Genomic DNA, 109,292 nt, shown 5'->3' with positions numbered 1-109,292 from the left:
GACTTGACTTGACAGACAAAGTTGGATTGCTCATTATGTCATTACACTGAAGCACAGCGCTGCCACCATGTTGCTATGCCCAAACGTTCTATCAACACTTATGCATCAATTTAGAAAACCCAAAAATGTCCATGTCCAAACACGATCAAATTTTCTTTGAACAGAATATACAGTTTGTACAGTTTAAAGATCATTACGTCTATGGAAAGTCCCCATAAAACATGGAAACCCAATATCCGCAGTGATCAGTATCTTATAGGTCCAATGTGTCATTTTTTGGAGGATCTTATGACAGAAATGCAATATAGTACGCATAACTGTCTTCAGAGGTATATAAAGACCTTACATAATGAAGCGTTCTGTTTTAATTACCTCCGAATTAGCTATTTATATGTAAATAAACTGCACGTCCCCTTGCATGGAATTCGCTATGTTGTTTCTACTGTATCGCTAAACAGACAAACTGCACCACAGAGAGCGTTTTATAAATACATTATCTCCTTTATTTATACGTTTTCACAATTGCAATTACTTTATTTTGCCTCACTAGAAATAGTTCTTATCATAAATACCAAGATTCGTACATTTATTTGAATTTAAACCCTTTAAAACCAGTTTGTTAACATGGTGACCCTGTTGTTTTTTAAGAAAAACAAAAAAAATCTATTAATTTTCTATATACTAAAAGTGAAGCAGATCTTTTTATTTTAGTATAACAGTCTTGGATATGTTATTAATCAACAACAACAATAATTTTCATGCATTGTTATTTTTCGTGCAAAAAAATGCTTCCTTAAACTTCCTTAAAAATATTATATATCCATATTTTTTAACACTTTCAATTAACTATTTCTTTTCACTAGAATCAGTTCTTATCATAACTACCAAACATTCATTCAATTTTAGAATGTTAACCCTTTAAATACCAGTTTGTCAACACGGTGACCCCGTTTTCTTATGAAAAAAATTACATTAATTTTCTATGTACTAAATGTGAAGCAGATTTTGTTTATTACAGTCTTGGATATGTTAATAATTACCAACAACGTGATTTGTATTGTATTGTTATTTTTTTGAGCAGTGTCAGATTTTCTAAGAAATGGTTACAAAATATGCCCATGTTAAAAAACCCGGCATGCTGCATAATACAGCAGAAACAGAAAAACTGAATTAATTCATAGACTAAAATTGAGAAAATAGCATAACATAAAGTAAATAGTAAAGCAATAAGCCCCAAGAAGCAGTGGGTTACAGTGCATAAGGGCGTTAGTGGCACGACGATGCTAACGGATTGGCAAAAAACCCTTAGATGTTGTAAAACTCGCGGGGCTTATTGCTCTTATAAAACAGTTATTCCCCACGAGTAGCAAGATTTCATCAAATACGTAGTCAGCCGATATAAATCGGGTTATTTTATTACGTCTTGGAACTCGTCTCAGCCAATCAGAATCAAGGACCAGAACTGACCGATTTCTCATTTGTCGCAAGCTCGATTCTTATGTGTGATTCGTGGTATGGCCGGCAAGTGGCGCTGCCTGGCTGCTTGTTTAGATCACTGCATCACTTGACTACATTAGTATCAGCACACTTGGGAATGCATTCACTGACTTGAGATGACATTTTGTTGCTTTATAAAATGCTCGCTCTATTCAGACGAGTGAAACGGTGGTTTGGTTCCTAAATGAGATAACTCCTCATGTTTTAATTGTGATAGTTAGCTGTATTTTTAAGTTATTATGGCTTAAATCAAAGCTAACCAAATGCAGTTTTTTAAAAACGGAGACACCTCATTCTGGAACCAAACTCTTTATATTACACGCATCTGTATTAGCAGTACAGGCGGCACCTGTTGCTGAACGTAATACCAGCACTGACCACACGATGACGAAACCGCCTCCTCCAGCTTACAAGTAACCGTAAATAAACGATCGTCCTGTGGGAGAAGTTGGTAGAAAGAGCAAAGCATCTCGCTTTGGACTATTCAAACTGTTCATAGTTTTCCTGGCATCGGTCCAGCTCTAGACACACGGATCTTGTGATCGGAAAACGGTGAGTGACCTTGAGGGTTTTTTTGCTCACATGATGCTGAATGTGTCTGGGTCGTATCAGCTTTTGCCCCAGCAGAAGTTCGCCGGAACAGCCCATGTGTTCTTTTTGTTATTTCTTAATCTTCAATCATTCTCAACGAGGCAACCATGAATACATAGAAATGCAAGTTAATGCTGTCTATTTCTCTGCGAATGTTAACACGACATTCCTCCTCCGGTCCTTGGATAAGCTTTGTGGGTCTGCCTTCAGTAAAAATGCTTTACGTTCACTGAATCATTGTGTTTCAATATATCTCTGCACTGTAAAGTGTGATTATGACTTTAATGCATTAAAGATGATTTATCTTATATGCAAACGCGTTAACCGATTAAAATTGTTTTGCAATATAAAGTCTTTCTAAATGAGGATAAAATGGACGTTGAACGCTGGAATACACCGTGTTAATGTATAGATTAGCTATGATGTGTAACATTAATGGAGGACATAGGAATGTAGGAGCCTAGTGCATGTTGCGAGGTTTCCGCGCGCATTCCACCGAGCGTAACCGAGGCAACAGCGCGCTCGAGGAACGTGTATCCTCGTGGTTATGTGTATCATGCCGCTGCTTTATTTTTAGGGTTCGAGCGCTCGACACCTATTGTATTTGTATGTGTTATTTTTGTTGTAATTATTATTATAGTATATGGCTACAACTCCGTAATGGTAAGAACACATTGACCACACATGTACACCACCATTCTCTCTGATGTAATGATCGGAGCTTATTTGAATATAGCATACACTTAAAAACAAAACATTTCTCACACGATATTTGTTCACAAATTCAGCACAACACCGAAATCAGGCGTTTTTCCGCATGACATGCCCGATGACTGGGTTAGTTTGCCGATTCGGAGGGGTTTAGCTAACGTTACGTTCAGGGGCGTAGCTAGGGGGTGGCCAGGGGTGGCCATGGCCACCATGGAAATAATCACCCCCCCACTGGCCACCCCGATCGTAATTGCGATCTATTATAAATGATAATAATAGTTTCTTAGATTTTGATCAAAATTACCTCGATCGATCATGGCAAAACGATTACGTTCGGACTGCGAAACTATCGAATGAACCAAATGAAAAGAATTCTGGAGAGAAAAGTGCAAGCTGGCATACAGAAGCCCACTAGTGTTGTAGATTTGACTGTACTTATTGAGCCATTTAAAGAGGTATTTCACAAGCTCTTTAGATTGTGCAAAATTGCTGATGCCAGTACAGCTGGATGTGATCGCAGCTTCTCTACTCTCAAACTAGTGAAGAGTTACCTGCGCTCAACCATGAATGATGAGAGTCTGAGCAATCTAGGTGTCTTAAGTGTGGAGTCCAGGAGAGCGAAGTCTCTTAACTTTGATGAATTTGTAAACTTATTTGCTTTAAAGCACAATAACCGTAGAATCAAACTATTGCAGGTTGTTTGTACTAGTGTAACTAGTGACATGTAATTTGGAAATTTTTAACTCACCTTCTTGTAATTTCAAACATTTATGACGTTCTTTCGTTCGCAGAGCACAGAAGATGTTTTGAAGAAAGTTGCTAACCGTACAGCAATGGCCCCATTTATTTCTATTGTATGGACACAAAACCAGTGCACGTGAATGGGTGCCAATCAACAACATTCTCTAATATATCTTCTTTTGTGTTCTGCTGAAGAAAGAAAGCCATTCAGGTTTGAAATGACATGAAGGTGAGTATATGATGGCATTAATTTCATTTTTGGGTTGAGTGTATTCCTTAAGGAATGGAATGAATGCTATACAGTACATTCAAGCTGAACATGTTCTATTAAGCACATGGTCAGCGTTGAATTAATGTGTATAGAGGAATGACAGATGCCACTGCAAAGACAATGTTTGTATCTGCACAGGTGTACACCATACACGGTACACCATAAATAATGCAACATATTACTGCAAAGAGCTGCCAGCGATTCATGCAAAATTTGTACTCTTTTTCACTCACACATATTTAATAAATGATTTACTTTCTTCCTGCATGGTTCTCATTCAGCGCATGTCATTCTGCAGCATGCATAATGAGATAATAACACAATTCTCTTATGCCTGGATGGGTAACCCACTTTATACCAAAAACGGAAGTTGTAGGTTAAGGGTGTCATATTTCAAAATAAGAAATGAATGAAATTATGAAATTAATGCACTTTCACAAACTTTTAACATGAAAACATCCATGAAACAATTCCTGATAAACCTGAACATAATAAGTGCTTTGGCCGGCCAAGGTTAGAATTCTGCTCTAAATATTTGCAGCCTGTGGTATCTGACCTTGCGGGCTATAATTTCAAGGACATTTATCTGGCTGCTCTCATTGTTTTGATTGTGATGGTAAAGGAATGTGTGAATGGGCAATTTGGTCCCACCCTCATCTCAGTCACACAAAGCCTCTCTTTGACCGTGAGTCTGGAGGGAAACCTACTCCCGCCCTGTCTGGGACGGCATACACAATCCGTGTTTTGTGAACCGACCCGCTGTGTGCGGCTGTGGAGAGCGAGAATAGGTATGCTGTCTAGCTTTATATCTGTGCTCTTGAAGATGTTCTTCTGTCTGGCTGAAGGGATGCTTTGATCATCAGGTGCCCATTATAGCAGTGAAGGAGGGGACAGGTACACAAAAGACTCAATGTTAAATTCTGCAAATGTCTCCTAAATTTAAGATTGGCTACATTCAGATGCTATTGCATATGGGGTGGTTGCCTAGATCTTTCCGTGATTGCTAAGTTTTTTTGCATGTTTTTAGCACGTTGCCTTGCCTAGGGTGGTCTGGGTGGTTGAACTTGCTAGGTGTCTGTTTAGTAGTAATAGTCAACCCACAAGACTTTCGCTTGTCTAAAAATGCTTACGTGAAAGTACATACAGTACATACTGACTTTAAATAAGGACCTACCAGATGTCGCTTTAACTAAAAATTCTCAGTAAATGGCAGGTTATGCTAATTAGCACCTAACGTAACCTTGCACCATAGTGACGGGTCATAATAGATTATGACTAAGGCTGGGTATTGATTCTGATGTTCTTGACTTGACATTAGTGGAACCGATTGAGAGAAGGTACATGAGAGAGATTTTTTAACTTTTTGGGATGGACAAAGGGATCTGGCCGGTACATACGTCTGCATTAGCGAGTGAAGATAAGGGTGTGCCGAACCAGCAGTGGTCTTGTAGGCCAGAAGCAGAGTCTTGAATTTGAGTAGTGGCCTAATGGTTAGAGAGTCGGACTCGTGACCAGAAAGTTGCCAGTTCGATCCTCAGGGCCGGCAGGTAACGACTGAGGTGCCCTTGAGCAAGGCACCTTACCCCTACTTGCTCCTCGGGTGCTGCAGTGATAGCTGCCCACTGCTCCGGGTGTACGTGTGGTCACGACTTGCTGTGCGTGTGTTCACTACTCTCTGGATGGGTTAAATACAGAGGTCACATTTCAGGTATGGTTCACCATAACTGACAAATAGGTCACTTTCACTATTGCAATAGTCCGGTCTGGACAGAACAAGAGTCTGGACTAGGACTTGCGTGGCATGCTCTGATAGGAAAGGTCTAATCTTCTTAATATTGTTAATGAATCTAATGAATCTACAGGACCGGGTGGTGCTGGCAACCTGGTCTGTGAAGTTAAGCTGATCATCGATCACCACTCCCAGGTTTCTGTTCTTTCTGAAAGATGTGATGGTTGATGAGCCCGGTTGAATGAAGAAGTTGTGATGAGTCTTTGTGTCAGCGGGGATTACAAGCAGTTCTGTCTTTGCAAGGTTCAACTGCAGGTGATGGTCCTTCATCCAGAGCGAGATACATCGGCAGAGAAAGAAGAGAGGAGAGACTGATAAAGAACAGAGGATAAACGGGAGGGAAAGAGTGATCGTGGGTTGCACCGGAATGTGACCAGTGGGGAAGCATGTGTAGTGTCTAGAGAAGTTAGGTCGAGATCAAGACTGATGAGGAAATTATATGATGTGTGCAGCGGGGTGACCTGGGAGTGATGAGTGGAGCAGTAGCGTGTGCATATAAGATCAAGTTGATTACCAGATTTATGGGTGGCTGAAGTGGGAACTTCAGGTTGTTGAAGTCAGCAGCCTGTGGAAGTCTCCAAGTACCACCCGAAGAGTACCATCCTCGGGGAAGGAAGACAGAAGCGCGTCCAACTCCTCCAAGAAATGTCCAAGCTGACCTGGGGGACGATAGAAAGAGTCTAGCTCTGGTACCAATCAACCATTAAAACACGGCGTTCTATATAGTATGAGTGGGAGTAGTATGAATAAATTTCGGACATACTGCATCTGCCATATTTTATTGTAATGTGACCCCTATGCTCTTTGACCTATGACGTATTAACATTACCTGTACTGTATGTAAGCATTGGTAAAAACATACATTTAGCCACAATACATTATTTGATCAGTTTTTAAATTTGAAATACTCACAGCCGCCTTAAAGTTTTCTGCAATTTTGTCATTTGATTTACTTTTGAAATTGACCGTTGCTCAGCTCCCATGGCATCATGGGATAGTGTTGTGTCCATCCAATGTACACTCACAAATCTCGGCTGAAGTCAGTAGACCGTCCGGGTATTTCTCGCCTACGTTTTTTTGCATAATGAGGTTTCGGACTTTCACGACTGATTTTTGCCTTTTGGACACAGGGACTGATATTCCGATCTCAAGATATGACACAGGTTGCACTTTTCTGCAATAAAGCTTTTGCTGCAACACTCTGACATCATCATCTGTTAACCAATAAGAATTTTAGGAGCCACTAGTGCCTTGTTCAGTTGATTTATTGCTGCTTGATTTTTAAAGTCCTCATATTGGGGTGTAACAATACACCCAGATCACGATTAAATACGCAAAATGGGATTTACAAGCAAAATGTAAAAAGGAATCTGAAGTTCAAATAGCAGAGTTTTTCCCCTGAAAAGTTTTCAACAAATTAACGATCAACTGTTGAATAAAATCGGATCATTCAGCCTGCTGATCTATTAGCCTAACACCATCACAAATATAGTATTTGAGATAGAGGTTGACACATTAGACTGCTAAAACGCATGATGCAATTATTTGGCCCTCTTCAGAGAGTCCAGTTACAAACGGCTTATAGTTAACTCTGCACAATAAACTACCAAAAAGTTTTTAACAATGAAAATATTATGAACTTTTAAATAATCATATGTCAAGCTGAGGAGCTGTGTGCTTATGTTATTTCTGTATCGCTTGCATGCGTCGTATCTTTAAACGTATGTGTAAAACGCCAGTGCATTCATGCGTGTCTATGAAAACATGTTTTTAAAGACTGCATTCCTGAGATTGTTGATCCATTACCTGGAGATTCATTGTAACTGGTGAATGTTTAAGAGTCCAGTGACCTTCTTTCTGCATGCTGATGCTGTAAAAATAACAAAAAAGAGTTTATGGTGTATTTTTTTTACTGAAGAATTATTTTGATTGTTTATTTACTTCACTTTAATTTTGGGGTGTCATCAACTAAAGGATTTACATGAACATAGTCGAATTAGAATTGTCACTTCTTGCCTATAGTCGACTGATAGTCGGACGTGGACGACACCATGTGGTTATAACAAGGGTACAGCGAAAAGTGTAGTGCAACATTGATGCACCGAAGAACAATCAAACATTCATTTCCAGAATTTGTTTACAACAGAATATACCTTTATAAAAATAAAAAACTCAATAAGCAAGATTCAAGTTCATATAAGTTCAATAAATGTGTTTAGGTAAAATGTCTGAAATGCAGAGGAAACATATATTCAAAAGACAATCCACAAATAGTCAAATTAATGGACATTTTCCTTAAACATCAAATACCAATAAAGTTACTGCATGTAAGGAAGAATGCAATAAAGCATCTTAACATTTATACAGTCAAAAAGTCCCTTTCACCTTTGTCCTGCGCACTCTTTCTCCGTCCTCCTGATGTGCACGCTTGCTTTCAGTGAAGAGAATGACAAGTTCCGAAATTCTGTGCAAAGTCTGCCCAAATATTGGGATTCATTTTATGGATCAGTGCTTTGGTAGTGATGTTAAGTTGTGCAACTGGTCTCCTCAGAAACGGTCACATTGCTATTGACTGATGGCAGCTTTTATGATGCAATTGGATCACAGGCTGATGGTAGAACAAACTGACCAAAGATGGAGATGTTCTTTTTGGTTTATCCTCAGATCTTCATTTTCTCTGTAGTGTCAGAATGGACAGGGTGAGGAAAACACTGAAGCATTCCTTCAGAATCATTGTTAGGTGACAATTGGCGCTGTGATAAAGGGAATAATAGGGAAAATACTGTTATTATGTTCTATATATAATAATTATGTTATGTATTCATAATATTCCCATATTTGGTGGCTCTTGCTTCCATGGCCTCAAGGGATATGGGTATTCAATTAAAGTTCCAAGAGGTCCGGTCTTTGTATTTTCTTCCAAACGAAGGTCCAGACAATATATTTTTGGAAAATAAATAAATATTTAATAAATTTAGCCCAGTTTGATGTAATGTGTTAAATATTTGATATTTTATCAGGCCATTTATTTTATATTTTGATATCAACGGAATATACACTCACCTAAAAGATTGTTAGGAACACCTGTTCAGTTTCTCATTAATGCAATTATCTTATCAACCAAACACCTGGCAGTTGGTTCAATGCATTTAGGGGTGTGGTCCTGGTCAAGACAATCTCCTGAACTCCAAACTCAATGTCAGAATGGGAAAGAAAGGTGATTTAAGCAATTTTGAGCGTGGCATGGTTGTTGGTGCCAGACGGGCCGGTCTGAGTATTTCACAATCTGCTCAGTTACTGGGATTTTCACGCACAACCATTTCTAGGGTTTACAAAGAATGGTGTGAAAAGGAAAAAACATCCAGTATGCCGCAGTCCTGTGGGCGAAAATGCCTTGTTGATGCTAGAGGTCAGAGGAGAATGGGCCGACTGATTCAAGCTGATAGAAGAGTAACTTTGACTGAAATATCCACTCGTTACAACCGAGGTATGCAGCAAAGCATTTGTGAAGCCACAACACGCACAACCGTGAGGCGGATGGGCTACAACAGCAGAAGACCCCACCGGATACCACTTATCTACACTACAAATAGGAAAAAGAGGCTACAATTTGCACAAGCTCACCAAAATTGGACAGTTGAAGACTGGAAAAATGTTGCCTGGTCTCGATTCTGTTGAGATGGTAGAGTCAGAATTTGGCGTAAACAGAATGAGAACATGGATCCATCATGCCTGTTACCACTGTGCAGGCTGGTGGTGGTGGTGTAATGGTGTGGGGGATGTTTTCTTGGCACACTTTAGGCCCCTTAGTGCCAATTGGGCATCGTTTAAATGTCACGGCCTACCTGAGTATTGTTTCTGACCATGTCCATCCCTTTATGACCACCATGTACCCATCCTCTGATGGCTACTTCCAGCAGGATAATGCACCATATCACAAAGCTTGAATCATTTCAAATTGGTTTCTTGAACATGACAATGAGTTCACTGTACTAAAATGGCCCCCACAGTCACCAGATCTCAACCCAATAGAGCATCTTTGGGATGTGGTGGAACGGGAGCTTCGTGCCCTGGATGTGCATCCCACAAATCTCCATTAACTGCAAGATGCTATCCTATCAATATGGGCCAACATTTCTAAAGAATGCTTTCAGCACCTTGTTGAATCAATGCCACGTAGAATTAAGGCAGTTCTGAAGGCGAAAGGGGGTCAAACACAGTATTAGTATGGTGTTCCTAATAATCCTTTAGGTGAGTGTATGTATTGTAGGTTCTGTGGCTTTAGGGAAATGCCCTCTTAATAGAAGTCTGATAATAAATATTTGTAAATAAAAAAAACACTACTGACAACATGCAAACAGCAAATGTAATGTAAAAATTTAAATGCTCATCATAAACAGAAAACAAAGTTACTTACTAAATAAGCATTTCCATGTCATTCATACCAGAACTACTTCCATTTTCCCAATTAAGACGTTGTTCATTACAAAATGTGACCCTGCTTGTGAAAACCCAGCAAATGTCACAGAATACTCTGTGAATATATAACAATATCTTCAATATTGACTTAATAATGCCAAAATCTTAGTGAAATGAATGCTTGAAATTCATCTTTGATGGATGTTATTTAATAATCAATTAGATTATGAGACTTTAGCCTGGGTTCTCACAGGGTCACAAATGTTAATGCTAATTAACATGCTAATGCTAAATGTAGATAAAAACGTTATGATTAATAAAATATCACACATCTGGTTGAAAGTTGGAGACAAACAGTTAACAGACAGACAGAAACAAATGCTTAAATATTTGCTGACTTGAGAATATTGTCCATCTGATCTGGGAGTACTAGTAGTGCCCAATGTGTACTAGTGCCTATTGTTTTTTTTTTTGCATACTATGGTTTCAGACATACTTTTCATTACGCATTTTCAACTGTTATATTGTACAGAAGTTGTTTCCGACGCAAGGCATATATGTAGAGTTGTATAATAAAGATTGTATATGTTCTGGCCATGTTTGACTTAATATTGTGTAGATTCTGCTAAATGAAAAAAGTCATGACTAAATGCATTTGTTACAACAGTGTTTTCATGTAGAAGAGTTTGTGACTGAAAGCGTAACTCTTTACTTTTTACCACTTTAATAAATGATGAATTCCTGCGGGGACGGGTTTAACACATCACAGATTAACAGAGGTTTAGTGCACGAGGGTGGGCTCACCACGTGCGGGAGGGACCATAGGGGGTCGGTGCGTAGTGGATCGGGCGGCAGTCGGAGGAGAGTGCCTCGACAGCCCGATCCCTGGACACGGAAGCTAGCTCTAGGGACGTGGAACGTCACCTCGCTGGCGGGGAAGGAGCCTGAGATGGTGCGTGAGGTTGAGAGGTTCCGACTAGAGATAGTCGGGATCACCTCTACGCATGGCTTGGGCTCTGGAACCACACTCCTCGAGAGAGGATGGACACTTCATCACTCTGGAGTTGCCCATGGGGAGAGGCGGCGGGCTGGCGTGGGTCTGCTTATAGCCCCCCAGCTCTCCCGCCATGTGTTGGAGTTTACCCCGGTGAACGAGAGGGTCGTTTCCCTGCGCCTACGGGTCGGGGTTAGGTCTCTCACTGTTGTTTGTGCCTACGGGCCGAACGGCAGTGCAGAGTACCCGACCTTCTTGGAGTCTCTGGGAGGGGTGCTGGAAAGTACTCCGACTGGGGACTCCGTCGTCTTTCTGGGGGACTTCAACGCCCATGTCGGCAACGACAGTGACACCTGGAGGGGCGTGATTGGGAGGAACGGCCCCCCTGATCTGAACCCGAGCGGTGTTCAGTTATTGGACTTCTGTGCTAGTCACAGTTTGTCTATAACGAACACCATGTTCAAGCATAAGGGTGTCCATCAGTACACATGGCACCAGGACACCCTAGGCCGCAGGTCGATGATCGACTTTGTGGTTGTTTCATCTGACCTGCGACCATATGTTTTGGACACTCGGGTTAAGAGAGGGGCGGAGCTGTCAACTGATCACCACCTGGTGGTGAGTTGGATCCGATGGCAGGAGAGGAAGCTGGACAGACTCGGCAGGCCCAAACGTACTGTAAGGGTCTGCTGGGAACGCCTGGCCGAGTCTCCTGTCAGAGAGATCTTTAACTCCCACCTCCGGCAGAGCTTCAACCAGATCCCGAGGGAGGCTGGAGACATTGAGTCCGAGTGGACCATGTTCTCCGCCTCCATTGTCGAAGCGGCCACTCGGAGCTGTGGCCGTAAAGTCTCCGGTGTCTGTCGAGGCGGGAATCCCCGAACCCGGTGGTGGACACCGGAAGTAAGGGAAACCGTCAAGCTGAAGAAGGAGTCTTATCGGGCCTGGTTGGCTTGTGGGACTCCTGAGGCAGCTGACAGGTACCGGCAGGCCAAGCGGACTGCTGCCCGGGTGGTTGTGGAGGCAAAAACTCGGGCCTGGGAGGAGTTTGGTGAGGCCATGGAGAAGGACTATCGACTGGCCTCGAAGAGATTCTGGCAAACCGTCCGGCGTCTCAGGAGAGGGAAACAGTGCCCTACCAATGCTGTTTACAGTGGAGGTGGGAGGCTGTTGACCTCAACTGGGGATGTCGTCGGACGGTGGAAGGAGTACTTCGAGGATCTCCTCAATCCCACCGTCACGTCCTCCATTGAGGAAGCAGAAGCTGAGGGCTCAGAGGTGGACTCGTCCATCACCCAAGCCGAAGTCACTGAGGTAGTCAAGAAACTCCTCAGTGGCAAGGCACCGGGGGTGGATGAGATTCGCCCTGAGTACCTCAAGTCTCTGGATGTTGTGGGGCTGTCTTGGCTGACACGCCTCTGCAGCATCGCGTGGCGGTCGGGGACAGTGCCTCTGGGATGGCAGACCGGGGTGGTGGTCCCTCTTTTTAAGAAGGGGGACCGGATTGTGTGTTCCAACTACAGGGGGATCACACTTCTCAGCCTTCCCGGGAAAGTCTATGCCAGGGTACTGGAGAGGAGAATACGGCCGATAGTAGAACCTCGGATTCAGGAGGAACAGTGTGGTTTTCGTCCAGGCCGTGGAACGCTGGACCAGCTCTACACCCTCTACAGGGTGCTGGAGGGTTCATGGGAGTTTGCTCAACCAATCCACATGTGTTTTGTGGATTTGGAGAAGGCATTCGACTGTGTCCCTCGTGGCATCCTGTGGAGGGTGTTTCGGGAGTATGGGGTCTGTGGTCCTTTGCTAAGGGCTGTCAGGTCCCTGTACGGCCGGAGCAGGAGCTTGGTTCGCATTGCCGGCAGTAAGTCGGACTTGTTCCCAGTGCATGTCGGACTCCGGCAGGGCTGCCCTTTGTCACCGGTTCTGTTCGTAATTTTTATGGACAGAATTTCTAGGCGCAGCCAGGGGCCGGAGGGTGTCAGGTTTGGGGACGACACGATCTCGTCTCTGCTATTTGCGGATGATGTTGTCGTGTTGGCCCCTTCAAACCAGGACCTTCAGCATGCACTGGGACGGTTTACAGCAGAGTGTGAAGCGGCTGGAATGAAAATCAGTACCTCCAAATCCGAGGCCATGGTCCTCAGTCGGAAAAGGGTGGCTTGCCCACTTCAGGTTGGTGGAGAGTTCCTTCCTCAAGTGGAGGAGTTTAAGTATCTCGGGGTCTTGTTCACGAGTGAGGGAAGGATGGAACGGGAGATTGACAGACGGATCGGTGCAGCTTCTGCAGTAATGCGGTCGATGTACCGGTCCGTCGTGGTGAAGAAAGAGCTGAGCCGCAAGGCGAAGCTCTCAATTTACCGGTCAATCTACGTTCCTACTCTCACCTATGGTCATGAGCTTTGGGTCATGACCGAAAGGACAAGATCCCGGATACAGGCGGCTGAAATGAGCTTCCTCCGCAGGGTGGCTGGGCGATCCCTTAGAGATAGGGTGAGAAGCTCGGTCACCCGGGAGGAGCTCGGAGTAGAGCCGCTGCTCCTTCACATCGAGAGGGGTCAGCTGAGGTGGGTTGGGCATCTGTTACGGATGCCTACTGGACGCCTTCCCCGGAAGGTGCTCCGGGCCCGTCCGACCGGGAGGAGACCCCGGGGAAGACCTAGGACACGCTGGTGGGACTATGTCTCCCGGCTGGCCTGGGAACGCCTCGGTGTCCCCCCGGAAGAGCTGGAGGAAGTGTCTAGGGTGAGGGATGTCTGGGCATCTCTGCTTAGACTGCTGCCCCCGCGACCCGGCCCCGGATAAGCGGTAGAAAATGAATGAATGAATGAATAGTGCACGAGGGTAACACTAGCGTGATTGTTTTCTTTTTGTAAAATGTAAATTAACAGGAAGTTTGACAGTCTGGAATTCCATCCAGGTTCACTTTGGAGGAACTAGATGTTTTTTAATTTATGCGCACACTATCTAAATGCAGTCGTATTTCATCTTGGCCCTGGGTTCTAAAAGCACTGCACATTTTAAATGTCTCTTTTATCTGAAACACCGAATCTCTCTCTGTTAACTGATGATAACAGTTTACTTAATGTTTACTGAATTAAAAAATACTTTTCATATGCTTAGGATTAGGATCCCGCTATTAAACTGGATACACACTTTATGTTCTTGTTCATTTGTGCCTGGATTGTAAAATGTTTAGAAACATGCTATCGTTCGTTGTTAATACATATTTATTTATAAAACCTCACCTGATAATTCATGCAAATGTACATCAATATTAACGTGAAGTCCTTCTTCTGCAGAACACAAAAGAAGATATTTTGAAGAACGTTGATAACCGAACAGTTGTGGCAGCCATTGATTTCTATTGTATGGACAACAGTGCAAGTGAATGGCTGCCATCGCTGTTCAGTCAACATTTGTCAAAATATCTTCTTTTGTGTTCTGCGGAAGAATGGTTTGACGTCACAAGAGGGTGTGTAAATGATGCCAGAATTTTCATTTTTGGGTTAACTATCACTTTAAATGATGTTACAGTTTTTCTCAATTGCTTTGGCTCAATTTTATTTTCCAAAACATTAAGATCTGATCTCTGAACAATTAGCTTATTGTTCACATCAGATTGGAATTTCTTATTGATTTGAGCAAATTGCAAATGCTTTGGCACATGTGTGCCAACAATAAGTACAATCGTCTGCAGTTTGGACAATAAATAATTGCATATGGCTTGTTGATCAAAACTGATGAGTCAATTCTCACTTAAACTGTCAAACTCTTCACAACTTCTCAATCATTTTTCATCATGTACGCCATCACATTCAAAACAATCCATTCACTTATCAAAAACTGGTATACACGCATGCATATTCCATAAATATCTGACATTGATATTGTTTGTAATGTCTGCTACATTGGCAAATTACATCTAATTGCAATACAATTTGAATCAACCAAGCAACCATTTAACCAATGAAGTTTGGGAGCATATATATGTAGATTGCCCACATCACAATCAATAAAAAATTTTGACCATGGAGGTCTTCCACCATACACTCCATTCCTAAACCCAATAATTTTCCCGCTTGGAGGTGGACAGTATATGATCATAGACCACAAGATCAGATGTCTCTGTTGGATGCCATGAATGCTGCATGTGAGGACATCACAGCAGCTGATCATTGCAGGGTATGGGTGCGGCATTCAAGGAGATTTTATCCCCGGTGCATGACAATGGAAAACATAAGATGTGATGATGAAATTATTTGGCCTGACCAACAAGAGCGACAGGATTTCCAACAGGAATAATTCATTTTTCATGGAGGTTATTTTGTAGTTATTTACTATTGTATTTTTGTTGTAACATACCGTAAGAAATATGAAATGTTCAGCAATTGGACAAGCAAGATTTCAGTTTACATGTAATACACATACAAACATCAATGTACTGAATAAATCGAAATGTTCATTTACTTTTTTTCTATGTAGTATTGACTCTTCTCAATTATGAAGATTTTTTATGAAACCTTAATTTCCATGGTTGACTGTCATGGTGAAAAAACAACTAAACATTTTGACCAGTGTGGCTCACACGATGACAAAATTACTTTATATTTTGGTGGCCTTGGCCAAATTACTGACAAGATTACTAGGTTTTGAAGCATGAATTAAATGTTTTGGGTGAGTAAATTCATTTTGCAGACATGCAATAAAGTTCTTAAGTTCCAGCAAACAGTTGTGACATTTGCACTCACAGTTTAGAGAATGTTAAGACTGTTGCGAAAAATGTGCTTAAGCAATTGAGAAAAACTGTAACATACATTTTTGTCATCTTTTTTCCCTCTCTTTGTGTTGTGGATTTAGGTTGTGGATGTTGTGAAACGTGTGTGCCCAACAACCCGTAGCCATCGTGATGTCAGGTCGTCGTGGTAACACATGGCAACAGAAGCAGCATGCTCAAGCTTGAGCCCATCCCAGAATGCATCATCTCTTCCGTCTAGTGCTGGGACAGAGAGACCTGTCCCGTGCAGGTGACCTCTTCTCCCTGGATGACTGTGAGATTGAAGACTGTCTGTCTCAAGCCCTGGAGGAAATCAAAATCATATCCTGCTCTCCGGTGAGTATACTGTACAACACGCTGACCGGAGAAAAGCAAATACATCAGACAACCTTCTTAAATGAGTTTAAAGACATCAGATCATATAATATTTTCTTTGCATTTTATTTCATTTACATAGTAACATTTTAATTTACAGACACAAAGAAAGTAACTTTGAAACGAAGATTCTAAATATATAGTTAAGAAACTAATGTAAAGACAATAAATGACATGGAAGTCAATATGAAGATGCTGCCATTTGTAAAACCAAGATAAACCCGAAAAGTCTTTTTTACAATATAACACTACCCAAGTACTCAACTAAAAAGAAAAAATTATATCAACAGTTGTTTGATTTTTCTTCAGCTAATTACAAACTGGGTCTCCTTGGCCTTGTAATGCAGTTGAATAGTATTCCATTTTAATAGTAATCCATAAGTACTTGGTAAAAAAAAGCTTGTGAAGTGATGGATCCAGTATGTCTCAAACTATAGTTCAAACTTTTTAATATGGTATTACAGAATAGTGACACATGTTTAGGTCCACTTTGTTCAGTCCAGATATTAAGTCAAGGCTTTTACGTCCAGATATATTTACAGACAGTTTTAACAGCAACAACATAAACAAACTTTACTGCGCATGCATGCTTTTGTGGCCCAAATGGAACTTCCAGTAACCTTAGTCGAGAAGAAATGTGTATATAAAAGGGAGGCGTTCAAGGCATATCGCAGCTTGAATGCCTGCAACTATTTTCCTTCTGGAAACATTCTGACCCACACGAATGGAAATACATGTGTTGTTTACGGAGAAATCGAAGCGGGTCAGACACTTTCTCAAAGAGCTATTCCACATGGATCGTTCATGATGAAGAATGGTGAATTCCAGTATGGGCATTGTATCTGCATGGCAGGGTAAGTACGACAGCCGGTTACGTTTTACATTTAAGCATTTGGCATTTTTATCCAAAGCGACTTACATTGCATTATCCTATACATTTTTACATAGGTATCTGCAATCCCCCGGGATCAAACCCACAACCTTGCGTTGTTAACGCAATGCTCTTACCACTGAGCTACAGGAAAGTTTTAGGATCTATGCAGCAATTGAGAGGTGTGTAGCCATGTGGGTACGATTTCGTCACAGATGACTAAGAAGGGAAGATATTTTAACTATATTTTTATATTTAATTATAATATTTATGTATAAAAGTATATACATTATAACATATTTATGTAGATTTCAAATATCCTTTCAGACTGATCCACAACCAGTAGCTCAATGCAATTTCTTGAAACCTGGCAAGTGTCAGCTATGAAAATGGTTAAAAAAACAAGTCAATAGGGCTGATCTGAAATTAGTCTAACTATTAGACATTTCAAGTTTTTTATTGTTTTCTTTCCTTCGTAGATGGTGATACATGAAAACGGACACATTTGGTGGCAAAACATTCAGGGAAATTGTTTTGCTTTAGATCTAATTTGTTGGAAACCTGTAATCTTCTGAGATATTTTCTGGATGGCCAACAGACAGGGCATTCCATCTCCTTCGCCATCCCATCGAGCGATTCATGAAAGATGATTGAGACAACCTCACAACTCACTTTGAAGTCTGATCTTATAGTCATTTTCTTGCGATTGCAATTTCATCTTTAGAAAAGCAACTTTTCTTTGCAATTTGAATTTTTCATTTTGTAGCTGCTCAATGTCTGCCATTGAAAGATCTGTCCCCACCGCAGTGCATCGTTCTGCACAGTCCGCATGGATGGACTTAACCACAGATGTTCTCGTCCGTCTCCTCTGTGAACCGCTGATGGCGTTTATGTGTGCGAATATTGATGGAACATAATCTGGGTGTAATGGGTCCACTGATGGTGCACCTAAAAAACAAAACACTTTAGTTTAGTTGACACTATTGCACTTTGCTAAACATCATACATACTTTGCCTAATCTTTTCTGGTTACATGTAGATTCATGTGTAAAGGTGCATTCTTTATATGGTATTGCTTAGAAATTATATTAGTATCAGCATCAGTAGGATTCTAGAAAAATTTTATTAGGTCAAAGCCAAATGTATTTGTCACTTTTCACAACGTACACTGTTTCAAAGCAGATTTACAGATAAAAAAGCACATCTACGCCAGTGAAAGTGTATTACGGCTTCATTAGATAATCTATGCACTGTTGTAATTGTTATGTCCTGTTTGTTAACTTCCGGTCTGTGTTGGTTATCAGTCTGGCTAGCGGCTAGCAGTAGGCCTACAATCATTTGATTTATAGTAATTTTCATTTCTATTCATGTTTAAATGTATCAAATTAAATTAAACTACAATTAAATCAAACTACTCAAGAGTTATTGATTCTTTGCTGATGTCTACCGGAAGTTTATGTTGTTGCTTCTAAAAACGTCTGATGGAAAACACGTGGCTCTCGTGTTTGATAGATAGTTCAAATTATAGCTAAAGCGTATCAAGCATTACAGTGAGCTAACACTACCGTGTAAAATTAACGTTATACAATGTTAGCTAGGTGTGTAGCAATCAGTTTAGCTTATTCGTTGCTACTGCTGCAGGCTTGTTACTAGTCAGCTAGCGGTTGTCTGTCGCTAGGTTGTTGTTACCTGTAATGAAGTGAGTGCTGCAGATCCTTGTATTCTTGCATGGCTGCCAAGCCTCTCTGCGCACAGCAGCGGTCCACGCTCGTCGTCTCTCCTCGTCTATGGGAAACCGAAACATTTTTCTTTTCGAAAAGGCATTTGTTCCAGAGGTCATGTTGCATCCCACAACACAACAACTTGAGCCCAGCTCCAGTCTACTCATCACCTTAACTCTTAGTGATTTTGTAGTCGGCGACATTTTACTAGCCACTAGCCAGACCGATCAACAACAAACAGAGACCGCAAGTTAACCTCGCGATGCGCATGCGCCAGATGAAATCGTCTATTCATATGACAGTTCAATTACAAATGGATCATCTTTATGCTCCGCTCCCTTCGAAGAGTAAAGCTCTTGATGTGTGAACTCTAGAAGAATAAAGCAATTGCATCTCTTAATATGTCGTTTTATAATTCACTTGCCAAAAGGAGCAATAAAACAACGTCATTTTCTCTTGGAGGAACGTTTTGTATGGTGTCGCTGCTAAAACCATTCAGTTAAATCTTTAATGTTTTCATTTTAAATTCCCCCTGGCTCTGCTCTTGTCTACTATTTGTTGTTTTGTATTAATGACTTTATTTGTGTATTTTACTGTTTGTATCATAAAGATCTAATAAAGATTTAAAAAAAAGAAAAAGTTTTGTGTGGTGTCCCCTTCCCACAGTGCCCTTCGGACTGGAGGGCGATATATCACGCCTGTCTCATTTAGTTCGATTTCAATAACTTCACTATTAAACAATTTTGACATGACATGTCTAAAACGGAATCTCAAAAACAGTCAATTAAAAACATTAGCTGGGTTTTCATAAAAGGGGTCACATATATATTATATACATCAAATGTCAATTTTTTTCACTTTCTTTCTATTACTTGGTGTGCTGAATTACGATGTTTGAATGTGAAATGAGAAACAGGTGAGCCTGAGCCCATTCCACTAGCCTCTTCATTACATTGTGACAGGTTAAAAAAGCACTTTGTGCTGTAATGTTTAGGCTAAACTAAAACATAATGTGTATTTTTGGACATATTGGAGTATTTTGCCCTTCAATATACTGAAAATCATTTAAACTTATATGAATATCCTTTCATAATATTTTAAACCCTTTTATTTCAGTCATTGAAGAGCATTGCTATTATACATGGGTTTAAACTGTTAAAGTGAGTTGGAGAGCACTGTTGTTGATCACTGAATTGTCACTGAATAATTTGAAAAAGGTGACCCTTCATTTGCACACTCGCTGTATAATACATTTTAATGAACGAACCTGGTGTTGCCACCTGCTCCTGTCTCGTCTGGTATATTTTGTTTGTGCTGGCTCTTGTAAACAGATTTGAGCTCATCCAAGATCTCAGGGGTAGCCCTCTCTCTCTCTCTCTCTCTCTCTCTCTCTCTCTCTCTCTCTCTCTCTCTCTCTCTGACTCTCTCTCTCTCTCTCTCTCTCTCTCTCTCTCTCTGTCTCTCTCTCTCTCTCTCTCTCTCTCTCTCTCTCTCTCTCTCTCTCTCTCTCTCTCTCTGGGGCCTTCGTTGTCCTCCTTTCCACACTCACTTGCATTCTATTATCATTCCAGACATGCTTCATAATCAGGCCCAGGCGCATTCTCAAACATTTCTCACATTTTCTGTGCTATTCTTGAACCAGCTATTCTAAAACTGATAGCATTATTTTTTCATGTTTAGTATTAAGAATCAAGGATCAGTTAGCACTTGTTGCATTTTATAGAAAAATATAGTTCTAATATATACAGTAAATATGAGAACCAGAGATTAAAATTCCTTGACAATTCTGCTTCTATTCAGGAATCACAATCATTTGCACGCCAAAGGTAAATAGACAGTGCATTCTTCTTTAATCTAACCGATTTCTCATCTGGCTACAGGACTACCTGACCAATGACAATGACCAGGCGGTAGTGGAGATCTGCATCACTCGCATCACCACAGCCATCCGAGAGACGGGTTCGATCGAGAGGCACGGAGCAGCGCTTGTGTCACTGTGGGAGTCGTGTCTCGAGCACAACCTCCAGCCGCAGGGCAAAGATGAAGACACGCCGCATGCCAAGATCGCCTCTGACATCACCAGCTGCATCCTGCAGGTGCCACACGAATCACCCGCATTGAAATCTTACCTGCTTATTCCTTAAATCCTCCTCACAGACCTTCAGCTTCATGTTCAGTGTACAAATGTGTCCAGGATACACTTTAGCCAAACCTAGGCCTACTCTATTAATATCATTACAGTAGATAATAACAAACCGTGGGACATTTATTTTTAAAATAGCGGAGAAACATCCTGTGTAAACTTGAGGAGAACGTGCATCCACTAAACATCATCATTTGTTTAAAATTATTGGCAAAAATGTCCAAACCTCTGTAAAAGCAAAAATGAAGGTCCCTGACTTTTCCCTTCTAAGTGTTTGAAGCTGATTGGTTGTCATAATTGTAGTATTTCTCAGAGACTCAAGTGATGTGACTCAAAACACAACTGACACACATGACAGCAATTAGCCATAATCTCTTCCCTTTCTTATTATTTTTCTTTAAGGAGCTTTTTGAAGTCATGTTATAATTAATTTCTCTAGACGGGTGCTTCACGCCCCACATCCATCCGCTCAGCGTCCTCTCTCACCGGATTGGCTTTCCCTCTCTTAGTCTCTCTCTCACGCACATTCAGTTATATAATGAGTCACATCCAGTAAGAATCCCTCGGCAGGGCTTTTAGAGAGGCTGAGTTAGAGGGATGCATTCTGGGTAACGGTGGAGATCAGGATTCTGTAGACAGCTGCTGCTTGACTACTCTTCTGCATGAGCTCTTTAAAACCAAGGAGCAACGTCATTTAGAAATGGGAGTTTATAATTATTTTTGTAAGTTACATGCTTTATGTCACGTTTTTTATGTTTTTGCTTAGATGTTCAAAGGCATTTTATCTTGAGGCGAGAGAATAAAGAGGCTAGGAGAGGACAGGATGAATGTCTGTTTACTTCAGAAATGCACACTCATATTTGATGAATATTTTTCTTGTGGTTTCCAAAGGGACCATATTTGTTGTGCTAAAAATAATAAATTATTACGAATAGTCAACCAGTCAGAGATTAACACATTTTGCCAGACAAAATAGTAAAAAGAATCTTATTTCAAGTGTATTTGTATGTAATGTAACCTATACAGAGTATTGTCCACAAATAAGCATTGTATTTGTTACTCATACAATATTTTCTTACATCTTGTTTTAAATTTACCGGCTAAACGGTTTGACTTGTTTGTACATTTTTTTATTATCAGCCAATATTGAAACTTTTAGAATCAAGGTTATTTTAGTTTACTAAAATGAAAAATTTGAAAACGTTCCTGTTCAATGAAATCAAATAAAACATTGACCTACAATTATTGGCAAAACTTAACTCAAGGAAAATGTTTTATGTTGCCACAAAAACAAACGATAATAAGTTTAAAGCATTAAAATTATAATAATAAACAAAAACAAAAATTAAAATGAATTCTTATTATATAGCAACATAAAAAATAAACCAATAAGTTATAAAATATTAAAAGCATAAACCAAAATTGCTCAAACTTGAACTAAAATTAACCCAATAAAATTCAAATAATAGCTAATACAATAAATTAAACTAAAATGAAAACTTTAATAATTCTGTTCAGACATGTATGATGTAAATGTGTAATGTCATAATCTTATATGTTTAAAGGCAGGGTGTCTGGTTACTGAATTAGCTTCTTTATTCGGGCTGAGTACCAAAACAACCTTATAGCCAATCAGCAGTAAGGTGCACAGTGCACAGGACGGACATTAGTCCGAAAGATGAGGGCAAGGGTGTGTTTGTTTTGGTGATTTGAACATCAACAACAGTTAAGAGAAAGCAGACACCCGCCTTTAACTGTTTTAACCTAAAATAATTTGCTTCATGTACCCTATAGGGGGCAGCAAAACATAAAAAATTAAGTTTCACCCAAATCAGACTCTTGAAGTAGACCTATTGAAATGTTTACAGTTATTTTTATATGTCTTATTCAGTGTTTTCTTTATATTAATGAAGCAGACACCAAGCCAGCTTACCCTTGTTTACATGTTGACTGTCTGGATGTAATAACCCAGACTTTATTGACCATTCTTGGCATACAGTGTTCAACACGAGCATTCCTCATCTAAATAAAGCATCTAATTGAAATTTTCATTTCAGCTGAATGTGTGGAAGCCATAACCTATAAACATTGTATCAGTATTTGTCTCTTTTTGCAGAATTACAATAGGCCTCCAGTGATGGTGCTGGCCGTGCCTGTGGCGGTTCGATTCTTGCGCCAGGGGAACAAAGAGCTGAGCAGAAACATGTCCAGTTACTTATCACTGGCTGCCATTGCCAAAGCTGAACTCTTGGCCCAACACACTAAGGACATCACCTGCAGTGTACTGGGAGGTAAGGGTCTGAAATGGGGTTCAGGGGGAAAACAAGGGGCCGTGGAAGGTCACCAGCATTGTGTAGACTACACAACATCCTCAACTGCTGTATAGTATAGTAGTGATCAACGTGATGTCCAGGGGCATATTTACACATTGTTTGCTTTAAACGAACACTCATTTTTCGATAAACCATTAACGTCATTTGAACATCACTTTGTTGTTTATGAACATCAGATTTTAGGGTAAAGCTCTTCTAACTCAGCCAAGCATCAAGAAAAGTGTATTTGAGTGTCTCATTGAGTGAAATCTCATTGATGCAAAATTCTCAATAATCACACATTATGTATCTTCTGAGTGATCTGTGTTTGTCACTACACGCAGCACGTGTAAAAAAACTAAACAAATCTAGTCGTTAAAGTCTCGGTCACAGTGCACCGCGTTTTATTAGGTCACAGATTAGAATGATGAGTCATGGATGGTATAAAACCATCGTGCCATGAGTCACTACTCCGCAGACCCTACACGTCATTGCCTTCTTGGTAATAAGAGAAGCAGTTCCCTTGTGACTTTACATAAATATTCAAGCCGGTGACTGTTTAGTTTCCACATGCACTAATCTGCCACCCACGGCATCCACACAACCCAGAGGGCGTGTGGTCTTTCTAGCCCACAGTGTGTGTTTCTGGTTTCTTGTCCCAAAACCACAGTTTAAATGGGTCATTTGAGACATACACAATGAAGCAAACTTTATTGCATCCATTGCTCTGGTACATCGTCGCTTTTGAAATAAATATTTTTTTTATAAAGATCGTCCATTATACGACAAGCGGATGGTATGCTTGACCTGTCGCCCGTGCCAAAATATACTTTTATCTCAGCTGTTCAAATACTCCAATTGCACAAATTCTTGCTCTGCGAAGATAAAGATCTCATTGGTGTGGGTCAAGTTATTGTGTTGTAACATTCTGCTCATAATAGAAGGGTCAGCAAAGGAGATTGTTGGCCTGGGTCATCAGAGGCTTCATTAGTGAAAAACGTTTTCTAATTAACATCTACCTCAGCTCATTGTCATATAGCATGGGTCAGCCAACGGATGACATCAGACCTTCTGAATGAGCCATAGAAAAAAGATTAAACATTAAGAGCACTTGTGTTTTTTAAGATATATAATTTGGATGCCTCTAGATTTGGCTGCTACACTGTAGAAAATTAGGCACCTAAGAAACCTAATTGGAGAGCCTCATTTGTGCTCATGAGAGACTTCCTAAAGTGTACTAATTGACCCACTGGCATGTTTATTCTACATGGGCTTAGCTGATGAATCAGTTAAAAGTCTGGTCAACCTTTCTGCTCATTCTGGCCAATAACCACCACTTTGACATCAGTAGACTTTATAACATGCAAAGCAACCTGCCACAATTCATTGAAGTTATTTTAGTGAATACCTGGTTTAGTGGTCTAGTGGCCTTTTTGCTTCAGGACCCAGATTTTATATTGGGCATCAAGTAGCAACCCAACATTGTGGCGAGCAAAAACCATGGGCATCCGTTTCAAGTGAACCTGCATTCAGTGTAGTTTGGGTTGTATTTTCTTTTAGTTTGAATAGATTTGGTTTTTATTAAACTATATTTTGAATGCTATGCGTCTATTGGCAGATAATTTTATAGCGCTTTTATTTGCCTTAACTTGAAAAGACAATTCATGACCTTTTGCTAGCATGGCTAGCACCATGCTCTATCAGTTTAGCCACAAGGAAGTAGATCAAAATGTATTTCACAGATATTGCTTTGCGTTCATTTGAACAGTCACGCGTGGTCATGTGCCGTCTGAGTGTAAGTGCTCACCTGACATTACATATATCAACCACCACAGACTTCTGTCAATGTAGCGAATATCCATGCAGCCCATGCCTCCGTGGGTTTCAGAAAGATTCATTATTCTACTTATTGCTCACACATTTTTAACGGACATTTATTCCGCTAAAAAAAGACCCTCGCAAGCTTTGGGTTGTATTATTCATTTATCGATGGGGGTTTGAGATCTAAATAAAATGCATTGTCTTAAAACTGGGCTCGCTGTTTGACCATCATGTTCGTCCAAGAACTTCTTACGTAACTCTCAATTGGGAAACTGACAACTTCCGCTCAACAGTTGCTCAAGTTTTTGAGCTGAGGTGCAGTCAACAATCGTCTGAGTTCTAAGAAACAGCTTGCTTGCATTCTAAAAAGAACACCGGGTTTAAAACAACCCAAACTTATCTCAACGGCTGCGTAAATATAGACGGTTTCAGAGCGAGAACATAAACAAACGCATTACTTCCGTTACACATTTGCAAACAATAGAGAGCATGTAGATTATTTCTGATAACAAGCAAAATCATCCGACAAGAACCGTTCCTTGGCTAAACTTGTCTCTCCAATAATTTTTGATAATACCCCTGTGTACAAAGCAAGATTCAAAAATAAATTATTGATTCAGTCTGGTGTGATAGAACTTGACTGATCTGTATAAAACTCAGACCTGAACACATTCAAGTCAAACACTCATTACCCAAACCTGTCAATGACTTTCAATGATCAATGGCCAATAGTAATTTCAGAACAGAAAAAGGACTTTACAAAACTTTTGCAACAAAGATGGACATTGTTAATATGATATTGTATGGTATAATATTACTATTTGTTTTATTTGTAATTACTGGAATATATAAACATTTAAAAGAAGGGGCGTTCAATATTTGTTTACATATATTGTATTTTCCTTACATGGTTTCCATTGGTTACACATACATCCCACAAATCTAGAAGACAGAGTTGGAAGAAAAAGGCACATGAGTAAGCAAAAGCTCTGGCCTAAGTCCCAGAAGCAGAAGAGATACACTATTGTTTTAGACCATATGAACACTTACCTTACTCATTGTTTCTCAGAATGTTGATGCCATGGCACAAGATGAAAATACAGTGTTGATTCCTCAGGATCTGGCTTACTATTGAAAATGATAGCGTTTGAAATAAAAACATTTCACTCACAGACATTTCTTGCCAAAATTCAACATGACTGAACTTCAATTTACAGTAATAGTAAGCGGGTATTCATTTCCAGTATAGGTAGATTAGGTTTTGCGGTTTGTGCATATGCTATGCGTTATACGCAGAGCAAAGACAGAGGCCCAGATAATACGATTATTATCGCTTCAAAAGCACAGTCTCGTTCTGACCCGTTCTTTAGATTTCCTTTTGGGGTCTGTCTTCTAATCGGTCTCCTTTCCTCCCGAACACCACCCTGGTCCAAGTTCCCAGAAGTCTGCAATCAACCAGTAATATTTGACCTTCTCACAGTCTTTGGAGCAGGAAGTAAGGAGATCAGTTTAGGAATTGAAAGGTTAAAGGAAATTGTTGCACATGAATTTACATAACGGTTTGACATGCATTTAGTGTGCAGTTATGGAGTTACTTAGTACCAGGTCTGAAACTAATCTTAAACCATATTATGTGGTTACCAGCATGATGTTGGGTAAGTACACTATAAGTTCACCTCCTGTTTAAGTGTAAATGGGATAGAGTGTGCAATGGTAACAAGTTTTGTAGTAAGTTAGCATGTAAGCACTTCTTATTGCTGGGTTTTTTGAATGAATGTTTTGTTAAAATTTAAATAAGGTGTATAGTAAACAAAACCACTAAATATTTTCACGTTTTAGTTTTACCACATAAAACTTGGTTTTAATTAAATTAATTAAAAGCTCTTGGTTTTTTAAAGCATTTGCATGTCTTTAAAATGGCGGCTGCTAACAAGTTATTAAATGCGTCAACAGACATTGTCTTGGATGTTAAATAAATAATGCAACATGGCCACAAATATAAAAAACAAAGTTATTACTTGAAAAAACTTTTTTATTAAGTTTGAAGGAGTTTTCTATGGCCTGGGGGTTGTGACAATGATATTCCAAGCGCTCAACAGATGATTCCATCGCCACTGCCCTCCATGCTTCCCTCATCTGGACAAAAAAGACTTGTACATCAGAATGCTGTTCATAGACTTCAGTTCATCATTTATCACAATCATCCCTTAACAGCTCACCCACATATTGGTCCAGCTGGGACTAAACACTTCATTATGCAACTGGCTGTTGGATTTCCTGACAAGGAGAACTCAGGTAGTACGGGTCAGCAGTAACACACACTGAACACGGGGGCCCCCCAAGGATGTGTGCTCAGCCCTCTCCTCTACACCATGCCAAACCACGACTGCACACCGTCACATGACTCCAACCTCTTCATAAAGTTTGCGGACGACATGTCTGTGGTGCGTCTAATTAGCAACAGCGATGAGACAACCTACAGGAGCGAGTTGAGCCTCTTGGCCAGGTGGTGACGTGACAACAAGTCGAAGGACGAAGGAGATTGTTGTTGACTTCAGGAGAGCACACACTCAGCATGCTCCTCTGACCATCAATGGTGCTACTGTGGAGAGAGTGAGCAGCACCAAGTTCCTGGGGGTGCACTTCACTGATGATCTCTCCTAGAAAAACAACACTGCAGCACTAGCCAAGATAGCACAGCAGCGTCACTACTTCCTCCACAAACCTAGATGAGCAAGAGCCCCAGCCCCCATCATGTGCACCTTCTACAATGGCACCATCGAGAGCCATCTGACTAGCTGCATCTCTGTGTGGAATGGCGCCTGCAACGCGTCCTGCCGCAAGACCCCCCAAAGCATTGTGAGAGCAGCTGAGAAGCTCATTGGTGTCTTTCTCTTCCCCCTCAAGGACATTTGTGGAACTCATCTCACCCGCAAAACTCTCCCACCCACCCGACACACAGCTTCTTCAGGCTGCGGGCATCAGGGAGGAGACTGCGGAGTCTCCAGGCTAGGACCAGCAGACTAATGGAGAGTCTACCCTGCTGCCCATCCCCTCTCTTGTCCCATGCACACCTGCACTCTGACCTCATTGGCAGAATACATATTTTTATTCTGTGTAAAGTAAATGTGTAATTTGTATGCACCACAGGTCTGAGAGTAACGCAATTTCAATTTCAATGTATGTACTGTACATGTGGCAGAATTGACAATAAAGCAGACTGTGGTGTAGTCTGTTTATAGCCTCATGTTTACTTCTTGCGATTGCATTTAGGCTTCAGAAATAATAAACGTTTTTTACATTTGTACAGATTATCTAAATAGACAAAAAATGTATGCGCAAGCACAGGCAGCTAGACGCTATTTGGTGTATTTTCATACATTTTTATATTCGAATCACGCAAGCGAGACGTGACCTAGTCCGAGTCTCTAACTGCCGCGTATCTACATCACTAGAAATAGTCCCCTCCTACGTTAGGCTGGGACTGCGGCAAATAATTCACTCTCCTCACCCAAACACTGTCGCTTGTTTGAGATGCGTGTGTATCATGTCTAAAACCTGTATTCTACGTTGTGAAACGAAGTCTGTGATATTTAAACTACCAAAGGAAGAACTTTGGAGGAAACAATGGTTACAATTAATTTTTCAGATGACACTAAAGGAGTATAACCCCAGGGTTTTACTGTGCGTGTGTCATTTCACAGAAGACTGCTTCAATCATCTTGGCGAGTTCACTGCAGGATAGGTTAAACGACTATCCTTGATAGAGGGGGAAATACTAACTTTGTTTGGACCTGTTAGCTCTACCAAATCACATCCTGAAAGTGTCTTAACTTCGAGAAATATTTGTGTACCTTATGTTTGTGTTTAGCTAAGTCATAACGTGCTAACGTTAACATGTAATGTTATTTCTGGGGTATTACAGTTTGTTTATCTAGCTATGAACTCGGCTCATTTAGGTGTTCAATCTATTAACTCTCAAAGTATTGATTTCAAGAACTGAGTGGAGTACTATCTGTATTTTTAATAATGTCTGTAGATACGAACACTGTATGCCGTGACAACTAGTCCATGATAATACTGATACTATAGAGAAGTGTTACGTGCTCTTTAACGGCGACCGTTTAATACTATGATTTAATCACGTTTACCCTGAACAGACGCTTACTGAACGCATTCTTCTTTTATGGCAAGCTTTATTTATATATCTGATCTTTATTTGACGTATCATATTTTACTGCTTTGCTGTATCGAAAGAGAATAGGTTTAGGTTTTAACATTTGACGTAACGTATTTTGACGCAAAAAAATGGCGGCCTTCAAGTAAAAATTATATTTCTTCAATGTTCTGTCACGGGGTGTGGACAGAACCCAAACGCAGGCAGCAGAGTTAAATAACAAAAACTTTATTTAAACAAAAGACCCTCGATGAGGAAAACACGATCTAAAACAAGACAAAAGTGTAAACTAAAACTTCCCACATGGGGAACAAAACAAACAAAGTCCTTTGAATAATAAATCAACAAAATCCACAAACTTAGAACAAACACGATAATCCATAGACAGGAATAATCCAACAATGTGACGTGAGGAGGTACGATAATGACAAAATGACAAAGAACCGACCAGGGACAGAGGGAAAACTGGGGCTTGATAAAGGGAAACACTGACGAGGACTGATGACACAGGGAGAGTGGCCACAGGTGACATGGATGAAACACTAAGGGAAAGCTTAACAGGAGGATTGCACGAGGCAGGTGAGGGGACTGAAACACTAAGGGAAAGATGGATCAGGGCTGGAGACAAGACTAACACTAATGGACTGCTAACAGGGAAACAAGGGGGCGGGGCTAAAGGACGAAACACTGGAGAGAGAGCATGGCTTCTTAAACCAAAACAATGCTCTTTCTCCACACAAAACACATGGGACTGACATGATCCTGCCACAAGACTAGAAAACCAAGACAAGGAGAGGCAGGATCATGACAGTTCATGAATACTGTTACAGTTACAGTTTATTTCTAAATTATGAATTCAATGCCATTGTTTATGTATTAAGCCATACATCTCTCTATACCCAAGGGTGCTTTTAAACACATCCCCATATTTTGTGTAGGCCGACATATTCTGATCTTTACAGAAGGGCCAGTTTACGGTTCAAATTGATCATTCAGTGTCTAACAGTATGTTTCTTGAGTATACGCGTCCCTCTGGCTGACTAGACACAGGGGTCTCATGTTAAAGTTATGTCAGAGGACTACATGATTGTTTGTAGTGGTCTGGAGCGTATTAGACAGACAGCTCTCTGGTGTGTATGCTTCTAACAGGAGAGGTATAGGTGGAAACGAGCATCTTTGAAACATTAAAGGCCCTGACTGGCTCCCAAAGTTCCTCTAGCTATGCTCATTATTAGTAATATCCCTTCAAGAATGCTGTGTCCTTACCACCATTCTTATATGCATAGAAGTGTCTTCACAGACTTTCTCTTAAATGCAATTTGCTTGGCTTAATGCACAAGGTTCCGCCTCCTTTTCTGCTGAAGCACCACTCAGTGGTCCTTCAATCATGTTCTTTTACAAAATGAAGGCGGGACTTGGTTTCGTTCATCAGGAACTGATTGGATTTTCAGCAACATGTTGCTGGAGGGGCAGAAACATATTTTCTGTAGCCCCGCCCTCACGCCATAACTGTTTAACAAAAAATATATAATTTATAAAATTCCTAATGTCTAAGCTCAAATCATTTTAATATGTTTTCTGCAATCTAATTTTACGAGATGGCTAATAAGGATTAATTCGCACAAAGTAGTTCTATGTACAATGTAGTTTTAATATGATATGCTTTTGTGTTTTACGTCTAAGGGTGAGTTTAGGGAGGGGGGCTTTAGAATTGCTTTTTTCTAATAATCATAAGTTTCTGTACGATTTACATCATACGAATTCATATATATTAGCCACCTCCCAAATAAGTTTAAAGATAAGGTTGTGCATTCAGACATATTTACATGTAAAGTATATCTATTATGGTGCATTTAAGTTGCTCAAAAATTTTAAACTTTGAATCCCAAGTGACAATCAGTTTTCCATCCATCCATTTTCTTCCGCTTATCCGGGACCGGGTCGCGGGGGCAGCAGTCTAAGCAGAGATGCCCAGACATCCCTCACCCTAGACACTTCCTCCAGCTCTTCCGGGGGGACACCGAGGCGTTCCCAGGCCAGCCGGGAGACATAGTCCCACCAGCGTGTCCTAGGTCTTCCCCGGGGTCTCCTCCCGGTCGGACGGGCCCGGAACACCTTCCGAGGAAGGCGTCCAGTAGGCATCCGTAACAGATGCCCAAGCCACCTCAGCTGACCCCTCTCGATGTGGAGGAGCAGCGGCTCTACTCCGAGCTCCTCGCGGGTGACCGAGCTTCTCACCCTATCTCTAAGGGATCGCCCAGCCACCCTGCGGAGGAAGCTCATTTCAGCCGCCTGTATCCGGGATCTTGTCCTTTCGGTCATGACCCAAAGCTCATGACCATAGGTGAGAGTAGGAACGTAGATTGACCGGTAAATTGAGAGCTTCGCCTTGCGGCTCAGCTCTTTCTTCACCACGACGGACCGGTACATCGACCGCATTACTGCAGAAGCTGCACCGATCCGTCTGTCAATCTCCCGTTCCCTCCTCCCCTCACTCGTGAACAAGACTCCGAGATACTTAAACTCCTCCACTTGAGGAAGGAACTCTCCACCAACCTGAAGTGGGCAAGCCACCCTTTTCCGACTGAGGACCATGGCCTCGGATTTGGAGGTACTGATTTTCATTCCAGCCGCTTCACACTCTGCTGTAAACCGTCCCAGTGCATGCTGAAGGTCCTGGTTTGAAGGGGCCAACACGACGACATCATCCGCAAATAGCAGAGACGAGATCGTGTGGTCCCCAAACCTGACACCCTCCGGCCCTTGGCTGCGCCTAGAAATTCTGTCCATAAAAATTACGAACAGAACCGGTGACAAAGGGCAGCCCTGCCGGAGTCCGACATGCACTGGGAACAGGTCCGACTTACTGCCGGCAATGCGAACCAAGCTCCTGCTTCGGTCGTACAGGGACCTGACAGCCCTTAGCAAAGGACCACAGACCCCATACTCCCGAAGCACCCTCCACAGGATGCCGCGAGGGACACAGTCGAATGCTTTCTCCAAATCCACAAAACACATGTGGATTGGTTGAGCAAACTCCCATGCACCCTCCAGCACCCTGTAGAGGGTGTAGAGCTGGTCCAGCGTTCCACGGCCTGGACGAAAACCACACTGTTCCTCCTGAATCCGAGGTTCTACTATCGGCCGTATTCTCCTCTCCAGTACCCTGGCATAGACTTTCCCGGGAAGGCTGAGAAGTGTGATCCCCCTGTAGTTGGAACACACCCTCCGGTCCCCCTTTTTAAAAAGAGGGACCACCACCCCGGTCTGCCATCCCAGAGGCACTGTCCCCGACCGCCACGCGATGCTGCAGAGGCGTGTCAGCCAAGACAGCCCCACAACATCCAGAGACTTGAGGTACTCAGGGCGAATCTCATCCACCCCCGGTGCCCTGCCACTGAGGAGTTTCTTGACTACCTCAGTGACTTCGGCTTGGGTGATGGACGAGTCCACCTCTGAGCCCTCAGCCTCTGCTTCCTCAATGGAGGACGTGACGGTGGGATTGAGGAGATCCTCGAAGTACTCCTTCCACCGACCGACGACATCCCCAGTTGAGGTCAACAGCCTCCCACCTCCACTGTAAACAGCGTTGGTAGGGCACTGTTTCCCTCTCCTGAGGCGCCGGACGGTTTGCCAGAATCTCTTCGAGGCCAGTCGATAGTCCTTCTCCATGGCCTCACCAAACTCCTCCCAGGCCCGAGTTTTTGCCTCCACAACCACCCGGGCAGCAGTCCGCTTGGCCTGCCGGTACCTGTCAGCTGCCTCAGGAGTCCCACAAGCCAACCAGGCCCGATAAGACTCCTTCTTCAGCTTGACGGTTTCCCTTACTTCCGGTGTCCACCACCGGGTTCGGGGATTCCCGCCTCGACAGGCACCGGAGACCTTACGGCCACAGCTCCGAGTGGCCGCTTCGACAATGGAGGCGGAGAACATGGTCCACTCGGACTCAATGTCTCCAGCCTCCCTCGGGATCTGGTTGAAGCTCTGCCGGAGGTGGGAGTTAAAGATCTCTCTGACAGGAGACTCGGCAAGGCGTTCCCAGCAGACCCTTACGGTACGTTTGGGTCTGCCGAGTCTGTCCAGCTTCCTCTCCTGCCATCGGATCCAACTCACCACCAGGTGGTGATCAGTTGACAGCTCCGCCCCTCTCTTAACCCGAGTGTCCAAAACATATGGTCGCAGGTCAGATGAAACGACCACAAAGTCGATCATCGACCTGCGGCCTAGGGTGTCCTGGTGCCACGTGCACTGATGGACACCCTTATGCTTGAACATGGTGTTCGTTATAGACAAACTGTGACTAGCACAGAAGTCCAATAACTGAACACCGCTCGGGTTCAGATCAGGGGGGCCGTTCCTCCCAATCACGCCCCTCCAGGTGTCACTGTCGTTGCCGACATGGGCGTTGAAGTCCCCCAGTAGGACGACGGAGTCCCCAGTCGGAGCACTTTCCAGCACCCCTCCCAGAGACTCCAAGAAGGTCGGGTACTCTGCACTGCCGTTCGGCCCGTAGGCACAAACCACAGTGAGAGACCTAACCCCGACCCGTAGGCGCAGGGAAACGACCCTCTCGTTCACCGGGGTAAACTCCAACACATGGCGGGAGAGCTGGGGGGCTATAAGCAGACCCACACCAGCCCGCCGCCTCTCACCATGGGCAACTCCAGAGTGATGAAGTGTCCATCCTCTCTCGAGGAGTGTGGTTCCAGAGCCCAAGCCATGCGTAGAGGTGATCCCGACTATCTCTAGTCGGAACCTCTCAACCTCCCGCACCATCTCAGGCTCCTTCCCCGCCAGCGAGGTGACATTCCACGTCCCTAGAGCTAGCTTCCGTGTCCAGGGATCGGGCTGTCGAGGCACTCTCCTCCGACTGCCGCCCGATCCACAATGCACCGACCCCCTATGGTCCCTCCCGCACGTGGTGAGCCCACGGGAAGGTGGCCCCACGTCGCTCCTTCGGGCTGAGCCCGGCCGGACCCCGTGGGGAAAGGCCCGGCCACCAGGCGCTCGCATACGAGCACCGACCCCGGGCCTGGCTCCAGGGTGGTGCCCCGGTTGCGCCATACCGGGCGACGTCACGGTCCTTGTTTTTGTCAACATCATATGGGGTTTTTGAACCACTCTTAGTCTGACCCGTCGCCTAGGACCTGTTTGCCTTGGGAGACCCTACCAGGGGCATATAGCCCCCGACAACATAGCTCCTAGGGTCACTCGGGTGCTCAAACCCCTCCACCACGTTAAGGTGGCGGTTCAAGGAAGGGGACAATCAGTTTTATTTTGGTTAAAATTTTTATTATGGTTTCCTGACCCTCATTGAAAAATACTTATTTACATTATACATTCATCTTAGCCTCAAATTTTTTTTTTTTTTTACATTATAATACACATCACACATCAGGGAAAGTAAAAAGTCACATAGACCTTGTAAACATTTTCCACAGTTCCATCATCAAAATGTGGCAAGTAGCTAACAAACGTGTTCAGGTGCATAAAAACATATTCATTAGCAATATTTATGTAGCAAAATAAAAATCACAAGATAGATCGACTATAAGTTTTAAAATATTGCAGAAGAACAACATTACAATGTATTGAAAGATTACATTACAAATAGATTACAAATGAAGTCAAACTGGAATGTAAACATTTTCAAACAAGATAAATACTTTGACAATACAAAATGTGTTTAAAACCAAATTTTGAAATGATTAACGAATGATATGATTTGCCTCAAATGGCAGCAGTTTAACTACTTTAACTTGCATGATGAATGCCAGTACACCCCAAAATCCAACTTTTCCTGTGAGGAAACTTTTTCCAGAACTGAAAGAAATTACTGTTGTATGCAGGAGTAGCAAAGCAGCTGATGTGTTGTAGGAGCTCATCTGATCGATTTACAAGACTCGGGTGGTCAAGACAGTAGAGACATTAGTAGATTAACTTGACACCCCCTTTCGGCTCAATGTCAGACACGCCCCATGCCACCACATTGCCACGGATACCACAACCACTCCCGTCCAGCTGTGCCTGCTGGGATATCTCCTGTGAATCCAAAACACGATCCCACATGTTGACTCCTGTAATCTTCCCCGTGAAGGCCAACTCTGCATCAAAGGTTTCCGGGAAGTTGAGATGCCTGAAGTAACGTCCGTACTCTTGTCCCAGAAGTATGCTCCCTTTGCTGCGTAGCTCATGACCCTCAGCCACTCCGGGAGAGCTTGCTGCTTGTTGACCGTTCACCCACACAGAAGCCAGGCCCTGCCATGAACTCCAGACTGCACAGAGGTGCACCCACTGACCCTCTTGCACCACCCCTGGCGCCTCCACCAAATGGGTTTCTCCATCCACCGTGAACTGGACACTTTGGCCGTTGAGCACCAGCTCCAGTTCGTAAGGGTTGCCCGTCGTGCTGTAAGAGAAGAGGACGGTCTTGTTGAGAACCTGGGTTGGTTTTGCCCACAGGCAGATGGTCACTGCTTTGGTCGGGAACGGTATTTTGGGTGTTACTTTGACGTTGGATGTAGAAGAGCGCATGGGGAAGAGGAGTCCAGTGTCACAGCCTGTGGAGAAAAGAGATGTTATCAATGAATTTTAATTTCCCTGGTTAGAAGGAACAGAATGAATGTGTCGTGAACCACTCCACCCCTCAGTTTCAGATGTGTTTCTATGGGTAACCCTTAGACTGTCGAAATCAGTCAAGGAGGGTTGTCCACTTTGGGATTAGTATTTTTGTTAAATAAAACAATGAAACAAAAACAACTAAAAGTGCATAGTCTTTATTTGAAAAGATTGAAAGTGATGTAATATACAATTAACTTTTTATTTTTTAGTGGTGGTTCCTCAGAGTGATGATTTTCACCGAAAACATTTCGTCATTGTGGATATCCTCCAATTTTTGTTCACTCCCAAATTTATCCCTATGCTATTTGTTCATTTGTAAATATGACAAGGATACTAATAGAAAGGACTTTCCCGTACTGCAAAGTCTTGTTTCATGCAAGTTTGTACTTGCCTGATCGTATTTTATTATATTCTTATATGGACAGTGTTGTACGTTTTCATGCGATTATGAGATAAACCCCACTGGAGCAGCAAGCCGGAAGAACCACGAGGATCTTCAATCAGTAGGAAGCACAATTACAGTGAAAGGTTTGTCAACAATCCGAGATGGTTTGGTTAATAGGATTGGTACATTCTCTTTCCACTGGGTGATTACCTATGGCAGATCACAACTCTCCTACCGTAGCTTATGATATTTTCATTTCATTTGTCTTAGGTTTCCTGCTTTGGGAGGATAAATGAAGACTAACTAATTCTCTAAACAGTCTCATCTGGTTCTGTTTTCCCCCTGGACGCTTTGGTGTGGTCGCCATGCTTAGCTGTAAATGATTATACCTCCCTCTGTCTTTCATTTGTTCTACCTCTGCAAAGCTCTTTAATACAGAAAGCATGAGCTTTAAATTAAATATGTTGAATGGAAACTGACTAGGCTCTATATATGCGGACAAAGCGTGGATCAGCTGTAGATAAAGAAAGGTCCAAGGAGGTTTTGCAAGAAATTCACATCCTAACTTTGAGTGAAGGTTGTCTTTTTCGGGGTCATATAAGTTGATGTGTTCTTTGATGTTTTTGTGTTAGTCAGTTGGCTTGATGATAACATATGGTTTGAATAAGTCACAGATTTACAGCTCAGAATTAATAGCAGAATTGCCGAAGCATCACTTTGTGTTCAAAGGATTGACTCTCATAAAACAATACATTTGCAACATTTGTGTTGGAATTGGAGCGTGTAGTTTTGTTTCTCAAAACCAGTGACATAATTGTAATTGTACAATGTACATGTGTTTGTATTACTCTCATCCAATTCATGGTTTTCATTTGGTTTGACACGAGTCCAGATCTCTCTTACTTTACTGCTTCAACAATTTACTTTCTCTTAACATAATAGGCTGCTTTAGCTTGTCGAAACATAGATCAGATTCTCACCTGATGGAAACCTGTTTGACAGGTTTGACCTCATGTAATGTGTCATCTTTTCCCGAATGGCTTGCAGTTCACTTGAGATGGATGCCAGATTCTTCTCCAACCTCAGTCTGGTCTCCTGGTCAGTTACCTCTTGCGTCAGATGCCGGGCCTGAAGACTCTTGGCTTGTGAAGATTTCAGGCAGCAGTTCTCTAGCCGCTTCAGGTGCGCATCTTGGGTCATGCTAGATACAATTAGCTGCTGCAGGACCAATTCTTGCTGCTTGTACTGATTGGCTGAGACCTCTCGCAGTCGTGTCAGCGCTTTCTCCAGTTGTGTCTCCATCTGTGCCCCAGTGCGCCGAGCCGCCTTGTCAATTGAAGATGTGCACGAGGCCCCATACTGCGCCACAAACTGCAGCATCTCCCCTCGCAGAGACTGCAGCTCCACCTTGATGATGTCATCGGCATACTGCAGGAGCATGTTCTCCTTCATTTGGGAATTTTCCAGCATGGTGAAGAGCTTATCCCATTCAGTGAAGGCTGAAGCTTTGCAGGGTTCTGGGGACGGCGTGGTGTACTCATCTGGGAACAGCATGGGGGTCTCCTCTGGGGATAGTGTGGGGATCTCCTCTGGGAGCCATACAGAGAACGAAAGGAAAGAGTGAAGTTACATTACATGGTTTGTGTACGTGAATAACGTGACACAGTGTCCTGGGTTTTTAGATTTCGTGAGTGGGGAGTTCCGACATGAGCCTAACACTCATAATGTAAAGAAGAGTAATATCTGGATGTTAAAGGGGTAGTTCACCCAAAAATGAAAATTCTCTCATGAATTACTTCATCTCTTGTTTTACACAACCTGTAAAAATGTCTTTGTTTGGTTGAACACAGAGAAAGATATTTTCATTAATGCAAAAATTTTGGACCCCATTTACTACCATGGTAGGAAAAAGTGCCCCAAAACTGTTTACTGTCCTACATTATTCAAAATATATTATTTTGTGTTCACCAGACCAATAATATATAAAGTTATAAATTAAAATTCTATCATTGTTCATTTTATCCTCATGTCACCCAAAACCCAAAATAAGACATTTGAAGAACGTTACTAAAGAACAGTGACCAAACAACACTTAAAAGATCTTTTGTGCTTTACAGTTTCACAGACGAAAGGGTCATGTCGTTTTTAAATACATGAGAGCGAAAAAATTATGACAACATTTGTATTTTTGGGTGAATTATCCTTCATATATTGCCCTTTTAATGTTTTGTTATGGTGTATTATGGTTGTTTTAACTTTTGACTACTCAACCTATAAAACACTAAAACAATGATTTAAAAAAATGGACAACGTAATCTTTTCATTTGTTTTGAGTAAATTGCTGACTTTCTGTGTTGTCTCTTTCCATCACTTACAGGAAGAGATTGTACCCTTTCTAAAGTTGTTAAGCTTTTTTAAACAAAACCACAGCAATCCATTGACACAACATTCCTATTTAACATCTGCTACTGGTAAAGCTTTCAACGCCATCCTTTCATTACAGAGCTCATTCATTACACAACACACGCATCCTGCACTCACAACTGCAAATATCGTCTCATTCATAAATTCCTCAACTCTCCATCAACTTTCTTTCCTTACATATACAGGGGAAATCCTTTCTTAAAGACACTCAATCTCTGATGACAGAACGCTTTAAACCAGTCTTGTCGGTACCTGTTTATTCATAATTCACAGAATCTAACAGTGTTGTTGGTCTAAGCATCACAGCTACTCACCTTTGGTCTCTTCACTTTCCAAATCCCCAAAATAATTGGGTGGGTAGCGCATATCGGGAGTTATTTCTTCTTCGGGGAGGCCAGGATACTCCGCGGATAACAAACCCAGCAGGCATGCAGTCTGGAGTAATGTCCACATGTGTCTGGCCATGTGTGAATAGGATCAACTCTCTGCGTTTTTGTGTGTTCTCTGGTTAGATGCTGAGCAATCTGCTGGCCACGCTCCTGCTTGTTTAGTGAACTGCAGCTGAGACGCAACTGAGCTGGATGGAGGGGCTCTGTGGTGTATATAAACATAATGAGAGCGAGAGAGAGAGAGCGAGAGAGAGAGAGAGAGAGAGAGAGAGAGAGAGAGAGAGAGTTACCTCCAGTGAGCAATTCCTTGTTGGAGGTAATATGTCATGTAGTCAAATAGTTGTGCTTCTTCTGCACCTTAAGGCAATGAGAGAGATCTTAGACAAGCAGATCGATAAAGAGGTACAAAGAAAAGTTAGGAAGTGCTTGAAGGTTTTTGACTCTTCTGTTGTGACGAGAACGGCTCTCTCTTTACAACAGAGGTTTATTGTTCTTTTCTCTTTTTGTCATCTTCCTCTATTTAATGGGGGTAATAAGAACCACATGACCATTACTCTTTATACCGCATTTTTAGTGAGTAAGCCCATTTCACGTTTATATGTTTCAATTGTTTTGCATACATCTTTTATTTCATGCAAAAAGTCGTATACAGTACATCTGTATCGTTACTCTATTGAGCCAAGTAGGCAATTATTCTGGATCGACTTTGTATTTTGTTTCTAGAACGCTAATTAACAAAGACACAATCTTATCCCTAATGCTGAACATAACATGTGCCCAAATTCCAGTGCGACTGGAGGGGTTAACCGGGGTGGTCTTACAACCTCTAACCCTAAACCCAATCCCCAAATTCAGACATCAGCCCTTAGAATCAAGTCACGTTTCAAGCCTGCCCCTTGCCCTTTATTTTACCTTTGTTCTAACCCCAACCACTTTTCTAGTATAAACACACAATCCAGATCACTGCCAGTGTTGGCTCTAATCTGTTGATGGGAACCTTAACCCTACACCTAACTCCTCAACGTCATTGGTTGCTTGAAATGTTGATCCAGAACCAGCAGGGATGTTCATCCAGGAATATGTCCCATTTGGGGTAAACCATGTTAAGCGTGTCCTAACTGATGCTGTGTTGTGTTGGGTGTGTTATGGAGAAAGTTTGGACTCGATCCTCGTTCTCTTCTGCTTTACGTTACAAATATTACAAATTATTTAATTTCTATCGGGCAAGAAGCATCCACAAAACGTTCTTTGTTTCTGATGACTTAGTATTGAGGATTGTGAATCTACCCCCTGCTTGTCAGGATGATTTTGGATGCTGTTGTTGAGTTTCTGGGGGATGCCAGACTGGGGGTCATGGAAATGTGCTGTCATTTCGTTGCCCGATAACAGACCCCACTTTCACTGTCACACACATTTCCCCAGATAGAGATTTCACACCCAACTGGAAATTACTTTGTGTCCCCAATTTCTTTTTGTGAGACTCTCTTGGGCCGGTGGAGGAATGATATATTTTGTGGGCCTGACATGAACATGAATGGAGGTTTCTGGAAACGGATTTACAGTCATGTATCCACTGGGAGGTCAACATTAATGTGCCTGCAACATAAAGCTTGTTTTAATGGCAACCGATGGATGAATGAGCGTGCCAACAAATCTGTCAAAAATTTGCATTCATCATCGGACCATTAACATTCAGTATTTCGCTTATCGACAAAAATATGTGATTGTCCCACACATGTGTTTTCCTGCTGGTGGTTCCCTGCATCTCTTTGCCTGATGCAAAAAGTACAGAGGCGTCTTGAATATGAAATCAGGCAGAAGTACAAGACAGTAGAAATGGGAATGACTGCTTTCGTTGTCTCCAGAGGAAACAAAAGGGAAGGTCAGCTTTGACTAATGCCGTCAATCTGCCACCTTAGAATGAAAAGTGCTGGTAATGTGAAATTCCATCAGCACCTACACTATCATTTACCACAATGAGCTCCTCTAATCATCACTGCAGAAACACACACAACCTGACACATTGGCGGAGCACTTTACAGAAGAAATAAGAAAACAAACAACTGGATATTATTCTGTCATCTCCTCGGTATCAATCATTGTTATGCATCATGTGATATTGCAATCTGAGTTCATGATTTAAAAGAATATTTCATTCTGAATGTCATTGTGTTGTTTGTGCTGTGAAGCTCTCTGAATTGTCTTTTAAAGGCTGGACTTATTTCTAGGGATCTCCTTGTAATGCCTTTCTCGTGTAATTGTTGGCAGAGCTTGTCATGTAAACAACTCTTTAAGTTGTACTTATTACATGTCCCATCATTTGATCCTTGCATGAATAAGAAATGAAAACAAAAGGATCATTTGTTTAGAAGAGTTAAAGGAAATAAGTGTGTATAAGGTGTGAATTTATACAAACCGCAAGGGATTCTGTCACACTTGTCTCATGAGTTGTGTGATTAACATCTAAAGGAGCAGTTTCCCGAACAGCGATTCGATTTTTCCAGGACAAGGCCTTGGATAAATTAGGAACTTTGAGTAGTTTTGCTTACACAAAACATTGCTTGTGTGTATTTTGAGCTAAAACAATAACACAATGTGTTTTAAAGGGGAGGTATAATGGAATTTTAATTAACCAATATCTGCCAAGTTGCAACGTTCAAATTTCACAGGAAAGGAAGATATTTGCTTTAACAGAACAATGAACGACTTGATGGGACTACAACAAACTTTTACCTGGGTTTATACATCATGAATCCATACATTTATATTGCCCCTGCCCCTGGAACACAGATTGGGACATCTTAACACACACTCTAAGTGTTTGACCAATCAGAGAGTTTCGGAAGAAGTGACTTTATAGAACCAGGAACTCAGCAGCCTGTTTTCTGAGAATCGAGGTGACGGTGTAAAACACAGGCGAAATATGTAATATATAAAGCATTTTTTGAAAATCAATACATGAACACTGATGGTTTAGCACATCAAAAACATAACAAAGACTTAAAAAATAGGACCCCATTGCAAGCTGTTTTCCGCTTAGACAGCTCCAACATTTATTTGAGTTTAGGACTATTTTTATTTCCTGTCCGGAACCCATCCCAATAAGTGTTACCATATTTAATACATATTTTAGGACTCAATAACAAAAATGGAGTTTCACTGAATTCGTATGAAGTACAGCGTCACATATCCTGTTGGAGTCAGGGTGCTTCTGAAGAAGATTTATGAGGCAGTAGCAGGTGCTGGTGATCAAAGGTAAAGTTAAACATCCCTTCAGGACAGAGAGGAGCCTGACAACTGATCATATGGGCGTAAATCATCACAGACAACTGACATCTGACAGATCAAGATTAACACGAATAAAAACATTAACACGAGTTCATTCTTTGATTCTGGACTCAAGAGATAATATTCAAAACTGTACTTTCTGAACAAAGATTATTCAGATTCACTGTATGTTACAAATGGTGCCTATTCTTATAATTAAAGGGATAGTTCACCCAAAAATACAAATTCTATCCTCATTTGTCTCGCCCTCAGGTTGTTCATAACCTGTATTAATTAATTAACCTGTACTAAGTTATTTTAAACACAAGGAAAGATATTTGGAAGATGTCAGTAACCAAACAGATCTCATCCCCCATTTATTGCCATAATAGGGAAAATAAATACAATTGGAAGTCAATGGAGGATGAGATCTCTTTGGTTACTGACTTTCTTTTAAATATCTTCCTTTATGAAATGTATACAGATTTGAAACAAACTGAGTGTGAGTAAATGAAGACTTATTTATTTAATATATATTTATAAATATATTTATTTATTTTTGGGTGAATTATGTGTCTTGTGCATCATCTTCTATGCAAGATCATTTCCATTCACCTGTGAATCAAACACTGATCTAATACAAGGATTTTAAGCCTGCCAGTTACAGGGTAATGAAAACATGATCCAAAAATTTGGAAAAATCTGATATGAACCTCGACACAGATGATGTGACCATACACATCTAAAGTTTGCTCAATAAAGACACTGTGATAACATTTTTTTCAGAATCAACTTTTTGCTATTTAGGCTACTTTTATTTTTATTATACCATAAGTCATCTGGGAAAGTGTGATGGCTAAAAGACACAATAGCGTTGTGGTTAGATTCCCATCTTGAGCGTCATTTGCCAGTCCCTCCCCCATGTCTCCATATCCAATGCTTTCCTGTCTGCTCTACGCTGTCCCGTGCTATTAAAGGCAAAAGCCCCTAAAATATAATTAAAAAAACATTTATAGGAGCCGGATTATGGAAATGAACTTCCCAACACTCTACTCTCCAATCCTCCCCTCCCATAAAAATATAACACAAGTGTGATTATCTCACTGAGAATTGTTCAATTGCTGTACACAAGACTTCAGTAATAACACGCTGTCAGAGATCAGCTGTGTTCTAGAGAAACAGACAGTATTTCTGTACAACCTCTGATGTTATCATCATAGGGACAAGGGTCACATATGTGGAAAACATCTCTGGAAATTTCTTAATTCTGACTTACTTGCATCAAGCTTATCTCATCAAAGAATGAAATTCCTCATAAACTGAAAGAAAAAGCCAAAGCACCTGGCAAAAATTATATGACCTGTCATATGTGAATATCAGTCATGTATTCCCCGCTGTATCATTAGGAGAGGTTGTGTGTAGCACTAATCCTTCATTAACATAACACGCTGTGTGAGTGGAAACAGGTGGGCAGGTTTTATGCTTCACTCAATGTCTCTCTCGAGCCAGACGAAACATCTCACATAAAGAATTATGTTTACCAACTGACGCCCTGACTTACATAGCTTGCCAGAACAGAGATTAGGTGATTTTGTTAAGATCTGGGAGTTTTCTGCCATATTAAGTTTATGATCTACTGTCATGTTTACTGCTGATGTTGAAATAAATCAAAATTAGTGACAGCCGGGCCAAAAAAACGAATCTATCAATGTCTGAGCATTGCTCTTTCATTTTCAGTAGATTATAAAGGTTTACCAAAAAACATCTGCTGTAAAACAGGTAAGGGGTAAAAAGGGTGTTGATGATAATGTCAATAATGTCATCATGATACAGCAAAATGTTTTGCTGGGCCTCACCACAAGATAATCGGCGAGATTTTTCCCCTTCCGACAGTCCTAGATTAAGTCCCGAGGATCTTAAACGTCTCTAAAAATTGACTTATCAGATTTTCCTGTGATGTGTGTTAAGAGTGAATGTACCTGATCAGATGAACAGCCTTTTCTTTATGCTGTCCATTTTCAGTCAAAAACACTCATCAGCGCAATTGCGAATAATTTCAATAAAAAACAGGTTGTGCGCAAGTGATGGTAGTGGTGGACTCCGATTGTGCTGATGGTGAAGGTGGAACAGAAACGATAGGTCCAGTGGAGCCAGTAAACTCCTGATAATGTCAGCAGCTATTTTTCACAAAACAATATTGATATTTTTTTGTATTACTGTGAAGACATACATACAATATTTGAGTTGAAATAAAACTATATCTAGTGTTTGCCACCTTTAATGCTTTAGACAACGCTGTTTGAGCAATTTCTCAATTAAAATGAGATAAAAGGTTATATATACAAAGTTGTTTATATTGAACACACATATATAATAAACAAAGCAGACTCTAAAATCTGTTTGTGTGGTGTGCTTTCTTCGTCACATTATTGCGCACCACACATTATAGGAGCAAGATGAATAAATCTAGGATGAATCTAGGACGTTTGTGGTCTCTCACAGTTTGAAAATCTTTCGGTGAGGCCCCGGCATTATTAGCTGAAACAAATCCTGTTTTCCATTTAAACACACAAAGACAAGAACTAACCACTTACCAAGTTTTCCAGAAATGCCTTTAAAACATGACATGGACACATGATAACCATCACACATCAGAGGTCACTGATTTGTCAATTTATTGGTCCTGCTGTCATTCATGTCATCTGACATGTTTAGCTGAAAGGTCTCGTTTCACTTCCTGCTCCCACACATGTTTATTATCTCACAGTGCTCCAGTGTAACCATATTGTGTCCAAACTATGAGAGTGTGCTCACGGTCACCTTTAGAAAGATCTGGATCGTTTCCAGATGAAGAGGGTCCTGACATTACTGCATGTGTGCACAGCGCTAACACTGTAGGATCATTCTTTAGTTCTTTTGTTTGTTTATTGTTTGTTCTTTCTAGGTTTTCGCCTCATTTTCTTAGTATTTTATTCCCTTCCCCTCATTTCGTGCTGGGATCTTGTTTGCCACATGTGTCTCTGCAGAGAAAACTGTCAGACAGAAAGTAAATGAGGAAACTAAGGACAATAAAATGTGAACAACAACAGAATGCTACATTGTTGTTGGTTTGAAGTCAACACACGATGAATCAGCTCCCACGCTGCTTTCTTGGGGAAATGGCATGCACATTTTGAGTCCTAGTCATCACGAAGCTGTAGGTTTGATTCGCCACTCCTTGCGGGTTCGACTATAACCTGAAGTATGAATAGACTGATACCATAACAAATCTCACCACACATGAGTACCGTAATATATTATTCATACATACCGGCAGTATAAAATTACCTACAAAACTGTTCAAATGGACATAAAGAGTTAAGCTTTAAAAAGCATTGTTAGTTACTGTCTGTATTGTACTTATTGTATTGTATTGTTTACTGGTTTGATAGGTAATTCCATGCTGTTGAGGGTGCTGCCATCTGTGTATCCAAGGCAACCAGGGCCCATCCAACAGCGCATCAGTGAGCTGACGGCGCTGATGTCACAGCTGGATCAGACCGGCAGACAGCATCTGCTCCGACTGCTCCAGATGATCTCTGAGCTTCACCCTCTGGTGAGTGAGAGACGGATGAGCTCATGACAGAATGACCGAGGGATGTGGGGATACAAACCAGTCAAGGTCACTTATTCTGGGTAACTGAAAAATTACTTGGATCGGATGGGTGGATATATAAAGAGTGAGTGATTTAGCGGTTGTTTAAACACAAGTATGCATGGTCAGACAATTTGGTGATGGACACCTGTGGCAGCATCAACCCTGTAAAACAGATTTTATCGAGTGTTGAAATATCAGAAAGCACGTCGTAACAGAACATTTCCGCACAGCTCCTAGGAAAGAGAGATTTACTGGAAGAGAAAACGGGGAGGCACGATTTTGTCATCCATGCTTCCTGCATTTACATAAGGGGGTGATGGGACAGCAAATAGCATATGAACGGAGCCAGATGTGAAGAATGCAGTAGTCATGAGATATTATCAAGCACAAACACAACACTGGATTATCACATTGATAGAGCGCTTTGTTGTAAGAATAATGGGACGGATATGAGTCATTCTGTTATTTACACAGAGAGGGAGATTTGGAAAAAGGAGACAGTGTTTGTGAAAGAAATAAAGTCTGATAAAACATTACATAAAGAAAAAACTGAAAAATTTCATTTAGTCATATTTATGCATTATTTTTAAATTAAAACAAATGTAACTGAACATGCATAGCCTTTCAATGTCAGGAATTTCAGTGAAAGAACCCAGTTGCAGGCAGAGGTAGGTGGTGGGAAAACAAAGACTTTAATTATAACACACACACAAAAAATAGGACTAAACTAAAACAGCACTTGACATACAATAGAGCTACACAACTTGAACTTAATCGGGATAAGTCCACCATGAATTACTTGGCGGACCGTCAAACATTGAGGCATAAAGCAGCCAAGGCATGGCCGCAAACAAGACATTTAAGCAAAACGTACGAGCCCAGGACATTAAACACAAGGGCATTAAATGGGGAGACTAACGAGGGGTAAATTAACACAAGGCAGGTGCAGGGAATGAAACACTAATGGAAAGCTGTACGAGGAAACAAGTTTGAGATGCCAATGACGAGACCAGAGAAAGTCCATGACAGGTCAAAACAAACAATGTCATGTCTCTCTCTAGTCTACACTAAACACGTAGCTCTGTCATGATCGTGCCACTAGACTAGAAAATCAAGACGAAATGAGGCAGAATCATGATATTCAAAGCTGTTATATACATTTTGGGGGGTGTTTGAACAGTGACAAAGTTTATATTTCGAGTTAAATAAAACAATTTTAATTCAAGACATAATCACATATTTACTGTTAGAAAAACGTATCTTTTTGTTTTACACAAGCCACAGTTGATGGTACTGTATACGGGTAAACAATATACAAACGACTGTATAGTATGTAGCTCCCTCAGATATGATGTGAGAATGATCAAACCATAATTTTTTACTTTTACATTTAGTCATTTAGCAGACGCTTTTATCCAAAGTGACTTACAGAGAGTTCAGGAGGAAATAAGCGATATGTCATACAGGAGCAATAATACAATAGGTGCTAATGAAAAGTTACTAGTTTCAACAAAAGCCTTCTGTTGGAAGACGAGGCAAGCTGCTGCAGTCCATCTGGAGTGGTTTGATAGCCTTTGGAGGAAGAGCAGCAAGGAGAGTAGTGAAGTAGTCCAACCTAGAGATCACCAGGGCCTGGACATGGAGTTGTGTTGCATGCTCAGTGAGATAGGGTCTAACCTTTCTAATGTTGATAAAGGCATATCGGCATGACCGTGTTGTGTTTGCAATGTGATCATTGAAGGACAACTGTTCATCAAATATGACCCCTAAGTTCCTGGCTGTTTCGGAGAGAGTGATTTTGGTATTGCAAAGTTGGATGGTGAGATCGAGTTTCACCGTTGGGTGTGCCGGAAACACGAGTAGTTCGTAGATAAGTCTAGAAGCAGGGCCGATGGTTTAGACTCCACCTTGGCTGGCCACAGTGCTACTGTGACCCATAGCAGTGCAGTCTCAGTGGAGTGATTTGTTTGAAGTGAGGGTAGTGTGCACCGAGGTCTGAGGTGCTGAGAATTGCTGGCTGATGGCTGATGTTTTAATAGTGTTACAACAATCTCAGGGCAAAACAGAGATTAACATAAAACATTTTTAGAAAACAGACGACCTTCTGGGGTTGTGCGGGAGGAGGAACTAAATCACGCGCACACAATACACAATCGCATTATAACTGCTGATTCTCTATAAGTTTGTGTCTCTATCAGTTTTACTTACCACGGGCGGTACATGTCCGGAATCTTTAAGCGCTGGGACCACATCATCTATCAATTTCAAACGTTCTGCAAATCCAGCATTATATCCACCCTTTATATAACATCCATCACTGAAATGCTGTGAACAAACACACCTCAACTTCTCTCACTATCGCAAGAGTAAAGAGCTGCAGCTGGCCCACAGCGCAGCCAATCTTGATGGTAAGCGTGTCTTCCTATTTCTTGTCGGTTAATGCATGGGCAGGCTATTTCTTTCGCCTTGAACATAATTAGATTAACATAAACTTCATATATGTGATGGTTTTGAAATCTGTTCATTTCCTTTGCCCACAAGGCTTCAAATGTACTGTAGAGTAACAGGTATTATTTTATTGTTTGTCCAGCTTATAACTTATAAATAGACAGAAAAACAGGACAGTCATAGTGTGTGTCTGCTGCTCTCCCAGCCTGTCCTCCACCTCTGCCAATTCAAAAATTAATGGGTTTCACCGGAGAATAATAAAGGATTAAACAAATACTGTTAAAAGGGTGTTGTTAGATTCATTTCATGCTGAAGAACAGAGGTCAACTGACTCACTGGTTGTCAGGGCTGAATTTCTCCGATGATCTACTGTGTGTTTTCTGCCTTAGCCTGTGACTCACTGTGTCATAATATGAGGTCTGACTTAAGGTCATCTCTGATTTCTTTTAACATATCTTTAGACAAGATGAACTTGGGACGGTGACTAAGTTTCCTTAAGTTCTCTCTCTCTCTCTCTCTCTCTCTCTCTCTCTGTTACTATCTTCATCATTTTGGTCTTTGAAAGCCCATGTGCTGTAAGACCAAAGGACCTGTTTATGGGATGGGTGGCTCTGGAATCAACCAATCAGAGAGTGGTAGTTCTTTACACAGCAGGATCAGAACCATAAGGGACCTGTGTTTGAAAGAGTGTCTTAAGTTTTTTAGTCATAAGCATTGTAAATGTTTTTGGATATTGTTGCTTTTAAAGTATTATTTTGAAATGAATAGCTTTCAACCCTGTTACACAAGTTATTGTAAGAGAAATATAAAAAAAAGTACTCTTAATACTAAATAAACCCACTGTTGGTCACAAACTACACATGCAATCCTATTTTGCTTACAAAATGTTTATTGGACAGTTATTCTTATTTAATCTTCTCATTAAATACCTATTTTTAGAAAATGGTGAAAATTATTGTTGTTTTAAGAACAAGACCTTTAACCTCAGGTCTTATTTTCTCTTTCTCTTTAGGTGTTATCTTCTTTGGTGCCATCTTTGATCGGTTATCTCAATGACAGTGACCTGGGTGATTCTGTTCTGAGTATGCTGGTGAACGTGGCTCGGACGAGCCCCGCCTCTCTCACAGCCTTCCTCTCAATCCTGAGAAGTGTGGGTCAGAAAAACCCTGCGCTGCTTGGACACGTCGCTAAAATCCACGGGGCAGTGGGTCTAACTAGTGAGGTGGGCATTTTCCATCACGTTGCCATTCACTGAAGATGGCTTCTTTCATAACTAAAGAAAATGTATAACGCTTTAATGAGTGTTCCAAAACGAATATGGACACTGATCTGGTGCACTGTTTTTTCACTTTAACTACAGTATTTTGAACTTTTGAAGTTTTCAGGGATCGCTGTCACGACCGGGGTAAACCCCGGTGGCCATAGATGAGACCAGAGAGTGCGCAAATTATGTCAAGACGTCAATAATATGTCTCTCCCCACACAAAACATGAGGCTCTATCATGATTCTACCACTGGGTCAAGAAAAGCAAGACAAGGCGGGACAGAACCATGAAAGAACGTGTCCTAAAAATGTGCTGTTCCTGACTCAAATTCATATAACCACCATTCCGTCCAAAAATTTGTTCTCTGTCATATATTTGCATAAACATTTTACCCATAAGTCTTTGCCTTTGATAATTAGCTTTATTTCAAATTTCTAACTCCTGCCTCTCGCTGCCAGCTCAGATTGTTTATTTCCTGCAGTTCATCTCGGGCAGACATGTTAAAGGTCTGGCTTAACGGGCAGTTTCTGCTGCCAATCTCATATTAATCTTCAGTAAATATAGAGTAGTATTGCACACTTCTTATCTTCAAAGAGTATTTAGTTTGATCACATTTATTAAAGATAGATACAGCTGTACTACTATTTCCGAAAACAAACAAACTCCTGAAGAATTAAATCACGAGCACACAATACATCACTGCATTATACCGTAACTGCTGATTCAGTATAATTTTTTGTTGTTTACATTATGCACGTACACGCCGATTGCCTACAAAACTCAGACATATGACTCAGTTTCACTTACCACGTGCGGTTCATGTCGGGCATCTTTGCTGAGACCGCGCCATCTATCTGTTTCAAACAATCTGCAAATCCACCGTTATATCCACCATTTATATAACATCTGTCAAACCAAATGCCCTGAACAAACACACCTCAACGTCTCTCACTATCGCAAGAGTAAAGAGCTGCAGCTGCAGGCCCATAGCGCAGCCAATCTTGATGGTAATCAGGTCTTCTTCTTGCTCGTCGGTTGACGCAATTGGCGCGCTATTTCTTTTGCCTTGCCGTGGGCATGCATTTCCGAGAGAATTGCACAGTAAGGGACTAAAGAAAGTAAGGGAATTTCATGTTCAAAAACTTTAATGTTTCAAAACTTTCCGAAACCTATACGAACATTGGGGGAGTGTATCGAGCACAGAAATACTACGTAATATGTCCAACTCGTTTTTTTGACAAGTTGACCATGTTATGCATGAGACGACAGGACATTTAACATTTTAAAGAAGTCAGAAAGTTAAATCACCCCTTTAAGGTTTGCTAGTAAAGTGACAGTCAAGAAATCGATCAAAGACCTGAAAGCGGTGTGAGAGTAGCTTTGCACAGTGTTTGCTGGTGTGATGATTAGATATGACAGAGCTTTCGCATTTCCATTAGAATTAAAGTTATGAGCTGAAGCAGACAGGATGGTCAGACCTTTATTCTTTTGGCTCATTTACTGATGAGATCTGGGCAACGCTAGCATAACATTTTCGCAGCCGGAGAATGGTGGAGATGAGGAATGTGAATTTGTGTGTCGCTGTTTCATTGTGTAAGTGTATTGGCACCCTGGTCTGTTTGCTCAGGATGTTTGTCTCATTATCACAGTTATTCCATCATGTGAGTGAAATCAGGAGAGCGTAAAATGAATTTGACTCATCTTTTGTAGCTCTTTATCTCTCCGTCTCTCTTCTTCTGCCTCCCCTATTTGATTTCTTATAATTTGCACAAGCCCCATACTCGTCAAGAACTGGCGCCAATCCCATAAAAAGAAGTACTTTATTTATGGCCCATTTGATCAAAGGATTTAATGTTGGTTTGCATCCTGTCATACACCTTTAATACTGTTTAAATTGTGTGGCTTTTTAAAGAGAGGTGCACAATTACTTTTCGTAATATATTCTATATGTGATATATTGTTTAAAACTGTTATTTAAATTTATAGTTTTATAGTATTAAGTATTATATGAAATCACTGTTGCTCCTGTTGCAGACATTCTGACATGACATTCTCCAAAACAACAAGCTGGGCCAAGCAGAGGGACGAACAATCAAGAATCAAACATTCCCTCACAATCTCAGACAGAAAACGCTAACTTTGTTTCTCTTTGTTTTGTGTCTGTTTGGTAAACCGATAGCTGCAGCGTATTTGATCGTTCCACAATATTCCGTAGTGTGTTTGCTTTGGAGAAGGTCCACACTCTTGACCAGCTGTGACCAGAGTCACGTGGAGATGAAATGCCACGAGCTGGACGCGGTTACACTTTGAGTGGACCTACTCAGAGCACTGACAAGCCCAAGAAAGAAAACAATTGAGGGGGAACATGGCACTTCTGTAGAGTGATGATGTAGTTCTGGAAGAATGTCCAGCACCGATCACATGCCCAATGAAAAATGTGCAGACATGTATATACAAGGAGATGGCCAGCATTGAATAGAAATGGCTTCGTGTGGACACTTTCCCTGCGTTCCGCACTTTGCGAGGCTGTGTTGGCTTGTTAAAAAGTCACAGTAATGTGTGCAAAATTGCTGAATGCAGAGAAAAGGTTTCTTCCTTTCAAATTTGTGCAATCACAATTAGAGGAGACAGGAGGAAATAAGAGCAAAAGGAACAGTTTACACAGTTTTAGAAAAGCATCATCGATCACCGAAGTGTTGAACATCTAAACACATAAAACAAGCACACGTGAGCGGTAGCGCACACACACATGCACAAACACCGCGGAGGATTGATCTGGATCGCTCTGCGGATGATCTCAGAAGATTGCTTGAGACGGGCCAAAGTGCTCCCTTTCCCCGGTGTAGCACCACATGCCGCAAAACTACATTTCTAGAGATAAAAGACGGATTGAATTGATTTAATGTAAGTGAGTTTGAAATAACCCAGAGGGTTCTTTGAAATGAAGTCAACGAAAAGCCCTGTGTCTTCTGAAGCAAGGACTGGTGTAAGCGGCAGTTTTTTCCCAAAGGATGTAATCACAGCAGTCCATTTTAAACCACAGAGGCATCAGTTAATCACACTGACATTTAGAGTCATGTGATTTTCTTTATGAGTTTAGGGGGGAAAGGGTGTAAATATAGTCGGCTACTTTTGGTCCTTTTTATGTTCTTTTTTTAAATGGTGAAGCAAGAACAGGGTTTTATTCATGTTGTCACTTAGGGATGTAACGATCCAATTAGCTGAAGATTCTGTATTATACACGATACTGGGTTCACAATACAATAGTATCGTAGTAACAATTAAACAAAGAATATTTAAATACAAGATTTATTTCTGAAACGTTAACTTTTTTACATTCAAAGTTGAATTCAACCTTCTGTATGTATATTAATAAAACAGAATAGGTCTGTCAATGACTATGTTGTTAACAAGACTTTAATAATATAAAAGCAAAACCCACAAGGGGGTAACATAACAAAACAGGGAAAAATAACAACATGACAGGACTAAGACTAACTATGCAAGGACTTCCAAATTAGCCATTATTGTCAGCGAAGTCCACTTCAATGGCTATACCATGCTCAGTGAGTAGGGACCCTATGAATTGGAACGCAGCTACTGAGTGAGTGAGTGAGGAATGAATGAATCATATGAATGAGCGAATTAATCATATGAATAAATGTGAATTTTAAATATAATAAACCATGGTTAATATCCATTAGAGACAAACACAAATAATCACACTTGAATTCTCAATAATAAAAGTTATAATAATATTGTGTATAATGTGATGGATTTATACTAAAACGAAATATACAAAAACAAGGTATTGTGACAACTCTATGCCACAATGCTTATTTGTATGTTTCATTATGGACTGTTTTGGTTGCTCTCCCTCCTTCTCTAAAACTCGAAGTAATAATCACGTCTTTTTTTCGAAGTGATTAATTTAATGTCCTCCTGGCCCTGACTCTCGTTTCCTCTTGGAGATGTGTGACATTGCCTGGATCCAGTCTCACGCAGAGCTGAAAAGACTAACATCTATTAAACCCACATGAGCTACAGAACACAGCCATCATGTACGGGCCCCTGCGGCCGCTAACCACACTACAAAATAAACCTTTTTCAATCCAACACATCATCATGTAAACCCAAACAAACATCAATGACAGGTCAAGCTAAGCTGTCGTAACATCCGAACGGTCAAACAGACCCCTGCGCTTGTTTATTTACACATGTCATATAAGCGTTGTTTGTGAGGGATTGCGTTGATTTTAAAGCCGTGTTTGATGACGTCTTTGCCTTTAATAGCCCTTGATAGATTTCACTTTGTTTTTGATCCATCTTAGTAAAGCGCGCCTGCTGCCACTAATTTATTTTTTTGTGATCGGGTTGGATTGGAAAGACTAAAGTTGTTGTGTAATTTGATGTAAAAGAAACAGAAAGGTTTAGTCTTTAAAAACGAATAACATTTAAGTCAAGTCAAGTCAACTTCATTTATGTTGTGCTTTTTACAATTTTAATAAGAAGATAAGAAGAGGGAAACACAGGTCAAATATCAAACAGACGATAAATTCATATATGCAGTGTAAATTAAATAAAACTTAAAAAATTCTAGCAGCCCCCCGGCCAGTCAAACAGTATGCAAACGGTTGCGAGGAACCCAAAACTCCAAAAAAAAACTCAGAGGGAAACCAGGCCTAACCAGGGGATTTCAGTTCCCCTCTGTAAAAAGCTGCAGCCTCTGCACAAGCTCGACAGTGCTTGCATAACAAGGCAAAATAAATAAAACTATTTGAGATTATCATTAATGACCTAATAGCGGCTGAAATTTTGTGGTGAAGACGTATCAAGTCACCTTCTTTATCCAGCGCTATCATCTCAGCTTTTGTCAGTTCTGGGCATGAACTGCGTCCTGCCCGCTCTGATAACCTTGGAACAATGAGACAAGAGTGGCTGCGAGTTTTTTCACAATGACAATGTGTGTTCAAGGTTGCGTAACTTAATCAATTGTCATGAAATATACATGCATACATATACCTTGACTCTCCTAAGATGCTTTTCCAACCAGCTAGGAGGGTATATATTAATTTCATGATGAAAGTTCATCCCATGTTCACCAGCCTTGAACCAAAAATTCACTTCAAGTCCTGAAGTAGAGTTTCATTGACCTCTGCGAAAGTCATTCTCAGTAGAGCAGAGCCTCAGACATCTGGAGTTTTAAAGTAGCCCAGGAGTAGACCTCTGAAGTGTTTGTCTATGCGGCTGACGTTGAAAAAACGTTCGAATGATTGTGTGTGCTGGGGGTCTGTAAATTTACGAATGAGATCCTGTTCAAATAAACAAGGAAATTGTTAGGACTTGCAAGGGGAATAATTGAGAAGTTGCTAAAATGGTGATTTTGTGTGTGTGCACGGTAAGACTGCAGGTTTGGCTCTGGTTCACGCTCTCTGTTGGGACATTTCTGAGAATTGTGGGATGTTTACCCCAATTTGAATGATGAAACTGTGTAGCTTGTGCGTGTGCGATGAAACAACAGTGGGGGCAATGAATAGACATTTTTCGATTTTTTACTAGAACCAGTGCAAAGCTTCAATTCGGTTGTGCAAGTTTGGTGTTGCCGTCTATTTATTTCCTGTGATTGGTTTGGAGTAGATATTATGCATGTACGATTGTTTTATATAGTGCCATGTGTCATGATTCTGCCTGCTCTTGTCTTGATTTTCTGGTCTAGGGGCAGAATCATGACAGACCCACGTGTTTTATGTGGAGAGAAACATATTATTGTCAATCAGGACATAATATGCGTTCTCTCCTGTCTCGTCATTTGGCCCCGCCCCTCTCGTTCCTAGGATTGCTTTCCTCCTGTGTCGCATTACCCACTCCTGCCCATCGTTATCTCCTTTGTTAGTCTCCCTATATAATACCCTCTTGTCCATTGTCTTGTGCTGGTTGATTGTACCTGTATACTTGTAATCCCTGTACATGGTCCCTGCTAGTGTGTGTAGTTCAAGTTCCTGGTTCCTGTATCGTGTATGTTTAGTTCAAGTTCCTTGTTTGTATTTCTAGTAGTTTGTTTTTCTAGTAGTTTGTTTTTGCCCCCCATGTGGGAAGTATTTGTTTTCAGTGTTGGATTTTAGTTTGTCAGTGTTTTCCCCCCATCGCGGGTGTTTGCTTTGTGTTTATTATTTATTAAAACCTGTTTAACCCCTTCATCCCCGTGTCTGCCTGCACTTGGGTTCTCTGTCACAGTTCATGACACCATGTCCACTTGGAAAAACAGCTTGTCAGATAATATTTTGCTAAGAATGTGATATGTGCACTTTTGTCAATGTTAAAAGACTTTCCTCTCTTCTCACTGAACAGAATTGGCTACAAGGAAGACATTTGTATGTTGATATTTTTTTTAAGTAGAGGACGCTGTCTCTGCCTTGCTATCAAAACATTGTTTTAATGTTTCATTAATTCATGCAAGTGTTTTAACTACAACCTTCTATTTATGACTTTAAACATGATTTTAAACGCAATTCTAATTGAAGAGACTAGAATAGGGCAGGAGTTTGTTTGTTTGTGTGTGTGTTCCAAATTTTGAAAACATTGATATTATGTTGCGGGCACTAACTAAAAGGCTCTAGAAAGATAAACATTTACAAAATTCACTAAATGCATCCAGCTGTGGTGAGTTTTACGATTAGCTGTATCTCAGCCAACTAAACAACCACTGAAATGGGCTGTAATCATTCTTAAATAAGTAACTGAAATATACAGCTTAATGGCAGCGTCCAACGTCAAACTCCGTCATCTTTGAAGGATCCTTGAAGTCTGTCCAGAAATGTGCACAAGTTCCCTGACGTATTTAATTTAAATGCTCAACATCCACCTAACACCTACGGTTAAGTTCAGGTGCTAACGATTAACACACAGAAGACGCGTCACCTTTACTTAAAGCACCTCATTAGACCAAAAAAAGATGAATGCTACCAATCTGATGCAGAAATGTTACATTTAAAGGCTTCACGTATATGTGAAGTGTGAGATGGTTTTCTTGAGAGTAACACATGGGAGTAACTAAATCACAGAAGCTTTATATAAGTCATTTTTGCATTGCATGAAAATAGGGGGATCCCCCATAGATGACTCACTTTTGGAGAGATGTCAAAAATGGCTCAACAGTCTTAACTAAGTGGATACATGTTTACTCAATTCAATATATTTGAATAGTGTTTCACAATACACATTGTTTCAGACTATTTTAAAGAAACATTACCCCTGATGAGGGTCCTGTGTTTGTGATGTGCCCCATAGTTGTATTGAAAATGAAGAGTTCAAAATTTTAAAAAGGTTCTGAAGATGACGTATTTTTGTAGGCTAACCCAGAAGTAAGCGTCGTGCTGGTTGCCTCGACCGAAAGCCTATGCACTTTTGCCATAGACTTTTGGAATATCGCAAAAAATAAGATCTGTGATTTTGTCTATCGAGATAATATTTACAGATTAACACAATATTTGCTATTTGTAAATACAATCGCCAAAAGTAAAAAGCTAACACGAGGCTATAAACAAACTGCACTTAAGGTCGCTCGATATCAACGTCACCACCCCAATCCTCCGACAACTTTCTCAAACTTTATTAAAAATGTGTTCCCTGGTAAGTAATTGTTCCGTGAATGAATCCCTAACAATGATTTAAGACATTTGTGCCCATGTTGCATTATTTGAGAGAAGTCTACGCGCTATGAGGTCTTATGTGCTCGCCAAAGTAGTCACTTATAGCAACTTGTTAGCAACTGTCAGTACACGATCCGTTCCACCTGCACGATCCGTTCGCGCATGCCCACAACGACGTTATGGAAACCGCTCATGCGCAAATGATGATTTACGACACTGCACGATCTGTTCCACACTTGCGCAGCTTTCTTTATATTTTTTACTGTTAAATAAAATACAATACTCAATTTACTTCGCCGCTGTCCACCTCGTATCATTTCACTATGCGTTCTGTCAAGTCAGTTTGAAATACTGTAATGTTTCCCCTGACTTTGTAGTTTGTAGTTCTTTCTTCATGTAAATGAATATAGTCTAGTTAGACATAAGTGTTATGTTCCTTATTGGCTTCTGTAAACGCCATTGAAGGGATTATTTCACTAATTTAAATTATATTAGCCTATATGGACCCATACTAAAAAATTACTAAATTTAAAGTTAATAGTATTATCAGATTTTATAAAAAAACGACACAAACTGTCGAAACACGGTAAGTTAAATAGACATGCCATACAGCAATGAATCGCAAAACGGAGTTTGGAGGAAACTGAAGATTTGCAGTCGATAAAAATACTTTATTCCACATGTAACCACAATCATCTATGTTCATGTATCAACTCTATTATTTTGGATTGGCAACCACATAAACACACCGTAATCATGGTAACGTAAGCAACATTTAAAAACATAAAAACAGACTCGCCGTGAACGGTTCAACTATGTAACGTTAGCCTACAAAACAAAAAATATGCCGCCAGTTGTTCCGCCTGGCCGTCAAATGTTTCATCGCCTGCGTGCGTGGTACCAATAATGTAGGAAAACGTACTCGGTTACTAACGTAACCTCGGTTCCCTGAGATACGGGAACGAGTACTGCATAGTAGGACGCTATGGGGAAGACTCCTTTTTCTCCGATGACTGAAGCAACTCAATAGCGCAGTGAAAACTGCACGGTGATTGGTTGGAAAAAAGTAAAACTTTAAACCAATCGTAGCGGAGCTGCCGACCAATGGCGATGGCACCCGCCAAAATGGGCGGGGCTTATGGCTATATAAGCAGACGCATCGCCGTAGAGTCCTCAGGTTACTTCGACTGAAGCAACGACAAGCAGCTCGTAGCACGGCAAGGAACGCAGTACTCGTTCCCGTATCTCAGGGAACCGAGGTTACGTCAGTAACCGAGTACGTTCCCTATCGATACTTCACTCGTACTGCGTAGCAGGACGCTATGGGGAACCAGTATAATCACGCCGTGCTACAGATGGAACGAAAAACACAGATAGTCTCAGAGCCTTGGCTCGGAGACTGGGTAGAACAGGGAATCCCTTAGAAGACGGAGAAGGCCAAGCTAGTAGGTGGCCTAGTCCGGTTAATCGTCCCAAAGTTATTAGGCGCTGGCGTGGCTATAGAGCCAGGGCTCAGCGGCCTAATTCAAAGCAGAAAGGACCCGGGCCTGAAGGGCCGGAACGTCCAGACTGTAGAATCTTGTAAAAGTCTGACTGGGCAGAGCAGGTTAAGTTCTGGGTCCTGCTCGGAGGAGGGGAGAGCAGAGAGCGTAATAACCTGTGCACTGAACGGAGTAGAGAGCACCTTAGGTACATAGCCATGCCTTGGTTTGAGGACGACCCTGGCGTCGTTAGGCCCAAATTCCAGACAGGACGGGCTCACAGAGAGAGCCTGTAGGTCGCCTACACGCTTCACCGATGCTAAAGCGAGAAGCAGAGCGGTCTTGAGCGTTAAGGAACGGAGGTCCACAGATAGCAGAGGCTCAAAGGGAGGGCTCTTTAGAGCCCTCAGGACCGTGGGCAGATCCCAAGTGGGAACTGTAAGAGGGCGAGGGGGGTGTAGCCGCCTGCAGCCCTTCAAGAAACGAATGATAAGGTCGTTCTTGCCCACTCCTTTTCCTCCAATGTGGGTATGTGAGGCTGAAATAGCTGCCACATAGACTTTGAGCGTGGAAGGGGCACGGCCGTTATCCAACAACTCTTGCAAGAATGACAGTATCAGCCATATGTCGCAGGACATCGGGTCAGCGCCGCGTGGTGTACACCACGAGGCGAAGACAGACCATTTGAGGGCATAGAGACGTCTAGTGGACGGGGCTCTAGCGTGAGATATGGTGTTCAGGACTCTCTCGGGGAGGTCCGTAGGCTCCCGTCGAGAGGCCAAAGGTGCAGAGCCCACAGCTGGGGGTGCCATATCGTGTTCCCCGCCTGAGAGAGGAGGTCCCGCCTCAGGGGAATGGGCCACGGGGCTGCTACTAGCAGCTGGGAGAGATCTGCGACCCAAGGCTGGTTTGTCCACAGAGGGGCTACCAATAGCACTCGGTGCGCTTGATCCCTGATTCTCCTGATCGTCTGCTGTAAGAGCGCGATCGGGGGAAAAGCATAGAGGAGCCGGTTGGGCCAAGTGTGGGTCAAGGCGTCCCTGCCCTTCGAGAAGTAAGTTGGGCAATGAGTATTGTCTTCTGAGGCGAAAAGGTTGACTTCTGCCTTGCGGAAGATTTGCCAGATTTGCTGAACCGATATGGGGTGGAGCGTCCATTCGTCCGAAGGAACGTTGCTCCGAGATAGCATATCTGCCCCCCGGTTCAGTTTGCCTGGGACATGAGTTGCCCTCAAAGAGCGCAGATTGGACTGGGCCCATTCCAAGAGGCGTAATACTAGGGAGAAAAGGCGTCTTGAGGAGAGGCCTCCCTGGTGATTTATGTAAGATACCACCGTCATGCTGTCTGATCGGACTAAGACGTGGCGATCCTTTAGCACCGGTAGGAAGTAGCGAAGAGCCAACCATACTACCTGCATTTCCAGGTAGTTGATGTGGAGGCTCCTTTCCTTGTTCGACCAGAGGCCGAAGGCCGGTTCGCCGTCGCACAGAGCCCCCCAACCTGTGTTGGAGGCGTCTGTCGTTACCACTTTCCGGCTGGATGTCGAGCCCAGGGGCATACCCTGCTCTAGCCAAAGGGGATCTTTCCACGAGGCTAGGGCGGTTACGCAGGCTTGGTTCACCAGAACACGTAGACGTCCAAGACGCCAAGCGTGTGGAGGAACTCTGGGCTTCAGCCAGTACTGGAGGGGCCGCATCCGGAGGATGCCCAGACTCAGCACCTGAGATGCAGAGGCCATAAGGCCCAGCATTTTCTGAAAAACCCTGAGGGGGCGTGAAACCCCGGGTGTGAATGAGGCCGCAAGCCGTCGAATAGCCAGAGCTCGTTCTGGCGATATTCTGGCAGTCATGCGTTTTGAGTCGAAAACTGCCCCTAGGAACGATATACGTTGGCTGGGGGACAGTGCACTCTTGGCAAGATTGATCCTGAGTCCCAGGCACTCTAGGTGGCTGAGGAGGAGGGATCTGTGGGACCGTAGCTCGTCCTCCGACTGGGCTAGAACAAGCCAGTCGTCGAGGTAGTTCAGAATGCGGATTCCCTTCTGTCTGAGAGGGGAAAGAGCCGCATCCATGCACTTCGTGAAAGTGCGTGGAGCTAGAGAGAGTCCGAATGGAAGGACCATGTACTGATATGCAACCCCCTCGTAGGCGAATCTCAAGAATCGTCTGTGACGGGGGGCTATCTGAATGTGGAAGTATGCATCTTCCAGGTCCAGAGAGAAGAACCAGTCCTTTGGGCGTATTTGCGAGAGGATCTGCTTCATCGTGAGCATTCTGAAACGCCGTTTCACAAGGGCGCGATTCAGATGTCTGAGATCGAGGATGGGGCGGAGGCCGTCGTCCTTCTTTGGTACGAGGAAGTATCGGCTGTAGAAGCCTGACTCGATTTGGTCTGGAGAAACCATTTCTATGGCTCCTTTGTCCAGTAAATTCCTCAACTCCGTGCGCAGAACGTGTGAATTTGAGTTCTGTACTCGGGTGGGGACGACCCCGCGAAAGCGCGGGGGTCGACGAGCAAACTGGAGTGAATATCCTCGCGGTATTATATCCAGAACCCAATCTCACACACCGGGGATGGCTCGCCAGGCCTTGGCCCGGGTGGCAAGGGGTTGGGTGCAATGGGGAGTTACGTTTGGGGGCTTGGCTCCCAAGGACAATGGAAGAGGAAGATTGCTCTTTTTTTGACAATGTTTGTGTTTTATTAAACATTTTGCAGTATATGGTGTGGGCATTGGAAAAGGCCCCGCACTCACAACTTTGCACATTATCAACATTTTGCCGGCACCCGGAACTGAACGGGGTGACCGGGCCGACATGAGAGCGGTCTTTGAAGGAGGGCCAGCTGGAGCGGGCCCTGTAGCCTTCCTCTTCCTTGCATCGGTCTCAGGATGGGGCCTGAGGCGCAGGGTCCAGCGTGATCTTAGGCCGGGGACCCTGTCGTGGGGGATGCGGGTAGCGCCGTCCAGATCGGGAGCATTGACGGCCGTCAGCTCCCGTAGCCATCTGAGCAGCAGGGGTTCTCACCGGCTGTTGCGTCGGAGCTAGCTTGGGGTGGGTCGCCACCGGTCTAGATCCGGGTCTCTTCGGCAGAAAGTGTTTCATGGCCTGCGAAGACTTCTGCGCAGCCGTGAAGCGTTCCGCAAAACCCTCCACCGCCGGTCCGAAGAGGCCGGTAGTGGAAATTGGAGCGTCTAGGAAGGGGACTTTGTCTGCCTCCTTGATCTCCGTAAGCGTCAGCCACAGATGACGCTCGAGCACTACTAAACTGGCCATAGATCTTCCTATCGCCTGGGCCGTGGCCTTGGTGGCGCGTAGAGCAAGATCCGTTGCGCTCCGTAGCTCTCTGAAGAGCGCAGGGTTAGGGTCGGACTCATCCATTCCTTGGAGGAGCTTGGCCTGGTATACCTGGAGCACTGCCATGGAGTGTAGCGCCGAAGCCGCCTGGCCTGAGGACGAGTATGCGCGTCCAGGGAGGGCCGAGGTGGTTCTGCACGGCTTGGAGGGATGAGATGCCTTAGCCCTCCATCCGATGGCGGTGGGCGGACACAGTTGTGCGGCCACTGACTCATCGAGGGGGGGCACTTTCTCTTACCCTTTTTCCTCTGCGCCGTCCACGGAAGTGAGAGCGGAGGGGGAAGAAGGTCGAAGACGGGCCGAGTAGGGGGCGCACCATGACTTCGTGAGTTCGCCGTGAACTTCCGGAAAGAACGGTGAAGTTCTTTGACAGGCGGCCGCCAGTGGACGCTGATCTGTTCGGGTGAAACAAACCGGGGAAAGCTCTCTTTCTGGGGAAGGCGAGGCATGCCGAGCCGGCGTGAGCTCGCGCTTCCCCGAGCGCTTAGTTCCTCTACCCCGCTGCTTCATTCACACAGTGGCCTGTGCGGGCAGAGGCGGCGGGGATTGAGGGGCGGAGTCACTCTCTGAAAAGAAAGCTATACGCGAGCGCAGAGAGGAGAGACTCATACTCTCGCAGTGAGAGCATTCCGTCTCTTTGAGCGCGTTCTCAGCATGGGAGAGACCCAGGCATGAGACGCACTCGTCATGCCCGTCAGCGGCCTGCAGGAAAACCCCACACGAGTGACAGGGACGACACGGCATTTGTAATGCAGTGAAAACTGCACAAAAAACACAGCAGAAATTTGCTCTTAGAAAATTTATCTTTTAGCGTCGCCGGATAGCGGCAGGGAAAAGACCGTTGCTGAGTAGCGAACCGTTCGCTAGCGAAGCCGCCAACAGAATCCGCCGGAGGGGCCGCTGAGCAGGAGGTCGAATCCGCTGCAGGTGCTCTCTCGACGGCGAAGCAGACAGTCTCGGGAAGCGAAGATCAGGTCATCGCTGAAGGAGAAGAGATCTGAGGACTCTACGGCGATGCGTCTGCTTATATAGCCATAAGCCCCGCCCATTTTGGCGTGTGCCATCGCCATTGGTCCGGCAGCTCCGCTACGATTGGTTTAAAGTTTTACTTTTTTCCAACCAATCACCGTGCAGTTTTCACTGCGGTATTGAATTGCTTCAGTCATCGGAGAAAAAGGAGTTTTTCCCATAGCGTCCTGCTACGCAGTACGAGTGAAGTATCGATAGGGAACCATGACGTTTTCTAATACGTAATTACGCGCATGCTCAGAACGGATCGTGCAGGTGGAACGGATTGTGTACTGACAGCAACCGCCGTTTAAAAGACACAATAAAGGTTTAAACAATCACAAGCGGTTTATAACTGGTGTGTTTTATGTCATAGATAAAACGTGAAAATGTTTAGAGGTTTTGTTAGACACAGACCGCATTTCAGGCGATTGACCAAAAACCCTCTCTTGGTAAGTCTCTCTGTATGAGCCAAAGACAATTTGAGACATTTGCTAAAAATGTGGTCCTCTACTATTTCTAAGGTTTTATTTAATTTAAATATATGGGGATGGGTTTGATGTCAATGACAAGACATGTAATGGGACACAGCACATTTTGGTTAAACACAATTGGGAGACCAATTAAAGGGATACTTCACTCAAAAGTGAAAATTCTGTCATCATTCACTCACCTTCGAGTTGTTCCAAATTTGTATACATTTATTAGTTTTGATGAACACAGATAAAAATATTTTGGAAGAATGCTTGTAACCAAACAGATTTTGCCCCCATTGACTCCAATAGTAGGAAAAAAATACAATGCTAGTCAAAAGTGCGAGTCAACAGGGGGGGGGGGGTGATCTGTTTGGCTATAAGCATTCTCCAAATATCTTTCTCTGTGTTCATACATAGAAATGTATGCAGGAAAAGGTGCTATAAATTGTCCTTTTGGTTACACAGAACAAAAGAAGTATTATGATTTAGGAACTGTTCCTTTGTGTCTCAAAATCAGAAATAAAGAAGCATACGGTTTTAAAACGTTTTTTGGTTTAGATCACCTGATACTGTTGTGTATGTAGTATCAGATGTAAACAGGGCAGAATTTTTGCTGGTTGGCCGTTTTGACAGGTTCTGATGAGCTCGGTTTCACTTTCAGCTGACTTCTGAGGAAGCAAATCAATGAGGGTAAATCACAGTAAAGAATGTTTTTACTCTGGTAATTACTGTTCAGTGCTGAGACAGATCTACTCCCATCTTCACCTCTCTCACCTTACACAGCACTGTGTATAACATTTGTATAACAACACTGAATATCTTGCAACGATTGAGCTGCCATGATGTCTACAGACTAAATCGAAGCAGCTCTTTAGGACTTTACATATTACACTTAAACCAGCATTGAAATGTCATTCATTTTATTAAATCTTTTATGTATATATTTTTCGGGTGGGATATAAAGGCTTTTTAAAAATGGCCATTAACGAAAACCAAGATTTCAGGGGGAGTTATTATAGTTTTGATTTAAGAGCTTTTCTTTTTAGATTTTAATTTGTTTGTTATTTTACCTAGTTTTTGGCATTTTATTATTTGATTGTTTATTTTTTATGTTGCTATATTAGATAATTTTAGTGCTTTAAACGTATTAATTCTGTTTATTTCTGAGGCAACATTTATTTTTTTGTTGGTCTATTTTTTCCAAAAAAATTTAGGCAAATATTTTGTTTGATTTCAATAAACAAAAACACTTCAAAATTGTAAACTTGGGAGGGACATACTTGCATCTGATTGGACAAAAAATTTAGTGAAGCATGAATTATCAAGTTGTTAAAACCAAAATTTGGTTTACTAGATTTTGAAACGGTGCCATTACGTCTCGGATGCATTGAAGAGTGTGAAGTACTGCTGCACAGAATTTGGCTGACAGCTTTAACCTAATAATTCTGATGAAAATGATCTCATTAGACCAAACTGATAGAACCATTTAGATTTGTGGCGGTAGTAAGCAGAGATTACAGTAAGATGAAGTGTGTCGGTTCATCGAGCCAGAGCTCAGCCCTGCATCTGCGGGACGGAGTTGGCTGGCCGAGGCTTTTCTTGGCACCTTTGACTCGCAGCACAGTCATGCGGTCCAAAGCTTGTGTCTGATTTAAACACAAACAGATGTTACGTACGCGTTCAACCTGTAAAATTCACATGCGGACGCCAGCATTCTGCCCTCTCATTGAGTTTGAAAAAAAACTGCACATAATTTTTTGCCTGTCAGAGCATGACTGGATGTTGTTATCCTCACGTTTGTTTCGAAATATTTTAGGTGAAATTCAATCTTGTAAAGAGAGAGAAGGAAGTCTTTGCCATCGCAGCTTTTGGATGTTACACTTTTGAAATTTTTGAAATTTGGTTAAAAATCTTTAGCTGGATTTTACTTTTAATATAATCTCAATGTTAAGCTTAATATACAAAGTGAGCTGTTTGGTGGGATTTCTAAGGAAATGTGAGTTTGACGACATTTGATTTCAACCTACCTAAAGAAAGTAAAGTTACATTCATTTTTTGGTTTCAGACCGAGATGGCGATAGAGAGGCAAAAGTTACGTATTGCAGCTTTAATAAATTAGTTCATTTATTACTTGTGGCGTCATATGCAGCATGTTTTCTGTTTCCTCAACCCATGAGCTTTGGCATTATAGGAAGGGAAAATATTGGCCAAAATATATCAATCACAATCTGCATTTGACCTTCCACAGATTCTGACACATCTGTTCTAACACATAAGCATATACAAATGTCAGGTTTCAACGGGAAATACAATTGCTCATGCCGGTATGATAATTTACTATGTATCTCCTCCTTCAGCACCATTTAGTGTTTGCTTTGAGTCACCACTTTGATTTAGTCGAAATGTGTTGTGAACCAGAATTACATATTAAGTTAGAATTCAAATGAAATATCGCATTTAGAATCTTAAAGGCTACAGCCAGACTCGATCTATTGTGCAATAGCTAATGCATTCCCTGTTGTGTACGTTCATTAAAAACGTCTTTTCACAAATTTGATCATGTTGTGATCTTATACTGTTTCTGGACCCGTTTAGAATGAAAATATGAGTTTGTACATGTCCTGTAATATAGCCAAACGTTAGTTCCGGATCTTTTTGGACAGCATAAGCTAATTGAATCATATCTAATGTAAAAAAGATCTCTGCTAACAAAAAGCTGATGTTACAGTGTTTTAGGACATGTACAGTTCCATTATACATGCCTTTACGTTCTTTTGAAGTACTTTTAAGGACCATGTATATGGCAAGCTTTATATGACAATGGTTATCATTCAGTATCGTGCTATAAAGTATCTTGGTTTTTCCTTGGTCTATAAACTACTGTTCAAAAGTGTAGGGTCCAGATTTTCGAATAATAGTAAACTTACCAAAACTGTGAAATAAGGAGGCTAGTGTTTGTTTACTATAGGCTTGCATTTGATCAGTTTAAAATGCTTTCTAATATTAATATGTTTTTTACTATTTAACGTTTTTTCAATATTCAATATTTAATGTATTTAATATCTTATTTATTTGATTACTTTATTTCATAGTTAACATAATATTTATCTTGTTTAATAAAAAAATAGATTTAGTAAAATGTTTATATTTTATATACTCTTATTTTTAAATATGTAATATACTGTATGTAATTATTGCAAAACGGTTTCAATCCACTTTCTATTTAGTCTACCCTAAGTTTTTGAAATATAACCCTGGTTATGAGGCATCTTGTCCATCTCTTGTGTTCAGGGTAAAGCTCGTGTGGTGCTTCAGTATCTGGTATCTCTGTTAGCGAGTATGGAGCACAGCGTTCATCACATACTGCTGCTGGAGATTCGCTCCCTGACCGATCGCTACACCTCCATCCTGGGTGGAGGAGGAAAAGACATCTACCGTATGAGCAACAGTTTCAGTGCCATCGCTCGACTGCTGGGTCGCAAGCTGGAAGCCGAAAGTCCAGCGGCCAGGTATACACACACACAATTCTCGAAATAGCCTAAGTATGTTACACAGTTTGTTTGTAAAACAACATTAGTTATTTGTTTTAAAGCACTCATTGACATTTTATTATAATAGAGTAACTTCTGTTAATAAGCTCTGTAACCTGCAGACATATGTGTGGATTTCAGCCCTGCTCACTTAAGCCAATCAAAGAGCTGGCAGTCAGTAAAAAAGTAAGGGTTTTAAGGATACTTTTATATTTGAATTATTTTTTTTACTTCTTTATGTGGAACTATGATTCATATCTGAGTTTCTCAGCTCTACCCCTCAAGATCCACTTTCCTCCGGTGTTTAACTTTAACCCTGACCAAACACATCTGAACAAGCTTATCAACAGTCTTCAGGATCATAGGCATGCCTAGACGCTGAACTGAACACTGAATCATACATAAACATTACCACATCGCTGCCAAATGCAAATATTAACATAATTCTAAAAACTGAAAAAACATAATTTCTGTGTTTATTTGTATGATTCATAATGCATACTTGCCCTCTCCAATATGGCGACAACGTTGACTTGCACTTACAGAAAAGTTCATTTTGTACATAGTTGTACCCTTTTTATCAAGAAATATATAATCTGTACTTATCTTATAATGCATTTTGATAAAGTAGCCTATTCAATACTTTGTGCTACAAGTATTAAACTACAGTAGTAAACTATATGTATAGAGAGTATGCACGTGACGCCCCACATCTAAAATGGCTGCTTACAATATCAGGAAGGACACCTGGTTCCTTTGTAAATCGTAGGGATCACTGTCGAGTCTGGTTTTAACTTCAACAATTAATTGCATGTTTTAGTCCCAGTTTCTTTGTTTCTCTTATTAACAGCAGCCATTTGCCAAATCTTTTGCCGCTCAAAGGGCCGTGTCCCGGCGTGTTCATGTGGGAAAGTGATGTCAATGCACACCCTCTATACCTACTTGTACCTCTATACCTTACATACTTGTAAAATAGTTGTGCACTCAATGTTTACTACTGATACACTAAAATATAAAAATATACTTTTATGAACTTAAATGTTGGCCAATTTACTCCCAAGTAGTTTTAAAATAGTAGACTTACAAATATACTACACTGACTTCCCATTGACTTGTTGATGTTCTTAAATGGAATAATTGTTTATTTCTATTTTAGTATTATTAGGATTGTTAGTAACTATTTATAAAAATATTTGATCATTTTCTATGGCTCATTGGTGCTATTTTACAAATGACACAAGGCCCCCGCCAATATGTGAAATAACATCAACCATCATAAATGAGTATGTAACATAACATATATAGTTTTTACATATATAGAGATATATAGAGAGTATATAGAGATTTTTACAATGTTGCATTGTTTCAAAGCAAATTGCTTTATAGGAAGAAAGATGAAAACAAACAAAAGGTTAGTATTAGAGCCAGTTCCTACAGTAAATTCAGAAATCACTTAATGCACTGTATGCACATTTTCTGTATAGCTTGGCTCTTTGATCTTCATTGCCAGAATTGTATACAGGAGAGCACATTACATGGTATTTCACAAAGCAAATGCCCCCAACTTGACCCTCCATTTCAAGTGTGACAAATGTGTAATGAACAGTATCATCTCCTTATTGACTCATTTCCTCATGCACTGCCAAGAGTTTGCACATCAAAACTGGAAACAAGAGTTTAAACACAAATTGGATTAAGTTGCTAAATAATATTTTAGCTTCCAAGATGGCAATTGGACACTTCCTGAATTAAACATACAATAATGTATGTTTAATAAACGAATTTTTTTTTACGTCTGTTTAAAAATTGTAGCATAGTTTAAAAATAGTATAACATATAGTATATAGAGTGTATTTCAAATGCTAACACTATTTCCGTATGTCTGACAGAAGAGAGGAGAAGGTGCAGGAAATGTGTATGCCATGTGAAACCGAGTCTAGTTCAGACGTGTTTGATGACAACCAGCAGCTGCAGGTGAAGATCCAGGCCTTTGAGGAGAAGATGGGCGACGAGGGGCCGGAGTCTGAGGGAGAGGGCGTGTCTCCAGGACCTCAGAGACGCCACAGTCTGGGCCAGGCAGCACGAGATGAGCGCAGAGAGATGAGGTTTAACAGGCGAGTATGATCTTGTACATGTAACTTAAAATAAAGTTTATGCTTAAAACATACATTAAATTGCATTTTAAGACATGACATGAATGTTTAAAACTAAATTACTATTCAAATTTTGTTGGAAACATTTGGAATAATGTGAGAACAGTTACACAGGCTGCCTAAAAATGAAATGACCCTCAGTACTGTTATATTTTGACCCGTGCCAAACAGGTCAAAGAGTATGGCCCTTCATGCTGTCCACACACGATCCATTAACTCCGACAGCAGCCCGGAGGGCGAGGGGGCGGAGCTTAGTCCAGAGCCTAATTCCTATGTGACCAAACCTAGCCCAGAGACCACCTCTCCCCCCTCCACCCCGCAGGAGAACCACACCGACCCCACATTAAGGAATCCAGACACATCTCCAAACAGTGAGGGGCAAAAGGTAAAGGTTAGAAACCCCCGCGAGGGAGACCGACTGTGGAACCACCTGCAAAACAACATGGTGGAAATTAAAACCTTCTGTGCGGAAATGATAAAACAGATCCCCATACCTGAGCACTGTGTCATTGAAGGTAACAGCACAAAACAGGCATATTAACAATGTCCTTGATTTATACTAAATACTAAATGTCACCTTATAATGTTTTCCGGTCTTAAACGAATAGTTCCAGTGTTCAAATGCTGTGTAAAATCATTTATTTAACCTCTTGCTGTTCCAAACTATTTCCTTTTTCGAGTAAAACATAAATGATGAATAACCAGGGCACATGTTTTCAAGTAGTTTAATGAAAGTTTATGGGGACGGGGGCTGGCAAGCTCTAAATTGACAAAAACAACATAAGTTAATATAAAGTTGTAGATATAAACGCTTCTGTAGAGGACTCAGGTGTCCTTAAGTTGTGTGATGGAACAGACTAATATTTATGTCAGTTGTATTATGTAGCAATTTAGAATCCAGTATTTGATTATAATTTTTTTATTGCATTAGCTACGTAAGCACGGAATGTTTTTATATTAAATACTTACAAATACTGAAGTTGTCAATATTTCCACTGTGTGTACATTTGTACAGATATGTGATGTTCAATTTCATTTTAATATATAAAATCTGATATCACAGTTTTATTATTTATACTATTCTTTAAAGTGAGAGTAAACCCCAAAATATGTCATCATTTACTCACCCTCTTGTCATTTCAAACCTGAATGACTTTCTTTCAAAGAACACGAAAGAAGATATTTCGAAGAAAGTTGGTAACGGAACAGCACTGGCCTCCATTGACTTCTATTGTATAGACACAAAACCAATGCAAGTGAATTTGTGCCAGTTCAAAACAATATATGTTCTTTTGAGTTCTGTGGAAGAAAGAAAGTTATACAGGTTTGAAATGACATGAGGTTGACATGAGGTTATTTTGGGTTTACCATCACTTTACTGCGATAGAAAAATACTGCGATACTATCACTGATAGTATATTATTTAACAACTCTCCTTCTGAGAGGTTAAAAAAATAGATCCGAGACCTGCTGCCCTGGCGCGACACATGAGCACGTGTGAACATCATTAAGCGCTGCATGCATGTAGCGTTAAAGCCTCGCTCCTCTCACAGCCACCATATCAGGTGAAAGAAATAACAGATCTGTGGTACAGTGCTCAATCCATTTAGTTATTATTGAATCCTTATACTGTAAACATGTAGGGATAAACTTTTATAGACTGAGTATGAGTACCGATATTTTTATGCTACTAACCGATACCTATGCCTGGTTTTGGGAGGGGTGAGGTGGACATTTTCCAAACACAACACGCTGAAACTATTCGAAATAAAATAGCTTCTTTAGTATGTAACGTGAGGTATCGTCTGCGGTATTGTTGTATCTTTATGAGTACGAGTACACGACTGTGGTATCGGTGTTTCCCTAAAAAGTGGTTTCACAGTTAAGTCGTTCCAATGTCATTTTTTATGCTTCTGCATTTGTTCATCAAACATAAAGTGATAGTTCACCCAAAATATAAAATTCTGTCACCATTTCCTCACCCTAACTAACTAAATCACAGCGGTTCCCATTGATTTGCATTGGTTTTGTGTGCGTACAGTGAATGGGCACCGCTGTCGAAATACCTGTATCTTTTGTATTCTGCTGAAGAAAGAAAGTCATACAGGACTGAAATGACAAGAAGGTGTGGAAATGATGACAGAATATTTGGGTGAACTATCCCCTTCAATGTTTATTCAACTTAACATTTAACGTTTAAAAGAACAAATTCGGAAACTGTAGAATAATTTTTGTGAAGAAGAATTTTATTGGTTTGACTTACTAAAGGATTTTTATGAGAGATGGTGTTTAAGAGACACATGTGTCTTGGGACCTTCGGGCTGATGGTACACCATTGGAGTCACATATACAAACCCAAACACATACCGTAAACGTCTAAAATCAGCTTCTCCTGACGCTCATACACACATGGACAGTGAGGTCCAAAGAGAAGAGATGATGGATGTTGTTTATAGAGCAGCTGATGTTGTGTGATTTGTATTATTAAAAGACAGATCACGCAGACACTTATGAGAAATACTTCACTGATATGACTCTTTCATCTGAACAGTACGGATGTTATCATTCTTAAAAACACAATAATTTGCACACTGATTCATCTGATATCAGTTAAAACATAGAGGTACTAGTTCTAAAATGTTTGTAAAATTAGTCCACATGTAGACATACAGAATAAAAATTGGGTATATACTGTAACAATAATTACAAAATAAACAAAAATATTGTCTGATTAATGAGTGGATATAACGTCACAAGAGGCTGATGGCTTTATAACTGAATTATTTAGTTTAAATACTTATGTCATATAATATTTTTTTGCTATATTTAACAAAACATTCCAGAGTATTTATTTAATGACATTCTGGTTTGGCTTATAGATTGTTTATGACGATCTCAAGCAACTCGAGCTTCTGTGTTTGTGTATTTGTTCCAGACACACAGCGTGGTTGTGTAGCTAAGCTGTCGTTCTCGTGTCCTCTGAAAGGACATTACTGCCTGTACGGAAAGTCCTGTTTCTCGCTGACCAGCCATCAGCCGCACCTCTGGATCCAAATCATGCTGCTCGCTCTGCAGGTAACAGACTGATAAGTCCAAGCAATGAGGATTTTAACTACTGTACATTTTTTTCTGAAGCGTGATAGGATGTCACAGGACGTTCAGACAGTGATTGTATTGCTGGAGAATTGCATGTTTGTATTAGTGGCCATGGTATGTGTTGAAAGCATGGTGGGCTAACCAGACTATGAACAGCCAGAAATGAAGCAGAGGCCAATATGACGTCACAAATCGCAAACCCTTCTTCAATGAATTCCCGTCAGTTGGTCTTGTTGTAAACTGCTGTCAGTGTGCACCTTCTGATGTTTTCTAAATATTGTTAACTTTATTCAGTAAAAAGTTATATTACAGTACTGTGTGACAATGTGCTGTTTTTATGAGCTAAAGTCACAATCAAACTTTTTTCTGGAAAAATTACAGTTCACTTTTGTACACTTCAAACTTTGTAAATTGCTGATTCATTTGAGTCATGACTCAACTAGGGTGGCCATTTCCATAACACCAAAAAGGAGGACACTTTGCGGCATTTAGTGAGGCAAGAATAACTGCATCTGGTGTACTCGCAAATACAATACAATTTTGTCTATCATATCGATGGTATCATGATACAGTGATTCTGAAATAGCCTACTCTATTCATTACCAGACAATTTGATCTACTGTCACGGAACAGGTAGTGAAGAACCCAAGCGCAGGCAGCAATACGGGGTAAAACAGGGTTTAATAAATAATAAAGGTAAACTACAACTAAAGGTTTCCCACAAGGGGGTATAAATAAACAGGAACAAAACAAGGCACTTCAAAATACAAGGGACCATTAACATGAACACGATGAACAAGGTTTACAAGGTTTACAAGACAAACGAGCACAGGACAGAGAATACAAGGGATTTAAATAGGGAGACAAACAAAGGATATAACGATGGGCAGGTGTGGGTAATGAGACACAGGAGGAAAGCTATACTAGAAACGAGGGGCGGGGCCAAATGACGAGACAGGAGAGAACGCATATTATGTCCTGATTGACAATAATATGTTTCTCTCCACATAAAACACGTGGGTCCGTCATGATTCTGCCTCTAGACCAGAAAACCAAGACAAGAGAAGGCAGAATCATGACAGAATCCCCCCCCTTAATGAACGACTCCTGGCGTTCACCAGGGGAGTAACTAACAAGACAAGACAGACTGGGTAACAGACATAAACCAACAGAACATTGCAAACATGACCAGGGGCATACAAGAAATAATCACAAACGGGTTGGGGTGAGACAATAAAAATAACAAACATGGGAGGGGGGGTGGAGGCAAACAAGATTGCCTAGGGGGCAGTCCAAAAGGGAATGGATTGGGTGGAACAGTCTTAGGGGGAGTCATAGAGGCTCTAGGAGTCCCCTGCTGTGACACCGGCTGAAAGGCCGGCTGAAAGGCCTGCTGGAAGGCCGGCTGGAAGGCCGGCTGGAAGGCCGGTTGGAAGGCCGGCTGAGACACCGGCTGGAAGGCCGGGTGGAAGGCCGGCTGCGACACCGGCTGGAAGGACGGGTGGAAGGCCGGCTGAAACACCGGCTGAAAGGCCGGCTGGACGGCCGGCTGGAAGGCCGGCAGGGCAGGACTTGACGCCGGCTGGAAGACCGGCTGGGGCTGAGACGCCGGCTGGGGCTGAGACGCCGGCTGGAAGGCCGGCTGGGGCTGAGACACTGGCTGGAAGGCCGGACTTGACGCCGGCTGGAAGACCACTGGGACCACCGGACTTGACGGGACCACCGGGACCACCGGACTTGACGGGACCCCCGGGACCACCGGACTTGACGGGACCACCGGGACCACCGGACTTGACGGGACCACCGGACTTGACGGGACCACCGGGACCACCGGACTTGACGGGACCACCGGGACCACCGGACTTGACGGGACCACCGGGACCACCGGACTTGACGGGACCACCGGGACCACCAGACTTGACGGGACCCCCGGGATTGACGGGACCACCGGGCTCGACGGGACCACCCTTCGAGCCGCCCTCCGTTGCCTCTTCTTCAGCCGAGCCCCCCGCCTGGAGGCCGGCTGCAGGAATGAAGAGAATGGGATGAGCGGCTCGTTTGTTCTGTCACGGAACAGGTAGTGAGAACCCAAGCGCAGGCAGCAATACGGGGTAAAACAGGGTTTAATAAATAATAAAGGTAAACTACAACTAAAGGTTTCCCACAAGGGGGTATAAATAAACAGGAACAAAACAAGGCACTTCAAAATACAAGGGACCATTAACATGAACACGATGAACAAGGTTTACAAGGTTTACAAGACAAACGAGCACAGGACAGAGAATACAAGGGATTTAAATAGGGAGACGAACAAAGGATATAACGATGGGCAGGTGTGGGTAATGAGACACAGGAGGAAAGCTATACTAGAAACGAGGGGCGGGGCCAAATGACGAGACCTGATTGACAATAATATGTTTCTCTCCACATAAAACACGTGGGTCCGTCATGATTCTGCCTCTAGACCAGAAAACCAAGACAAGAGAAGGCAGAATCATGACATCTACGACATATCTTGATGTAGACCTATGTGTAACAGAAGAGGCAAAAAATTGTTTGGTCAGAGTATTTGTATTTATTCAAGACACTCCTGCATGACTGGTGATGCTTGACTGCATGATAGACTTAACAAACCTCTGCAGCGGAGATTTTGTCATCCTGAGGTGATGTTGCCTCTCGAAAATAAGACCTCAGGGTCTTAAGTACCAGCAGCTCGTCGGTTACCTTTATTTTTTTCAGTGCTGGCATGTCGGTCAATGGCGGCTTTCCCTTTACTACTAACGTCCACTTCACAGCGACATAGTGTGCAAAATCTATGGAAAGCATTTCTACTGCTTTTTTATATGAATTTGTCTGACGTTTCGGCATGATGTGACGTAGCCAGTACGTGGACTCCACCTACACGTCGCAGAAGCTTGTTTACGTTTTTAACCAATTATATATCAGATATTTATTTGACACCTCTTTCAGCCAATCATTTGTTTGACCGGAGATCTTACGGCGTCAGTCGCTATGCTGCTGCTTCCCAATAAAGGTTTTGGAGCGAGTTTTTTAAGGCCGATTCAGCGCAACTCCGAAAAGGAGGACAAATGAGTGTCCGGCTTGAGGCTGCGCCGGACACCGGACAGGGGGCTTAAAATCCGGACTGTCCGGCTAAAAGCCGGACGTATGGCCACCTTAGACTCAACCGGTTTCCAAGAAATCCATGTGTAGTATCTTTGGAGTAAAATTTGTATTCAGGAAACTTATTGCTGTTGCAGTTTTACAAATGTTAGCATTTACACTGTCAGACAACACTGTTGAGGAATGTTGAGATGTTGAGAACAAACGCAAGTGTTTGAAAATGTGACGCTACACTAGTGGCCAAAAGTGATGTCCAACTTTGATGTTCAACTTTTTATTGAAATGTATTGCAAACTTTGTATTCATGTTGCATAGTTGGGGTATAAAGTGATGGCTCATACTTGAGAAGAATTAAAAGAGGCTTGGCAGAAAATTGCATACAACACATGTGCAAAATTTATAACGTTCCAAATACATAGCTCAGGATAAGTTTGTAGTAAATATATGTATCGGTCTAAGCATTTTTGTATATTCTAACACAACCTCTTATTCCCTAAAATGCTGTAAATTGTTGCACCGTGCATTATGCACTCAATCCATCATCCCATCAGTGCAAACTCTGCATGCAGTGTGTGTAGATGCACTTTGAAGTTTAATAGTTGTAGAAGTGTTGTAAATCTGGGTTTTACTCTTAAAGGTCCATGTGTATTTGTTGGAGGGTATATTGACAAAAATGCAATATAATACACATACTGTAAATATGTCTTCAGAGGTGTATAAACTAAAGAGTTATTTCTATCTAGATACACCTCGGGTCCCCTTACATGGAATTCAATGGACAAACTGCTCTACAGAGCGCATTTTGTAAATACATTATCTCCCTCAGCAAAGAACCGAAAAGGTCTTAGTCAACCACCATAGTGCTTCGAATGCGAGGTGGGAGGGATGGAGTAAGCCATTGGTTGCAATCCGCAACTTCACCTCGAGATGCCACTAAATTTCATCCACTGGACCGTTATACTATTTCTAAGTTATATCAAGAATTAATAAGGAAGAAATGGCTGTATTTATAGAAATGTTTTCTCAAATATCTTTCTATTTGTGTGTGTGCAGAGTAAAGTGAGTGAAGTGCTGTGCTCTCAGGACGAGTGTGTACAGCAGCTCAAGAGATTGTGGGAGAAAACACAGCTGACAGGAGCACACAGCTTTGAGCTGGCCATCACCCAGAACCCCGTTCCTCACAAGAAGGTACACTCTCTCTCGAAACTGACTCAGCACCTTCCCACATGTGAGAAATAACACTGAATTTAGCACCTCTGACATTGTTTTTGTTTCTAGTCCATGTTCAATTACCTTCCAGTCATGATGTTTTAGTGCACGGTTCAGCATAGTTCAGTATTTTTGCAACCAACAACATTGGCCCCCATCGCAAACCAGGAATATTCTGCTAAATTTAAAAGTTGTACAGGCTTCAATTGAATTTAATTGAAGCTGCAGTTTTTTGTGAACTGTGCCTTTCATTTTGTATCTTCTATGCATGTGATCTTTGAAACTTCCCCACAGCACATGTGTAAAACTATTTTGAAACTGAATGGTGAATAATGTTAACTGTTCCAAAACTGTCATATATGTTTAAGCCAGAGTCAGAGTGAATATTGAACAATCATTAACATATGAAACATTTGTATGATATTAGTTACGGGTTTCCTATGCACAGCAAAGCCAAATGAAAAGCAGATCGTAAATATGATCAACTACATACAGCCAAGATGAAGATGCTGGACAAACATTTGTTAGAAAAACATGGTTAGAAATTCCGTGAAAGACAATTGTTTCCCAGAGACAGGAATAGTTCAACTTCACCAATATCGTAACTGATGCTGTGTATTGTGAAACCAGAAGGGATCTGCAGGGTAACACGGAGCGGAATACGTTCTGGCCGTAATGGCAAAGTCCAAACAGTACAGACAGTGAGAGGTCAGAGGCCATGACTGGGATGTTTACCTTAGGTCATTTCCTCATAATGGCGACACATGAACCCAAGAGCTCGGTCGATCTTATCAAACATCGTAAATGTCAAGTCAGGAGTAATGACAAAGTACAGCTGGTGTGTTTGATGCCTTTATCCTGTATCGATCGCTTCCACCATTTTTCTAAATCTGTGGTCATTTAACGTCCACAGAAGAACGTTGTGTACACATAACACATATGGAATCTGTTTGTGGCAGTACACTAGCAAACTCTTCTCGTAAACATCTCCCCATTGGTGCCCTAACCCCAGATGTGGCCTTTGATTTATTTACCAGACTGCTCTTAAAAAGCCAGAGGTTCACAGTTGGCAACATTGGAAGAAAATGATCTTGCTCTTTTGAAATAAAAGAGTTTTACGTACTGTGTAGACAAACTATCATACCTGAACTTTATAATACCATAACGTGTCCAAAGTTGGAAATATTAAAGCTGGATGTCACCTCAGAGTTTTCACAAAGCAGTGGGATACTATGTTATAATGTTAGTATTTCTACAACTGTGTTTCCTTTAATGTTATTAAAGGAAATATTTATATTTTATAAAAAATTTAATGATTTGCAGCATCCAGGCTACCATGTGTTATTAGTTTTGAGCAGTTTTTACCTGGGAATATCATACCCTTCAATTGTCAGGAAAAGCTCAGGATGCTGGGTACAATGCGAGGTATTTATTATCAGCTCAACCAGGATCCAAGAGTCACAACTGAGTCCAGACAATAATGTTACTAAGCAAGGGGGGCTGGGACAACAGGCTCGAGTTCTCGACCGGGGAGAGGTAAGGGTGGTGGCCAGAACTGGCAGCCACGGGGAAATAGGGGAGAACCTCCTGGCGGTCTTGACTCATCTTGTGAGAGAGAAAATTCACTAAGAAATAGAGTAAACCACTTGAGAGAATAATACAAAAGGGAGACCAGAACGCCACAGTGAAAGATGGTATACGCCAGGGGTGCGGCCCTGATGAAGAGGGAGAGCCGCTTCTAAAGCTAGAGTCCTTACTGACGAGAAGTTAGAGGCAGCGAGACCAGGAGAGCCGAGCCGATGCAGAGAGATCCTCCAACCTCGAAATGGGAGCGAGAGACGTGGTCATCAGGGAAGCAATCTACAGGCAGAGGCGAAGCAGAACTGTCATGATTCCGCTATCATGTCATGTTTATTCTTGGTCTTACAGCGGAGTCATGGCATAGCCTTAGGTTTTGTGTGAGAAAGACATGGCTTTGTTTTGATTCTGACTTGCAATATGCTTTCTCGTGTCTCGTCAGTGTTTCCCGCCCTTCTGTCTCGTTAACCTTCCCTGAGTGTTTCAGTACCCACACCTGCCCATTGTTATCTCCTTTGTTAGTTTTCCTATAAGATGCCCTCATGTCTATTGTCCTGGGCTTGTTCGTTGTACTTGTTTCCTGCCATGTTTCCAAGTTCTCCGGTCTTGTTTGTAGTGTATGTATGGTTTCCAGTTCCTTGTTTTCATTCGTGGTTGTTTATTTTTGCCCCCTTGTGGGAAGGATTTATTTTCTGTTTTTGTATTTTGTCTAGTTAGAGTTTTCCCCCATCGTGGGTGTTTGTTTTTGTTCTTGTTATTTATAATTAAAGTATATCTGTTAACCCCTTCATCCGTGTCTGCCTGCGCTTGGGTTCTTCCACCACGTCCACCCTCCACAGTTCATGACAAGAACACTAGTAGCTGGCTAGTAGCTCTGGAGCCTAAACAGGTTACTAGGTAATCTAGACTAGAACAAGACTTGGTTGCAAAAAACAAATGGTCTGACAAAGGACAGAAAGAAACGGGGAGTAAAATAGAGAGAAAAGAAACAAAGAGAGTGGAAACCGGTGTGAAGTGAAACACACGCAGACTCCAAGCACATGGGAAGCTGTAAAAACAACACCATGTGCTCGACAAAACCTAAACACAGAGAGGAACAAAACAAGCAGGTTATAAGACCTCGGACCAGGCTCACCTTGTCGCTGATAGAAGTCGATCGGTGGCGATCGGCCCGCTGCTTTGGTCCGTCTTTCGGTTCGGGCCAGAAACCCTCTGGTCTTCTCCCAGGTGCGTCGGCAGCACTGGAAACAAAACAGAGCAGACGGGACCGCAGCATCAGGTTTAGATTATAACCCAATGAACACTCAAAATGGGACATACCGACAGGTGGGAGATGTGGGTGTATTCTACCCATGAGAGCTGAGAGCACCAAGAACTCTGGTTGCTGGATGTCAGACAGCGGAGCGTTCTACCAAGATCCTGGTTGGCCCCATCTCATTGTCCGTGGGTGAAAACCAGAAGACGTACTCGCAGAGACCCCATCTGTCTACCAAACACTTTCCAGAACCGAGAGGAAAACTGGGGACCCATATTGGAAACTACATCGACCAGTAAGCCATGGAGCCGGAAGACGTGATCCACCTACAGTTGAGCTGTATGGTCGGGTCGGGATGAAGTAAACCGCCTTGGGGAAGCAATCCACCACCGTGAGAACCACAGGGTTACCACTTGCCCAGTGACGAAACCATGGGCTATGTGGGACCAGGGGCAGGAGAGGATGGGCAGGGGCGGAGCAGACCATCAGGAGGGCAATTGAGTGGCTTGAACTGAGCACACGTCGGGTAGGCCAGCACAAACTTTGTGACATCCGTGGCCAAAGACAGCCACCAAAAACGGATGACAGCAAATATTACCCGAATACCTGGATGACAGACCAGTCTGGATGAATGACCCCACTGAAGGACATGCAGTCTTCCATGCATCCCCTTCCCAGATGCGGACAAAATGATAAGCGTTGAGGTTTAACTTGGTGAAGACCCGGGCTCCCTGCAAAAGTTCAAAGGCAGAGGACATGAGAGATGGGGAAACCTTTTTTAACAGTTATGTCATTCAAACCTCGATAGTCAATACAGGTATACAGGGAGCCATCCTTCTTCTGAACGAAGAAGAAACTCGCGGGAAGAGGAGTGACGAATGAGCCCAGCCAGGAGGGCCTCCTGAATATACTTCACCATAACTTCTCTTTCAGGACTGGACAGGGAATAAAGCCGACCCTTCTGCGGAGAAGTGCCCGGGAGGAGGTCTATGGCACAGTCGTAGGGGCAATGTGGTGGAAGAGAGGTAGTCCAGGACTTGCTGAAAACCGCAGTGAGATTGTGGAACTCCACCAGGACACCGGAGAGGTCAAAGCTGCACCTGCAGAACACAAGACACAGAGACAGGAGAAAAGGCAGGACCAAGACAAGACACATGACAACAAAGGCTCCAGGCTAGGATAGAGCTATTTTTCCAATCCAGGTGAGGATTGTGCGGTACAAACCATGGATGTCGAAGAACTACCTGGTTCTTTGGGGCATCGAGGATGTTCAGCAAAATAATCTCACAGTGGTTAACAGACAGAAAAAGGCTGAGTGATGGAAGTTAGTGAGTGGACTGCCCGCGAAACAACACCCTGTGCTCAACGAAACTGAAACACAGAAACAAAACAAGCAGGTTATCAATCTCCGGACCTGACAATAATGTCACGATTGGCCAATCAGAATCATTTGTATCATCATGATACTTCATTCAGAGCCCTGTGTAATTTAAGTTATTTCACTTTAATGGCAAAGAGGATTTATTCATTTCCATTTAAGTGAAATCACCGAACGTAAACAAAGGAGACTGATTAAAACAAAAACAAGAAAACTGGACTCATAGAGGCCCTAGAAAAAGCTGTAGATCAGTGAATCTCAACCATCTTGTCCACAACATTGTCCACACAAATTCTAGTGATTGGTATTAGTAGAAGGGTGTATATTAGTTATGACCAAACAATACGACATTTCTTGGATTGTAGTTGTGCACATATTTTAATTACTGTTTTGTCATACTTTAAATCATTTTGTCATCCTGAGCCGCCCTTTTAGTTAGCCCCGGTTCCCTGGCTTAGAAACACAGCTCTAGATGATTATTAGTCTGAATGACAGGAGGATTTATAGATCTAGGACAGATCCTAAAATTAAACAGACCACAAGTCAGGGATTTGAATGCATTCATTGTGTTTTTTCTCTGTTCAGACAGAAAAATGTAAAGTCGCAGGAGGTCTTAGTGGAATTTGCACCCCACAACATCTTGAAGACATTATGAGCATTATGAGCTAATGATAGATCACAGTGAAATAACAGTAAATAATGGAAACTGTTTGGAGAATATTGAACCCCCCTTTGACTTCGTATCACCGTCTATGTCCTGGACTTGTGGATGAGATCCTATTACCAGCTCTCTGTGAATGTGTTTGGTAGGCTGAGGCTCTTTGAAAGGATTCTGGGAACAGTGTTGCAATACTATCCATTACAAACAGAAGGACCACTATTACTTTTGTACTCTCTGTGGGGTAATGATGACATGCTAGCTTGTGCGTAGGCCCTATGGATCAGCCCGTTCCCCCCATCACGCATTGGCACATCTGGGGGGCTTAGCTTTTCTGGGGCTCTTGAGAGACACGGTTGGTGTTGATGTGTTTCTTTTGACATACAGGAATAGCACAGTCCTGTTGTTCAGTTCGGTTTCCTAACACTGGCCGGCTGCCGAAACGGATTGCCCAACGCTTTGAATCAGCAAAGAAATTGACTTCCCAAGCATGTTAAATGCTGTTTACATGTTAAACGGAGACAGACGTGTCTGTTAATTGTCCAAGCACTGTTGATGAATCATTTATGTTGGTGATTCACTGGACTGACACATCATTTCCTGTCTTTTTGAGTCATTGGTTTACAGATTGAGCCGAAAGAGTGGGCATGAATATTTTAGACCCCCCACAAACGTGCTTTAACATGACATTGGATAAAGAAAATGTATGTTTATAAAAGGGTCAGTTCTGGTTCTTGATTCTGATTGGTTGAGCCGAGTTTAAAGCCGTTATAAAATATCCCGATTTATTACTGCTGACCACATTACATTGACTAAATTACTTTATTTACACAATACACAAACGTACAGGTTAATCTGAAGTGTGAAGGAATGTCATCTAAAAGTATAGGTCACCCAAAACATGAAAAATCTGTAACTTTAACTCACCCTTGTGTTGTTCAAAACCTGTATGACCTTCTTTCTTCTGCAGAACAACATTGGTCCCCATTGACTTCCATTGTGTGGCAACATAACCACTGAGACATTTCTCAAAATATCTTCTTTTGTGTTTCACAGAAGAAAGAGTCATATAGACGTTTTGAAAGCCCAAAATGATGGAAAACTTTAAAATACAAATGCCACAACAGATAGCGGCAGCATTTTGTTAAGTGAAAACTGCTTAGTGATTTACTTCTTAATGTTTACATTTGAAGTGCTCTGGATTTGTGGCTTTTAATGTGATGGAAAAAACGCAGGTCTTTCTTACTCTGTTATTGTTCAGACAAACAGCTAGGCCCGCCCCCATAGTCAAGTTATTGGTTGAGCTAGAAATGTTAACATTTACAGCCTTTTATAGACGCTTTTATCAAAAAAGCAACTCGCAATGCTTCACAGGAACGCAAAACATTCAGCAACGTTCTAAAAGCACCACGGAGCCAAAGTTTTTACATTCTTCAGGAATTCAACTTCCAGAACAAACTTACACTGCTTTACTTTTCTAACTTACATTGTACTGTACTCTCTTGTCATTGAATAGAACAAATGACTGACATCCAAAAACAGCAGCTTTAACTTTAACCCCAGTATGTCTGTGATAAGATTTATTTATGGAAATACATCACCAGCACATGGTCAATCAACAATATGAGAGATACATTTAAACTGATCCAAACGTCTGTTCCTTTTGTAAACCTCTAAGCGTTCATCCAACAACGGCAAGCAGCCTCTGCTGACAGTCCTGGCATGTACACATTTAGGGGATAGGGTTAAAGGAATAGTTCACCCACAATACAACAAAAAATTCACCTCCTGAATGTGGGATGGTTTCCTCGAAATTACATTTAACCAAAAAGAAAATTGCATTTTGTCACATATCCAGTCCAGATCAGATTCAACAGTGATTATTTGTATGTATGGAAGATAGTAACATTTTCATTTTGTGTTCCACCAACATGAAGCGGATTAAACAATAAAATTATTTTTTGTTAATGCACAAAACAGCTTAGAAAAATGTCTTCCAGTTGTTCAGAATGCCATACTGTCACGGTAGGAGACATAACTCAGATGCAGGCAGTGAAGGGTTAACAAAACTTTTATTTAAATAAACAAAAACCCACAATGAGAAAAACACTACTAACAAATCAATAATGTCCACGGGGGACAAACAAGCAAACCAGGTCCAGAATAACTAGAAATAATAAATCCAAAACACGATTCTCGCATAGGAACCAGGTATTCCACGGATCAGACAACGGGATGCAAACGCATTGTACAAAGCAATGTACAAAGCAACGAGGGACAAAGGGAACTGATACAATATATAGTGAAAACATAACCAGTGAAAATTCGACAGGGACGGTGACGAGGATAAAACACCAAAGGACTAGCGGCAAGATGACACGGGACAGGTGAGAGGGATGAACATTAATGGGGTGGGAACGGAGAACAAAGGGGTGCGGAGCTAAAAATGTGACACCGGAGAGAGAGCATGGCATTACAAAACCAAAACGATGCCACTTTCTCCACATAAAACACATGATCCTGCCACAAGCAGCAATTGTTAAAGTTTATTAACGTTGAACTCAATTTCTTTGAGTTCAACGTTAATAAACTTTAACAACAGCATAAATATTTTCTTGTACTCTATGCATGTGGAGACATAAACCATATCAGATGTATATACACCCTGTTTTTTACACACATGGCCCTCATTTAGCTCAATGTACTTGATGAAAACAAAACAGATACCATTTGGAAGATTTGGAAGTAATCAAATGCACGTTACGTTCCTGCCCAGTTTTTACACTGATTAAGTTAGCGTGAAATAAGCCATGACAGCACTAGTAAGAAGACTCGGCTGTCTGTAGCCAAAGAGTCGGTCCACTGGCCTTCCATAATGGGCCGCATCAATCTAAAGGCAGGCATGAAGAGAGATTTAAACCGAATATGTGTGATGTATGGTCTTTCATCTCCCTTTACTCAGAACGGAGAGAATGAAAAACTGCAGCGCTTCCAGGCTGTGAAAGTCACAATTCACCAGGAAGGTGGAAATCAAACTTTCATCTGCTTCTTATGTCAGTTTACGTTTGGATATGAACCATGAAGCTCCATTATATCTGTTAGCATTCCTATTTATCCACCTGCTGTCTGTTAGGGTTCATATTCATCTTAATAACATCTATTGCATGCAGCACTTTTCACACAGCCACTTTTATTTGAATTGGCCAAAAATACAATCTGACCACCCTTGTGCAAAGAAATTTATTTTGAAGTTATTATTATTTCTTAGAAAAGTCCTAAAAGGAATCCATGTTTTCTGTGTGATGACTGATCTTCACCAAAATCCCATGAGTCGGTCACATTCATCGGCTTTGATACATCACAGGTCCAAAAGTATGCAGACACGCTTTCTAATAAACAGGTTATAGCTGAACCATTTACCAACAGGTGCCTTGAATCAAGCATTCAGTCTCCTCAGATAAACATTTACAGTAGACCGTGGCGTACCGAGAGCTCGTGTCATGGGAATGATGGGATGGCACCAGCTCCCTCTTAATGCCCATAGTTTAAAACGGAATGTTCAACAAGCACACATGGCGATGTGGTCTGGGTGGCCGCATATTCTGGCTGTAAAAACAGATCATTTTCTAATTACATTGCTTAACTTCATCTTGATAAAGTCCTGCTGTAAGAGACCACACATCCATTAAACAATGTAGCAAATACGAACATGTTACTGTCAGTTCTCAATGCGGATTGGTGTTGTTGACTATCTAACATATGTAAATCAAGAAATTCAAGATTGACATTGGCAGCTGTGGTAAAAGGCTTGCTATTCTTAAATTTAAGGATCTTGGTATCTCACCACAAACTTCTCGCCTGTGGTTAACTGCTGACCGTTCTTTACATTCACATTAACCTATTAGGCCCATACATTTTTATCAATCAACATAGTACTTGGAGATGTATTTATGAACTCTGTTTCCAACCCTATTAAGGTGTCTACTTAGCTAGAGAGTTCTCTTTTAAGGCGGCATGATGATAAAATGGTTAGGAATGTTCAATAGACATAGAACAGTATTGAGTCATTGTTTTTTTTACTGTAGGTTATACGTTGGTTGTTAGATTACCAAAACAACAGTCAATTGCTCAAACAACTTGATGAAACGCACATATTTGTGTATATACATTTTACACTTCAATAAACTTTTCACAAACAAAATTTGTTTTTTGCAAACCTTATTCACAAAGGAAACACAGCTAATTTAACTAAAACTGAGCTCAGACTTGTCAAGTATGCAATACAAAGGCAACCTTGTTAAAATGATAGTTTTGAGGTTTGAAATGACTTCAGAAAATGATGATTTTTGTTTGAAATATTACTTAAATAATCTTAATATGAACTCAAACATTTCTCATCGAATGTACCTTAAATCCATGTTTTACGTCTACAGTCTTCATTTTACACCCCAATACACTTTTGTATTTTAATAACGGTCTCTCTGTGTGTTTTATATCTCAGGATGTGGACAGTTTGCAGATCTATCTGGAGGAGGTCCGTTTCTTTGATCTGTTTAGCTACAGTGAGGAGGAGGCCGGCTGGCTCTGTTTCATGTGCAGTAACCCTGAGAAGGCAACAGGTAAATTCATTTGTGCAAAGCTTTGGGATTGAGCCATATTTAGATACAGAGCTGAATCCACTAAGGTCTTCAGAATGAATGAATGAATATGCAGAATTCTTGCATCAGCAAACAAACATTGAGTGGTTTCCTATAATACCTGTACTATTAAAACATTTCCAGCTGCCATTAAGAGTCGATCCTTCACTAAAGTCAATGATCAGCAGTTACATGACTGTGCAGAAGCAAATAAGGACTCCAGATGTTTTGTGGTGCAGTTTACTTCTCTGAAGCCATTTCTGAGAAGCGATCCACCAAATGAATGAAATCAGCTTCCATAAAGCGTAAAAATCAGCTCTCCGTTTTTGTTGAAAATAGTAACTTTGTATTAGCACCTATTGTACTATGGCTCTTGTATGACATATCGCTTATTGCTCCCTGAACTCTTTGTAAGTCGCTTTGGATAAAAGCGTCTACTAAATGACTAAATGTACATGTAAATAAGTAGAAAGTAGACTATAGGACCATAAGGAGGTTCTTCTTTAGTCTTATGATACTTCATTGGTTTACTCTGCCATAACAGCTACTGATCTTGTTCAGGTACATCTGTAATAGTTCATGTTTGCATCTTTTCCAAGCGTGCAGATGTGATTTTACTCGAATGCTGGTGATATTTCCACAAGAAGCAATTATGACTGAGAAGGTTCTTGCCTCTGGCCTGAAAGTTTTACCGGCAACAATGAAACATATTGTAAATTGGTGCACATGGAACGTGTCTATTTCATCTGAGATCATTTATAGATATTTGAAACACTTTCAGATTGAAAAAGTCTTTTTGATGGTTTCCTCAGCACCATGTGCTTCACAGAGCTTCTGGACTGCCGTAGGTGTTGTTTGCATGGCGGGATCGCAAACAATGTGTTCTTGTGAGACGATAATGGTTTGAGTGAAACACCATGAGTGGACTGTGTTACTTGAGATCTGAGGAGAATTACCAAACGGTTTTAGAAATCAAGTATGTAGATATTTGAATAGATTGGTCATGTCTAACTTTAACAATTGACAAACATGCGCATAATACCTGACTCATTTTAAACGGAAAAACAACAATAACATAAACACTTTGATTATTAACGACATGACCATATAATGTGTGTTTGCGAGCTTCTCTTTATAGATATTCACTCTATAGTACAGCTGTTGTTGTTCACTGTGAAAACAAAATGTTTTTTTACCAGTAATAAAAGTAATTATTTTGATTTTGAGATTTATACAGCATCCAAATGCAGAATAATTTGGCTGTTCATTGTTGTATGGTTTGTTGGGATTGTTTTATTTAAGCTGGCTTTCCTTAAATCTCATCGAACATGCGTACAGTGACAATATAGGCATTCTATTCTATACTATTCTAATGAGCTTAATATCTGAAAAATAGCTTAATCTTTACTTAATAGCAAAAATTATTTTTGATAAACAAAATCGTTGCCGTAGGAGATATCTTTAATAAAACAGAAAATATTTTTACATAGCACCAGCAGCCAGGGTGAGGATATAAGACTCATTGAACAAGTGCTGCTCATTTAATAAGCATTTAAAGAACATTTTCTGTTTCCTTATTTGGTGTGTGGGACAGTTTCCATTAGCAGAAAGCTTTCATGTTTTTTAATGGAGCGAGGTCAATGTTTACAGAAGTAAGGAGGTTTGGAAGGGTTAGCAGAGTTCGGGTCGGCCTGACAGAAGTGTGAATCAGCGCTTCATTCATGTACACAGTTTTCACTTTGTCCTTGGCTCAGAAATGATGACATCATCAAATGGAAGACCAATTGGGGCAGTTTCCCACTGGTAACACAAAACAGAAAGTAATGACCCAACTGTTGTTAAAGATTGCGTATCACAGGCAGTTTCTGACATAGCCTATATAGTAGTCTTGCATACGTCGTATCTTCTAAGAGTATTTAGTTTGATCAAATTTATAAAAGAGAGCTATAGCTGAACAATTATTTCCGGAAAACATGAGCTGCTAGAGGTGGGACTACTTTGGAGAGCGGGATGGAACTACAGTTAGGCTATCTCATTTCTGTTCGCCTTCAGCGTTCTTAAGAGCATTTGCAGTACATTCACAGACGAAAGTGCTGCTATGTACTGAAGCATTAGTAACCAAACTAACAGTTCAAAAACATAAACTTATAAAAGTGTTGCAATGTTATGTGCAATGTTATGCATTTTGATGCCTTCTCATGCGTCATCGTTACAAGCGACAGCTGTGTAACTTACCGCGGGTCGTTTATGTCGACTGTACGCATTTATTTCGGACCCAAAAATAATAATATGAACGCAGTCCAGTGGGTGCAGGGGGAGGGGGCCCATACTCCCCACCAAACATTGTGGAGTGACATCTTCATTGGTGGGGAAGGCTTTCAAGGCAGCGGGTCAGGCTGGTGCTGCTCTGCACACCATATTGCTTGTACAGGCGTATCTAGCTGACCTGCTCTATGATGACGCGGCCGATCAACAGATGCTTTTGTCTCCACGGAGTGACATCTGTGGCTCATCCTCATGGGCATGAAGGACAGGGACCGTATGTTCCTCCTTGATGCCTCCATCTCGCCTTCCGGCCTTTTTGGTGATGCTGTAAATACTGTTGTTAGTAGATTCTGGGAGGCAAAGTGCGATGAGGAGGTGTTCGTGAGGTTACCTGCCGGCAACCAAATCCCAACCCCACCCCGTTCTGTCCCGGTTTACCTTAGACGAGAGGTCCAGAAGGCGAGCTTGCCAAGCCTTGCACCCCCTCGTAGAGATATGGTAGCCGTTTGCCGCACCCCTCAGGCTGGCTCTGGCAGGCCGGATCTGAGGGATATTATCTCTTCAAAGAAGAGGTCCTGATGGTTGTGTGCCCAGGACCATGGGGGTGTGCCCACCCGGGAAGGGGCGCTTAAAAAACACTATGAAAAGCGTTCTCTCTCCTGCCGGAAGACAACGTTGGTGGACATTGTATGGGACTTGGTCATGATGCAGGAACAGTTGTCCCTTCCACGTGTCTAATCCATTCAAAGCACCATAAGAAACATCAGGCTAGGCCAGAAAGTTACAAACATCACTTTTAAAGAGTTCTAGGTCTCATGGCGGCTGCATCCACGGTGATACCCTTGGGCCTCCGGCATATAAGACCATTTCAGTTGTGGCTCAGAGGGCCAATCCCCTGTATAGGTTACGCGCCAGGGGCTTCGTACTCTTTCTATGCGGTTCAGACCTAGGTTTCTGACTTAAGCTCCCTCATGGTCGACTGCCGCCCACACAAAACAAAGTACAGGCCTTGTCCTCTCTCGCACTTCCCTGTTGTCGCTCCTCTCTTATGCTTCCAGAGCTCCTTCGTGAGAGATGCGAGACCGGTGCACACTCAGCTGATGGCCGTTATCACTCACGTGACCGGCCTCGCAGCCTTATTCGGGGAACAGGGTTAAAGTCAAGTAACCCGAGACGTGCACCTGTTTTAAAGCTCCAAGAAGTGCATACAGTGAATCAAGTCAAGTCAACTTTATTTATAAAGTGCTTTTTTCAATTTTCATTGTTACAAACCAGCTGTACAAGAAAACATATTGACTATAAGCAAAACATATAAGGTTATGCAGGTCAAAACAAATAAGGTGAAAACAAATAAGACAGACACACAGATTAAGACACACACAAAACACACATCACGCATTAACACAAACAGACACACATACTAACGCGCACATAGACAGAGAGAGACACAGACACACACTCACAGGGGCCATCAACTAGAACCACACAGAGAGAGAAACACAGATCAAATATTAAACAGACTATAAATTACTATATGCAGTGTTTATTAAATAAATCTTAACATACAAAACAGTATGCAAACCGTGGCGAAGAAGCCAAAACTGCAAGATTAAAAAGGTCTTCAGTCTAGATTTAAACTGGAAGAGTGTGTCTGCCTGTGTCTGACAGTGCAGGGAAGACTGTTTCAAAGTTAAGGCGCTAGATAGGACAAGGATCTACCACCTGCACTTGATCTTAAAATTCTAGCTATAACCAACTGACCGGATGCCTGAGATCGTAGTGCAGGTGAAGGACTGTAATACAAGAGAAGTTCACTCAAGTGGTGAGTTAAACCATGTAGAGCTTTATAGTCAATAAGCAAGATTTTAAAGTTAATGCAATGCTTTATAGGTAACCAGTGCAAGGTTGACAGATCCAGGCTAATACTTTTTTTTGTATGTGTAAGAACTGGAGCTTCCGCATTTTGGACCAGTTGGAGTTCTTGTAATAAGCCTGCAGGGCAACCACCTAATTCTTGATGTCATGAATGCATCTATAAACTTCTCTGCATCTTATGGTGACAGCATATAACGTAGTTTAGATATATTTTTAAGATGGATAAACACAATACATCATATAAGTAATCCTCATGACTCCAGAGTGTTAATAAATGTCTTCTGAAGCAAAACAATATGCTTTTGAGTAAATATTATTAGCCAAGTTAGGTCGCATTATACTGTGTACTCTGTGTTCTCCTATTTTCTGTAAACCATGTGCATTTAATTGAAACTTGAATCCATAAGAGGTCATTCACTGCAGGGTTATTGGAATCATATGGAGTATCTTACTGTAGTTAACTCCAAACTATAAATCAGGTGGAAAGAACATCATTGGCCGATGACCAGAGAAATATCTATAACATACAATATCCATCTGAAAAATAAACACTGACCTTTCCTCCCGCTGACTAACAATATCCTCACTGCCTGGATTTATAATAGCAGCAATAATGGCAACAATAACTCGCTGCGGGATATATGGATGTAGTGGTAGCGTAGACTGCTGTAGAAGAATATGTATTGAGATAAACAGGAATGCTGATAGATCTCTGAAGATATCACAGACTTCCTTTGAATATGCATGCAGGAATATGAAATGGCAAGTATATTTTTTATCATCTTTGCTGTATTGCTTTAAAACACGCTATAGTTAAAAAAAAATTGTTTTATCAATTGCATAAAAATAACATGGTCTAAATTTAGAAAAGCCCATTTCTCAATCGATGGTCTTATTAACATTGGGGCATTGGTTTTGGCCCGCACTCCACATTGCCTGCAGCTGTAGTGTATTTTGTACTGCTATAACCACAAACAATGCCGGAGTGCACCTCAGCTGCCAACTAAACATAGTAGATTTGGTGAAAAAATCAGCTAAGGGGAGTCAGGGGACTATAAAAGAGTTGCAGATTCCCATCTGCTTTTTCAGATGGGGAAAAAAGAAAATCCAGACAATGGGTTGCTTTGTACCATCCTGGAAGGTCTGTAACACCGCTTCCTGTTTAACTGAAATAGACCCGGGAGAGAGATCTACAAAGGCTTTGCAGAGTTCTGACAAAGGCAGGAGACACAATGTTCAGTGCAGACCCGCTGCGTGGTGATAAACACCGTCCAAGATGCTTTTTACTAATGAGAAAAATTTACCAATAATTCTATCAGTGTGCAGAGAGCTCAGGATGGCACAGGTCCAGATAAAAATGGCTCTTTGACCAAAAGAAAGCGCTCATTCGGTGTTATGTGGTTTTATTCTTTAGGTGAAGTGTTCTAGTTATAAAGAAATCACCATTCTGTCTTTTACCCACTTTCGTGTTTTCAAATTGATTTTCTTTAAAAAAACTTTTTTGGAAAGAGGATTAATTTTCAAAATTAATATTATTTGACCTCTCCTGTTTTTACACACTCCACACTCTTCATGTATTTAACAATTGTTGCATTTGTTTCTGTTTTTATTTCTTCTATACGCTATAAAAGAGTGACTTCTGATCAATATTTTCCTCAGGTGTTAATCAGGATGGTCAGCCACTCATCGAGGGAAATCTGAAGGAGAAACAGGTGCGCTGGAAGTTCATCAAAAGATGGAAGACACGTTACTTCACGCTGGCTGGAAACCAGCTTCTCTTCAAAAGAGGAAAATCAGTAAGTGCCCCATTCACAAGACATCTAAATGTGTCTTTATATACTCTTGAATGCACTCTTCTTGAACAAACGGTTCTCTCATTGTCCTCATCATTTACTGGTTTAATCATAACAATATCATAAAAGTTGTTCTTGTTTGTGTGCAGTATATTCCAGTGCCAGGTTGCATAAAGCTCCTTAAGTCTTTCCCTTAAGTGATACACTAACAGAGTGACATCCCCTTATCTAAGGGAATAACTTATAGGAATTGAAAAGGTCACGCCTTGCTCAGAACAAGGCGAGCATTTGTGTTTATGAACGTGTAAATGAACGCACAAAATCTTGATGTGAAGAGGATGGCTCAGGAGGACGTAAAAAAATGTGAAAACATCTCTGTTGCTGCAAAAAAAGAGTTGAGGCATTATAAGAGAGAATCCAACAAAACTGGCAAGTAAAAAGACATCCTTGGGACAGACTCACCTGTCCTGGCTAGCATCCCTGGGGGTTGAGAGAGTAGTCTTCTGAATCCATATGTATTGGGTGTCACATGATGATTTAATAATAAGTAAAGTGAAACTAGACAAACTGGTGCAATGTTTGCCGGTTCTGAATACTGCAAAGAAAACAGGTTTATACTGTTTTCATTTATAAATTCTACATTTGTATTTTAGCATAATTTCCTAAAAACGATGAAATAATTTGTGTGTCTTTGCATTCTCTAAGTCTTGCACTCCTGTCTGTGTCATGATTCTGCCTACTCTTGTCTTGATTTTCTGGTCTAGGGGCAGAATCATGACAGACCCACGTGTTTTATGTGGAGAGACGTATTATGTCCTGATTGACAATAATATGTCTCTCTCCACATAAAACACGTGGGTCTGTCATGATTCTGCCCCAGACCAACAAATCGAGACAAGAGTAGGCAGAATCATGACAGAACCCCCCCTTAATGAACGCCCCCTGGCGTCCACCAAGGGAGCACACTAACAAGACAAGACCGACTGGGAAACAGACAAACAACAAAACATTGCAAACAAAATTAGGGGCAGACAAGAATACATGATAAACGGGTTGGGGTGTCATAATAAAAATAACAAACAAGGGAGGGGGGGAGGGGGAACAACAAAGTTCATGGGGGGAACAGTCTCTGTCTGTGACGCTCGAGAGCGCGGAGTCCCAGGGGACTTAGGGGACAACCTGGGGGGCGGCGCTCGAGAGCGCGCAGTCCCAGAGGCTCTGGGAGGGGCCGGACGAGACGCCGGCTGGAAGGGGAAACTGGGCTGGACTGAGACACTGGACTCCGGCCGATTCATGGCATACCTTATCAGGTCAGTGAAGCCCAGCGGTCTCAGCATCTTCATCTCCCACCACGCTAGTGGTTGGTTGAGGCCGCCATTGAACAGGACCATCTGTTCCTGCTCACTGTGAACCATCTCCCCTGCCACCTCAAAGAAGCAGTCCGCAAACTCCAAAACATCTGAGTGCCCCTGGCGTAAACGGAGTAGGCGATGAGCCTGGGTCGCTCGCCTTGCCTCCATCTTGCCTGCTGGGTTCTGTTTTGGCTCGGTCGTTCTGTCGTGAACGTGGAGGGTGGACGTGGTGGAAGAACCCAAGTGGAGGCATACACGGGGATGAAGGAGTTAAACAATAGACTTTAATAATAAAACAGATTCAAAACAAACACCCACGATGGGGGAAAACACTACCTAGACTAACTACAAAAAACTGAAAACAAATACTTCCCACAAGGGGGGGGGGGGCAAACATAAACTAGAACTTCAAACAAAGAACTTGGAAACAAACATATAATCTGCAAGAAAATGACAGGAAACAAGTACAGGAACATGTACACAAACGAGCACAAGACAATAGACAAGAGGGCAATATATAGTGAGACTAACAAAGGAGATAACGCTGGGCAGGTGTGGGTAATGAGACACATGAGGAAAGCTATACTAGGAACGAGAGGGGCGGGGCCAAATGACGAGACTGGAGAGAACACATATTAAGTCCTGATTGACAATAATATGTCTCTCTCCACATAAAACACGTGGGTCTGTCATGATTCTGCCCCTAGACCAGAAAATCAAGACAAGAGTAGGCGGAATCATGACAGTCTGAGGTTTGTTTCGGTTGAAATTCAACAGACACTGGACTTGGATGGACAAAATACATGCAGACATGCTGATTAAAAGCATAACTGTAGTTCTCTCATATTTTTTCGGGGCTGTATGTTGTCTGTGTTGTTTGTAATTGGTACATACTGTATATACATTATTACGGTTGCATTGATTTAAAAGCCTGGGGGTCCCCTAGACCAGCGAACACTGGACGTGTAACAAAATCATGAACTGGTTAATAATTCTATAAATGATTAAGAAAGTCAAATTTCATTAAGAACAATAATGGCATCCTCATTGGCATTGAAACATCATTGGTGTCAACACCTATCAATTTCTACATTTGGCAGATGTTTTTATTCAAAGCCACTTAAAGTGCAATCTGTTGATACAATTATGTGTGTTCTCTGCAATCTGAACCTGTGATCTCTGCACACATAATGCTCTGTCAGTTGAGCTACAGGAACATCACAGGAGAAGGTTTAGTTGTGTTATGAATGATTATGACACACTTATGAAATTACACACTTCACAAAGGGACATTGCTCATTTAGCAAAGTTCTGCCAGAGGCTTTGTTTCATCAGACAATACACAGACTCTTTCATTATGATTTTCAGCACATTTTGGCTTCTGTCACAGTTTCCTGTTTTTTATCATACTTGCAATGTACGTGCACATTATTGTCTTTTACTTTAGAAGTGCTCATTCTCAGCGAACAAAGAAATAATGAGAAACTTCATTTAATAACAATCATAAAGCTCTTTATCTTTGAGGAACAGTCATTGTAATTGAGTACAGACTGTGTGTATTTGTGGTACGAGTCCCTGAATCTTTTGGCAAAGCAGCTAATCCCTTGTATGGTCCCACTAAAGTGAACAGGAAAAGAGAGCTAGAGACTGAGAATTAGAATCATCAAGAGAGGACGTCCACAATGTGTTCCCAAGAGCAAAACCCCATAACCTCAACCCTATTCACAATTCCAGCCGTAACCTGTGCTGTGAGCAACAAATGCAGAGCAGATCTTCTGTTCACTTGAGTTTTCCAGGAGTTGAGTGGCAGGGTCAGGTTCAGGCAATACCGGCTTTGCAGATACCACTGCGGTACGACATTTCTCAGATAATTCACTTATGAAGCATTTGTTCTGATGGATGGTCCCTCTTCTGTGGGGTATAACAATATGTTCGGGACTTAAAAGGCTTTTGGTTTTCATTTTCATCCTTTTTGAAATGGCGTATACATCAAGAAAAGCCTCCTGCCAAAACTCCAGTGGTCTGATTCAAGCCATGTTCAAAGCCATTGTAAAATAACAAAGGTACACACGTCTCCGATCGTATTGTATATCATTTGAACCCGATAATGTGTGAAGTAGCTGCTGTCAACCACAAAAACAAACACAAACAATTCAATAACACAGAACACCTTAGCAACCGTCTAGCATCGCAATGACAACATTGACAACATCCGAGAATGATGGGGGTCGAGATTTCTTCAATATCAAGTTCTGAATGCAATAAAATGATTGTAAGACTTAACAGATGAAGTTGAGTGCTTTAAAAAGCTTATATCCTGTTTTTTTTCACTCATTAAGTATCTCTTTCGTCTTGTTGTGCAGAAGGACGAGCTGGACAACAACACAATCGAACTGAGCAAAGTTCACAGCGTTAAGGTGGTCGCGAAGAAGAGACGTGACCGTGGGCTGCCCAGAGCCTTCGAGATCTTTACCGACAGCAAGACCTACGTGCTGAAAGCTCAAGATGAGAAACATGCGGAGGAATGGCTCCAGTGCATCAATGTGGCTGTAGCCCAAGCCAAAGAACGTGAGAACCGGGAGGCCACCACATACCTGTGATGCCTGGACGAGAAGACAGTATTTTAGTCAGTTCATGAAAAATCAAAGACAAAAGACCTTTTCCAAGTCTACAGTGATGGAATGCTGTCATGGCCATCAGTAACAAAAGTTATCAAAAAGGCATTGAGGGCACGTAGGGCACTTCTGAATCATACATTGACACACGTGACACATTTCACGGATGCCACAGAAAAGAATGCGACCACATCAAGCGTCATCGAGCAAAGAGAAGAGTGGTGTTCTGAACATTTGGACACACACCTGTGGTTATGTGTACATTGTTGGCATCAGAATATGATGATTTTGTGTCATATCTGCCTTCTAGAGTGTAGGATGTGCTTGTAATCCGATTTAAGTGGCAGAACTGACATATATGCTTATATCATAGGCATAAACACAACACTTTGTAGAAACCTGCATTTCACTGCCAGCACCCCTGCGGTCTCAAGCTCAATCGTAATCTTGACAGCCATAGTAATGTAATACATTTAGTTCTCTGTTGTCAAACCGTGTAGAGTGTTACCACGCACAGCAGTGGAAGAATGGAGCCGGATTGATTGGATAAAGTTAGCGGACCAAATGCGTCCGCAAGTGCCTTTAATAATCATAAGTCAAACTTCTGTACAAACCTGTGAGATACTAGAGATCTCGGTCGGCGTTCTTCTCAGCCCTGTGAATTTGCATGTCAGTGACATTGATGATTGTCTTCTGTAATACCATGGAGGACCTCTCCGAAGTTTGAGGGACCCTCAGAACAATGATGGTGAAAGGAATTAGTTCCAGCACTCTTGAGTTTCATAGCTGGGTTTCGCTGTGGTGGGGTTCGTGTCTCCAGGCTTATTTACTGGCAGAGATCTTCTCTTGTTCTCTGTGGCTTTTATCCAAGGACAAATACCACACTTGAGTTGTACTGTAACGAAGGCTGAAACGCAAGCCTCTTTTAGTTATTTATAGTAATATCTGTTGGTACGAAAACACGGCTTGCACACATCTGGAATCTCCTATTGTGATGTTTCATTGTAACCCTGTACTATTTCTGTTCTTCGTTACCAAATGCAGTTCATCACTGCACACGTAATATTTAATATGTACTCTTACTGTATATACAGGGGTCCTATAAATAGTACTTTTCTAATTGACTATAAATGCTTTTAGCCGTGACAAATTCATCGTATTTATAATACATATTCTAGTTTCTTTTTTCAAATTGGTCACAATTTAAATAGTTCCTCATGGATTGATGTAATTCTGAGTTAGCGTGTCCCAAGTGTTACACTATTCATATTTAATCAAGGGTTAAACCACATATTTGCATTTGCCATTATGTTTCTGCATGAATACTTAAATTGATAGTTCGCCCCCCCCAAAAAAGCTCTGTCATCGTTTACTCACCCTCTTGACATTACAGACATATATGAGAATACGTCACTTTGAGCAAACAATTCCTATTTAGACAAACATACCTTTGTTGACAAGAGCCAGCATCACAAACACATAGCGTAGAGTTAAAAGTGGCTTAAGACGACATTAAACTTTTGGTTAAGCGAAGTGAGGAAAGTCTTATTGTGGTTGAAATTCTCATCATCCACAGAACAAACAGAGATATAGCGCCAGATGTTTCTCGTTTTGCTTCACAGTGTAGAGTTACCTTGTGTATTTACTCGAGTCGAGAGCAGAATGCTGAAGGACCACACATCAGCATCTTGTAGCACTTATTTACATCTCGCACCCATGTTGTTACACACATACATTTACGCTTTGGCTTAAAACACGTGTTTTTTTCTCCATAGTCTGTGATGATGTTTTTAATGTTACAATTTACCCAAACTGTCAGCTGTCAACCGGTCATCATTTCACCCGATTCTGACCTCTTCTTCCATGTTGAGATCTTTCAAGTTTTTCTGTCCAGTTTTTGGTTCATCTCACTTCAAATGCACTTCCAGGCAGCTGTATAAATATCTGTCCAATTACAAGCTAAATTAAGTTGTTAAGGGACGAATGTTTATTTTCTCCGCATTGAACGCTGGATGTTTCTCAATGTTAAGCTGGTGTGTTCTACTGGAATTTCCACTGACTGAGCTACTGACCGTCAGAGGCATGCTGCTGTTACAAAGTCATTCACTTTTTTATATATAACGTTTATACAACTGGAAATAAATACTTCATTTGAATAGAAAAAGGACACTGTGTGAAATCATATTTCTGGTGAATGCCAATTGATGATATATCAACCCATGAGTGAAACAAACCAAACACCATGTCTCTATGAAGTTCTAATGCATAAATATAGATATTGCTAAACAGTTGCTAAGGTATGCTGTGTGGTTGCTAGGGAGTGGCCTGGCAGTTATAAATTGGTGATAGACCAAAGGCTTGGTGTCAGTATGAATGATAAACCAACCGTTATGCCTCTATGACGTTCGGATTTAAAGATATCCCTTTTGGGTTTGGCTTGCTAGTGTGATCAGCAATGGTTGCTAGGGTTTGGCTTCAGAGCTTCAGGAAGATTTCGGGAGACCAATTGGTTGCCTGAGTAAAAATAATCCCACCTCCTTGTGTCTATGACACTGTGTTCTGAAGATTTCCATGTAAGCCAACTGTCTGAGCACCATCATATTTTAAACGTGTCTTTTCATTAATAAAATAATACAGGTTATTATTACAATATGAAATAAGTTAAATAAGAAGTACCAAGAGCAAAACGATAGCAGAATGATACTGCGTCCCCTGTAGATCAGCCTTTTATGTCTCAACACAATTCTACTTTTATAATTTTTTGCATTCTGTTTTTTCACACTTTTTGTCTTTAATGGGCAGTCGCTGATGTTTGAGAAGACAAAACTAAAGCTGGAGTGGTTTTAAAGGGAACTTTAGAGTAAGTGCTACATCGCTATTTATAACATTCTTTACCGACCTAACAAATATTTATTGCAGGTAAAATATGACTGATACCTGCCTATTATTCATAGACAATTAAAATAAAATGCATGTCGGCCTAAGCAGGGTGACATGTTTGGGTCAGGGAATGGTGTCTTCAAACACAATCCCATCATAATCACTGGTGTTATAGAAAATACAGTTTAGTTAGGCACAGCATATAAAACATGTACTCTAGGCCCATGTAACACAGTGAGTTTTAATTTCTCACACCATATTCAACTCATGTGCATAAATGTGACTGAAGATTCTTCACTCATGGAGATCTAGACCGTTTTTTCATCCGTGCTGGTAATGGGTGCACATTTAGTCACACACCATCTAAAAAGAGATTTTAATCATCTTGCTTATTGATTCAATTGTTTTTGTTTAACATATTTTTACTAATCTGAAATTTGAATATATCTGATATATAAAAATAATAATGGTTCACCTGTTTATAATATAATTTATTTTGGGATAATAACCTGAGGCCTCAAAGGGCTATGCATCTATGTCTATGTCATCCATAAAAACTGAAAGACGCATCCAACGACTACATGTTCTCCAGTTATGTTTATAATATTTATTTGTTGAAAAACAGTGTTAGAACACAATGGGGAAAACTGCTACGGTCTCAAGAGACTGAAATGCCACCTGCATCATATCTATGTACTGCTTGTGCTGCAACGTTCCGACTTTTAATTTAATAATACAACAAGTTAATATGGCAAATATCTCCCTCACCAAAAAACTGTATTGTTTTCAAAGTAAAACATCACATCAATTACATGACAAATTCAGCAGAAAGCTCTTTCTATTAATTATAAACATTACACATCAAGTTGCTTTCGTATGAATGAAGCGAACATGACAGCAACACTTTAGTCCTGTAAGACACGTTTCATTCATCTGTATGTCGGTGAGTATACATCAGCGCTCTCGAACCCTAAAAATATTTCTGTTCCATAAAGAGCCATCTCTTCTCCATTTGTTTCATGTCATTGCTTCTGGTTTGTACATTTGAATACAAAGAAATCAAAAAGTATGTTGTCTCTCAAAAACGTGCTTTATTTTTAGTCACATTCATAACACATACATTTTTCCCTCTTTTAAAAATTAAAACTTACAGATAGACTGACATTTTATGTCTCGGGGGTTTAATAAAATATACTGTAACAGATGATTTATTATAAAGTTAATAATAAGTTTTGTCTGAAAATGTCACATCCATAATGCTGGAATTTCCCAAATATTTGTATGTTGTACTTATTTGTAGTTTGTTGATTTCTTTTGCACTGTATTTATTTCAAGTGTCTGAAAGTATTTGACTAAATACTAAAATGTGTTGAACATTAAGACGTTTCGTTATAAACATTTAATTAAAACTGAACTTGTTTCCTTTAATATAGAGGTGAGAAATACACTAAATCTACTATTTTAGACAATTGTAATTTTTTATGCACTGTATGTTTTTTAATGTATGTTGATGATGACATTCATAATGATGATTTGTTTGTCTACATAAATAAATATTTATCAAATTATGAGGCAGCATTTTGTTTTGTCACATACCATTGCATATACGACTAAATAGTTATGTTATCTATTTATTATGTTGCTTGGGCTCTAATTGGTTGCTATGCCGTTTATCTTTGTAGAATCACAATCTACACTTTTATGCATCCAGACCTCTTAAAATCTATTACCATAGAGTTGTTTGTGTTATTCATGTGCAAAACATAATATGCACATTGGATCTGTATTAAATAGTGGCTGGGTGCCCAATGAAGTGTCACATCACTGAACACATATAGAACATCTCCTATACAAGATACAGGGGCACAGCTTCTCTGCCAATAGATATAAATGTTCAGTCCCAGACAACAGACCGAAGAGACAATGGAGAGGTCATGGGTCTAATCCAAAACCAATACAAAAACCATATGTACTGTATACACATTACACACACGTGTATATGTGCTTCAGCATAATTACATCTGTCCTGAAGCCAGTTTCAGTTGAGCTGTGTTGAACCTGAAAAATATAATACCCTGTGAAGGTATAGTGTTCTGTCTGGAATCTTACGCTTGACATGAATTGGCAGACGTAGTTTTGTATTATATAAAGACCAAACTGGGGCTTGAGAAATTTCTGCATTTAGTCTCCAACAATGCCTCGAAAACAAACTGATTAAGGTAACGTATATTACAATAACAAGCCAAACCACACATGGGTTGTTTCACAGATCCTGCATCTGGTTTACTTGAACAGCAAGTGACCTTACAGTAAAAGTGCAATTTTACTGTTATGTTTTTTACTGTGTTATTTACGTATGATGTTAAAAAATGTGCTATAATTTGAAGGATATTTGTACAGATTTGTATAAGAGAAAACTTGAAAAACATGTCATTTTTTATTTTACGGTATTTTACTGGCGCCCCAGCTGCCAGATAATTACCGTTATTTTATGGGATCTGTGAACTTTGAGTTGACCACATTGAATGGCTCATTGGGACTACAACAAATTTATTTTGGGGTTAGTTGAATCCCAAAATGTACGTGGACCCTGCCCCCTAGAACACAGATAGGGTAATGGGCAGGACATCCTAACACACACTGTAAGCGGTAGACCAATCACAAAAGACTGACTCAGCTCTCGCAATCCGAGCGTTTCAGAAGGAGGGGCTTCATAGACCCAGGAACACAACAGCGTGTTTTCTAAGAAACAATGTGACGGCGTAAAACACAGGTGAAATATGTTACATACATTTTTTGAAACTCGAAACATAAACATCTATTGTTTAGCAGATCATACGCATAGTTGGAAAATAGCGGCCCCTTTAAACATTTTTGACTATTACAGTAAATTGATCAAGAGCTAAACTAAACTGTGAAACATTTACACCCAAAAGGTAATTTATTTAGAACACCACGATACTTATTACTGCCTTAAGTTGTGTTTAAATGTGAGCCAAAGTGGTTCTGTGTATGTATCGTGTTTGGCTGGTTTGTCCATTTGCTCAGTTTTTTTTCTGCACGGTTGTGTTTTTATTCTGGCCGGAAAAAAATTCCAATCAGTGAAGAAGAGCTTCATAAATCTTTCTCTTCATTATGCCAGGCAAACCCTGATGGCACAGTAACATCAAATAAACAACCGCTGAGAAATTATGTGCCATTTGGAATAAGCATGCTGTATAAAAACAGTAAAATAATTCAATAAGGCAGATGTTAATGTCACGTAAAAGACTTTAGATGAATATCCAGAACCTGAATAAATAGAAGTTGGAAGCTGTTCAATAACATATAACGTTAAAGTCTGAGTGATCCGAAAATAACATGTTAGTTACATGTGTGTGGTTTCAGGCCAGGCATTTGGTTCTCATAGGCTCTCATCCAAACCATTTTAAAACATAATAGGCGTGCACCTGCCAGCAAGACTTTTTCAAAATATTGGCAGCATTATTAGGGGCCGATCACATAGAAAGAGTTTTTTGCTGTTAGACGCGCTTTTGAAAGGTTTACAGTTGGCTGGGAGCGTTTTGCTGTTATGTTTTGTACAGTTTTTTTACTTATGATGTTAAAAAATTTGTTATAATTTGAAGGTTATTTGTACAGATTTGTATAAATCGGCTGCTTATGCGCGCTGATTGACCTGCGTTTTTGCTGCCTCCCGCACCTGGCATTTATAACTCTGAGAACACTCAGCAGAAAAGCGCTTGATGTCATGCACCTTTTTTCCTATTGTGCAATTGAATGAAAGGAGAGGCGGGCCTTTCGATGTGGCGACAATAGGCCCTTTTCACATGACGTCACTTATCTTCCGTTCTGCAGTGAAGCAGTGTATCGTTACTTCCGCTAGCGCTTCAGATCAGAGTTTACCAAGTCCCTTGCACAGCTGCCACAAATACGGCTAGATGATGTACATTATCTTGCATACATATACACTTCACTGTTGTTAAATTCCAGGCTGACGACAAAACGTTCTTTGTTGCAAGAAGATGTATGTTATGATACACTGTTTTGTCGAAAAGGCGGTAGTTAGGTTACGTCTTTGTGAAAAGGGCCTGAAATGTCCGGAGACGGCGGTTAACCGATCAAGGTCAGAGCAAGCGCCCTCTACTTTCAAGTTTCTGATAATATGGCTGCAACTAGAGCGCTCGCTCTATATTCCTTTTACTGACAGGAAAGTTATTTTGAAACTGTCATTTAAAGGGTAAATTCATTTCTTCCAAAACGTAGTTGATATTTTTCGTCATTGGAACAATGTATGAGATTTTTGACTGAGATTGTGACTGACTCATGCAAAAGTCCTCAGGTTCTGTCACTTTAAAACTTTATGAAGCAATTACAGGCCAGCAATCCCCAAATGCATTGCAAAAAGTTAAGCAAACCAAAAATGTATCTAGGATTATGTATGAATGCCACCGAAAAGTACCATATCATTTAGCGTACTTGCATTACATTCTACTCAAGTAATGTGCTTTACGTGAGGATCATCGTACGTATGATACACAAAGTTGCCTATGTGAAGTGACCTGTAAGGTTTCATGTCACACAGGATGTTGCCTCAGAATGAAGCTGCCTGCCTTTGACACAGGCGAGCGACTCATTGTGTTTTGGAATACATCCATAAATTACATTTGGCAAGTAGATTGTTTTCAAGTCAAAAACTGTGAGCTGAAGTTGTATATCAATGTCTAGTTGTTTTTAAAGCTGGGCTTTAAGCTTGCGCAGTTCATGTGTCTGGGACTTGGGCAGTTGTGTTATTATGATGACCACATGAGCTTTAAGCTCATTTCGTAAATTCATACAATATTTATAATTGCGAGAGCGTCATTACTCATGTTTATCATATTTTATTTCATATTTTGTATCACAAATAGTTCAAATCACAGCCCAAATACATGCAGGTTAAATTCTTCCTCCGCATATTGAATAGTTATCGCTGAATATAGCCTTAGATTCTGGAATAGCGTTAAGAATGAAACAATAAATAAATCGATTTATCATAAAGAGATATATTACAGTTCAACCAAATTTAAGTCCCAGTGAAATTGAAAATTTCATGAAATATTACAGCGTTTATTGTAAATAGTTTATTGTAAAAAGCATCCGTTAACTCCTCCCCTTCAAATGTTAGTCTGCTGCCAGTTCCATTTCAAAATGCAAAAATACTCAACTTATTTGTATACACGATCACAAGTTTCACATTGTTATGCTGCAAAATAAACTCAACAATTTATACTGTGTCACAAATACTTTATTATTAGTTTTGTGATCCACAGTACAGTAATAAAAACCTAAACTCCAGTCACTGTTTGAAAAAGAGTATAGCATATCCACCTTTTTCGCAATGCGCGAAATTACCCATTATGCTTTGCTTATGCGAGTAGGGCTAATGCTTCAGACTTCCGCTTCACCGCTTGATCCCATAGGTAGGCATTACCAAGTTAGCTTGAAAGCTTTTAAATGGACGTTATAATACTTTAATGTCATTTATAACAGCATAATGTCAAATAGCAGTGTCTAAATGATTTCACAGGGGATGCAGGGGAATGCGTTTTTAACCTAGACCGTAAAAAACAACTTTGTTTCTCACCATAAAAAGTTGGACAGTGACATCTACTGGGATGATGACATTAAACTCCAGCCAGCAGGCACATTTGATATGTCGTCTTATGTATGTAGACGGCCAAGAGCTTTAAATTGATACAAATCACTTAACATTGAACAAATTCTTTGCCATAACCATCAACAGTTCACATTTCCAAAGTGGAGGTTGCTAAATCCAGTGTTCTTAACAGGGGAGTCATAATCTAACAGGAAGGTTTTGATACCCACACCAGATATAAATAAACCTGATCAGATCGCGTTGGATCTTTGATAAAATAACGCAGTATTGGAGACATCTGGATGCTTCACTGTGACTGGTACTAGTATGTCATGTAGCGATACAGCTCCTATGTTGTTGAACGTGCCTCACATATGGAGCTACAATGATGACTTGGCCAAACAGACGCTTAAACACATACATTACATACAAAATATTTTTTTATATTATAGTCTATATTTCCTGCATCATCCAATGTGAATACATTTGTTATGTTTGAATACAGTGCAACTGTTATATTAAACTTAATTTGATATTATAATAAATTATTGTAATGTCACTTAGAAACACATGTATGCTTGATGTGTTAATAGAGATGCTCTATGCAATATAAATGAAGAAAATGTTTTTGAGAGGGGTAGAATGCAGAACTAAAACCCAGCTGTCTTTAAATGTCATTTACTTTACGCTCTTGTTGTGTCACTCGTTTGTAAGGTTGTCTGAGCTTTCTGTGGCTGTTGTGACAGCATTTTACCAACATTTTCTATAAACTTCATTTTTAACCATTAACAGAAATGTACTCTAACATGGTAACAAATACAAAACGGAAGTGCGAAGCATCAAACAGGAAGTCACTCGCTGTAATGGCAAGAAAAAGGTGGATAAGTTAAAGGTAATTGAACGGTTTGTATGCACTGTAGTTAGTTTACTGAAATAACACTTGTGGTTTATTTGTGCAGACATTAAAGGGTTTCTACATAACCCCCTTGTGATTTGTTACCGTCCCAGTGACGTAAATGCGTTAAACTTGATATGAAATCTAAGTTGACCCTCTTTATCTTTCCTCATTATGGCCAGAGTACATTATTTTAAAGAAAACAAATAGAAAATTACAGTCAAGTGTTACCAACTAAAAAATGTAAAACTCTTTCGCAATAAGAAATTCATCAGACTGTAAAATAAAATTATTTTAATTATTACCACATACAATGCATTCTTTAAGCATTCCAAAGATACAGAAAAACTTTTCTCTTACTCCAAATCAATGTTTTACAGGCTTCTATTGAGCCATCCAACCAGCAAAAATAACAACGTTCTATATTTGGTCTTGTTCTTTTATGAAGTTTCATCACAGTGTTGTACAAAGCACCACTATGTATTGATAACCAAAATGTGAAATTGATTTCCAGATATTGTCTTTCCCTGGGAGACTCTGCGAGGGGGTTGTTTTTGGACATCTCTGGTGCCAGAGCGCGTTCTGAACTCACCAGGCTTTAAAACCACAGTGCTCTGGAACGGGTCGCTCACAGAACTCCATCTTCTCTCTAGAGATGATACATCTTTGTTTGTTTAAGTGAGCTACGCGTACTTGCCTCCTCAATAAGTTCCAGAATCTACTACGCTCGTGGGGTTCAGGCCAAAGTTTTTGCAAATGCTTTAGAGACGTATCTAATGCATGTTAAAACCCTTGAGTGGGAGAAGAGCGTTACAATGAAAAAGAGAACAATGTGGGTCGAAGTACCCTTTAACTCTAAGCGGCAACATGTGTTTTCAATCATTTCCTCTGGCTGAGTTTTCTTAAGAGGCCCTGTGGGGTCAAGCATGTGTCTTAATTACCTCAAATTTAGCTTTAATAGGTCTTTCTGTGGAGCTTTGACTCTACCTGATTGGACTTCTGCCTCAAGAGGGAAAGAATTGGAATGATGACGTTCGCATTATCATATATATATGCACACACACAGTTCCATAGAGTCTACTGAAAATATGCCCAAAATACCAGATATATGCAATTTAAGGGGTGGTTATCTTGGGTTTATGCAAAACAATCTCACGGTCATTCGTTACTATTTTACGAGATGGCTAGTTTATATGAATTTGTACAATTGTTTCAACTTAAATAATTGAATTGTTAAAGCGTGCGTTTCTGTTTGAAATCTTAATATGAAAAAACATACAGCTCTATATAACAATGTGATATAGACACTGAATTCACTCCAGCATAAGCTTGTAATTTGTAACAGACATCAAAACTTTGCCTTTACCTCACAGTTTTTGGCTGCCACCAGATGTTTCTAATCCTGTCATTTCCATAAAGTCCAGCATTTCCCAACTTTCTGACGCACAGTCCCCCCAATCCTCCACAATGAATGATCTAACACCTAAGTCTTGAAAGTTTTTACTTCTTTGCCAAAATGTGTCTTCTAGTCTAATTCAATTCTCATAATATTAGCAGTAGTCTACTTATTTATTCATTTACTTGGGGGGGGGGTGATCTTGACAAACCTTGAAGGAAATCAAAACAAAAGGTTAAGTATTATTAAATATATATTTCTAATATAAACAAGATGTTTTTATGTCATTGCTTCTATAAAATAGTTACTCTTTCTGTGCCAGAGATTGCAGAAGATTCTTGCGTAAGATGAAGCCCTTCACAGTCTGAACATCTAAAATATTCTATAAAAATTCCTTTGAAAGAGGGATTCCACATTGAACATTATCATAAATAAACAACATAACCACACAGCATATTTTCTGTTGGATTTATTAGAGCTACACATTTCTGTTCCATAAACACCCATATACATTACCGTTTAGTAATCTTTCAATATGATGTTCGAATGATCGTTCAGTCACTGACTCGCTCCATCTGTTAGAACGCTTTACATGAAGTGCTGCATCAGCCTAATGGTTAAATAACGTCAAGTTGAAGTCAAATTTATTTTCAGGTCTATGACACTGAGCTCTGGCAGACCTCGACTGCAGAATCCCAGAATACCGGCAGTCGGGTGCTTTATGAAGCGTTCTGACAGAGGTTACGCTTTCTCTGCATACATTTAACCCTTGAAAAAAGTCTTGCTCAATGCTTTGGATGGTTTGTGTGCCCCCTATGGATGTCATTACTGGCTGGGGAATGCTGCTGTTATATACAGCCGTATAGACTGACCTGAAACATTTTCACAGTGATGACGTAATTAAGAAGAACTTGTAAATGTCAAAATGTTGCAGTTTTTAGGGGCACAGAGCTGAAATGTTTTAATTATAATATATTTATCGGCTTGCAGTTAAGTATGTTTTTATCCCGAATCAACTCACTGTGTCATGTTGGTTTGGACAGTTTGATGACAGCACTTTTAGGAAAGATGAATTGAGAACCGACATGGTTAAAATGTCAGTATTTACATTTTTGAAGGAACAGTTTAACCAGTTCATGTTTAAACTTGGAGCATCAAGACAATGCGACAGGTTTGATGTTTGACATCGGTTTCTCCATGGCTTCAGGCTGATAGCGAAATGCCATTTTTAATTAGTCCTACATTGTAGTCCTACAATTGGTTGCAATTCACAACATCAACGCTAGATGCCGCTAACATCTCCACATTGCTCCTTTAAGTTTTTAAAGACAATCAAATGGTCATTTCAACTTACCGTTTTCAATTTTGACTAGTAGTAAGTTGATGTAAGTTATGAAAATATGTCGAAATTGAGTTGAAGTAATGTTTTACAGCTTGTAAAACGAATATCTAAAAGTCTATCCTATGCTCACACATGGGACTGCCCCCAAACCCACAATAAACTGTAGTGCATTTCATTCGTGACATATTTCTTGGCCAATATGGATTTGTAGAGTTTGATAACATGATGAAAATGTATTTTTTACAAAACAATGTTATTACAAATGATGTGGCTATTAAACGTATTGAACTTACGCACCCTGAAGGTCCTGGATATAATACGTTTAGCTTCAAATATTATTTAATTATAAATGAATTATTATTTCATTTGCGTCAAGTGTTTTATAGGCTACACTGTAATTTATTTGTACTTTTTAACAGATTATTTTTCACATATTTTGTAAATATGTCAAAAAAACGTCAAATTACAGACAAATACTTAAATCATGTAATTTTACATGACCAAACTTTTAATTTACTACCGCCCCAGCTATTTTACTTTACTAAATTACTGTATTTTACAGAATACAGTGGCATAAATCCATCTCCCCAGAGCACTTTGGAATGAGAAAAATCGTGGCCGCTACATTGAAGGGTTATTATCCAAGTGTTCAAAACTTTAGAATGAAATATTTCAAAAGGTATTACTGACGTTTGTTCAATTGTAATTTTTAGATTCAGTCACGAAATAATGGCTGTGATAGGTTTGTTGTTCAAAGTTGTTCAAAGGCTTAAGCTAAAAGCACAAATAAAAAAATTAAAAGGCATTTTATGAAAGATTCCGCTACGTAATACATATATCTGGGACATTGGCTCCGTGTCTTTATTTTGGTCGAGCAGCACACAATTGTGCAAGAGCAGCTTGGCAAGAGGATGCACGAGTATGTTCTACAAAAGTTTTTTGGTCTCTTCACCCTAGACAGTTAACCCATGAAGTGAACCCATTTAATGCCCTTCTTATTTGACTTCTGCAGAC

General features: G+C 41.0%; 2 protein-coding genes across 2 annotated transcripts; one reads left to right on the top strand and one right to left on the bottom strand.

Annotated features, from left to right (window-relative positions):
• Window positions 1–15,988: 15,988 nt before the first annotated feature.
• veph1 (ventricular zone expressed PH domain-containing 1) lies at window positions 15,989–96,115 on the top strand (the record flags this gene model as incomplete). Its single annotated transcript, XM_079465573.1, has 13 exons — window positions 15,989–16,126; window positions 20,638–20,853; window positions 23,017–23,191; window positions 45,728–45,891; window positions 49,394–49,603; window positions 66,905–67,122; window positions 69,033–69,257; window positions 69,468–69,811; window positions 72,232–72,371; window positions 76,569–76,703; window positions 86,095–86,212; window positions 92,030–92,166; window positions 95,879–96,115. The coding sequence occupies 13 exons, from the start codon at window positions 15,989–15,991 to the stop codon at window positions 96,113–96,115; spliced, it is 2,457 nt and encodes an 818-aa protein (XP_079321699.1).
• On the bottom strand, window positions 34,472–39,219 carry ptx3a (pentraxin 3, long a). Its single transcript, XM_079465574.1, has 3 exons — window positions 38,955–39,219; window positions 37,197–37,805; window positions 34,472–35,770 (listed from the first exon to the last, which is right to left on the bottom strand). Exons 1-3 carry the CDS (start codon window positions 39,103–39,105, stop codon window positions 35,139–35,141), a joined length of 1,392 nt encoding a protein of 463 aa, XP_079321700.1. The 5' UTR covers window positions 39,106–39,219; the 3' UTR covers window positions 34,472–35,138.
• Window positions 96,116–109,292: the final 13,177 nt, after the last annotated feature.

The sequence above is a fragment of the Barbatula barbatula genome, assembly GCF_947034865.1.
Source record: "Barbatula barbatula genome assembly, chromosome: 10".
NCBI classification, from domain to species: domain Eukaryota; kingdom Metazoa; phylum Chordata; class Actinopteri; order Cypriniformes; family Nemacheilidae; genus Barbatula; species Barbatula barbatula.
This window is presented reverse-complemented; position numbering and strand designations above follow the sequence as displayed.

Excerpts from the sequence above, each read along its gene's own strand:
- ptx3a (XM_079465574.1), bottom strand. The coding sequence starts at position 39,105 with ATGGCCAGACACATGTGGACATTACTCCAGACTGCATGCCTGCTGGGT. Across the intron at positions 37,806-38,954 it reads GGAAAGTGAAGAGACCAAAG|AGGAGATCCCCACACTATCC; the intron begins GTGAGTAGCTGT and ends TATGGCTCCCAG. Across the intron at positions 35,771-37,196 it reads GTCAAACAGGTTTCCATCAG|GCTGTGACACTGGACTCCTC; the intron begins GTGAGAATCTGA and ends TTTTCTCCACAG.